Source organism: Danio aesculapii, chromosome 6 (genome assembly GCF_903798145.1).
Source record: "Danio aesculapii chromosome 6, fDanAes4.1, whole genome shotgun sequence".
In the NCBI taxonomy this organism is placed as follows: Eukaryota; Metazoa; Chordata; class Actinopteri; order Cypriniformes; family Danionidae; genus Danio; species Danio aesculapii.
Window position 1 is genome coordinate 39,182,030 of NC_079440.1, and position 144,179 is coordinate 39,326,208.

The following is a 144,179-nucleotide window of genomic DNA, read 5'->3' on the forward strand; positions in this document are numbered from 1 at the left end:
TTTTTTTATCAACTAACAAGAATATTGAGTTTATTAGCCACACACCGTTAAATTATTACTTTGATTTATGAATAAACATTCACATCCCAAAGGTGCTCTATTGGATAGAGGTCTGGTGACTGTGGAGGCCATTTGAGTACAGTGAACTCATTGTCATGTTCAAGAAATCAGTCTGACATGATTCGCTCTTTATGATATGGCGCATTATTCTGCTGGAAGTAGCTATCAGAAGATGGGGACACTGGTCATACAGGGATGGACATGGTCAGCAACTATACTCAGGTAGGCTGTGGCACTGACACGATGCTCAATTAGTACTAATGGGGCCTAAGGTGCCAAGAAAATATCCCCACACCATTACACCACCAGCAGCAGCCTGAACAGTTGATAAAAGGCAGGATGGATCCATGTTTTCATGTTGTTGACGGCAAATTCTGACCCTACCATCCGAATGTCACAGCAGAAATCAAGACTCATCAGACAGAGCAACATTTTCCGATCTTCTATAGTCCAATTTTGATGAGCCTGTGCGAATTGTAGCCTCAGTTTCCTGTTCTTAGCTGACAGGAGTGGCACCTGGTGTGGTCTTCTGCTGCTGTAGCCCATCTGTTCAATGTTGTGCTTTCAGAGATGCTCTTCTGCACATATCGGTAATAACAAGTGGTTGTTTGGGTTACTGTTGCCTTTCTATCAGCCCTAACCAGTCTGGCATTTGTACCCACAGAAATGAAAGCGATCCAATGACTTTTCAAATTTGATCTTTTTTAAACAGTAATCGGCTGATGTGGTGTCCATTCTTGCTTCTTTTGGTCTTCATAAGCACATCACATCAGAGACTTCACTGGTACATGTTTCTATTTTAGTTTTACTTTACGTAGACCTATTTTATTCACATTCAGTGCCAATTGCAATTCATTAATGTGTTTAGTTGATAACTGCTATCATTTTTGCTATTTACAAGTTAACATTAAATTCAATAAAAAGTTTTGCAATAGTATTTTTTGTAATTAAAACGAGTGAGAAACTTGTTGTTAATTATTGTTATTGTTTGCATTTAAACAAAAAAATGTTCCTATGAGATTCTGCCATGGACACGGTCAACTGTTCTCCAATTTCCAACAAAGCCATATGCACAGAGAAAATATGCACTGTGAAACCTGACCAAAAAACAGCACTTGTCAAAATAACAAGCAAATTCAAGTTGGAAATCCACACACACACACACACACACAATACTGTCGATCTAATGTCACCTTAAATACAAATCTGTTTCGCATACTTTAAAGTCACTTTTATTATTCTTTTCTTTAACACCAATTTAATAAATAAACCACATCGGATGGGATACAACATGCAAACATTACAATCTACAGCAAATAGGGGAAGCATTCTTAAATGAACCAACATCTACTCTGCTACAAGCACCACACTCATATAATTCCCCTTGTGACAACAGATTGATCATTTGAATGAACTTACTTCACGGAGACTTTACAAATATATTTACCATTTACATTTATGAGCAACCAGGAACTGAGTTGTGGTGTCCCTTACACTCAAAATTAGCAGGGTATTAAAGTGGATTTCGTATCGAATCCAGGGAGCGAGATATAAAATGTGCAAGCAAAAAAATAAAAGTGCACTATAGCTGAAGATGGCAGATGAAAAACAAGATCCATTTCAAGTAGTAAAAGAAAAAATGAAAATGATGTTTGGAACCAAAGTATTGAACAAGTTTTCATCCAGCAGATGATATAATCTGGTTTCATAATGTATCCATAACTCTGCATCCTCAAGATCAAGCCAATCACAGTTTATTAAACATAATAAACTAAGCTAATTGAGACTATTAAGCAATGAGAGTAACAAACGACTGTATGTATTAATAGAAGATTCTACATAATTACAAAAAAAATACATTTTGGTGAAAAAAAAAATGTTGATCTGTGACTTGTGATGGCATCAAGACATGAAATCGCAGCTTCTGGTGAGAAAACATTTCTGAAAGATTTCTCTATCAAGGCCAATCAGTAAAGATGCGTTTCAGCATTTAGCACTTATTCATAGATGTCACCTTAAATAAAGAAAGTCAGGGGAATGAGAGACCTGGGGCAAGTCATTTATTGGGAACGGGGGATGAGAGATGATGGATGTGTGTGGGTTTCTCTGGTGCAAATATTGGTTGGTTTTTAAGCTTTGAGTGAAGAAAGAATAAAGCATAGCGCTGTGATGTTTACCATTCTGATAGCAGAGTAAGTGCTTTTTGTCCAAGAGTGAATAAATATGCAGTAAATGTAAAGGGACTCCAGCTTAATGCACTTACTTTCACTGTTTTAAAGAGGGAAGAGTGTGTGTGTTTTGTGTGTGTGCATTTGTGAAAACATAGAACAGGAGCTGTTAAAAACAGAAGAGAAGAAGCTGGAAGGAAAGTCCTTTGCAAAGAAGAAAAATGATGGTTTTTGATCAGTGCATTTTCTTGTGTAAGAGCATGTCTGTCTTTCCAGAGACAAGATGATCCTGAAAAAAAGACAAAATATTCAGATTAACACTTCTGAAATCATGAACTTCATTTAAAAAATTACAGTAAATAACAGAGCTGCACGATTAATCGAAAAAAGATCGCCATCTCGATTCCAGCATAGGCTGTGAATAACAGGTAATAAAGTTGTAAATAACGTTCAGTTTGTTGCACAGAGCAATTGTTTGGGAGCCACGCAGGAGGTATGATTTGCATGAATTTTTTATTTTTTTCTCAGAGTGACGGCAGCCATGACATGAGCCGCACTCGCCAGTGAAAACAAAACCGACAAGCATTTGATATGTTTTTTTTTTCTTTCATAGCGAACACAGAGTGTTGTGCATGAGAATAAATGTTTTACAGTGTCACTATAACTACGCTGGCCTAAATAATGTTATTTTATAATGCAAGAGGGAATCTGATCATGACAAATGTCTTGTGGTCTAATAATATTCAATGACAGATTGCAAGCATGTGTCTAAAACATAATAATTCAACATCAGAATTATGAATAGTTGCACTCTGATGTCATCACTTTACTGTGCATTAATGACCAGGACAAATTTAAAGTCTATTCAAATTCAATTCAATTCACCATTCCAAGTCTATACAAAATTTGGCACTTTAACTAACAGTAGATCTACACATAGGCCTAATATTATTATTGTTGCTTTACCATATGTTTGGGGAAATAACAATAATAATAGCCTATATTAACTATATTAAGATTATATTAACCTTTATTTTACATCTACAAATCATGAGAAAATCGTGATCTTGATTTTAAGCAAAAAAAAAAAAATCGGGATTCTCATTTTAACCAGAATCGTGCAGCTCTACTAAATAATGTCTGCAGCAATTAAATTAGGCTGCCCTGAGGCTTTGGAAGCCATTATTTGCATTATATTTTTATTAACATTACAATGGTTACTTATTAATTATTATCTCACATTTCAAAAGTCCCCAAATGAAATCACTTTAAAGGTCTAAGCAAACACTAAACAGAAAAAAGTGACATTGGAAGTCAGAAAACTGATTTTACTAGCCAAATAGTTTTTTAATAGCCTTAATAAAAATAAATAAATAAATAAAAAATAGAAACTTTAGTTGACGTGTCTAGAAAATAAATAAAACATAAATAAATAAAAAAATAATACAAAAATAAATAGATTTCACAAAAAATGTTAAAAAGTTGATATTATAGTTTACATATAAAACAAATCAAATGACATCAAAATAATACAATTTGATATATAACACATTTTATTTCATATAAATTACATTTCTGAAAGTACCTAAGATAGACAAATAATTTTCGAGTGTTTAATGTTACAATGACGTCACAATTTAACAATTTAATGATTTTTAATTTAAAATTAGATTTTAATGTATTGATTTGAAATTAAATTACTTGATTTAAAATGTAATTAGGTTGCAGTGTTAAAAATGTTAAAACATTTACTAAAATTATAGAATAAAAGAAAAGAAACCAAATCAATTTCAATAAAAAAATTCAGATAAAATGTATTAAAATTTAAAAGTTATTTTTAAATTAAAACATGATTAATGCTAACAATAATAAATCAAAATAGAAATATATAGAAATAAAACTATAAGATCTAATTTTAATATATAAATTAAATAAACAGGCATTAACAAGGAAAGATTTTTTTACAATTAAATACAGTACAATTAAAAAGCACCTACTGGCTCTATTTCTCTTTATGAAGAGCTTCAATGAAGGCTTCAAGTTTCTCCTGAATTTCACGAACTTTTTCTGTAAAGAGAAATGCAAAATATGAGCACACCACATACTAATACTAACGGCACAGATTTATCATTGAGAGCTACAGTAGATGGATTTGGCTCGTCTTCTGAAGTTCAAACCTCTCCTGGAAAAACCCTAGCCTGACCACATCACTTTCAAGTGGACTCGAACAGAAAACGATTGCGATTATGTAGCAGATAAAGTATCAAGTCGTGTCAAGTGGCACCGTGGGCACAGTCTCCGCCAGGCAAACAGCAGATGGAGGCCAGTGACGGTGTGTGTGTTTGAGGCGCAGATGATGAAGAGGTGGTGTTCTGTTGCACCTCCTCACCTCCACAGGATACTTCAAAAGCCTGTGCCCTGAGGAGGAGTGGGAACAGGACAACTTTGAAGGGAACCTATTATGCAAAAAAAGTCACTTTTATAAGGAGGCTAAACCCAGTTGTGTGAGAAAAAGTGTATGAATATAGGCAGCCTCTAATAGTAAAATTTAATTCATTTTATTTTATAGAATTACACTTTGATTGACATTCTCTCTTTGTACATGTCATCAGATGGGAGGAAGCCCTGCTCATTAATGATGATATCTCGCTCATTAGCATAAACGGAGTGAGTGAAAAGCAGCCATCCAACATCCACAGTTTTTATTGTTTTGTTTTGAATCTGCCTCTATGCTAACACACAAGCGTTTGTATCTCTGCCCTGTTTTGAAATGAGGTCTGGAAGCACAATCTCATTTAAATTTAAACCAACGGTCACCAAAACAGCACAACTTGGGGGAAAAGGCAGTTTTAACTGTTCTAAAAAATAATTGTTGGGTATTTTGAGCTGAATCTTTACATTCACACTGTAGGGACATCTGAGATTTATTTTACATCTTGTAAAAAGGGGCATAACATGCTACAATACAAGTTTTTTGATATTTAGATTTCTTTTTTTTCTTTTTAGACCCAATCCCAATTCTATTTTTGTAACAGGGACTGCTGTACAGAAGTTATTATGGATTATAGATAGCTGAATTTAGCAGTTTTTATTTTAACGGGGTTTTTTTTTTTGTTTGTTTGTTTGTTTGTTTGTTTTTAAGCATGATGGTAAAATATGAATGCCATTACAAATGTATTAAAACACATGTTTGTTTGTTGTAAAAATTCAGAATGATTATAAAAAAATAATTTGTGATCTTCTTTCTTCCCTGTGCAGCCATGCTGCTGATAGATGGTGTATTCTGGGAAATTTTCGTACCCCTTAGTTTTGAGTGTGGTCCTGATAAATCTCCATTTTAAGGGGTATCTAGCACTTCCCCTTAGCCCTACGCCTTCAAGCTAAAGAGAATTGGGACACCCTCGTTTTGTGCGTTCATGTGAAGAAGGGTAAGAGGAAGGACTAAGGGGTAGAATTGGGATTGGGCCTTAATGTTACAATGACTTGTCATAATTTAGCAACTTAATGATTTTTAATTTAAAGATTGATTTTAATTTACTCATTTAGAATTTTAAATTGTAACATTTTGCAACCTAATAAAATCCAAAGAATGAAATCAAATGAAAGAATAAAATAAAATATAAACAAAATCCATTACATAAAAATAATTCAGATAAAATATTTTAAAATATATTCATACTTAAAAAAACACATCACAAAAAAAACTTAAATTATAATAAATATACTATAATTATATACAAAATAAATAAAAATACAATAATAAAATGTAATAATATATAACAATAAAAGAACACCTGAAAAGAAAAAGATAAAAGAAAAGCTAAAACAAATCAATAAAATATTTTTGAAATATTTTTACATCTAAAAATAAAACAAAAACATATATATTTTAAATTAGTACAATTTAATAAAGTTTAAAATCATAAAAAATAGAAAACATTTCAATAAATAAATCACATTAAAACAAAGGTGAAAAAAATACATAATGATTCAAATATAGATAAAATATATACAAAATCTAAAAGAAAAGTAAAACATTTTAAAGTTGTAAATTAAAATAAAATAACATAATAATACAGTTTAGTGAAACTAAAATATATTAAATGAATAAATAATACAATTAACAAAATGATAAAAATGAAAACAAAATAAATATTTACATTAAATTTACTATAAATTACATTAAAAATTAAAGTTGAAAAAGTTTATATAATTAATTCAAATATATAAAATACAAAATCTAAAATGTATTTATGTTGTAAATTAATATAACACGATGAAATAATAAAATAAAAGTTTGTAGTGAAACTAAAATAAACTAAATAAAACATAGTAATACAAGTGACAATAATACTACTACTACTACTAATAATAATAAAGAATAATAATAATTACAATAAAAGTAAAAAAAACAAAAAAAAAATTAACAAAATTATTAAAAATAATAATAATAATTTGTTCAAATGTATCGCCTGCAAATAACTCGATCAATAGATTTAGCAAGATTTAACAACTAGTGTCAATCAATGCATCTTTTCAGCTTTTGGACCAGAGCTATTGTGTATGTTATGTACGCATGCAAGACCATTTGTGCCTTAATAGAAGGAGGACAAACAATCTACGGTCTCACATGACAACAGGTTAACTGGGCTTTTCAAGTGGACGCTGGCCTACAAGTTTGTGGCCGTAACTAAATCCCCTCATGCGAGGCTCGTGCAGCCGTTTTAGGTGTATTTGTGGAGTGGGGATTCCCAATTCTGTAGGATGAAAGAAATAAGTCGGCCTTTGTGGACATTTGACATCTCTTAAGGTCTGAAATTCAATACTGTAAGCCACACACACCCGAACACGCGCTCGCACGTACAAACACAAACTTTCACAAATATCCCAAAGCCTGGAAACTTGAGCCTTCTGCACACACACATATATGCAATCTCACGGCTTAAACTTTGAGTATCTTTTTTTGTGCCTTGGGACATAAAGGTAATGGCGAAGGGTAGTGAATATAACAGGCATTAACTTTGGAGAAGACCTTATGACATGGCAGGTGTGGGGGATGAAACTTAAACTCTCTCAAACTTTATAGCTTTTTTTTTTTTTTGGAACAGATACAACATTGGAAGAAAGCAATAAGGAACTATTTTAGTTGTAAAATACATTGCATAATGATTTTAGGATACTTGATATAATTGAATTTGTGTGGATGAACTATTATTTGTCAATAAATTGATGTCTTATTTTAAGGTATAATATATTTGGAACTGGAGGTGTTTTTTATTATAATCAGGATTCCTGCACCTTTTCCAAAATCAAATTTAAGCACATTTTACTTATATAGTACTTTGCAGGTGCATTTTCAAACTGTTCCAGCACTTTACAAGTGTGGCAAATCCCATGTTTACATCCATATACTTACTGTATATACTTTAGCACATTACATAAGATAATATTTGGTAAAATACTATAATTTACTATAGAATAAGGCATGTTTTGTTTGGCCCAAGCCCAATATTGAATTATGATCCTTTATTTTAATTTCAGAAGCAGTAATCTCCTTGTCTTCTCATACTGTTTGAAGGTGCAGTAGTTGATTGTCTTCAGAAATATTTTCTGTTGTGCTGGTTGAAAGTCTCTTCACATTCCAATAGTAATGATAAAAGTAAATGATCTAAATGAATTTATATGTATTTTATATTCTGGGTAAGGAATAAGACTAAAAAACTGTACAACCATTTAAAAATTATCAGGCCGATAATTCCCGTAATTCTGATAAGTAGCCCAAACTGTCTGTCTGCAAAAGTAGATCTGTACAACTGGCACCTCTGTCAATATTGGAGTTACTTTTGCACACTGGAGGAAGGATGACACCATGGCTGAAGTTTTTCATTTAGACAGATAATGTAATGTTATAAAACTATTTTAGTCATGCAAAGCTGATGTAGATTTTGTTGTTATATTGAGTTATATGCACAGAAGTGTTGTTCAGCCACTGAAAGCCTCCTGCGAAAGATTGATGTGACTATTTTCAATTTCATAAGGGACTTTTGCAGTATCGATTTTGTAGATTTTTATTTCGTTTAACAATAAAACATAAGTAAATAGTGCTATTCTACCTAGTCTGCTTTACTGAGGTGAAGTCAGTTTTATATTCACATTGGTTAATTTAACAGAATCAGAATCATAAAGAGCTTTATTGCCAGGTATGTTCACACATACGAGGAATTTGTTTTCGTGACAGAGCTTCTACAGTGCAACAGAATTACAGAGACAGGACAAAAACAGATAATAAATATATTTAAAAAAATAGAATGACAATGATAACCTGTGAAGCGCTCCCTATATTGTTTACCATTCTATTCTGAATATGGTTCTCTTCCGAATGGGTTCCCTGCTGTCATATTTAAGGTGTGCGTGTTCGTGTTTCAGGAGGCGTGGCTTTGAATGGTAGGGGAGGGATTGTGTTTAAAATATTTCTTGCTAAACGGTTAGCATTTTGACAGACCACCTACTCCACCTTTAAGCAAATGCTGCAGATTAAAAATAATACTATATATATATAATTACATATTTAGTAACAAATTTTGATAGCAACAATTAGAATGACATTTTCGGGCATATTTAATTACTTTACCAAACTCTAAGCACGTTTCAAAACTTGGAAAACATTAGATTAAACAAAATTTCAAGAACCTGTACAAAACCTGTTTTATATCTATCTGTCTATCTGTCTATCTGTCTATCTATCTATCTATCTATCTATCTATCTATCTATCTATCTATCTATCTATCTATCTATCTATCTAGATAGATAGATAGATAGATAGATAGATAGATAGATAGATAGATAGATAGATAGATAGATAGATAGACAGATAGATTTCTCATCATCATCAAATTGAAAAACTAAAAATGAAGAATTATTAACATTGACAAAAATAAGTTAACTAAATTGCTTAAATATATAACTATTGATCTGCAAGTTTAAAAAAAACAACAAAACAAACAAAAAACTAAAATATTTTGCATACTATAAATAAATTTCACATGATCATGTATGGAATATTATGGAATTGTATCTTATAAGTAACATTTGCTTTTTTGGGGACAACACTGGTTATGGTTTATGAAACATTTATTTGTATGAAACATTTATTTTTTAGTTCATTTGTTTTCACACACAGCACTGTTCCACTTGTATCATTTTGATTCATGAAATTATAATACACCAAGACTACTTTGTATCACACAAACAGAGATGGGTCATGGTATAAATCAAGTTGACATGATGGAAGCTGCTGTTCTACTGCACGGATCAACTGCAAGTCCATAGAAACTGTCAGACTGAAAAGGTGTACGTTTTCAGCCAATGAAGTTTTAAAGAAGAATGGACAGCTACGGATGATGTGAACTTGTGTGTATATGGGCTTAAAGTGTCTGAAAAGACTGTGAGAAACAGATATTTATTTCTGGTTGCCATCTGTTTGTTCCACATGGAGGAATGCAGAACGACGGCTAAGAAAAGGCCAAAACAAGACCGGTCTTTTCAGCGCCACGGAAATGTGACGCAGAAGAGAGAACCGCTGCTTCCCCTGCTTCTGTAAGTCCGAGAACTGGTCCAAACTCCATTTAGACCCCTGTTTACCTAAGAGATGAGCTTTTGGACACATCCATTCATAGGTCTCCTCTCTTTATCTGGTCATGAATATTCCCATAATCCTTTGGCCCCCATCCCAGCAGCCTTCTTTTTTGGGAGGTGTGTGGTGGCTTTCTCTCTTTCAGGATTCCTCCTCAATCCCTTCTTTGAAAGAGGCTCTCGCCTGATCTCCACATGAAATGATATCTCTTTCACTCCCACTCTTGCGGGCCTCTAAGCCTCCTGGGCCGGAGCGGCAGAAGGCTGGAGAAAGCCCTTAATTGACCTGTAATTAGACTGTGAAACAGTGTGGCTGTGGAGAACAGAAGAACGGGGAAAAAAGCGAGAGTCAGGGCACGGGATACCGCCAAGGAGATGGAGCTGCAAGGAACTGAAGAGAAACTCAATCCCTTTTGATATAAATGGTGGCCTTCGGTATTTGCCATCAAGTAGCATGACCATTAATGGGGAAAATGGCAAAGGAATTAAAAAGTGGCAACAGCCTTTTCAACAGCTCACGTTTCCCACAGCGCCTTCCCGGAAACAAGGCCGCTGAAGGCAATCTACTGAAAATCAGGTGTAAACCTGTGTGATAATAGAGTACCATGGAATAAAGTTTCTCAAGGAGTGAAAAGACCATCAGAGAGGTCTTTAAATGGGTCATTTTATACAATAAAAAAAAAAACATTAAGCAACTAAAAAGTTGCTCTGAAACACACTGTGAATACAACCAAACACCAACTTGAAGTCTAGCCTCACTAGTCATTTAAAATGAGGTGAGATGTCCAAAATAAAACAACAAGCTACTGGCATGCCTCGAGGCTCAGTGCTTGGACCGTTTTTCTTCTCCATCTACACATCATTACTGAGATCTATCATTCAGAGAGATGGTTTTTTCCCCATCACTGCTATGCTGATGATACTCAGCACTACCTTTCATACCAAGCATGATAATCCAAACATCTTAGATGTTTCTTGCTGAATGATGGTATATAACCTTCAACTCAACCGTACGTAATGTGTATTTACATAGCACATTTATTGTGTATGGCCATACATCCAAAGCGCTTCACAATCATAAGGGGGGATTCTCCACACTACCACCAGTTTGCAGCATGATGGGTACTGTACAGGACACCGGGGTTACACGCCTGCTCTTTACAAGAGGTGCCATGGGATTTTTAATGACCACGAAGAGTCAGGACCTCGGTTTAACATCTCATCCGAAAGACGGCACTCACTGACAGTATAGTGTCCCCTTACTTTACTGGGGCCACACAAAGACCACAGATTGAGCATCCCCTGCTGGACTCACTAACACCACTTCCAACAGCAACCTAGTTGTCCATGTGGTCTCCCATCCAGGTACTGACCAGGCTGAGCCCTGCTTAGCTTCAGTGATATGGATAAAGCTTCATCACAACTTTTCCATCCTGCTAGTCACATCAACCATAACTGCTTCCAGGACAGACAGGACCAATGGAATCGTGGTCAATAATAGAGAGAATTGCCAAAACTGCACAATGCATTTGTTCTATCAGGTAACTGTAATGCTCTCTTGTAATACTCTCTTTCTCCTCTTCCAGACAGTATTATCAAACCTCTGCAATTAATCCAGAATTAAGTAGTCATTGGACAAGTATCTCCTGACAGAGTCCAATTAGTGCAAAAAAAACAAACAAACAAACAAACAAACAAAAAACACACCAGTTACACACCAGAAAAATTCAGCTGACCAATGCTCAACGACGGCCTGACGTTGGCCAGTTGTCTGATTGATGTGTCAGGGCCTTTAAAGATAATGTATCTGAAAATTCATGAAGAAATGCCAAACACAGAGTACTGCAAACAGGATGAAAGGGACAATAGTGATGAATAAAATAAGATATCAGCAGCACAACACCATGAAAAATGTCAGTCCCACAAATCAGCTCTCAGAGTTATCTCTAAAACACATGCAAGATATACAGAGGGGAAAAAAGGAGAAAAAATGCTGCTGGAGATCTGCTGTGGAGAACCTTGGGGTTCAGCATAAGGGTAGCTTTTCCAGCTCATCGCAGATAACTGGCTTATTGGAGAGTGTGACATCTTTCACATTCAAGTGTAAAGTAAATTTTTTATGTGAAAAATACTTTCTAAATTTGAAGAGACAATTAGTATACTGGCTCCCCTGAAATGCTTTCAATGACATTTTTGGCTGACCAATTACCATGTCGTTACATAATGACTTCAATACAAAATGAACGACTACACACCAAATAGAACATTTGTTGCATTAATCTCAACACACCAAACAGCAGGAGCCTTTAAACCATATCTGATGGTGCATCTATGGGAACTTTCTCTTCACTTTCCCCCTAGGCCGTGTGAGAGACTCTTGCTTTATGAAGGTTGTGCAGACAGCCTCATGTCAACCCAGGTGTATGCTGAACTCCTCACCTCCCCTTCACAGTCTCCCTCCAGCCTGGCCTCCAATAAGCATTTAATTACAGGGCTTTGGCACAGGTAAGACAGGGGCAAGTCAAGACGTGGAACAACCAGAAAACAGTCAACCGGACAATAGACAGCTGTCCCTCATTGGCTATTTGAGACCAAAATCTTACCCTTTCTGGAAAGAACGATCTCATAACTGCACGTCACTCAGCATAAAGGTCCAAGTTTGACCCAGCACTCAAAATGGCAGGTGGCCAAAGTTGGACTCAATCCCACCCATATTCCCTACTCCCTCGATTGGCATAAGAAAGGGAAAAAAAAGAAAGTTGGTTAAATAAATTCATTTGGTAACTCTCATGGTGTGAGTGCCATGTTTTATAGATTGGAACAAATTTAACAAAGACCCCTGCCCTGTGTGCGAATGTGCCAGAATTGATAGTATTCATTAACTTACAAGACTTGCATGATTCTCTCATGCTGCTATTAATAGAAATAGCATTGCTGATACGTGTCAAATAAAAAAAAAGTCTGATAATAATTTGATATATAATTAAATAATAAAAAATAAATACTGAATTATACGAGCGCTATTCGAATTTGCTAATTGGTTTAATAACAGCCCGCAAATTTAAAACTTTTTTTTGCTGAATACCTGGCTGTCAATGGTCCACTGCTCCAGTTCTCTGCCAGTTTTGACAGCTCATCTGACCTAGAGACCTGCACTTACCAAACCTGATGCAACCGGGACAAGATTTAATAGGTCAATGCTAATTCGGGCCTTAAGATTGTACAGATTGCAGATTCTTAAAATGATCAGTGGGACTCCTAAAAAATAAATATGTTTTTTAAAAAGTATTTATCAAGCTCAAGGAAGCAACAAGGACACATTATTAGGCTGTTTTATTCAGAAAGTGCTTTGGAATCACAACACGTAATTGCTTGTTTCTACATAGTGGAAACAATTTGCCCTTGGTTACGCACAGGTCACATCTATATTTGTTCAAATTTAACACAAATGGGAGAAAACTTCAATATTGTGGAAAAATTTGTTGCGTGCAGGTCTAGTCTGAACATGCTCTTCCTTCTCCACTGACAGTCTTCTCGTTTATGAATTTTGGCTTTTACATTTCCTTAAAAAGCATCAGTCCAAGTATCTCTATAGATTTTACATTTATTCAAATCACTGGAAAATTATTAGGTAAAGACAGTTAACAGTCTTGAGTTTGAGCAACTTACCAACCAGCCACAAATAGTGGGTTTATTTAAAAATTAGAATGGACAGAAGAAACGAGCTTAGTTACGCGAGCTGCAAGTTAAAAAGGGTTGGGAACTTTTGTCCATAGTAACCACCATAGGTCACCAGTGATCATTTGTAATATGTGTTTGTGTTATTTTGTCATGAAAAAAAAGGGTTGGGAACCAATGCTATATAGAGTCACAAGGTAAGTTTTAATCCAAAGTATTACCAACTAATCTGTGTACAAATTTGCAAATTAGGGCTGGGCGATAAAATCGGTATCTGTACTTATTGACGATAAAAAAAAAAAGTTCGATATGAAGTTTCGGTATAAAGGCTATATGAAGTTTCGGTATAAAGGCTATAGTTTTATTCAAATGTGGCTGCTGAGCGCACGCATTGGAAGAAATGCCAATAAGCTTAGTTTGTCATTTCCAATGGAAGCATGTGCATTTTCCAGGTACACCTAGTTGAAAAACATCTGAACTTTTCAGAATGCCGTGAGCGCACTGCGATTCATGCAAGTAGAACCAACCAATCAGCTTCACTTTTTGGTTTAAGTGACACTTTTTGGTTTAATATACACATTTCAGTAATAACAGCAGACTAATTACTTGAGACAAACAAAACGCACGCAAACACTGCAAAGTGCTTTTTACTTTTCTCCATAAACTTGAGCTGCAGCAATGGCTTGTCCGTTTGTCATCCTCTGAGAAAACAGTTGATGGTCGCCTAGTTATGAGAGACGCCATAAAAAATGGTGAAGGAAATCACGCGCTCGCACTTTTCACGTGTGAGTTTTAGGTTGCGTCATTGTCACTTCACAATAACAACACATGCAAAAATGAGTGCAGCAGTAAGGAAATTATAAATTAAAAAAAAAAGGATGTAAGGATGTCCCCAGAGTGGCTTTTTGGTTTCTTTTCTTGAGCATCCCAGCTACTAGCTCCCCATCTGAAAGATTTTTTTAGCAAAGTGGGTAATGTAGCAATTCAACTTCACAATTTGTAATGTTGCAATATGTAATTGAATAATGATGGTTAATTCCTTTACTTAAAAGTTCAGATTTGATGATCATAATTTGTTTTGTTTACAGAGCTTGAGGTGTACCGTATCATTATTATTGACATCTTAGAGATGTTGATCTACCTTTACCATTGCACACACTTTGTAACATTTTATTTATCAAGTTTAAGAGTCTCTTTAACACTGTTTATTTTATAATAAAGAGATCAGATATTTTGTTTCAACATTTTTGTTTTTGACTATTAAAACTATTTGCCTTAGTAATGTTGGTAAATTAAAATAAAGTAGTTAAATAAAAAAATCCTAATGATCCTAAGTGTATTGTTAAAAAATATTTTTTTATCTATTTATTTAAATCATTTATTTTATTTAATAATTTTTTTTTTTTGGTGAACACAGATGTGAAACCCAAACTGTTTGTATATTGCACAGGCTAACATATGTGCAGAAATCTGCCTTTCATCAGGTCCTGATCTAACACATAATTAGGTGGGACAACATTCACTAATAGAGACTATGCACTGAATAAGAAGTTCAACTTCAGGACTCCGGATTCAAAAGAGAAAAACACACTTTTTTTTGTCATGGTCCACAAAATGCATTAAAATGATGCCTGAACTAAAATTATAGCTTCACTAAATCCCTTCTTTTAACTATGTATTGAACAAAGATGATAAAGGAGCAGCACTATGTCATAAAGTGTCATCCCGACTGGGCCAGAAGGTGAGGCATTGCAACAAGCACTCTATTTTTACTCTGCGAGGAAGGAAATGTATGGTTTTCCTATTACCTCATAACACACTATCTGACAGATAGATGTATAGTGCGGTGTGTGCAGACGCTTTGAGTGCAGCCTTGCAGGAGACCGGCTGACAACAGGACTTGATTCTGTCGACCCCAGAGGCACTATTTGTGACGGCCCAAATGGTAAAATGAAAATGCAAAAATTGACGGTACATTTCCCACTCATTTGACTTCCATTTCCTCAGGTTTGAAGGCAGGGTGACGCTAAAAGGAAAGAAGAGGGAAAAGACTTCCTTCACTGGGACGACAAGTGTTGAGAGATTTATATGTAGAGAGCAGGACCTTTGAGAACACTTGGGTGGGGTGACGGGGATGCGTTGGTGGGAGTAGGCGACCCATTATCAGCTTGCATGAGAAGACTGGGGCTACAAGCCACTTTTTTTGAGGGGGGGAAGCTCAGTCCAGCTGTTTTAGAGATGGGAGCAGTTTCCTCTCAGCCTGAAAGAAAGGCATAATCGTCTTTCTGTCACTGAAGGGGCTGGCCAAAAATATGCTTTTCAAATCAGAGCGACGGGGTGCAGGAAATATGGTGGGAGCGTGTGAGAAAGTAAAGAGGCGAGAGTGAGAGGAGGAAAAACACAGGAGCTGGCAACAGATGAAAGACTTGTGCATGCATGTAGTTCTCCATAAAGTGATGTGTGACATCCTAAAGCGTGCCGTTTTGTGTTTGCTGGTGGAATCGGTTTCTGTGTGCTTCTTCAGTGAACTCAACATTAATTTGCATAAATCAATATAAACAAGTTCTCATGTCAATCCAGGACCTTCAGTGGCTGCCAGTTGAAAGGACCACCACATGCCTGATCTAGCTTGGAATAACAGAACAAGCAAGTGTTTGAGGTTACATTTCATTCATTCATATATGCATATATGTATGCATACCTATATAAATCTATCCATCTATCCATCCATCTATCCATCCATCCATCCATCCATCCATCCATCCATCTATCTATCTATCTATCTGTCTGTCTGTCTGTCTGTCTGTCTGTCTGTCTGTCTGTCTGTCTGTCTGTCGGTCTGTCGGTCTGTCGGTCTGTCGGTCTGTCTGTCTGTCTTGTCTTGTCTGTCGGTCTTGTCTGTCTGTCTGTCTGTCTGTCTGTCTGTCTGTCTGTCTGTCTGTCTGTCTGTCTGTCTGTCTGTCTGTCTGTCTAACTATCTATCATACAGGGGGTCCTCATCACCACTAAGCGGCAACATTCCGCTCTCCCTCGTGAAGCCAATCCGGAAGTAACCGAAACTGCAATTCATTGACTCGCCTTTGGGGGCTGGCTCCAGGAACTCAAGATGTTCACTGATTGCAATGGTAAACTTGCCAATTTTACAGCTGATAAAAGCGTTTACAACCTGGTACAAAACATGGTTTTGGTGCATATACAGTAGCTAATATTACCCTTCATGATGAATGTAAGTGGGGTGAATTTTTTTTAGAACTCATCTGTTTCATTTATATTAAGTTATATTAGGTCTCCATAAATAAGGGCATGGCAGCTAGGTATCGCTGGTCACCGTCATGTCACCTAGCCTTTTATTTAATAACACAAACTATATTTGAAGAGTTATTCGCATTTTCCTCCTGTAGAAAAACATCATAAGAACAATGCTTAGTGGCTCAATGTATTACAACAGTGTTTTCAAAAGACCAAATTCTTTATTGATATAGTATACAACCAAGCACATGTGGTCAGAACACAAATGAGTTGCAGGTAATGAAATATTAAGCGTTTCTGCCAAAGAAAATCCAGTCTGAGCAAAATCCTAGCAGGTATCTGTAGCTTCACCCTTCACCCCTTTGCCCTAATTTGGTCGGTGCGATGACGCACAAACAAAATGGTGACGGTTCGCCACGCCTACTTGTAGCTTCATTTGCGCTCTTCAGAAACCTGTGAGTGACGTCACAGATACGACATGCATATCTTTTACAGTCTATGATCACCACCAGTTATACTGTGGTACATTTCACCACAAAATAGCATGCTTTCACATAGTAAAGTTATTATGATTAAGAAATACTAAAGTTAAAACCATAAGAAAACATTTGCCTGTACTTTATATACAGTGCATGTATTTAATGTGTACATGCTTATTAAAAAAGTTCAGGAGTAAGTTTAAGTTCAGAATTAGTGTCTAGTTGTCCAGTTTATGTAATGACTGTGATAAGTACAGTGTGTGCGTGACTAAAATAAAGTGTTAGCAATATTTTTATTACTTGAAACAAACATTACATATAACTAATATAAAAAAATTATTTAGTATGTTTCTTACTTTTAGTTTAGATATTAAAGTAACTAATACTTAAAACATCTATAACAAACATACAGAATATTAAAAACATATATTTTAAATGATTACATATTTTAACAACCTATTTTAAAATATTACAAAAAATATTTATATATGATTATTACTGTTAATTTTAATGAAAAGCACTATGGTACTGCAACAAGGCAACATCACAAATAGATGACAACACTCAGGATCAATAGTTCACACCTTGAGTTGCAACGTATGTGGGTGCAGCCATTTGAATCTTTTTGGCTCGAGACTTCCGGTCTCATTCACTTCCATTTATTTTTAGACGTTAAAAACAGCACGTTATGCTGCTTGATGTTGCAAATTGATATTTTCTTATTATATTATTCTGTTTTGTCTGTATATTGATGCAAACATTTGTTTGTAGGGCAAGTAGTTTGAACGTTTTCTGCCGTTTATTATCCCTAGTCATTTCTCCTATGTGACTGAATCAGTCAAGTTCTAAAACAATTGCAAAAATGCACTTCCACATTTTAATATAAGGTCAATACCCACCTCTTGATAAACCAATAAAGGGGAAAACATACAGTCCAGGGAATGATTAGATAGACAAAAAGAGTGAGAGAGAAATACAGTGTAAAGAGGTTTTACACCAGCTTCAGTGCTGATCTAACGCCTCATGCAAACACTGTTAAACCCTGTGTATACAGACTTCAGGCCCAGCAACACAACATCACTACACATAGTGGAAATAGAGAGGGCTTTTGCATTGAGCACTTAAGCTGTCTTCTACGTGATCTTTTCACAAGAGGGAAAAAATGAAGTTAAGGTGATGAGGGGGGAGTGTGAGAGGGTTTTTTTAAAGGCCTGCAAAACACTGAGGTTGGCATAAATGTCCTTATAATCCCTTCAACTGGTGAGACTGTGGAAAACGGTAACTTCCAGTTAGGGCTAGGTTGATAACGTTGAAGAATCATTTTTAACTGATCTTAATTTTGCTGAATTGATATTAATTCTTACATGTGAACATTGAAACAAGAGTTTGTATTTGTGATTATGTATTGGAATGTATTTGTACAATAAAGGTACAATACTTTGTACAATGTATTTATAAAAGTACAAAACATTGTATAAAGAAAATAAAAAAAGTAAACTGTCAACACACAGGCCTAACTACATATATATATATATATATATATATATATATATATATATATATATATATATATATATATATATATATATATATATATATGTATGTATGTATGTATGTATGTATGTATGTATGTATGTATGTATGTATGTATGTATGTATGTATGTATGTATGTATGTATGTATGTATGTATGTATATATATATATATATATATATATATATATATATATATATATATATATATATATATATATATATATACACATACACACACACACACACACACATATATACACACATACAGTAGAAATCAGAATTATTAGCCCCCCTTTGATTTTTTTTTCTTTTTTAAATATTACCCAAATAATGTTTAACAGAGCAAGGAAAATTTCACAGTATGTCTGATAATATTTTTTCTTCTGGAGAAAGTCTTATTTGTTTTATTTCGGCTATAGAAAAAAATAAGTTTTTAATTTTTTACAACCCATTTTAAGGTCAAAATTATTTGTCTACAGAACAAACCATCATTATACAATAGCTTGCCTAATTACCCTAACCTGCCTAGTTAACCTAATTAACCAAGTTAAGCCTTTAAATGTCACTTTTAGCTGTATAGAAGTGTCTTGAAAAATATCTAGTCAAATATTATTTACTGTCATCATGGCAAAGATAAAATAAATCAGTTATTAGAAATGAGTTATTAAAACTATTATGTTTAGAAATGTGTTGAAAAAAATTGCAGTCTGTTAAAACAGAAAATGGGGGGAAAAATAAACAGGGGGGCGAATAATTCAGGGGGGCTAATAATAATGATAATAATAATAATAATAACAACAACAATAACAACACTGATAATATTAATAATAATCAGGGCTTGACATTAACACCTGCAAACCCGCCAAATTCAGGTAGATTTCAGCTGTGGCAGGTCAGAAAGCCGCTCCCACTAGCCACTTTGGCTGGTTAAAAAAAAAAATTTACATAGTAGTTTTCTTAAAAGCAGGGTTCGACAATAATGATGACCCAAAATACGTGCAAATGTGATCTTAGAATGGAGAAGCAGCACAATTGATAAAAAAAAATTGTGTTCGCGCAAACAACAGAACACAATAACGCTTTCGCTTTAACTATTGATTGAACAGATTATTAATTGACCTAACGTTAACCGTGTGCGTGTGATCATCCTTTCATGTTATGTTTTTTTATATGTTGATATGTTTTAATTATCTTTTTTTCTTTTTACAATAAAAATGCTTTAATATGAGATCTGAAGTTATGTGTAGTTAACTGGTGATCTGGGACCTTTAGCCAGGACCGATTACTGTGCAATGTGCAAGATACATGTCAATAATTCTTTTTTTTTTTTTTTTTTTAAGAAAAGTTGTTGAATTAAAAAGTACACAGCTGTATACATGTATACAGCTATATTTTGACACATTATTTAAAATTTGTGGCCAAGAAATAATTACTTATTTATGTTTTGTGTGCTTAGAGATAAATTTGGTAAATCCTTAATTTTGAGCTCTGAAAAGTCATGTGAAATAAAGACTAATTGCAATGCGACACTATGAAACCACAACTCATTTGCTCATGCTTATTGAGCAAGCTCATACTCAACAAAACAATACACAAATACACAACATGCTAATACACAACACACAAAAAAGTGAAACAAATAAGGAGGCATGTGACATAAATTATCTAAATCAAGTAATTTTAGCATGCAAAGTCAAATTTTATGCATATAAAATATATTTTCCCAACAACAAAATATTGGCTAGTGAAATGACGAGTGGCTAGTAATGTTGGAAAACTACTAGCCACAGTGGCTGGTGATCAAAAAAGTTAATGCTAAGCCCTGATAATACTAATATTAAAATTACATAAACCACCAACAAAAGCTGCAAGTTCGAGTCCAGACTATTTATGCACCGACCCCCTCTTACCCCTGCTCCACAATAACATCCCATCACCCCATAAAAACAGTATAATGCTCAAATTGTGGAAAAAAATAGCCACACTCAGTTACTATATCTCAATGACTCATTTTTGATTGCTCAAAAGCTCTTAAAAAGCCTAAAAAAGCAATAGCTAAAGAAAAATAATTACTCAGGCTGTTTACACATCAATTTTCCATATTTAAAAAACCCCCAAAGAGCCAAGTCTATGACTGTCACAAGGGCTGACGAGAAAGAGCCATGCATGCCTTGGATTGGCGTAATTGAATTGAGTCTATTAGGTAAATCAAAGACTCATAAAGCCGTCTCCTGACGTGCCTGCAGTTGCATATTAGCGATGTGGGCAGAGTTCCAGTGGAGGCACAATGCCACACAGCTGCCCTGGCACTGCATCTCTTCACCCACAGGCAGCAGCCACAGTAACAAGCCTGAATGCAGCCATCTCACACATCTAATCCTATGCTCTGAAACGCACACACACACACAATCCCCAAGTGTGAAACCAGAGCAGTTCTCTGCCTGCCTGCCTGCAAGTAAGGGCAAATCGCTCTTAACACCAGACTTTGCCCCAAGGGGTACATTTTTTTCTCTCTTTGTTAAGGGAAGTACCCCGTCCTCCCCCAGCTCCTCATCTTCAAACGGGCAGACAGGTGAGGCCGGGGTCATCGGCTCAGCTCTATGCTGCACCTGTGGGAGTAAAAGCCCCTCATGGCCTGATGTGAGCCGGACTCAACCCCTGGCCCAGCCCCAGGATCCATGAGCCCGCCAATACATCTCCCTTGTTAAGAAGGGGGCTGCCAGTTTTTCCAATCCGTTTTGATAAAAAAAAAAAGGGAAAGAAAGGGAGCGAGACAGGGAGCATGTAACAACAGCTCATAGGTGATTTAAAGAGCATGGAGCTTGAAATCCCCCTGCTTCCTAAACTCCTCCCGTCCGCTACTGAATTCTGGAATCTGTTCTTGTTGGGTCTTGCAAGGTGGGCAATGTGGAATAGATGTGTCTTGAAAACATATTCCTAAAATAGATGCTCAATTTCCACCTTCTAATATCACTATCCAGGAATACAGAAAACGAAAATGTTTTTCAAATTTTGTTCTAGACAAGAATGGGTGTTGTTCACTAATTTTAGGACAACTGTGGTGAAAAGCTTTGATCCACTTCTTATGTTGGCTGCTGTATATCAATTGGGAATTTTATAAGCTCCACACAAGTCTGGATCTACCAAAGTGTAATGAAAAGTGAACTGAAGCTCAACGGCTCAGGGAGCTTGGTAAGGAGTAATGAGGTTCACTGATTTGTGAAAACCTCAAGAAGCTCTCCAGAAGTCAAACGTTTAGGAGACGCTTGTCATAAGTGCTGGTCAGAAAGTGCGGATGGAACTTTAAGCAAGAGTCAAGTGGGAGAGTGTGATTGGGTCGTTAGAGCTCTGGAATGTTCTATTTTTATAGATTTTTTATATATGTTAATGACGATGTGATTTCTGAGAAAGGGAGAAATTAAAGTATGGGCTTATTTTATGTTGAAGATCAGCTAATATTGCAAACAGTTCCAGAAAAAGATTTCACAATAAAGCAACAGAAGAATCACTGGATTCCTCAAAATTTAAAAAAAAAAATCAGTACTGGGAAACACCCACACACTCTCACATGCACACACATACACTATGGCCAATTTAGTTTATTCAATTCACCTATACCGCATGTCTTTGGACTGTGGGGGAAACCCACACCAAAACGGGGAGAACATGCAAACTCTACACAGAAATGCCAACTGACTCAGCCAGGACTCGAAAGTGAGCTACCTTCTTGCTGTGAGGTGACAGTGCTAACCACTGAGCCACCAATATCTAATCAAATCTTTAAAAAACAAAGAACCATTATTTTTTATTTATGTGAAGGATGCTCTAATTACCTAAAGAACCCCTGTTCACAACACAGAAGATTATGTGTAATGGAATTTGTAGACAGAGGCCAACAGAGTACAACTTCTCCAGAAGCAGGTTCCAGAAGTAGTTTCATATTCATCTGTCCCATAGGTATTGTAAAAAATAAATAATGAAGTATTGTTAAGTATTATGAGCCAGTAGGAAAACAGACTCGATTACATCAATCGCTATGCTTCATGGGAGTGCATCTACAATGCTTTGATCACTGCAACTCTCTGATTGGTGGAATCTTTTGTACAGCATCCTGGTTAATGATTTTCTTGTGAACAATTTCTGTAATTAAATTAAATTAAATTAAATTATCCATGTGTAAAGATGAACAAAACATACAATCTCAGAATTCACAACTGCTTGGTCTTTAAAGATTTATCAGTTATTGTTAAAAATCTATTTATCTGTGGATAAGGTAAATGTTACTACCAGTAGTAATAGTAGTAGTAGTAGTAGTAGTAGTAGTAGTAGAAGTGTAGTGTTGCATAAAGAGCCACACACACAAAAAAAAAGATAATCTAATATAAGATTAATTTAAAATGAAATCAGAATTTGAAAAGAACATAAACTCTGACCAGGCTGAAAGCTTTTCTGTTGTTTAAATGCCTATAAGAAGTTAAGACATAAGCAAGGATGAATTTGACAGACAGAGGAAGCTAGGACAGCACATCAAAATACATCAAACGCTCCAAAAACCCTGGGAACACGATGCCACTTCACGTAAAAAAAGGCAGCAGGGCCAGACATGCCCACGAATTCCTTGCTGCTATTTGAAAATAAAAGAAATTGAAAAAGGCCAGGATTCTGTCCAAACTCATGTTGTTTGCATATCCCTTCAGTATTTGGCATAAACAGCAAAAGTGACCAAAAAAGTGTGGGTGGCAAAACCGTTACATCTCATCCAACAACAGACAATGTAGCATATTTACACTAAACACATCTGGCCTTAAAACTTACAAATATGTTTTGATTTAACCCATATACACAGAAATTGACAGTACACTGTGAAAGATATTGGTAAAAAAAACAAAAAAGATATGATGCTGCTCATGATTAAGCCATTATGATTCCTGTAAACATATGCCAAATAGAAAAGACTTTTTTCCCGCTTCAAACTGAAAACAAAACACACCACAAGGACAACAAGACAAAGAAGCTGTGTCTGAAATGACTTAGTATATACGTTTTTGTGTCAGTTTAAAAGTAAAACTGCATTTATTAATTAACAAATCAGAGCTGCATGCTTATTAAATTGTATTTTATTAAATATTAATACAAGTTTTTTAAGATCATTTAATAAAATACAACAAATGGATTAAATAAATAGTAGAAATGTAAAAGTCACCACTGAATAACTTCTTTAGTCTTCAATTTAGTTTTAAATATTAAACAGCATTAGTTTTAAAGTGATAGTTCACCCCAAAATAAAAAAATCTGTCATCATTTACTCACCCTTCACTCATTTGTAAACCTGTTTGACTTTCTTTTGTCTGACAGATATTTTGAAGGTGGCGGCACAGTGGTGCAGAGGGTAGCACTGTCGCCTCACAGCAAGAAAGTTGCTGGTTCGAATGCAGGTTGGGTCAGTTAGCATTTCTGTGTGGAGTTTGCATGTTCTCCCGTGTTCACGTGGGTTTCCCTCCGGATGCTCCAGTTTCCACCACAGTCCAAAGACATGCGGTATAGGTAAATTCAATAAACTAAATTGGCCGTAGTGTATGTGTGTGAATGAGAGTTCCCAATGATGGGTAACAACTGGAAGGGCATCCCCTATGTAAACCATATGCTGGATAAGTTGGCGGTTCATTCCGCCGTGGCGACCCTTGATTAATAAAGGTACGAAGCCGAAAAGAAAATTAATGAATGAATATTTTAAAGAAAACTGGAAATCTGTAACCACTGACTTCCAAAGTATTTGTTTTTCATACAACAAAAGTTAATAGCTACAGGTTTTCAGTTCCTTTTAAATAAATAATTTTATGTTCAACAGAATAACAGCGCCAGCGTCAACGCTTCCCATTCACTTTGAATAGGTGGCGTCAGGCGGTGCCGAACTGAATTGTGGATCCGTCGGTGTCGCTTCAGTGGTGTTGCTTGCTGCAGAAGTTGGGAAATTCTCAACTTTTCAAGCGCCAATGGAAGCGTCAGCCAATCAGATCGCTTCATGCAAAATACCCCAGCTCAGACAGTAGCCGATTGCGGACTAATTTCATTGCTGACACTGCTATGACGATCGCATCAGCCCCAACTTCAGACACGCCCTCGGTCAAGCGTTGACGCTGAAGCCCCGTGTGAATCGACGTAAAGAAACTTAAAGATTTGGAACCACTTGAGATGAGTAAATTTCCATTTTTGGGTGAACTAATCCCTTAAGTTGAAACAAAAACATTGTACACAATATAACGCAAGTCAAAAAAGTTGTGCCTTAAAACTTTTAATACATCTCCAATAGTGATCACTTTGGCAGCCATAACTGACTTTTTACCAATAACATTTGCATTGTTTTTCAAAACATAGCAACCATTACTAACAATCCAAGAGCTGTCACTACAGCCTACTCTCTATCTGTCATAAAGACTGACTGCACCTAATAGAGTGACCATGTGTTTTGTGCAGTGGCAACAGTCAGGGCACTGATGCATGCATGCATGCCCAGACTTGCTTTTATTAGCATAACAGCCACTTCTTGGGAGGTCATGCTTGTGTTTTCCCCAAGTGCTGGTTGTCCACCAGGGCAACGTCATGCTTTACAGCACAGGAATCCACTCAATGGGCTACCCAACGCCAGACATAGGGCTTAAACAGTGGAGGGTCGGACTTCTGCTAGACAAGTGGACATGCTCACAGAACCAAATAAGCACAACATCCTGCTCTTTATATTTAAGCAGGTACGAATGCAGACAAAACAAATTAAGCACTCTTACTGGTTAAAACGCCCCATGTCTGTCCTAAACAAACTGTGTCCTACTTCTCAGCAAAGATGATAACTATGCAATAACATGAAATATATTATTTAAATTTGTTCTCTTTATGTTCATTTGAATCAGGCTAAATTGACAAGATGTCATTTTTACTCCTGAAAGTATAGAGAGAAATAAATAAACAGATATTTTTGCAACAGAACTTCCAAAATAGTCCTATGCGTGAATATTAATGCTAAAAAGCTGTGCTAAATATGTTCATTTTCAGAATTCAATCAGGGTCTTAATGGCTTGTTTGATACATACCATGGAAACATTCACACCTTTTCATATGATCTGCACAATTAAAGATGTCAATAACATTTATTGCTTTTACATGTAACCTACAGACTGGATAAGTAAGAGGATGCTGATCTCAGAACTGGCATTATCACAGTTTTTGCTCCTTAGGTGAAGTAAAAAGCCTTACACCATGTCCTAACTCCACGGCACGTGAACAAACTTCCAGCATCAAGCAATTTGGTTTTTAGCACCAAATGCAATGCAACACAACAGAAACATTTAAATACCAGCCATTCATTTAAACATCAGCCTATCCCAACAAAATAGTAAGAGTTATAATCTAATTAATACATATTTAACCTATTTAACATAACTTAAAGTACGAAGGTCAAGTGCCTGATGTTATTGTGTTGCCTGTCTGACATACATTTTCAAACCGTTTGCTGGATTGTTTTTTTTTTCTGAGGTGAACTATCTGCTGCTGCTTTTAGTAGTTTGGCAATAAATGTCAGGTAAAATGATGTTTAAAAAAAGCAGGGAAACAATTGACACTGAATAAAGTATATAATATGCAGCTGACGTGATCGCTGTCATAGTAATTTAAGCTGTTATTATGCTGTGAAGCCGCAGAAATATAACCAGATTCTAAAATAGAAATTTTGCATGTCGCAGATAGTTAAGATGAAAAAAGATGATTTTATCATGAAAAAGATGCACTGCGCTACATCACATATAGAAAGGAAACGGTGTTACTCTTGTTAAAAAAGCCACCAACTACTTTTCTGCATTGTGCACTCAAACCTCAAATGCTTAATTAAACTCCTAAAAAAATCTCCAAAATAATTGAATATTAAACTATAACAAGCTTTTCTCTTTATCTAAAATGCTTAAAATTACATATGATGTCATTTACAAGTGTACAAAGTGTAACAATTTACCCTCTTAATGCAATCCCATGCTTTGTATGGGGTTGCAAGAAGTGGGTGAAGGGTTGAAGTGAATTCTAATGAAGTAATCTACAGTTATCATTCTTGGTGTGAACAAGATTGCATTCTCTTAAAACAGATATAATAAACAAAACAGCATGTCAAAAAAATGTCAGTATAAATGAGGAAGTAAAAAGGCTTAGAACATGTCTGAACTACACGTGACAAGATTCCAGTGACAAGCAGTTTGTGACAAATGCAATGCAACACAAGAGAAACATTTAAATTCCAGCCATTCGTTCTAATATCAGCTACTTCCAACAAAAGGCTGAGTGATTGATGTTATTGTTTTGCACTGAATCTGATATACATTATTAAACTGATTACTAGTTATTTCAATTTAAACATCTGCTGCTGCTTTCAGCAGTTTGGCAATAAATCTCAGGTAAAATGATGTTCTCACATTGGTAGTAATTAACACTGAATAAAGCACATAATACAGGTGATCATTAGTATCATAGTAGTTCATGCTGTTGTTTTACTGCAACGGAAATATAACCTGGTTTTAAAATAGAAATTTTTGCATGTCGCTGTCGCAGATGGTTAGGACAAAAACTTGTTTTATCTCGAAAAAGATGTGTGTGCCATGTCGGATATAGTTAAGGCACAGTGTTACTGTTGTTAATAAAGCTGCCAACTACTTTTCTGCACTCAAACTTCAAAAGCTTAAAGAAAACTCCTACAAATCTCCAAAATTAGTAAATATTAATCTATAACAAGCCTTTCTTCAGCTAAAATTACCTATAATGCTTAATATTTCACATATTGTCATTTATAAGTTTATAAAGTGTAACATTTTGCCCTCTTCATGCAATCTTATGCTTTGTATAGGATTGAATTAGGTGGGTGAAGGGTTCCAGTGAACTCTAAAGTAGTAATTTACATAGTTATTGTTCTTGGTATGAACAATACCCTCTCAAAACAGATATAATAAATAAAACATTGTATCAGAAAATGTCTGTATAAATGTGAAAATAAATGTATGAAAAGATTCAATGCTTGTAAAACGTTCTTTAGATGGTCCCCTTCAGACATTCTATTGAATTTAAATAACATAGCAACTGCATGTCAACTTATTCTACTTACCCTAACCTAAGAGTCTACTAATGCGCTAATGACTGCTAATTGTCATATAGAAGCAGAATTACCTATAGTGAACAAAATGTCAAATGGGATGATCATAATGAATCACAGCCTGTGAACTTTTCTTTAACACTTAACCCAGTCATCTTGTTCAAATGAATCAGATTAGAAAAAACTATAATAATAATAATCCACCAAAATTCTATAGTGAATCTTTTTGACTTAAGACGTCAGCACGGTTTGACCATTGTGTTTAAGCACACACTAACCTGGCCGGCAATGGCACGAGCTCACTCAGGGATGAACGTGTGCGCGAGTCGTGCGTCTGCTCCAGATCAAGTCTGAGCATGTCAGTCGTGCCTCCACAAATTGCTGCTTTAATCAACAGTGTGTTTAACAGTAACCAGGGCTGAAGACATGACAGACAGCAGGCAGTGCGCAGCCAGGAGCTCTTTCTCATACTGTCTCACACACTGCGAAGGGCAATTAAGGGTTCAAGCCTCAACAGAGGAAGAAACAGGGAGAAAATGAGAGGGAGTGTGAGAGAGAGGAGAAAGTGTGGAAACCTATCCAAACCGTATTCTCAACTAATACCAAAAGAATCCACTATGGAAAGCAGACTGGGGAAAATAAACTGAATTCTGAACCACACCTGATAATGATATGCAAGATTTAGAAAAAAGCATGGATTTATATTTTTGTTTGTTTGTTTTTGAAGAAAAATGCAGATTTAATTAACTTTTTTCCAACTCAACTCAACTCTACAACTAAAACAATAACATAACAAACTGAATCAATGTATTTAAAAATTACTAAATTAATATATATAGTAGACCACAAGAAAATCTCTGAATTTGATTTCATGTTATGAGTAAAATGTTGTTGTTTTTTTCTATTCTGTAAACTACTAATGACAATTCTTTATTGTCAAAAAAATGCAAAAAAAAATAAATAAAAATTTTCAATTGATTTTGTATTAAAAAGTGATGCCATGTTTTCAAGACATGATTATTTATGGTTTTTAATCACACAATAACAACGTTTGAACTTCAGAAGATTTAAGAAATCAATATTTTATGGAATAATCCTTATTTAAAATCAAAATAAATGAAAACATTTATTATTTTGTCATTGTCTGAACAAGAAAATAAATATAATAAATAAAAACATTTTTCTTTCATTTGAAAAAAGTTTATCTGATGTTTAGAGAATGAAAAAAAGAAGCATGGTATTAAAAGAATCGAATATTCACAAATTTTTTAAACACAGCAAGACCAGTTGTAATGTTATGCTGGAGTGAAATTTGATCAATTCCATTATCTATCGCATTATCTATACTCTTAAGTGCAAAGCAACACTGCCCTCTGCTGGCCGACCTGTCTTGAAGATTTTTCATAGGCTCCTATGAAGATTGAAATACGAGGATAAACTTACTGAGGTCTTCTGCTAACTGAACCCTCCTGCCTGTGATCAGCTGGACTTTTTTCTCATTGTCCTCTCCAAAGTCTTCTAATACTTCTTTTACGTTCTTCTCCAAACGCCGTACTGCAAACAAACAAATAAATTAATTACTCAAAAACATATATATAAATAAATAAAATCTAATTAAAATCAATAAAATTGTTTTAAATAAAATATAAAATAAATAAAAGAATTTTAAAATGAATTAATAAAACAAATAAATAAATAAAAACATAAAACAAATTAATAAAAATGGAAACCATAAATAAATAAATAAAAACAAAAATAAATAAATAAAAACAAATAAACAAAAACATAAATAAATAAATAAATAAATAAATAAATAAATAAATAAATAAATAAATAAATAAATAAATAAATAAATAAATAAATAAATGTTAATTTCTGTTGTTTCAAGGTGGAACAAATTAACATAATTTCAGTCACTTTTCTCTGTCTGTGAAGCCCGCTTAATTCGAAATGAAATATACATGTATTAAGTAACCAGAACTGAAGACCTGTAGAGGAAATTCTGTTTAGTGGTAAAAACTCACAGACGTACCCTCAGTGTTAGTGAGCTGTTGTCGAAGAGTATTGGCAGTGATGCCCAACATCCTCTGAATCCTCCAGAACAGAACCACATCATTGCACTCAAGCTGGAATACAAAGAAATAATTGAAACCATTAAACATAATCCAACATAAATACATTATGAAAAAATTGTTAAAGAAGGAAAGCCTTTGACCAAATGAGAGGGAAAAAATCTGATAACTTAAATTTATTAAGCAAACAGAACAATTATCCTTATTTTTGTTATGGATAACTTTCGGTTATTCTCTATAAAGAAACCACCTGTATTATTATTATTATTATTATTGTTAAATTATTAGTAATAAGTTGGGCCAGACGGAATCTGCGGACGTTTTTTGCTATTTCTGCTGAGAATTTTGCTAAAAATCTGTGGATTTTTGCGGAATTATTTTGGGAGTATCATAACTAAAACCTTAATACATGAAATAAAAATATTATCTTTTAAACTTTTCTTTAATGTTTAAAATGCAAATCGAAATAGATTCACTTCATTTTGGTAAACAAAGCAAGTCTCTCATAAAATATATCTACTAAAAGACAGAAAATATTACTTTATAAACTGCATTGTAAATAAATCAGATGAACATTTTCACATTAGTCAATAATATTACTGTAATTAATTTAAAAACTGAATGAATATAGATTTACACACATTTACTCAAGTAAATAAACAATTAATGATGGGCTAAAAATCGGCAGAAATCTGCGAAAAATCTGCGGAATTCTGCGCACACAGATTCCGTGTGGGCCTAGTAATAAGGATAATAAAGTACTGTATACATTTGAGAATGTTGGTTATCCACAACTGTTGTTATTAGAGTATTGAGAACTGGATTTTATTGTTATTTTTTTCTGCTTTCATTTCAATTTAAGGAATTTTGCAATTTGTTTAGTATTTTTAATATATATATACATTTTTCAATAATTACAAATTTTACTTTTAGAAATAATAATCCCAATATGAAAAATATATAAATATGAGTACTAGCTGAAACAAAACAAGGTATATATTTTCTTTTACTCCATATTTTTTAATCATAAATTACGTTTTCCCTACCTCAGAGTCTACGAAGTGCCTCTGGTAGTAGTAGAAACCTCTTCGGCAGAGGTTGCAATGTAGTAGTGCCTTCTGCAGGAAGTGACGTCGAAAGAGCTGATGCCACGTGTCCTTAATCTACAGAGAGAATCGGTTATATATTCAGCAGCTAAAACAGAAAGCACAAAAACAATATATGCATAATGTTATATAGATATATTCACTCAAGGCCTCACTAACCAATACAGGGTCCACCTCTACTCCTCGGGCCTCCAGGTTTTTGCGCACTGTAGTGACCTCATCATTGGCCAAATATGCTGTGTGATCTTCGTGCAGTTTCAGCAGACGCTCCAGTTCATTTTTGGTTTCATTCCGGGTGTGCTGCAGTTAGAAAGCACAATTAAGGCTGCATTTAAAATAACAGGTTTTCATTTTAAAATGCACAATTTTGCTACAGTTATGCCTGGCTGAAAATGTTCATCACATCCTTCTGTCCTGATTCGTCGAGCTGTGATCATATGACCATTAATGGCCCGTTTCCACTGAGTGGTACGGTACAGTTAGGTACGCTTTAATGGCCATTTCCACTGTCAAAAGGTACCTAAAAGCAAACCATACTGTACCACTCTTTAGGTACCCTTTGTAAAGGGTACCTAGCACAGATAAAGGATATCAAAAGGCTGAGCGAGACGCACAACTAAATGCTATTGGTTTACAGAGATACGTCACTCACTTGTGCAACAAGCCAGGAAAATGAAAACAAAGGAACCGCCATTTTTTAAAACACAGCCGAGACATTACACTGTAATAATATATGCATGTAATAATGAGTGACCTAAGCTTAAACAAACCTTAAAAAAAGAACAGAATCATCCCTGTGCCTCACTGTTGTTGTTTACAAGGCTGTCTAATGCGCGTACGGTTTCACTTTCTCACGTACATTCGCCGCGCATCTATATTTGAAATAACTAACTTTTGAGCTGATGATAATAACGTGGGTGACGCAGTGGTGCAGTAGGTAGTGCTGTCGCCTCACACCAAGAAGATCGTTGGTTCAAGCCTCAGCTGGGTCAATTGGCATTTCTGTGTGGAGTTTGCATGTTCTCCCAGCATTCGTGTGGGTTTCCTCCAGGTGCTCCGGTTTCCCCCACAGTCCAAAGACATGCGGTACAGGTAAATTGGGTATGCTAAATTGTCCGTAGTGTATGAGTGTAAATGAGTGTGGATGGATGTTTCCCAGAGATGGGTTGGAGCTGGAAGGGCATCCGCTGTGTAAAACATGTGCTGGATAAGTTGGCGGTTCATTCCACTGTGGCGACCCCGGATTAATAAAGGGACTAAGCCGGAAAGTAAATGAACGAATGAATGAATGAATAATAACGTGCGCGTGATTATTGAAGTGCTTCTGAAATCCGATTCTTTCAGAAATGGACAAATGTGAGAGTGACGCGCAAAAGAACAAAGGAGAAACAAAGGAGCAAATGATTGTTTTAGCAACGTAACACATGAACAAACTGCCATGTTTAACTATTATCATAACCTTTAAACTCGGAATGATGGAATTACTTTCTAACAAGAGGTTACACGTGCTGGTGAAGATTAAAGATGCAGATGAGAGGTTTGCACTGACTGGGCTATATGTTGCGTGTTGTTTTAAACCCAAATAAGGACTAAATTTATGCGGTGTGTAGTTTTTCTGTAATTGGTAACATATCAGAGACTGTAAGGGTCTGTATGTGTTCATATATGCTGCATTTATTTATTTATTCAATATAGTTGCAGACGTTACAGTAGGCTATACTAAACTATCATTGATCTGCAGTAACAATCAAATGTTCATAGAAAGGTTAGTAATGAACATTTAATAAACAAGTATTTATGTGTATAAAGCATCTGTTTTGTGAGAAGTGCTTCTCATATGATTTGTGAAAGACCTGTATATCTTTACTTTGACATTTCCTCGAGCGAGAATGACGTCTACAGAAACTTTCTGTTGTACACTATGCCCACCATTGGTACCCTTTTGGCAGGGGAAACGCACACTGCCACGCTGATAAAGGTGACCCGTACCAACCCGTACCATACTGTGGCGACTTTATTTTTGTGACACGAGGTCAAATTTGAAGAAACTTAGATGACAAAAAGCTCATTCCCTATGTTTTCTTTATTTTAAAATAGCAAAAGCATCAACATTTATTTTTATTGTAAATAACCCACAAAGTAACCCTATCACAGTCTCAACCAATGTTTCTTACTCCAAACAATATGAACCAAAATTATTATTTTTTTTTGTAATTTATTTTTTTCCACATTATAATGACAAAATCTGTGATTGTGTCTGAGCATTTTAAATGCACATAATATATCATAGCATTGATCATTTGATTTTGTAGCCTGAAGTCAAGAAAACATTTAGAAGTCAGGAAAACAATTGTCATTTGTGCCAGTTTCAAGACACTGTGCTGCCAAATGCTGCTATTTTACATGCATACTTGAACACAACTGAAGACAAGAAAAGAAAAAAAAAAAAAACCTTTTTCATAAAAAATCATCACAATTTTACATTTGGTTGCTAAACTGTTATGCAAGCAATTGTTTTCGTTCTTCAGTAAAGACATTTGTTTAGCTTTAATTTGAATTTGGCTGTTAAACTAATAGCATTACAATTTGTTTTCAGATTTTATCTGGTTCTCTTCTGAATAAAGGTCACAATTGAAGGACCCGATGTCAACTTTGTTCTCTGAGCGTAATTTAATACTTGATGTATGTTATTTACAGCAAATATTATTATAGCTTGTGCTTTATATAATAACTGCTAATTAAAGTTTATAACGCTATAATTATAGTTGTTTTCTGATTTACATCTTCTTCTGTTCAGTATACACATTACATTTAAGGGATATGATTTTTTTCTCTCAGTGCAATTTAATACTAGCTATTTATAATAAATATTATTATAATATACAGATTTTTTCATTTTTATTTCTTATCTGTACAGTTACAATGCACACACAAACCATCTATCCACCCATCTATATATCTATATGTTATTGTTTCCTTTATTTTCAACTTATTTAAATGTCTTTCTGTCTGCTTGTGTTGATATGTATGCATGTACCCTAGCTTCTGTAAACCACACACTTGATGAATAAAGCTCATTCTGATTCTGATAATATGCATTTTATTTATTAATTGTATAAAAGCTACGGTTCTGTTCTGTAAATGCAGAATATAGCAACTTTTAGTGTGCTTTCAGCCATATAGTGTGTATGGATGTCTTTTCTAAAACATAGTGGAAACACCAGGATCCTTTTCTTTCTTGCTTTCTTTCTCTTCTTTAACACTAGCGTAAACATAGCCTTAAGTTAACTGTATTATAAACAGTAAAACAAAATGAAGGCTCTGTTACCTAAAAACGGACTAAAAATTAACCTAATTAAAAGTTTTGCCAAACCAACCTGCTCTGGTGTTCGGTTTTTCCAGCTCATCCACCTCTGCTTCCAGTCTGGCCCCACCATATCAGCTATTACTGACTCAGCTGCGACACAGGAAGATGAGTCACACACTCCAGAGAGACACAGACAAGAGAGGGTTTATGAGGGTAGACGTACTGTCTTTAAGACGAGACTGCAGCGTTTCCTCCATGAACTGTATAGCGGCGTCCCACTGGGGCTTATCTGTGATAGAACGATCCTCCAGAGCGTTGTGTTGAATCACTCTCTGTAAAGCACATACAGGAGTAACATTAAGCAACAGTGCTTGAGAATCTTCTCTCTGCTGCTTAACTAAATAATGAGATGCATTTACCAAGCTGTCCATGGCTCTTTCATTCCACTTGTGTCGTTTGATGCTCTCGTCCTTGACAGCTTCTTTCAGCTTGTCAAAAATGTCATCTTGGTCTTTCCCTTTGTATTCGGCCATAAAGCGGGCAAACTCCTCCTGCAGAGTCTCCCAAGCAACCTGGACGGCAGAGCAAAGATGAGAGATTGATGGTGAAACAGATCCTATTAAAGTTTGGGGTCAGAATTTTATATTAAACAATTTTATATTAAACAAAGATGCACTTAATTAAGATATATATATATATATATATATATATATATATATATATATATATATATATATATATATATATATATATATATATATATATATATATATATTTTTTTTTTTTTTTTTTTTTTTTTTTTTTTTCATTTTCCTTTGGTTTAGTCACTTATTCATTACAGTTTGCCAAAGCGGAATGAACCGCCAACTTAACCAACATATGTTTACCCCATATATAACCAACATAGCAGATGCCCTTCCAGCTGCAACCCAGTACTGGGAAATAAACCCATACACTCTCATTTGCACACACCTACACTACAGCCAATTTTGTTTATTTAATTCACCCATATCGCATGTCTCTGGACTGTGGGAAAAATCGGAGCACCTGGAGGAAACCCTTGCCAACACAGGGAGAACATGCAAACTCCACACAGAAGTGCCAACTGACCCAGTTGCTGTGAGGCAACAGTGCTAACCACTAAGCCACCGTGTCACCCTAATTTAATTTAATTTAATTTAATTTAATTTAATTTAATTTAATTTAATTTAATTTAATTTAATTTAATTTAATTTAATTTAATTTAATTTAATTTAATTTAATTTAATTTAATTTAATTTAATTTAATTTAATTTAATTTAAGGTACTATATTTAGTAACATATCACTATATTTTTGTTATTATTAATATAACTTCAGTGAGGATAAAGGACTTTTTTTAACCTTTCAAATAAGGAAGAAAAATTGCCCCACACATGAAAGATAATATAACATAACATGACATAATATAAAGAAGAAATATATAAATAAAATATAAATTTCCATAACTAATCTATATATAAACTTTAAAAAACAAAACTTAAAAATTTTGAATAAAAAAAAGAAAACTTGCCCCAGATATGAAGGAATATAATATAATATAATATAATATAATATAATATAATATAATATAATATAATATAATATAATATAATATAATATAATATAATATAATATAATATAATATAATATAATATAATATAATATAATATAATAAATCTTAAGAAAATTCCCATAACTATTTCTATATCCAAGCTTTAAAAAAAAAACAACCACAAAATGAAACACATTTTAACCTGAAAAACTGTACAAACAAATATGAGCAAAACTGAATATTTGTCCTTACCTCTAGTGCTTTATGAGGAAGTTGTTTATCAGTCCATTGCTTGAGTTTGATATCAACAGTGGTGTTAAAAGTTCCAGAGTTCATGGTCTGAGCAGCAGGCAGGTAGATGTTCTCTATTACATGTGTCGAGACTCTTTCCCAAAGCTTCTTTTGTAAGATAGACTCCCTAAAACAACAACAACAACAAAAAAACCTTTGATTATTCTAAAAACATACACAACCAGACAGAGACCAAGGGCACAATAAACAATGCTAATTCATCTATTTTGAGGCCCTTCAACCATCAAAAATGTGCTAAACAGTCTAAAGACTTGACATTACGATGAGAATATTCTGAGGGTGCCGATCCAGCTCATTTATCATAAAAATGCAACCATATTTCATAGCTTCCTGTTTGCTTTGTTCTATCGCGGTACATCAATATACACACATCTTCAATAGCGCCCAACTAGCGCTGGCCAGAGAAGCCACCCTCCAGCTATTCATCATGCCATTGATTTGAGAGGCTGATGGAGCACACTGGGCCCCCTACAAACATCTGATCTACTTCATTTAGCCCGCTCCTTTGGGTTTTGGCTTCATAACTCCAGGTACAGCATGCAGCTTTGCATTCTGATGGTAGAGTCTGTCCTGGAGGCATGAAATGGAGATGCAAAGTTGAACATCTGCAAGCCAACAATGAGTCGGAAGAGTGAGAATAGCTCATTACTGGTTATCGGTTGGGCTGGAGAGGAGGATATAAATCACTTGCTGTCAAGTGACAAACTCTCGTGTTGAAAATTACAGCGGCTAGATTTAACAACTGATGTGATCACAAGTCATTATAGTTATAAAACATACTTTATTGGAAAAAAATATATAAAAAAATGTACACAACACCTCATTCTGTATTATCCACAGCTATTGACATTGAATGTGTCAGAACGCAGTTAGTTAGCAAGGTAGTTAGTTAGTTAGTTAGTTAGTTAGTTAGTTAGTTAGTTAGTTAGTTAGTTAGTTAGTTAGTTAGTTAGTTAGTTAGTTAGTTAGTTAGTTAGTTAGTTAGTTAGTTAGTTAGTTAGTAATGCAGTTTGTTAGTAATGTAGTCAGTAAGGTAGTTAGTTAGTAATGTAATTAGTTAGTTGGTTGGTTGGTTAGTAAGGTAGTTAGTTAGTAAGGTATTTAGTAAGGTAGTTTGTTAGTTTGTTCGTTAGTTAGTTAGTTGGTTAGTAATGTAGTTAGTTAGTTAGTAATGTAGTTAGTTAGTAATGTAGTTTGTTAGTTAGTAATGTCATTAGTAATGTAGTTAGTTAGTTAGTTAGTTAGTTAGTTAGTTAGTTAGTTAGTTAGTTAGTTAGTTAGTTAGTTAGTTAGTTAGTTAGTTAGTTAGTTAGTTAGTTAGTTAGTTGTGTCAGCTCCCTTCAGGATGCGTAAAATGATATATATTTGGTTCCTTTAACCAAAGCATCATCATTTAATAAATTTAATGAAGTCCAAATTCTTGAATATTTCAGACAAGTTTTTATACTGTAATAGTTTCAACCTCCACAAAATACCATGTTTGTCTGTATTTTTTATTTTTTTTACTCATGCTTAAGAATTAATCATTTTCTGTTAATAACTAAAGGAACTGTGAAAACAAACCACATTTATAATAACTTTATGTTTTATAATCACATTATTATATGTTTGATTTTTTACTGTAGTTAGCAATTATTGATGTAAGAAGAGAAGGAGAATTTACTCTTTAAATAAAACACTTCTGCAATGAATGGATGAATAGATAAATGGATGGATGGACGGATAGATTAATGAAAGAGAGAAAGAAAGAAAGAGAGAAAGAGAGAAAGAAAGAGAGAAAGAGAGAAAGTTTTATTTTTAAACACCTTAATATAAAATATTAATACATTATCTAAACAATTAACACAATTAATTCACAAAAAAGAAAAAAAGCAGAAAAAGAACATAAATTTGTTTTACAAAAATGGGTGAAAAAAACAAATTGTTTTCATTAACCTCACACAGAGCACTGCCATAACAAAAGATGAAAGATCATCCATAGCTTAAAAAAGAAAATCAACAATAATTCTTTATTAAACAGAATTAAACAAATAAACTGTCAACAATTGGTAACTCATATTCCATTCAATTTTATGCTTTCTAGTACTTTATAGCGCCATTTTAGCTTTTCCTATAAAAAAAAATAATATAATAATATGTTTACATTTAAAACAGAAAGAAAGAAAGAAAGAAAGAAAGAAAGAAAGAAAGAAAGAAAGAAAGAAAGAAAGAAAGAAAGAAAGAAATGCTTATGTGAGGTGTTTCTAAAGCAGTGTCTATGGGGCTGAGAGTAAATTTGACTCTGGTTGCGTCATCAGTCTTCCACATTTTTTTTCCTTTTTTTTTTTGAAAGTCTTGGTAACATCTTTGTGGAATTTTCTTTAATTATTTCATCAAATAGAATTGTAAAAAAATATATTTATTGTACTCTCGCATTCACTGTACTCTAAGTTTACCCAACTATGACAACTTCTGCTACTGAGAATCCCGATAATGTGAAAAGGGTCCATTCATCAAGCCCTGATCTTGTGCCCATTAAACTGAGCTTTGTTGCATTTTTGTGATGCAAGCTCACGTTGTAAAACAAAAGCAATTCTAGTTGAAAGAACTAACTTTCTTTAGTTCTTTAATCATTTTGTAGTCAGTTACAGTTTAGTTACTTTTTAAATCGGAAAAATGTAATGAACATCAATTCAAACAGGGTGCATTGTATAATATTAATTTGATTTAAAAAATGCTTAATCAATTAAGGGGAGTACAATTAATTCCATAAATGCAAAAGATAAGTGCTCACCAGTGTTTTGGTGTAACTTGACTCAAGCTGATCACCTCATCCAAGATCTCATTTTTGGCCTTCTCGTAGAGCTCGTTCTATGAATGAAGAACATGATATGACAGTTAAAAAACATATACTTCAGCTCTGGTTATACCACACATGATTATTATAACATTATTACATGATTTTAAGTGCTTTTTTGGGGTGAGGAACCGCACTAATGATGCACCAGTTACTTTCGATAATCTTAAATTAGAATACTAATCTGACATTCAGCAAAGTGTGCTAGACTTAAAAATGTAGTTTAGTTCAACCTGGAGCTGATTTCTTACCCTGTCCAGCTCTCGTAAGCGAGGATAGTTGTTCTTCCACTCAGTCTCCAGGTTAAATCGAGATGCTGCACAGCAAAGAAAATCTGGGTCAGTTTAGGTTATTTTCATTTATATTATATACATATATATATACATATATATATATATATATATATATATATATATATATATATATATATATATATATATATATATATATATATATATATATATATATATATATATATATATACACAGCTAGTTACTTTTTTGGAGAGCAACTCAATATTATAATACATTACTTTCAAAAGTAACTTTCTCCAACACTGATCAGCAGTGAATTTCCGAATAGCCAACAGAGGTTGTAAGTTCCGTTGTTACAAACAATTAATTAATTTGGTGTTTCCCAAATCCATCGTTCCAACAAATATTTGCAAACTGCGTTGCAAACTTGTGTGTTTGAACTACACCTATAGAGATATAGTTCCTGGTTGTGTTCTATTTGCAGTTATCCCCCTCTTGAAGTTATCCCCCCATGCAGATGAAATATAACACAGAAAACGCAATTTAAGCATGTTCCAGTTGGCTAGATATAAATTAACAGTCATCCAAACATCTTTACCAAAGCATCTCCACTTGACGGTCCACCACGTTTGTAGTTCATTTGCACTTTTCAACCGCGTTTGTAGTTCCAATCAAATTCCCGCCCATCATGCAATATACTGTGGACAATATCAGCAAATAAAGTATGGACGGTTCTACACTTCGGTGTGTAGAACTATTTGAAATAGTAAACCATCCAGGAACCTTTGGCATACTCTTTTCAACATACCATGATTTGGGGCACACTAATTATATTTTTAAATACTATTTAGGACAGATAGTATGCAAATTGGGACGCAGCATAAGTCATCTCTCTTACGTGTAATTTGCTTTCAAAGCATTTTTTACAGTTCAGTTTTAGTGTTCTTCATATTGACAATTGCGTTCTTTTCATGGTGCAATTTAAAAACCTTTATTCCATTTTGAACGCAGCCGTGGCTCATTACGAAAGCTATAGGTGACCTGATTTAAAAGTGGAATCTACAAAATAGAGCATCATCAGTATACACATTTTAGAGAGTCGTTATGGATTTTTAACGTTATGGATGTTCAACGCTATAACTGATGTGGCTTGAACAACGAATCTGCAATAGAGCAACTACAGTTTTGGGAAACACTCGTCATTACATCATCATTTTCCCAAACGTTGCATCTTACTATGGTAATTCAGCCACGATTTACATCGTTTGGGAAATGCATCCTAGGACAGATGAATGTTAAACAATGAATACTTGATTAAACCATTTAATTAAGTTCACTTAGTCTCCAAAAACAATAAAGCAAACTTTTGACAAAAACAAACTTTCCAGTGACAACAGCCCTATTCCTCAGACGCTTCTTCCCATCTCCCTCTATACACAAACCCAACCACCAGATAGACTGCGCCGTGGCCGTGATCAATGCATCTGGAGCTAAGCGTGCACTGTATCAGCAACCCCACGTCCCCCAGGGGCCTCGTGTCCCCAGCACACACTCGGGCCGGCCGTCTCGCTCACACAATGGAGATGACGCTAATTGCTCTGGTTATCGGGCCGGCCCCAGTGCAGCTGTAGAGATCGATAGCCCACACAAAGGTTTGAGGAGCGTCCCAGGTCAGGCAATAAATCTCCAGGCAGAGCGTTAGCAGCGGTGGCCTGTTAATTGGCAGCACGGAGGCCTAAAACGTGCCTGCTGCAGAACGTCTGATGCCGGGGTGAGGTGTGACGGAAATCAGCGCGCGCAGGACTGGGGAACAGGCTCTGGGTTTCAGAGTTAAGTGGCTGTCGAGCTGTTTGGTTTGGATTCTATTAGGGTTTATTCACTGGGTCTCCTGAGAGCTGATGTGGACAACGTTTCACAAAATGCCCTTGAAAATCAGCATCTTATTAAAGACTAAAAATAGCTATGGTAAAACTAAAAGCAAGTATATGTGTGTTTTTTATTTCAATGTTTTCAGATACTAGTCATTTTTAACCATTATGGCTGAACAGTACAGACAATAATTACAGAACTCAGACATATTTTTAGTTATTTGGAATTTATAGACTTTTTACCAAGTGTGGTGATGTTTCCATAGTTTTTAAATGTAAGATTTGAGTTAAATTTATTTATATTAGTATTAAGAAAATGAAGTATCACTTTATTTTGATGGTCCGTTTGTTTGAATTTAAGTTACATTGCATCTACATGCCAACTAATTCTCATTAAATTATAGTAGACTGATTGGGTTAGGGTTAGTGTAAGTTGACATGTACTTGCAAAGTTTCTTATAGTCAGTTAAATGTCTGTTGAAGGAGCAGTATCAACAGATAGCAAATAGATAGTCTACTAATACTCAAACGGACTATCAAAATAAAGTGTTACCGAAAATAATATACGCATACACGCATATATACAATGCTCAGCATATATAAGTACACCCCTCACAAATCTCTCTTTTAAATTGATATTTTAATAGGAAGCTACACAATATACTATTGCGTATACATTAGATTAGTCAGTACTGACGCCAAATCTGGAGCTTATCTAACAAAAAAAAACTTACAATAACGGTCCAAAAACTAGTACACCCAAATTTATATATTATAGAAAATATAAAATATAATTTAAAAAAAAAAAAAAAGAAGAAAAATCGAGAAGCAAAAAGAAATCTTTAATTTAGTTGAAATTTTGTAGGTTGTAATTTATTTTTTTTTCCAATATTTTTCTTGAGTTTAATTGTATTATCTTTCAATTTCCAAATATGTTTGGTGACTAAAACATCACTTTAATAAATGTATCTGTTTAATAAATCTGTTTTGTTTAAATGCACCAAAATACATTACCTATATTCACTGAGAAATGGATAAAAAAAAATCATTTTCAAAATGGGTTGTACTTTACTATTTTGAGCACAGTATCATACATTATATTTTTGTGCTACCTCATTTATTCGTAAAACAAGACACCATTTTAGTACTAACGCAGTAGTTTTCAACCATTTTGGCTGAAGATCCAAGAAAATAATTACAGAACTCGTATACATTTTAATTATTTGTGATTTATGGACTTTTTACAAACTGTGGTGATGCTTTCAGTTTTTAACATTCTGATTGTAGTTAAATGAATTTAGATTTGTATTATGAAAAAAAAATATATATACACATTGTTATGTTTCACGTATGTTTGTTTGTTTTCTGTTTTGCGGGCTCTTCTCTCTCTTTTCCGCTGTGTGTCCTGTGCTGTTTTTAGGTGTGCAACCATTGGTCAAAGGAGCTGTCAATCACCATAGGCACGCCAATCACAACCGGGTCCACTCCGTATAAAAGCTGTGCGCTTGCGCTGTTCTTGAAAAGCGCTTGGCTCACGGCCAGTCTCCTCACTTGTGTCGCCCGGCCTGCTCACTTGTGTTTATTTGCTTGCAATTGATTGCTGTGTTCTAGTTTTCTCTTTATTAAGAGATTGCTTTAATTAGATATGCTTGTGCAGCTCAGTTTATTATCTAGTGAGAATTGGATTATATGAGATTTTGTTTTGCTAATGGCTAACAGTGTGTACTTTATGAGAACTCTAGTAATGTGAGGAGCTTAGTTTATTTATTTGTTAGTTAGTTAAAGGAGGCATTGCCACATGTGTAATTATGTTTTGAGGTTATGAAGTTTGGTTAAGCTACGTGCTGAAGATTGAGGTTTTGTTTCTGCATTTTTCTTCGGTTAGTCAGTTTAGTGGGTTGGGGTTTAGTTAGATCGTTTTGTTAGATTTATTTCTTTGTTTTGGCAGCACTCCTACATGTTTATTTGATTATTTAAAATTACATTTACATTCCTTTTCCTATTCATTGTTTGACATTCACTGTTTAATAAATACTTAATTTCTGTTTCACTTAACACATACAGTTGAAGTCAGAGTTATTAGCCCCCCTTTGAATTTTTTTTCTTTTTTTAATTTTTTCTAAATGATGTTTAACAGAGTAATGAAATTTTCACAGTATGTCTGATAATATTTTTTTTTCTGGAGAAAGTCTTAGTTGTTTTATTTCGGCTAGAATAAATAATAGTTTTTAATTTTTTAAACACCATTTTAAGGACAAAATTATTAGCCCGTTTAAGCTATTTTTTCCTGACAGTCTACAGAACAAACCATCATTATACAATAACTCGCCTAATTACCCTAACCTGCCTAGTTAACCTAATTAACCTAGTTAAGCCTTTAGATGTCATTTTAAGCTGTATAGAAGTGTCTTGAAAAATATCTAGTCAAATATTATTTACTGTCATCATGGCAAAGATAAAATAAATCAGTTATTAGAAATGAGTTATTAAAACTATTGTGTTTAGAAATGTGTTGAAAAAATCTTCTCTATATATCAGGGTACATGCAAGAATCCTAAAGGTTATTTCAATCCCTTTTAAAGACTTTTTAAAGACCTTCTCAGAATATTTTAAGACCTCATCGCCAATTCAAGTTCTAATCAGTATCGAACCTATAACTTAATAAACAGTTATTAATAAACAGTTGTAGTTAAATAAATCAATGGAGCACAACCATGCAACAGAACTCAGATAAGCTCGGGAGAAACAAAGCTTGAAAGAATAAATTACGCGATTGTTTTAAGCGACAGGCTTCAGCCACTGTTTAAACTCATATTTCTCCAAGCAGGAGTACACAAACTAACATTTTCCTATTTTGCCGTCTGTTTTGCTCTATGGTTTCGCTATACGTGCTGTTGTTAATACTAGGAGGAAAATAAATATATTTATGCTTTTTTGGACTCAAACACTTTGAAAAACGCTTGAACACAATTTAAGACCTCGTAAAAACATAAGGACTTTTAAATACCTTTTAAGGGCCTTAATTGTCTCATAATTGATTGATCAACTTTTAATACTTTTTAGGACCCCGCAGACACCCTGTTTATATAATATACTATATTTTTGTACTATATCATTTCAACTCGCTGCCACAAGCAATTTAACATCACATTTTTATGATGGCAAAACAGCACATAATACAACCATACTAAAGTGTCTTGCATTAGGTAGAAATAAATCAAAACAGCGTACAGAAACACTTACTCTAAGTTCAACACCTGTGCTGTGAAGTAGGGCTGCACATTATATTGTTTCAGCATCGATATCGCAAAGTGTGCATCCACAATAGTCACATCGCAAGATGTGCAATGTTAAGTCAGAATTATAGTTTAGACAGAACATGTGATTTGTAAAATGACAGATTTGGGCACAATAACTTATGATGTTTGGAGATGCAAAAGATTAATTGTATTTAACTATTTATTCTAAGTTTTTCTTACTTAGAATTTTTGCCGTTTCAAGTACCAATATCTACATTTCAAAGCAAAAATTTGATTTTATTATGTAGCCCATTGGCAGATAATGTTGCTTGTTTTAGGGAAAAACGTGACTTCTTCTGAAGGTGAAAACAAAACATTTTTATTGATCTACAAATTTTTTTGATATTTAGACAAAGCAAAGTAAGCAAAGCTTTTTTTTGCATTGTGATTTTTCAATTTCTGTACCTGAAAAAAGCTAGACTCACAAGAAAACGGTCAAATAGACCATCTTCTGAAAGTGTATTCATAATTATCGAAGAAAAAATAAAATATCGCAAAGTCAGATTTTTCAAATATCATGCAGCCCTACTGTGAAGTGACAAACGTGAATAATGATGGTAAAAAAATAACCACAATTCTTAGGGAATAATATGAATCATGGAAACGGGAATAAAACCTTTGCTCCTGACATTTAAACATTTTATTGCAATTGAGGCCAAAATAATCACATTATTTGTGAGCATGTAAATATAGTCAATGTTACAGAGGGATATACATGTATATATAATTCCCTCAACTTTTTCCCCTCTTCTTAAAAGTCATACAAAAACCTTCATAAATTCTTCAGTGCAAAATATGTTTCCATTTACTAACATAGACGTTTAGCCAGCTATGATGTCTCTAGCTTCTGAGAACCCCGGAAAGGACAAATGGGTCAATAAATTATAAGGATATTTTCTTCATTCTCCATCTTATCTAATAGTCACTTTCTTACCTTTAAAGGCATCTGCTTGTTGCTCCACTGACTCTCTAACCATTTTCCAGAAACAGTCTGACACAGCAAGACTTAGGTTTTTTGTGGTCACCTGATGAGCTTTCAACATGCCATCCCTAAAGCAAAAGATTGTCCAATAAAAATGTGTAACAAATAACTTTAAAAAGTTAGAATTGTGTAAACTGAGTCCTACTTCAGCAGTCTTGAGTTCTGGAAAAAGTCCTCCTCATAGTCTTTAATAGAATCTATGCTCTCATTAGGGCTGCCTACAAAAGAACCGCACATTTGAATCATTTCAGCAAATTCCAAATGCAAATGATTTCCAGAAAAATCCCAAGGTTTACCTTTGCCAGTTACTACAGCAAAGTAGCCCAAAGCCTTCATTGGGAATAATTTGCCTTCTACTATTTGTTGGATCTGCAAATGGAAATAAATAACAAATTTATTTATATATTTTTCAATTATGCCATTAAAACATTCATCACCTGCACCTTACTGCCTTTAATAATTCTGTTTTCATGTCAAAAGATACAAAATAGCGCCCTCTAGTGGCTAATACAGTAAGTAATATTTATTATTTAGAGGTCATTTAGTAAAATTTCTTACTCTGCTTGGACTAGCCAGGTTCTTTTCTGCCAGATCAACCTTAGTAAGAACAAATATGGTCCTTTTGCCCTGGGGGTCCATTTGACTGACCAGATCAGTGACTATACTGCGCTCTGCATCTACTGAGCCATCTGAAAAATACAGAAATAAAGAAAAAGGCAAAGATTATAAGAGTAATCATGGTAAGATGTAATACTTGTTAATACTTTAATATTTTCATTAAGGAGTGAAAACTAACCCTGTATACAGAGGATGATGGCGTTTGGATTCTGCATGTAAGCTTTACTAATGCTAAAAATGGTTTCCTTTGTGTCTGCAGCCATTCCAGTAGTCACAGTCTGCAAAAAAAAAAAAAAAAAAAAAAAAAAAATCAATCAGTTGGCAACATCAAATTACTTTTAGTCACGTAATCACCAACATAACATACACATAGATTTATAGATTCATATATATACATGTATATATACTGACTTTTGACTTCAACTGACTATTAATTCTGACTTCAACTGTATATATACAGAATTATTATTGTGTGTGTATATGTATATATATATATGTATGTATCTAATATATATATATCTATAGATATATATATTAATTAGAGGTTGCAACAACTAATCGACTAATCGAAGCGAAGTATAGAGACAGATATATTTTGTGAATGAACCATGAAGTGCACAGAAACCGTCAAGTGCGCAGCCGCAGAGGTGTGACAAACTATATAGCATGTGTAAATATCATCCTCGGTGAACGCGGTGAAGATGTGCAGTGAGGAAACTTCTGATAACCAAGATTAGCCAGTAACTGCAAAAAAAAATGCCCGACTTGAGCAGGATTTTGAGCACCTTACTAGCCAGCACGATTAATATGTCGGTAAAATATGCATCTGAGCAAGTTTCTGACAGTGTAATAAGGCTTAGCGTTATAGCCTTTGTCTTCCGTGGGTTATGTTGTTATGAATAACGTCACATGAATCTGTGTGTGTTACTTCTGCACTAAAATATCTGTTATTGTTCCATTCTTACTAAAACGTGTAGTAATAAATGTGTTGACTCCATTTATTTAGCAGTAAAATTAGCCTGGGTACTAATGTTGCACTAACTAAATAACTGTGTTGACAGTTCAAATGTTTTGCACTAAATTTAGTCATTGGTAATGTTGCATTGTTTTTGCAATGTCCTATGGGCTGTCAAACAGCATGTATATATATATATATTATGGCTGGATGGTATGACAGAATATATAGCTTACGTGGAATGAAATGTGTACCATAAAGTAGTTTTTATTCCGTGTATACCACAAAATGTAAATTAGTAGGCGTGGCCACCTGCTGCATTAGTGAGGCTAAAAAAGACGCTCCATGGAAGACTGCCAGTGTTGCCAATTGCTCTATATTTTCCACAATAAGTGATCACTTAGCTATAATATTTACACAAGAATTTTAATTGTTTCTATTTTGTTTTGTTTTTTTAAAGGAAAAATATTTATATTTTCATCCTCAAGTTTTATATTCCAGCTACTTGGGACATATTTTATATCGGTGTCAAGATGCTACTTCAGAACTTTTAATATATTAAGGTCTGTCCACATAAAACTGATGAAATGTGACATACAGTGGAATTTGTTGTTTATCTAAAGTCATATTCTGTTAATTATATATATAAAAATAAAATACTAAATAAATAAGATCAAGTCCTTCTCTTTATTTAAATATTCTCGCTTATTTATTCTATAAAGCTCTTTTGCACATTTTCTGGAATAACTAACTTTATAAAAAAATATTTGATAAAAGATGTCGTTACCATGAAATAAACTCTCTCATACTGTGAAATTCAATTTTGGTCATACCACCTATCCCTAAAATATATACACATAAGTTTATGTTCCATGCCAGAAAGTAAAATGGCATTAAAATGCATGCAAAACTTACACTGATGACCCCTGGTAAGTCAACAAGCACCATTCGCTGGATTCCAGGGCCCTTAACACTTAAAGAGATAGTCTAATCCAAAATAGAAAGACAAATATAAATGATAAAAATGTAATTATTCTGACAGATTCAAGTGTAAATGTTTTCACCAAGCAAAGTGCAGGAATAACGGTATTACCTCAGGGCTGACTGTCTGACCTTCCTTCACACTCTTCCTCATCCTGAGCTCAATCTCATGCCTCAGTGCTGCAAGCTAGAAAAGAACGAACAAGTCGTCATCTCAATGATCCGACAGTCAAAAATAGAGAGTGTCGAACTACATAATTTGAGTTAAAATACTTACATCTTCCTCTTTGCCAAGGTCAAACTCCCGAGAGCTGTCTTTGAACATTGCTACATGGTGAGGGCCTTCACTCAACGTCACCTACAGTATAAAACAGCTCAGGTAAACACACTACAATCATGTTATTTATAATACAAAATGTTATAATAATAAAATTATAGGAGATATACAGTTGAAGTCACAATTATTAGCCCCCCATTGGATTTTTTTTTTATATTTCCCAAATTATGTTTAACAGAGCAAGAAAATTTTTTGTATGTCTGATCATATTTTTTCTACTAGAGAAAGTCTTATTTGTTTAATTTTGGCTAGAATAAAAGAAGTCTTTAATTTTTTAAGAACCATTTTTAGGTCAAAATTATTAGCCCCTTTAAGCTATATTTTACAGTCTACAGAACAAACCATTGTTATACAATAACTTGCCTAATTACCCTAACCTGCCAAGTTAACCTAATTAACCTAGTTGAGCCTTTAAATGTCAGTTTAAGCTATACAGAAGTGTGTTGAAAAATATCTAGTCAAATAATATTTACTGTCATCATGGCAAAGATCAAATAAATCAGTTATTAGAAATGAGTAATTAAAACTATTATGTTTAGAAATTTGTTGAAAAAAAATATCTCGTTTAAACAGAATTTGGGTAAAAAAAAAATAAACAGGGGGGCTAATAATTCTGACTTCAACTGTATCTGCTAATGATGTTTTGGAATCAGCAAGAGTAATCATTTATAAAAGTGTCTGATATTATAATAGAAACAGCTTGTTGTTGTTTAGGTATCAACAACCTTTTAACAACAACTGTAAATTGGCCTTACAATATATGATTTAAAGTATGTTTACACAACTTTTATATACTAAAAACGCAATGTTTCCCATTTTTAAAAGTTTAATGTGCGGATGTTGTCAAAATGATCCGCATTTACAAATATATTACCATGACAAAAAAGTGACATGACAGTTTTATGCAAGCAAGATCAACATTTTAGGTGACAATGACGAAAAAATCAGTGTTATGCATGCCAGGTTGTGGCTGTCTTTCAGTATTAAAAAAAACAGGCACATTCCACCAATGTACTATAAATACTTGTAGGTTAAACATGGAATATGTAGGTACATGACATCATTTTTCTCAATATTGCAAAAAAATAAAAAATATGTGCCTTTATTAGGATATAACAATATATCAGACAGCGAATGAAGTTGAAAAGAGAGAGAGAGAGAGTTTATGGGATGGGATCAGGAAAGGTTGGAGACTCAAACTCGGGATGCCTGAAGCACAATGTTGGCGCACTGCCCATGAGGCTATCGTTGCCAAAAATTGAATTTTTATTTATTTATTTTTTTTTTTAAACAGAGACAGTAATGGTACCATTAAAAATACCAGTTTAAAACTTGAGTTGAAATATTGCATTTGCTCTGTTAATAAATGGCCAAAACCCTTGAAAACTTTAAAATAACGCTCCCTTAGTTAATGTTAGTTAGCATGTGCTAACATTAACCAAGCATGAATAATCTTGTAAAGTCTTAAGTAATCATAGTTCAACATTAACTAATGCATTATTAAAATTCAGAGCTTGTTAACATTAATGCACAGTGAGTTTACTTGAACTAGCCTGAACTAACGTCATTTACCTTATATAACATTAACAAAGATGAATTAATACAGTAATAAACATAATATATTATTACTAATTGTTTAAAAGTAAAATACATTACTACTATATTAGTAAAATACATTAACTTATAGACCCTTTTTAAGCGTTAGTTTAAAGTTATGTCATGTAAATATGCCCTTAAGCAACATTACAGTTCAAATAATTACTGTACATAAATATGCACTGCACTTACAATCAGCCATCATACAGGAAGATAAAGATGAAACAACAACAAAGTTTGCAAGAAAAACAACAATGAGAGGACAGCATGTTCACCTTGACAGGAGACCTCGTCATCATTTCTCCAGAGCCTCTGGGGAAGATTCTAGCTTGAGCGATCATCTCCAGCACACTAGTCTTTCCCGCACTCTGGTCCCCAACTACCACCACCTAAAGAAGAGAAGACAGAATCTGCTCATGTCTGATCCATTAAAGAGATAATAGTGGTAACAAAGTTCTAATAACAATTTACACATTATTTACCCTCCCTCAGGTGGTTCCAAACCTTTTATGAGTTTCTTTATTTTATTAAACACTAAAGAAGATATTTTGAGTAAAGCTGAAAACCTGTAATTACTGAATTCCATAGTAGGAAAAAGCAAATACCATGAGAGTCAATGGTTACAGGTTTTCAGCATCTTTAAAATATTTTTGTGTGTTCAACAGAAGAAACAAAGTCAGGATGGCATCTAGTAAAGAATGGGTAAACTGACAAAATTTCAGTTTTGGGTCAAATATCCCTTTATAACCCCACAAAATTTATTTCTATAGACCTTTTTCTTGGCTGCTGCATGGAGTTCACCATAGCGACCAGCGTCTTCTGGTTGAATGTTTCGAACGTCCATTTAAAGCGTTTACAACCGGTAATTTGCAATCAGAAAATGGGTTTCAATAGCGTTTTGAGTGGATTACAGAGTTTTTTTTATGACACACAACTTTGCAAGGTGTGTGTTAAAGCCGTTATAATCTGTCAGAAGTGCTTCAAGCGCAAGAGAAAAACGTTCTCCTAGTTCAAGTGTCTGCCGTCAGAAAATTCAGTGTGAGTGTGTGTGTTCCCAACCTGTTAGCTCAGCGGCTCTTCAATGCATGCACACACACACGCAATACTTCACTGCATTATAGAGCAACCAATATTACTGGCATGAAACTTAACAGGTGTGTAAGTCCTGCAATTTACAAAAAATTACCAATAAAAGTTTGTTACTGATACTATGCTGGCTAATCTGCATGTTGATTCTAATTGGGAGCTGATTATGTTTCATTTAGTTAGTTTGTATTGTGTAGTATTTACCAAGGCATGTGTTTTTCTGTCGTTTCAAAATGCCACTTTATTTCACTTTGTGACACTTAATTAATGTGGGACAGTACAGGCTACATGTGTGTGTCAAACATTTTAGTGAAAAACATTTGTTTTGGTTGTTTATATATTTGAAAGAAAGAGAAAAAGTTGACTTTAGCGATGACGAGGCTTCATGTAAACGGCACAAGATGCTGTCTGACACCGAGGGGAAAATGCCTCACAGCAGTTGTTTTCCATCCAATCAATGTTAGATTGCATTTTTTTTTTAATGATCAGTCCAGGAGGTGGTGCTGATCGACAACAGTATTAGTTCAAATAAAAGCAAATAAAATAGATTAAAATGAACGTTTCAGAGCTTTCCAAATGTGACCGTTTATACGCATCAGCTGCCGACTGAAAGTCCTTAGCATTCTCCTTGCGCATATACGCAAAGCATAATGGGTAATTTTGCATACTAAGAAAAAGGTCTATAATATAGACAATGGTTATCAATATGTTCGCTAAGATAAAAAGAATATGTGATATTTCATATACAATAACAAGTGAAGAAAAAAATTTTTTTTTTCCAAACCCAATTTACATCAGTGAGTACATAACTATCCTGTCAAACTTCTAGAAATCTTTAAATATACAAAACCCATTAGCCAATCACACTAGTGGCCATTTATTTCCGAGTTTGCAATTCACCACACTATTTAAACTGAGGTGTTCTGATAAGGGGGGTCTAAATATGACAGAAAATAGCATTTCTGGTGTAAAAATCTAAACATTATAAGTGAATCTCAAAAGAACATTTGTCACATTAGAAGTAACACCTTCAAATGCATATGCAATAAGGTCAATCACAAAAATAAGTGTCCACTTATTTTTATAGATCAATTTTGGTTGTGTGGGTTTGGTAAATCCTGAAATTAGTTTTTAAATATTTTTAAAATTATGACATTAATTCTAAATTAATTCTAATTCTTCATGATTCTAAATGGCATTAGAAAATCTGTCTGTTTACTGTACATCAAAGCATTTGCACTCAATTCAGCAAATATTTTATAGGCATTTATTGAATATAAAAACATTTCAGCAAATATTTCAAAAGAAAAATAAATAGGAATAAGACTGACCCTTGGCAGGTGATCTTGCGTGTTGTAGTTGGAGTCATAATCTGAAAGAATGTCCAGGACCTCAGAGTACATATCAATCAAAGACTTCTGCACGAGATCAACAGGAGAAATGCATTAATATAACTCAGGGATCTGTTTTGTTTTCATCTGTAAAACGTGAAAACATTTTCAATCTGCAAGAAAAAAAAAAAAAAACAGAAATTTGACCTTGACTTTTCTTTGGTGAATACCCTTGTCATCCTTCTGCAATACCACTTTCCTCAATTCTTTATTTTCCTTTTCCAAGCGCTCAAGCATCCGTTGGTACTTCAACTGAATAATAAGACAAAATAAATATAAAATGATTACAATAATAACAAACAACTTTTAAAAAAACTACTGGTTTAGAATGCAAATAAATAAATAAATAAAATCAAGATATCGTATAAAATATTTCAGAAAAAAAATATTATTTTCTGCTCTAAAAGCAGCTAAAAAATGTTAGCATTGCGTTTGGCAGCCTCCACACTCCCTGGACCAGAAACACTGGAACCGTCTGTGGGAAGGATACAAAATACTTCTACAAAAACCATTACCTCATGGATATGTGCAATAACTAAGATAAAAGATATGCTATTGTGATTTTGTAAAAGTACACCGTATCGACCTTTGTTAAAAGTGTTTAACAATGAGGTAAATTTATTTATTTACTTTAGTTATTTATTTATTTGTATTGTAACTTTTCTCCTTTATTTATTTATTTATTTATTTCCTTTTTTGTTTAATTAATAATCATTGCCCCCTGGGTGGGGTGGGGTATTAATAGAAAATGCAGTTGGTTGCTATTCTTGTTTTTAACAATGTATGCTTGATTATTTTCAACTGTTCAATAAAAATGTTATCACAAAAAAAGATATCATTTAAAATGATTACTATAACAGCAAACAACCGAAAAACAAAAACGAATGGTTTAAAATGCAAAAAATAAAAATAAAAAAAATGACATAATGAGAAAATAAAAATAAAAATGTATAAAAATAAACTATATATGAGTTTCTTTATTCTGTTGAGCACAAAATTTAGAAAGCTGGAAACCTGTAACCATTGACTTCCACAACATTGACTTCCAATAATATGATATGTTATTTCTGCAGTGGAAGTCAATGGTTACAGATTTCCAGCTTTCTTCAAAATATCATCTTTTGTGTTTAAGAGAAGAAAGTATGTCAAACAGGTTTGGACCAAGTAATTAGTAGGTAAATGATGATGACAGAATTTTTATTTTTTTTAGTGAACCATCACCATTAACAACCATGTAACTTATTTAAATACCTGAGTTCGAAGAAGTTCCTCCTGAAGCTGGTCGACTTTCTCTTTATCGGATGACTGTAAGCACAAGAAACAATGCAGCAAACTATGACCGTGTTATTTCTTTTAAGAACGACGGATCATCTTTTCTAAAATCCCTCAATAAGAGTCACTGCACAAACAATTCACATCTCATGCATTCAATCCCAGCAGGCACCCAGCAGAGGAAAACCAAGTTAATGCAAGGAGAAAAACATTTCACATCCAGCTTTTTCAAGCATTAAATCAATCATTTATTAATTACACAAATCACCACACAACTTGTAAAGGGTGCATAGATTAAAAATCAATGCATCGAGCACACTGAATCATTTCTTGGCCCGCACCTGCAATGCAATTGTTGAAAACACACACACACACATTAGACTAGAGGACAAATCACAGAAAAGCAGGGAATGATTGGAGTAGAGAAGGACACAAAGGATAATCAAACATACACAAACATAAAAAGTAATAATAATAATAAATAAAACAAGCATATGAACTAAAATGGTCCTTTTTTCCTGCTAAATACCATGTAATGTGTGTTTATATGTAGATGTAATTGGTTGTGGTGTTAGGCAGGTTAATGTTTGCTGGCCAACAGCAAGAGCAAAGTGCATTGGACTCCATGTGGCAGGACGGCACAGCACTCCATGCAGTGGATATTAACTGTACACGTGGAGCTGTGTAAATATATGGGTTTGCATGAGTGAGGCAGAATGGATAAAGTTGGGCCTTATTTTGCTAATATTCAAGTGCCACTTTACACCGCTCATACTACATGAAAAGCAAATAACATTTCTTTTACGTTCAAAATAACATCGTCAGGGATTTGAAAGCTGCTCGAATGAAACACTTAAGCATTTATGCTGTACTCTTTAAAGGGATAGTTCACCCAAATATGAAAATTCTGTCATTATTTACTCACCCTTTACCCTTTCAAAACTTCACAGGTTTATTTCTTATGTTAAACACAAACGAAAATATTTTGAAGAATGCTGAAAACCTGTAACCAATGAGTTCAATAGTATATCTATAGAAATACTATGAAAGTCAATGGTTACATGTTATCAGCTTTCTTTAAATTATCTTCCTTTGTGTTCAACAGAAGAAAAACCGGTACCACTTTATAATACACACTATAAATCATTTATTGAGCATTAGCAAAATAGTTAATTCATTATCTGTTAAGTTTCAACTCTACATTAATAGACATTAGTAAGCAGTTCATAAATACAGCTACAAATGCTCTATTCTTGACTTAAGCACACTTATAATGTGCTTAATAATTGTATTTTGATAAGTAATGGAAAAATAATTATTAGCAAAGTATAGCATTATTTATAAATTAGTTGTTTAAGAATAGTTGGCGCTACTTTAAGATTTTAACATTAACATTCTGTATACATAAGTAAATTATTACTAAACCATTCAAATTAACATTCAGATATCTTATTATTCAGGCATATGCGAATAGTTAATTTGTATGTTAATAAATGCTTTATTAAGTCAACTTTATCCAGTTTTGTGACCTAATCTAAAGTGAGGACGATTTATGCTTTATAAATCCCTAATAAATGACAATTAAAGCTCAGTTATATTCTAAACAGGAAAAAATAAAAATAAATTACTATTAATTTTATTCATTTGAAAATACACAAATGAAACTGTCAAATGGAAAATAAATCTTTGCAAACTTAACTAATATAAAAATACTGTGCAGTTTAAACATCGCTAAATGACATTGAAATGTTGTTGGTAAATTGATTTGTTGTTCTTGTTTTATCCAGTTTTATTTAATTGTATTTATTTCTAATTGTATTTTAACATTCCTGTTATCATAATTTTATTTTTTAATAAGATTGCAAACATTTATTGTTCATTTGATAGAGCCTTTAATTGTCATATACAAGTGATTTACAAAGCATAAAGTCCTCACTTTAGATTAGGTCACATAACTGCATGAAGTTGAGTAAATAAAGAATTTATTAACATACAGAGTAACTATTACTTTATGCCTGAATAATAAAATATGTAAATGTTGATTTGAATAGTTTAATAATCATTTACTAACTTAATCTATATGATTCTAAAAGCCATCAACTAATCTTAAATACAATGGTTTGTAAATAATTCAATCTGAATTTAGAAATGAACAATTAATAGATAAAACAAAAAGTATGAAAATACAATCATTAAGCGCATTATAAATGTGGTTGTAAGTCAAGAACAGAGCATTTGTAGCTGTATTTATAAACTGCTTACTAACGTCTATTAATGTAGAGTTAATGCTTAACAGATAATGAATTCACTATATGCTAACGCTAAATAGATGATTAATAGTGTGTAGTTATTGTAAAGTGTTACCAAAAAAAAAACGTTTTACCACTTTATAATCACTTAAGGGTGAGTAAATAGTGAGTAAATATTTTTCTTTTTTATAATTTATTTTAGGGGTTTTTCATCTTTTATTGGGATAGGACAGTGGAGATTACAGCATTGGGAGCAAAAAGAGGGGAAGGATCGGCGAAGGACCTCGAGACGGGAATCAAACTCGCCACAAGCACCTCAGTGCTATATTTTTCTTTTTAAGTGAGCCATCCCTTTAAATAGACACTTATTGTTCTGCTAGAAATTTATGTCTTTGGCACACAATGCAAAGTTCAAATGTCTGAGACCACATGGTAAAAATAACATTATATTTTACAATTTATTGTAACATTAAATTAATTTACAATCAACTTTTATTTTCAATTATTTAAAGCTTGAATTTTTAATTCAATTAAAATTCATTTAAGAAACAATATAGCATAAAATAAACATGAAATATACAAAGATTCTGCCTTTTTTTTTTGTCGTTTATGAAATAAGCTCATTTTTGTCATAGATCAAGAAAACCCATTTGTAAAAATATGCATAATTCCTTCAATTGTTCCTCACAAGATGCTCTTTGGAACATTCTCAAAAAGAGATGTATGGGGTGAGCTGAACATTAGAAATTAATTTCAGATTTTTCAATTCCTTAACATTTATGGAAAAGTATTCTTGAACAATTTTAACAGTTTTTAAATATATTTTTTTAGGTAACTTTGTAACAACTCCCAAGTTGTTCCCAACTTTTGATTTTGAAATAAAAAATATTCCCAAATTAAATCTATTTTTCTTAGATTTCTTAGGTACAGAACCCTGTATATGTTATGATTAGGCCCACAAGGAATCTGTGCGCGCAGAATTCCGCAGATTTCCACAGATTTTTAGGCTATCATTAATTCTATTTATTTACTTGTGTAAATGTGAGTAAATCTATATTTATTCAGTTTTTAAATTAATAGAAGTAATATTATGAAATATATTAATATGAAAATGTTCATCTGATTTATGTACAATGCAGTTTTTACAGTAATATTTTCTGTCTTTTAGTAGATAAATTATACGAGACATGCTTTGTTTGCCAAATAAAGTGAATCTAATTGGATTTGCATTTTAAACATTAAATAAAAGTTAAAAAGATAATATTTTGTATTTCACACATTAAGGTAGTAGTTATGATAACCCCGAAATAATTCCGCAAAAATACGCAGATTTTTACTAAAATTCTCAGCAGAAATAGCAAAAAAACGTCCGCAGATTTCGTCTGGCCCTAGTTATGAGATGTAATAAGACCACAGTCAAATCAAACGAGCAGCCATTCAGACCATCTGATCAAATTAAAAGGATTAATTCATGCAAAAATTTCCCTCACTTTTTACTGACACTCAGATGGTCCTAAAATTGTATAAATGTCTTTCTTCTGTTAAACACCAAACAAGATATTCTGAAGAATGGTGGAAAAAAGTGGCCATTAACATTCATAGTAAGAACAAAAAATACTATAGAAGTCTATGCCCCCCCACAACATTCTTCAAAATATCTTCCTTTGTGTTCAACAGAAGAAGAAAAAAATATTATAACAGGGAATTAGTGGAAGATGAGTAAATGATGAGGTCATTTTTGGTTGAAAAATCCATTTAACACACAATTGAGAAGAAGATTTAACGAATTCTCCAATTAGGATTTGTTCATTCCAGAAGGCACCTACGCTAAAGCACCAAATCACAGGATCTTTGATGGGTCAAGCTAATTACTTGGTTTATAACCAGATTATATTAAAGCTGTAGTTCTCTCACATTAGTCATAAATACCTCCACCATCCTGAAACATCTTGATTATACTAAATGAATAGAAAAATGCATGCTTCCGTATGTCAAAAGCTCATTTTGTAAAGGCAAAATGTAGCTACAAAAGAATGGTAAGAGGTAGTAGAAGACTGACATGAGAGTCCCAGCATCAGAGGGGTGGGTTGGGAAGTGGACCTTCACCTTGCGTTTGGACTGCGAGGGGCTGGGGTTCGGGGCCGGGCTGGGACTGGGGTCACGGGGCGGAGGCGGAGCGTTATTGGCTGCCGCCCGCCGCATCTCCTCCTCATGCTGCTGGATCTGCTGCTGAATGACAATGAGTTCGCTGAGCAGCCCCTGCTGAGGGACGGCACAGTCACAGAGACGGAAGTCAAATCAACCTGCTTACCAAAAAACAGGAGGACACGACCGAGATTCGGGAAGAGAGTCCACCTTGCTTTTGCATATTGAATTATTTTTGTCAATACAGCTGAATCTAGCTCAGTTATCGAAAACCTATAATCTTAAAGAGCAGGGGCCGGTTGCACCAGCAGTGCACAAGTTAAAAGTAGCCTAGTTGTGACATAAAGAGACCACTTGCACACTATTAAATATATTTTTGTGTTGCACCACTGAACTTAGTTTAAACATAATGCTACATTCCAACTACAGCACTAGTAGAAAAGAGAGAAGCTTGCGATGATAATATCACAGTTTTTTGTTTTCTTTTTTTGTAAAAGAAGAGTTCAAATTTCTTTCAAGAAGTGTTAAGTGTTGTAGGCTATCAGTAGGCATCAACTGAATAGAGTATTTCTTCATGAATTAGTTTTTCTTCCTGTTCTTTTCTCTTTCATATGCATGTCATTAAAATAATTTTCAGGTTTAAAGTTTTGGTAACTTCATGTGTATTTCACGTGCATTCACAGCTTGCGATGCAGGTACAGTGCATCCGGAAAGTATTCAAAGCGCTTCACTTTTTCCTCTTTTTTTTTTATGTCTCAACCTTATTCCAAAATGGATTAAATTCATTTATTTCCTCAAAACTCTACACACAATACCCCATAATGAGAATGTAAAAAAAAATTGGGGGGAAATTGTTGCAAATTTATTAAAAATAAAAAACCTGAATAAAATAAAATCACATAATTATTCACAGCCTTTGCCGTGACGCTCATCCTAGAGGGAAAGATGAATGCAGCAATGTACAGAGACATCCTGAATGAAAACCTGCTTCAGAGTGCTCTGGACCTCAGACTGGGGTGACGGTTTATCTTCCAGCAGGACAATGACATAAAGCACACCGCCAACATGGCTTCACAACAACTCTGTGAATGTCCTTGAGTGGCCCGGCCAGAGCCCAGACCTAAATCCTATTGAACATCTCTGGAGAGATCTGAAAATGGCTGTACACTGTTGCTTCCCATCCAACCTGATAGAGCTTGAGAGGTACTGCAAAGAGCAATGGGCAAAAAGTTCCCAAAGACAGGTGTGCCAAGCTTGTGGCATCATATTCAAAAAGACTTAAGGCTGTAATTGTATTTTTAATAAATTTGCAACAGGTTCAAAAAATTTTTTTCACACTGTCATTATGGGGTATTGTGTGTAGAATTAAAAAAAATAATTTAATCCATTTTGGAATAAGGCTGTAAAATAAAAAAATGTGGAAAAAGTGAAGCGCTATGAATACTTTCATACACACTGTACTGTATGTGCGTCATCTGTTATTAGTGACTGACTGTAATGTAACGTAGGTTTACTATAAAAGTTTTATTTGTCATTTCATTTTCATAGGACAGTTATTGCATTATATAAATATAAATGCTATATATAAATGTTATAAATAGATGCATAATTACAAATCAGTTTAACGATTTAAATGCTCTTATTGGATATTACATCAATCGACAACGCATTACTTCACAGAAAGCTTACAAACTACTAACTACATTTTGCCTATACAACGTGTGGTGCAACCAAAATAAGAACAAATTAAGTTACAAACTAAAAATAGTTACTAAGTGTGAACTTTAGTTCCATTGTAAGCAAAAACATACGTACAGCTGGTGCAACCCTACCCAGAAGTGCAGGGGAAGGTTTGAATTAGAGGAAAATAACTATATGTATACATATTCAAAATCTGAACTCACAGTCAGTCAATATTGTGTAGGACTACTGTAATTTTACTTAAGCAAGCAATCGAGGTACTATGAGTGATTTAGTTGCAGAGCAGTGCAAAGCCTGAAGCTGGAGAGAGCAAATGTGTTCTCAAAAATTGCTGTCGTATCATGACATTCATTTAAAATATTTACACACAGTCAAATAAGTGTTTTTTAAAGAAGTCACTTAAAGCTGCATCAATTAACAGCAGTAATAATGTGAAATGGTTTTTGTTATCGATTAAGTATTAGCAATTTTTATAGGCCATTTTATTAGCCACTTGTCTATTATGTATGCTACAAACATTTAATTGTAGACAAGGACAAATTCATGGGTGATGAAATGAAGAAAGTGACACAAAAACAAAACATTGACAAGATACAAAATATAAGGTAGGACATATTTTGTTCGGAGAGCATAACGGACAAACATGTAGGAGTTATGAGGGTGAAAGTATTTACACAGACAATAAGCTGAAAAAGAAACTAATTATTTCATACAAGATATACGTAAATATATGAGGTTACACAACTGGTTCAGACTTTCAAAATGGGATCTGGACCAAAAAAAAAGTGTTTTTTTTTTGTTTGTTTGTTTTTTATCATGTATTAAGAATGTTAGTGTCACGAAAACATTCTCATTCTCAATTCATGTAAAATTAAGAAGTATTTATATTTAATAATGTGAAAAAGTCCAAAAGTGTTCAAATAAATTAGATATTTTATATTATTATAATATTATATTACACCGCCTTTAAAAAAAAACTGAAGATGATAATCTATAACATTTTTTGCACAAAATGGATTAATGCAAAGGAGAAACAAATGTGAAAACAGTCATTCAGTGTATGACACGGCAAAAAATTGCAGCTACAGAGCAGCTTAATAAAACAGCAGCTTAAAGGTGCAGTAGGTGATCTGCTAGAATGCTAGCATTAGCATAATAGCTTAGAAATTTTATGACCATTCCTTGCCATTAAAAGCCACGCCTCCTTAAGTCATGAATGCGTACTGATTAGATTTAACACTAGATCATGTCATTAACCAGTTACAAAACTCTATGGAGACACGTACTTTATCAAGCATAGTTGTTGACAGGCCAGTGGGTGCAGGAATTATATTTCCCCAAAACCGTCACAGGTTGTCACTGTTCAAAAATGAACGAACATGTGAATATAAATCAAATTTCACCTCAGTAAAGCTGGTAAGGCATAACATATTTACTTATGTTTTGTTATTAAACTAAATAAAAATTAGATCAGAATAAAAGGAGTGCTAAAAACAGAAATATCCCGTCATCTTTTTATATTACACTTACGTTACCAAGATAGCGAGTGACTTTTCATTTTCAATTGTGCCCGCTGATCCTCGTACATCGCTTGTGTTCAGCTCCTTTTTCACTTGAACCACTAAACGAATGCTCAGGTCTATTTAACCGACTATATTATCGATTCTGTAAAAGGGACTCCATGAATTTGAAAATAGCCAAGCTTTTGCTGGATGTTTTCAGAGGCGGAACAACACTTCCATGCATATAAACAATCTGCATAAGCGTTGTGTGGCTAAAATAGTTTTAAAGCATACCTGTCTACAAGTAATACTTCAGCTGCGGTGTCACCCTTTAGATCGTTGTTTTGAACTGCATTACGTCATTGCCCTCCAGCATGCAGAAGTAATTGCGATATTGATTCAGGGTTTAGAAAAGTTCTGATTCTGCATTTTTGGCAGAAGCTCTTTCAGAAACAATCTTTCTTTTCACGCATACATACAAGGTCATGTTGGTCTTTCAGAAAGAAGTTCAGGTAGGAGCAGAGTTTGGCTGATGTCTCTCAGTCAGCTGTAGATCCGTGCTTTGCATGAACACGCGAGTGACGCATCTGTCTGCTTAAAGAGGCTGCGCAGAAATTAAAATTAAAATTTGTTGACAGACAGTTTGAGATACCTTTCGCAATTGAGCTATTTGTCAGTGTGACAATTTTTAATTGGATGAATATTTTTTAGATTTATGCCTTATCCAGAATATAAAAATATATACACAGTTGAAGTCAGAATTATTAGCCCCCTGAATTATTAGCCCCCCTGTTTATTTTTTTCCCCAATTTCTGTTTAACGGAGAGAAGATTTTAGAACACATTTAGAACACATTTAGAAGATTTAGAACACATTTCTAAACATAATAGTTTTAATAACTCATTTCTAATAACGGATTTATTTTATCTTTGCCATGATGACAGTAAATAATATTTTACTAGATATTTTTCAAGACACTTCTATACAGCTTAACGTGACATTTAAAGGCTTAACTAGGTTAATTAGGTTAACTAGGCAGGATACGGTAATTAGGCAAGTTATTGTATAATGATGGTTTGTTCTGTAGACTTTTGAAAATAAATATAGTTTAAAGGGGCTAATAATTTTGACCTTATAATAATTTTTTTAAAAATAGCCTTTTATTCTAGCCGAAATAAATCAAATATGGCTTTCTCCAGAACAAAAAATATTATCAGACATACTGTGAAAATTTCTTTGATCTGTTAAACATCACTTGGGAAATATTTTTAAAAAGACAAAGTTCAACTGTAAATACATTTAAATCATTTACTTTAATCATTATTATTGGAATATGAAAAGACTTTCAACCAACACAACAAAAAATGTTTCTGAAGACAATCACCTACTGCACCTTTAACTTCAGCACTAATAAGTTGCCCCAAACTACTGAAAGACAATTAGCTTGACTACAAAAGTGCAGGACAGCCATGAGCCAACGATGATTCCATTCTGCATTAAACGGGGAAAACAAAATGCACAGTAACCGGCAACTTAATGAATGCTGAAAAAAAAAGCCCAAGCAACAAAGCTAGGCAGAAAAAAAGCATGGAAACTTAAGCCTCTTTATTTTAACGGCAAGAAAATTACAAATACAAAAATATCACAAGGGTCTTCATACACCACGGTCATGTTTCAGCATAAACAAAAGCCAACAGTGTCATGTACTGTACCTTCTTGAACTGCTTGTCGCCGCTGTCAGCCATGGCCGCAGATGCTGGTGGGACATCTGGTGCTCTCAGGGCTGAATCGCCAGTAGTTTCTGGAAAGATAAAAACACACACACACAAATGCTAATTATTTTACCTACTTTGTAAAACATATATTAAGCATTTAGAAAATTCACTCAAAAGAAAAGCACAAAAGCTATCAGAGGGAAATGGAAATGTAGTATTTATGAAGGTTCATTACCATTTACAAATTAATGTGCACACTTCACTATAAAAAGTAAATAAGGTATACAAGAGTGCCTTTGAAAATGTACTGCAAATGTGACAGCTTTTGTCCATTTTTATTTGAACGTATTTAGAAAAACAAAACTGCATATCAGCTGAGAACAAGTAATTTGTGCAAGCACATACAGTATTTGCTTATATTTCAAAGCAATTACCTCAAGTCACCATATCCCAACAGGACTCAAAGTTTTGAAAAGTATATAGTGTAGAAGTACTTGAAAAAAAAAAACATTTTCAGGCCATATACTGTAATGGAGAAAAATATCATTACTGTTTTAGGATTGTGGTGATTATAATAATAGAAAATATGTGCAATCTGCAATAGAATATGAATATAAACATGACATGAATTTGTAAGCAATCATTCCTTAGAATTCAGTCAGGGTACTTTTCAAAACTCATGAGCTCAGGAGAAGAGGATCAATTAGTGGTACTGATGGGCACAAAAAAAGAGACAAACACACAACATGTCCCCCAAAATGAGAGGAGAAGGTGAAGTCAAGGGACCAAGTGGCAAGACAATTCAAATCGGAAAAAAATCACACATTAACAGATACTGTTAGTGTCAGTCTGTGCATCTGTAACTGACTGGAAATGACATGTTAACTGAATCATGTATAGTAGCATCTAGTTAAGATCTGGAATTCATTTTTGTTAAAATTTGAACCAGTTTAAACTAAATTTACAACAATGTTTATAAGTTTGGGGCCAGTAAGAAATTATTTTAACAGCAAAAAAACATTAATATTATACTAACAATCATATTGACATTGTCACAAATTAATGCTGACTGCATTCAGTATACTTTTGGAATATTTGTTATATAGGCATGGCATGATAGCCGGTTTACCAGTTTTAAAACCACAAAAAAAACGTTATGTTATACTGTTCCTAAGATATATGTGAATGGTTTTTTTATGTGTTGTAAAGAAATCAAGCTAAAGTCAATGATTGTGTATATTTATATTTATATATTTATAATATATTTGAATATATTTGAATTTTTTTTTTTTCTTTTTTAAATATTTCCCAAATGATGTTTAACAGAGCAAGGAAATTTTCAGTGTGTCTGATAATATTTTTTTCTTCTGGAAGAAACCTTATTTGTTTTATTTCGGCTAGAATAAAAGCAGTTTTTGATTTTTTTCCCTTTGAGCTACATTTATTTTCAATAGTCTACAGAACAAACCATTGTTATACAATAACTTGCCTAATTACCCTATAACCTGCCTAGGTAACCTAATTAACTTAGGCCTTTAAATGTCACTTTAAGCTGTATAAAAGTGTCTTGAAAAATATCTAGTCAAACATAAAATAAATCAGGTATTAGAAATGATTTCTTAATACTATTATGTTTAGAAATGTGTTGAAAAAAAATCTTGTCTCCATTAAACAGAGATTGGGGGAAAAAAATAAACAGGGGGGCTAATAATTCTGACTTCAACTATCTATCTATCTATATATATATAGCGCTAATAATTTTCGTAAGTATTACATCACTTTGTAAACATTTATTATTACAATTTGTTGAGTCTCCCCATACAATTTGATGGAGTGATTGGACCCTGAAGCAGATTCGTGTGACGTCACACTTAACAAGCGGATTGTGAATGATCACATTGCGATATCGATACTGAAACTATATGTATTGTGCAGCCCTGGTACTGATGCAACAGTCATTTCAATTGTGAGAAAGATATGTTTTTTTAGCTAAATTATATTAGAATTATTAATTCTCAAAGCATTGTTATCAAAACCCAACTGAAGAATGACACGTCAACTATATGTTAATTTAATAATTTTTTGTTATTTTTTACAGACCCCAAACTTGAATGTATAACTTACAGCAATACAATATATCAAAACTACAACAGAAAGACTCTTGTTTTGTATTAAAATGTAGTTTCTTTCAAATACTAGCTTCATAGCATATTTCAAGTGACATTTGTTTGTTTATTTTTTTTGATAAGGCACACGTTCCATTAACTTAAGCCCATTAGACATGAGTGCAGCAGCGCAGAAGGAATCGGGTCACGCTAAAGTGAGGCATTTACACACCTAATAACAGACGCAGACCAGAAGCTCCATTGACTTCACTACCCAAACCTGTGAAGAACGTGGAGGGAGAGGAGGAGGGAGGAACAAGAGGAACAAATGAAATGAAAATAAAATAAAGACTGTAGAAAAAGCATGGAGAGCTCATTCTGTTGCATCACTGGACTGAGATTCTAGTGGATGATCAACATAACCACATACACTAAAACAATATGTTCGTGCAAACAATCATTGGCTTACGTAGATGCTGATTATGCAAAATAAAAGTGATTACAAGCAATGCATACATTTAAAACAGACTAAGGGGCCGATTACACTGAACATGCTTTTTGCGTTGGGGCACCTTTTTGAATGATTTACTAATGGCCGCAAGCGTTTTGTGCGTGGTTTATGCACCCTGCGTGCCTCGTGTTTTAAGCGCATGCTGCGCCTCGCGTTTTTGCCCTTGCGCGCCGTGCGCTCACAGTTAAATGAAAGTCAACTCTGAGCAGAAAAAGCGTGTTACGTCAGTTGCGTCTGTTTGATTCTCCAATCAAATGAAAGCAGAGGCAGGGTTTCTGTTGAGCTTACTGCAGTGTTTGTGTTGTCAAGACTACTATGAAGATTATTGAAGATGGAGGAGAGGCTTGTGGTTGCTTTTTTGAGTTATCCGGAGCTGTATGACTTCGAAAAATCTTGAAATTCACAGTGTTATTAAAGCCCAAAGAATGTTGTGGGACTGCTGTACAGGAGTTATTATTAAGGATTATAGATCGAAAAATTTTGTGGGGGGTTTTTAGCGTTTTTTTTTTTAAGCATGACGGTAAAACTTGAACGCGGTAACGAATATAAAAAACGTGTTTGTTTGTTATAAAGAATAATGCACAATACTGAGCTAATTCAGTAGTTGACTAGCAACATAAAAAGGTCACAGCGCTTCTATTTTTCTGTCAACAAAAAGACAGTGTGGTGTCCCTTGCGTTTTTGAAACGTAAAAACATACACCAAACGCAATTATTTATTTTTTTTGCATTGAGAAACGGCTTTTTTGAATGATTTACTAATGGCTGTGAGCAATGTTTGTGCTGCTTATGCGCGTCTTGTGTTTTAACTGCCTGCTGCGCCTCGCATTTTTGCCGTTGCGAAAAAATCTGACCGGAAAAAGCACCTTCCGTCAGTCACGTCTTTTTCATTCTCCAATCAAATGAAGGCAGAGGAAGGGGTTTCCGTTGAGGTGACAGCAGTGTTTGTGTTGTCAAGACGACTTTGAAGACTTTTAAAGATGGAGAAGAGATTAGTGGTTACTGTTTCGAGTTATCCGGTGCTGTGTGACTCACAAATCTTTAATATCATAATATTTTTACATTTTAAAATAACATTAATATCAACAGCAACACACGCACACAATACGCAGCTGATTCAGTCATTGTCTACCAACATAAAAAGTGCATCTCATTTCTTGTCAACAAAAAAGGCAGTGAGGTGCGTGTCACGTTTTTGGAAAGTAAAGCGTGATCGGCCCCTAAGTATATTCTGATCATTCAATTGAAATCATAAAGACAAAGCACATGGAAGCCATGGTAAATGTAATGCATTTTACAGACGTTTCCAAAATATTACTTTTTTCCTTTCTTTCTTGATCTTTCCACAAGATCAAAAGCAATGATTATGTATGTCAACTTATAAAATAAACAATAATATATCCACTTTTTTATCCATTTATAGCAGTATTGTACTCAAAAAAAGACATTTGCTGTTTGCTCAAACCATTTATTTAATATGAGCTGAGACAACACAATTCTTGAGTTTTTTTGGGGACTTAATAGTTTTATGTTCAATCCACTTACATTTGTAAAAACTAAGTTAACTTAATGAATTCCAAATCGATTGTGTTGAACTAAGCATTTTTACAGTGCATAACAGAACTACTGTTCATTTTATTAATAATTTGAATCTATGCTTTATTTCTATAAATGATGCTTGTTTCTATAGTTTGTCTGCATGCTTTTGATATTTTCAGTAGGTTTTGTCTGCGTAATTTTAGTTTTCACTTTCACTTTTGTTAAATTAACTGTAAATTAAACTAATGCTGGGTTCAGACTGCATCATTTTCATAGTCACGCCACAGATGTTTTCATACTGTATGACTATCTGGGACAGCATTCTGTCAGTGCTGTGTTTACACTGCAAGATGGATCGGCGAAAGGGAGTTTCACATTGCATGACTTTACACTAGGAGAAATCGCCAACAACTTTGTCCTAACTACGTCTCACAACCAAACACACAGGAGAAGTGACATGGAAACAAGGTGAGATAACGTAGTTTATCTTTTGTTATTAACTACATAATGAGAAGCCTTTAGAGAGGTAGAAAATGTACTTATTTTGCTCACCTGGCATTGAAGGGAATTAGCAATTTCCCCTCAACTTTTGTGGCCGGTTTTGGTATTGTTTGAATGACATCAAACAGATGACAAATTTCCACAAGTTTTTCCTCCATTTGGGTCCAAATGAAATGAAAATGAGCGCTTTAAACTTCTCCCCCAACCTCCCGCTGGCCTGCAGATACCCATACTAGTGGATGCTGCTCTCTCATTGGCTGTAGGTAATCACCAATGTTTTTTTCACACGGCATGATTTGAATCGCCGACAGCTCAAAATATTTGTCATGCCAAATATCTGACGGGTGTCAGCGACTCATCTGCGATTCTCTCAGATCGTGTCTTTGATAGTTCACACTGTGTGATTGTTAGTTATGTGAATGAGCACCGATTAGCCTGTGCTTTCAGGTATTTGTCTACGATTTATTAAAACCTGTCAGCGTCAAAATCATGGCTAAAATCATGCAGTCTGAACTTGGCATAAGGCAATGAGTCTAATACTTGGATTTTTTTAAATGTTTTTATTTACTTATTTATTTAGTCGGTTACAGTTTAGTCACTCACACTGTGCAATATTTTTTATAATCCCTAATGATTGTAGCATGTCAGGCTGCAAGAAGATGGCTCCCATATCACACTGTAAGATCTCAGCTGTCAGAATGTCAGACTGAACGACAGTAAAGATGCGCCAAACACAGAATGAAACTGAGTTTGACGTCATCCATCCTTGACACTTTAGCTATCCCGCGTTCTGGAATGATTCCTCACAGGAAATTTAAACAATCTGTAGTGGCAATTTTGCACACGGCATGTCTCAATAATAAAACCAGGAAGATAAAAACAGTTTATACATTTCCCCGCGGTCATTTGAATTGTCGCATGGATTGCGTCATCCGATTCTGTGCTCCTATTGGTTCTTAGATTGATGTTCTGATTGCAATGACCATTAAGCGGCTGCCGGTGAACTTGTCAAACCAACAATCGAAGACCACAGATTTTATTTCAGGATTTCAGAAATCTTTGAGGATTTTCCAAATTTGTCTCAGACGACCAAATTGTGACTGAAATCCCACAGTGTGAGCTGGGCTTGAGTTAGTTAGTTAGTTAGTGCATAATTTCAGCCATCATAAGATCCTTCAGAAATCATTCTAATCTGCAGATTTGGCACTCAACAACTTTTCTTATTAGTATTAATGATGAAATTAGTATTAATGTGCTTCATAATACTTTCATATATCAAGATATACTGTTCATGTTTCAGGATAAATTTTAAATATTATATAACGCTGACTATATTTGAAAGATTTTGAAACATTACAAATGTCTTTGCTGACATGTTTAACCAATTTAACGCATTCTTGCTGGATAATGTTTTTTTGTGTGTGTATGTGTTCTGATTCTAAACATTTGAAAGGTAGAATACATTTGAATAAACCCTTACATATTTAATTAACTAAATTCTTCCCCTTTATTCACAGTGTCAATAATGTATGTATGTGAGAGACAATGCTTACCGCTGGAGAGGAGGCTCTTCAGGAAGGTGAAGTTCTCTCCAATCTTCTCCATATCAGGTAGTAGTTTGGCTATCTCTTCTAGTTCAGGTAAAGCACTGGCTAGCTTGTCTTTATTCAGGAGACAAAAAAAACATTTAGATAATATTATCAGAAACCTAAGCAAATATGTCCAGTGCACTTGTACCAAAAAGACAAACTAATTCACTACAGACTACAGAATGTAAATAAAATAAAAGCAAAAGATTTGAAAGAAAATATGTCTCTCTGAATTACTTACCTAAATCTATATTTTCGCTCAGCTCCCAAATAAAGTCTGGCACAATCCATGTGTATTCACTCATATCAGGGAGCATTTCCTTCCATTCATCATAAGTCTGAGGGGGGGGGTGAACAAACAGAACAGTTGATTTTTTTTCGACTAGCTGTGCACTAATAGTAAACATTTAGTCCAAGACCCATTGATGTAACCCTTTGTTGACAACTGATATAATGGCTAAAATTACATTATATTATTATTTATTAATATATTTTATATTATTTATTACATTACAGTCAAATAACTGTATTTCATTGACATAGTTGAAGTTACAATTATTAGCCCTCCTGTGAAATTTGGAAAGTGTTGTTTAATGAAGAAAAGTTTTCAACATATTTTTAAACATAATAGTTAATAACTAATTTATTTTGTCTTTCCCACGATGACGGGATTCCAAGATACTTGTGTTTAAAGTGCAATTAAAAAGGACTAAATAGGTTAATTAATAATAAATAAACAAGTTATTGGATAACAGTAGTTTGTTCAGTATAAAACATTCTCAAGGGGACTAATTATATTGACCTTGAATATATATTTTTAAAACCGGTTTAATTCCATCCAAAGTGAAAGTAGAAAGACTTTCTTTAGAAAAAAATATATTATAGGTAACGCTCAAAATATGGCTTTTGCTTGCTTGTTCAAACTTCTTATTTAAAATGAGTTTTTTGGGCACAACTTAATTGTTTTATGTTCAATCCACTTAATCTGTAAAAATGAACAAGTTAACTTAACCGATTTGTGTTGAGATAACATGAAGGAATTGTGTGGAATCCAGCATTTTTTACAGTGTGTGAAAATTTGCTAATAATAATAATACAAATTCACAGAAGAGCTAATAATTTTGACTTCAACTTTAAGTCAAAGCCATTCATTCAAATTCAGTATGAGCGTGGATTTTGCATGTTTAAGAGAATGACCTTGAGGTCAGTAATTTCATATGCACAACAGGCATTTGACAGCTTTAAATTTTCTAGTCGTGATAATTGCTGAAGCTTTTATCATGATACAGTGCATTACCACAATATTAACATAAGTTGCAAAAGAGGTTCATAAGGCTACGTTATCATCACAATACAATTTAACTTTATTAGTTATTTGTAGGCCCACACAGAACTCCGCAGATTTTTAGCCCATCATTGATTCTATTTATTTACTTGTGTAAATGTGTGTAAATTTATACTTATTTAGATTTTAAATTCATTTCATTTCAGTAATAATATTGACTAATATGAAAGTGTTCATTTGATTTATTTACAATACAGTTTGTGAAGTAATATTTTCTTATAATGAAATATTATGTCTTTCAGTAGATATATTATATAAAAGACTTGCTTTGTTTACCAAGTAAGTGGATCTAGATGGGTTTTCATTGTAACACTAAATAAAATATAACAAGCTATTTTTTTTTCATATATTAAGTTTTTAGTTCTGATACTTCCAAAATAATTCCACATAAATCCGCAGATTTTTTACAAAATTCTCAGCAGATATAGCAAAAAATGTCTGCAGATTGTGTCTGGTCCTAGTTATTAGCACTGTTAAATAAAACAGTTCAAGCTTTTGATTACAATGTCTTATTAAAGAATATTAGGGCTGTCAATATTGAATAAAAATGTGATAACAGGTTAAATAATGCAAAATTCTAAATGCATAACATCTTAAATGTTATAACTAACATACATTTCATATAATTTCATACCTACATCTTATGAAAGTGTGAATAGCTTTTTAAAAAAAACAAATCTGAAATTTTTAATAATTCAAGAAAACAAAAAATTCTAAAACCTACAGTATATCACCACCACTCTGTTCCACTCATACTTTCATCAACATAAAAATATCTTGGGCATGTCGAAGCCCAGATTAAAAATGTGGAAATAAATCTGGGTGTTTGAAAATAGATAGCCTATTAAGTTTTCCAGCATTTGTTGTGGTAAAGAACACCACTTGTGAATACAACAACCTGAAAAAGATACTAATGCTATTCTACACATGGCAACTTTTGAGCAATAATGCTGGACAATTTTGCTTGGCTACTTTCCTATTATGGATGGCCAAAAATATTGTATCTGTAACCCATTGCCCTAATAAGTAACCCTGTGTCTCACCTGGTTGCCCATTTATGGCTTCATTTCCCAAAAAACTGCCTGGCAACATTGCTCAAAAGGTTGCCCTGTGTATCATCAGCACAATAGTTTAAACAATAAATATTATTCCCTAAATTTTTAAGCACAAATGATAACAATATCATGCACATGCATTCTCACAAAATAAATGCAAGCAAAATGGCTACACATACCTTTTTTGCAGTGTATCCACCTCCGACCGCTGAGCCCAGCAAGATGTACCTCAGTTTCAGCAGTCTGGCGGCGAGACGGGCCACCCAGAAGGTCCGGTGCTGTTGATAGCCGTGGCCTCCCGAGCGTGATTTGGGAGGACGCATGGGAAGCCTGGAGAGAGATGTGTAATGGCGGGCAGCTGAGCAGTGAGGTGGTCTCTGTGGGTTGTTGTTAGCAGAGTAGCGGTGATGGATGGCTCGGGAGAGCGGGTGCAGTTTCTGCAACGGGACTCTGAACTTCACCCCCATTCTGGAGGGAAGCAGACCCTTGCAGGCAATGCTGGGGAAAGAGAGATATACTGTGATTAGGGCTGCACAATATATAATTTCAGCATCAATATCGCAATGTGTGTTTCCGCAATGGTCACATCGCAGGATATGAAATTTTAAATTAGGATTATAGTTGATAAACTATTGAGAATACATGAGATTTGTGTAGAGTCATTGCAAAGTATAACCATATAACAGAGTGAAACTTTATCATATTCATGTGTTTTAAAGGCATTACAAGAAAGTGTAGAGCACTCGGGAACGATAATGTAAAACGTGTTACTTTCATGAAGTATAATTTTGCTGAATTATTAATACAATAAAGACTATACAGTGTTATTTTACATTACATTATTACATTTTTGTATTTGAATTTCTGCTAGTTACCTCATATCATACTACTGTACCTGCCTGTATATTATTAAAACACTGTCACTTTATAATAATTATTATGTTTACAAGCCTTTTGCACTACTGTTTTACATTATACTGTATTTTTGCACTATATACTGTTTTATATCTGCACAACTCTGGTTTGCACTCCTTGCAATATGCCCTTAAGTGTAATTGTATTGTTAACAAATTTGTGTTTTTTACTTATATTTTTAGATTACATTAAATGTACAATTGTATTTATTGTAATTTCTTCTTAAAATTCAACTTTTTGTATTAATATTATATGTATTAATATTATAGGGTCTGAGAGTGATGCAATTTCAATTCTTTGTATGTCCTGTACATGTGGTTGAATTGACAATAAACCATAAAGCCCTGTTTATGTTACTTTTTTCTTTGCTCTATTGTAATTATTCTTGCTTGCAATTTGGTTATTTTGATACATGATTCACACCCTTATAAAATCAACCCAACCAATCTAAATTAATGAGGTTTTTTTTTACCAAATACAGCTATTCAAGCCATCTGCTGAAATTGTATTCATATTGCAATATGTATTGCAGAAAAACTAAATATCGCAATGTCCGATTTTTCCAATATCATGCAGCCCTAACTGTATTTACCTTCTTAAATTGAGCTAAAGTTGGTTTATATTCACACATTCAGACTTTCATTCATTCATTCATTCATTCATTTTCTTTTCGGCTTAGTCCCTTTATTAATCTGGGGTCGCCACAGCGGAATGCACCACCAACTTATCCAGCATATGTTTTATACAACGGAAGCCCTTCCAGCCACAACCCATCACTGAGAAAACACCCATACACTCCCATTCAAACAAATACACTACAGAAAATGTTGCTTGCACTATTCACGTGTACCGCATGTCTTTAGACTTGTGCGGGAAACCGGAGCACCCGGAGGAAACCCACGCCAACACGGGGAGAACATGCAAACTACACACAGAAATGCCAGCTGACCTATCTGAGGCTCGAACCAGCAACCTTCTTGCTGTGAGGCGATCATGCTACCCACTGCGTCACCGTGATGCCCACATTCAGACTTTCTCCTTAATAATATAATTTCAGAAAAGTATTCATTGGTTACACTAAATAGTGAAATTATACTAGCAGCCAATGACTATCAAAGTACACCATTGTTCACAGTCAATTAATTAGCGCTAATGTTGTTTTGAAGTCATACTTGCATGCGATTTCAGTCAGAATATTCAAAGTACTGTGGTAAACAACATAAGGAGCTGTCACTAAACGAATCTGCGAATATATAAAACCAACTTTACCTTAATCCTTCTTAATATAACTTCAGAATAGTATTCTTTGCCAATTCTAAATAGTGAAATCATATTAGCAGCCAATGACTATCAACAATATTGTTCACAGTCAATTAAATAATGCTAATGTTGTTTTGTAGTCATAATTACATACTATTTCAAACCCAATAATTAAAGTAAGGTGAGTGAACGAATATGTGAATACAAAACCAACTTATTGAGGTAAAGTTGGTTTTATATTCGTGCATTCGTTCATGTGACAACTTGTGACATGCTCCCTATACTGTTTACCATGGTACTCTAAATATTTAGTCTGAAATCACAAGCAAGTATAACTTCAAAACAACATTAGCACTATTTAATTAATTGACTGTGAACGATGTTGTACTTTGATAGTCATTGGCAGCTAATATGATTTCCCTATTTAGAATTTGCAAAGAATACTTTCCTGAAATTATATCATTAAGGAGAAAGTCAGAATGTGTGAATATAAAACCAGCTTTACCTCAATAACCAACTTAACCCCAATGGGTATCCTGCTTTCTGTTAGACACATGGTGCAATGTTCAACAGAAAACAAATCACAAATTTGACAACTGTGCTAACACACCAAGAAAGGCATGACAACATCATCCTAAAAAGATAATAGACCATTTTCAAACAGGAAGAGAAAAAAAATATCTACAAATGTATTCTTGGTGGTTTCGTATTAGCAGCAGCAATGGCTAATATTTGAAACAATCTAATGCATTTTAACGGTTTGAATTATGATATGAATAAGATTATTATGTGCTATTAATGTAGAAATTCTGTTAATCAGATAATCAATAAGTGATTCCTGTGGCGATATATGAGTCAGTGTTTGGGTGTTGTCATTCAGTGTGAGTGTTAGCCTGTCAGTGTCATTTACACCACGATACAGGACAACAACACTTATCTGCACAGTTACCATTTTAAAATACAGATTAATGCGCATGTGTATATATAAATATCAGAAATAAAAGTATCTATTTTGTATGTATATGACCAATTACTCAATTTCCAGTCTACTGTTTCTGCGTTAAATTCAGTAGCTGCAAACGAGCTGCTGTAACGTTACTTACCAGGTAACTACACTTCCGGCTCGTAACATCCTGCTATTATCAACTAATGGCAAATATAGATGAGTTTCGGATCTCTTTCCAGTATAAAATTCAATTCATCTTTCCAAATGGGGCACATATGTTAGCTGCGTGGCTAACAAGGGCATCACAAGCAGGCGATCGCTAGTGTCAAGTGCTGCTGGGAGAGGAGAAAGTAGTTCCTGGTCCACAGCGTGGCGTCACAGTGTCAAAATAACAGTCAGTAAAATAAAAGTCTCGGATCCAGCATGCAAAGGTAACGTTTGAATATTTAATTATTTAAGAAAAATATATTTTAAAATTCATTCGCGTCCAATTGGTCCAATTCCCTCCGAGATTAATCATGTTAAATTCTACCCACATGAAAAAATGCTATAGGATATAGTGTGTCTATGAACAATACTAGCTATAGTAAAGTGACTGTAACTTTGTTAATGAGCAGTATTAACTGTAGTATTAACGAGAGTGAGCTGATAAAATGTAATAAATACTTTAATATACGTTAGTTTTTACTTCAGTGTTGTGTATTGCAGTAGAATGTCTACCCTAGTTATAGAAATCTAGATTATTGGGCTACTTGTTTATATTACTATAGTTGTTGTGTTACCAGAGCAACTATAGAAACACTTCAAGTGCTTTACTATGGTATGGTTCAAAAACGCTACAGTATTTAGCCTACTATAAAGTACTTTAGTATTTTTTCCACATGGGTGCTTGCGATTGCAGTACAAATACATTCCACTAGAAGGCAAAATCCAACAGTGAACCGGTGACAAAAGATGAAAACTCCCCAGGTAGCAAAGAATTCTGGCCCAGATTTGGCATAAAGCTGGCACAGCAGGCATTGCTCGAGCAAACATGGCTTGACAGAGGTGTCACCGTCTTTCAGGCAGCACGCAAGACATAGGCCAGATGTCAAATGTAGTATTTGGCCCAGATGTTAAAAATTGATATGTGGGCCACGTACTGTACGTTTGGCCTATCTTGACCCACATTTAAAATACATTAAAATTATTATTTGAGAAACAAATATTTGATGCACAAATTCATTTCCATCTTCCTGTTTGCATCTTCTAATGCCTTCATTTTAATCCAGGAAACAATCAAGATTTATTAATTTGTTGTTTTCTTGTATGTTGCAAAATAACTGAATTTAACCTACATTACATATATTTTATTGACCAAAATATTATTTTCACAAATTATATTATTATTAACCAGTGATATTACCAACCATTACCATGCGTCACAGTGGCGCAGTGAGTAGCACAATAGCCTGACAGCAAGAAAATCACTGGTTCAAGCCTCGGCTGGGCCAGTTGGCATTTCTGTGTGGAGTTTGCATGTTCTCCCCATATTGGTGTTCCCTCCGAGTGCTCCAGTTTCGCCCACAAGTCCAAAGATGTGCTATAGGTGAATTGGGTTAGCTAAATTGGCCATAGTTTATGTATGTGAGTGTATGGGTGTTTCCCAGTGAGGGGTTGCAGCTGGAAGGGCATTCATTGCGTAAAACATATGCTGGATAAGTTGGTGGTTCATTTCACTGTGGCGACCCCTGATTAATAAAGGGACTATGCCAAAAAAAAAATGAATGAATAAACCATTACCATTATTAACAGGCCTAAAGCACAATGCTTTATGGGTTTATCAATTTCATTGACACACTAAATATGGCTTCCATACAATGGCCAAACATGGGTCATTGCTGGCCCAGTTCAGGCCAAGTTATGGGTTATTATCTTGGCTGAGACTAGGGCCAGACATAGTCCATGTTTGGCCCTTATATGGAAGCCAGACTTGGTCCAGTCATATACCATAATTCACAGCGGCATGTGGGCCAAGCAAAAGCTGATTTTGTGGGCCAGAGCTGGGCCAAAGAAATTTTGCTATGTGGGTAATGTTTATCTCAATTTTTGTGTGCGTGTTTGTGTGTGTGTTTGAGTGTGTGTGTGTGTGTGTGTGTGTGTGTGTGTGTGTGTGTGTGTGTGTGTGTGTGTGTGTGTGTGTGTGTGTGTGCGCGTGTGTGCGTGTGTGCGTGTGTGTGTGTGTGTGTGTGTGTGTGTGTGCGTGCGTGTGCGTGTGCGTGTGCGTGTGCGTGTGCGTGTGCGTGTGTGTGTGTGTGTGCGTGTGTGTGTGTGTGTGTGTGTTCAACACAAGAAATCAACTCAAACAGGCTTAAAACAAGTGGAACATGAGTGAAAATGACAGAATGTTGCAGTTTGGGGTGAGCTATCCCTTTAAGTTAAGACTGAATGTGTTATTTTTTCTTTTTCTAAAGCCACCTGTCAGCTGAACAAAGACTGTACTGGGGTCATTATCTTCCTCTTTGAGTGTCTTCAGTTGGCAAGGTCAGTTTTTATTAAGCTCTTTGTTCTGGCTCCTGGACTGTGAAAAGTGTACAGACAAGTTGTTCAGACTGGCTGCATGTGCTTATGACGTGTAACCTCGTTGGGTGATGATATTGATAAATTACTGTCTATTGATTGTGAAGTATTTTTCTTTAGTCTATATGTCTGCATTGAATCAGTAAATCTTTCATTTATGCTATTCATTCATTTTTTCGGCTCAGTCCCTGATTTATCACAAGTTGCCACAGCTGAATGAACCAACTTTCATGCTACAATGTAGTCAAATAAAAACTATTAGAAAAAGTGTTTACTTGATTTTACTATTAGACAATTGCACATTGTATCTCATTTATTTGTTATCACTGTACAACATTTATGTGTTTGTGTATATATATATATATATATATATATATATATATATATATATATATATATATATATATATATATATATATATATATATATATATATATATATATATATATATATATATATATATATATATATATGTATGTATTTTATTTATTTATTTATTTTTTCAACTACATTGTTGTATTTAAACAATCAGGTTTATGCTACGGAAAAATTAAGAGAGTACTTGACGGTTTAGTTCAGTTTACGGTTCAGTTTAAATTTATGATTTGTAGTATTATTTGTTTATTTTGCCAACAAATGATTCCAAAACTTAAAATAAAATGGCTTTCATTTTGAGCATTTTTGCATGAAGTATAAAAAAAAGGTGAAGTGTTTTCAGACACATTTAAAATAATTTATTAGACAACACAATGCAATGTTTTAACTTTAGAAGCATAAAGAAACCAATTCATTGTGGAAAAAAACCTAATTTTTAATGACAACATTTGTTTTTCTGCCATTTTCTGGAAAATAAAACTCTTTTCTCTTTAAAATAAAAGAAATAATAACATTTTCCTCTATTACTAGTTATTACTTAACTGTTAATCCAATAAATCCAAAGAGAACAGAGAGAATTGTAATTTTTTTACATACCTTTAAATATATGCTAAATTTTGTATTTAATTTTTAACAGAATTATTTATTACTTAAACATTCAGGTTTCACAGTAAACAATTTTTATAGATTCACCGTTTAACTATATATTATATTATATTACATTACATTATATTATATTATATTATATTATATTATATTATATTATATTATATTATATTATATTATATTATATTATATTATATTATATTATATTATATATTCATTCATTTTCTTTTCGGCTTAGTAGCTTTAATTATCAGGGGTCGCCACAGCGAAATGAACCGCCAAACTTATCCAGCAGATGTTTTACAGAGCGAATGCCCTTCCAGCTGCAACCCATCACTGGGAAGCATCCATACACATTCATTCACACACATACACTACGGATAATTTAGCTTACCCAATTCACCTATAGCACACGTTTTCAGACTTGTGGGGGAAACCAGCACCAACACAGGGAGAACATGCAAACTCCACACAGAAATGCCAACTGACCCAGCCGAGGCTCGAACCAGCGACCTTCTTGCTGTGAGGCGATCGTGCTACACACTGCGCCACCGTGCTGTTATATTATATTATATTATATTATATTATATTATATTATATTATATTATATTATATTATATTATATTATATTATATTATATTATATTATATTATATTATATTATATTATATTATATTATATTATATTCTTCTCACAGATATGCTGAAAGAAACGACAAATTAAATTTCCTGTTGACAATGAGATTACAGAAACAATGTGCATGTTTAGTGGTTAAAAAAAGACTGCTCTACTGTATCTAGGCTCTCTGCTTGACACATGATGTAAAATGTGTATTGAATGCACACTGCCATAGCAGGTTTAGATCAATCATAGCTCTCAGCTAGAACACGAGACATGATCAATTTGTGTTTGTGCTAGTAAAGCAGTTATGAGACAGGACCAAGGCTGCTGTCTCTTGCATACATTCAACCTAAAAAAAAAAGTATTTTACTCATCTTTTATTAAATCTAGCTTAATGCCAGTCTGATAACCATGCTGGAATGGAAATGCATTAATATTATAACATGATCACTGTAGTTGATGAGGTTATACTCATAAGATACTCTTACTTTCTCCTTAGTAAACTGTGTCAGGAGGTTTTTTGAGGTCTGATAAACCCTCTCAGGCCATGTCAAACTCAACCTGCAGCTAAATAAGGTTGTAGAGTGTTTAATCCTGATCTATAGAGACGAGGCAGAACAAATATTGCACTGCTTTACAAACAGAACCAATGATCCTGCAAATGCAAGACTACTTTACAGAAATAAACGCAATATGCAAAGTTTTAAACACTGGAGAGCCTGCATTAAAGGTAAGGACTGTTTAGAGTTTGTGTCTAAAGTTATGAAAAATGATACTGACTCTAAAACTGGGGGCAAAACAAAAACTAATGATTTAAAAGAGAAAACCACATCTTAATGCAGCTGTTATGAAGATCTTGGTGTGTGCGTGTGTGTGTGCGTGCGTGCGTGCGTGTGTGTGTGTGTGCGTGTGTGTGTGTGTGTGTGTGTGTGTGTTGCTCTATGCAATTGCTTATACTGCACGTGCGACCAAATGCAACCAGGATAGGCTCTAATTTTAGAAGTGCTCAGTCTTTTTGCACCAGTAGTATTCATAGCTCTGTAAAAAAAATTAAGAGCAAATATTTTTTCTGGGAGAAGATATAGGGGTTAAGGTTATTTTAGAGTAAGTAAATAGCTGAAATAGTTCCATGTGAAAGCCATGACATGGTTCAGTAAAACAGTTGCTGCAGTACATAAAGAAAAGTTATTATGGAAACATTTATTTTCTTTTTATTCAGCATTTATCCATTTTCAGAATGGTTCAAAAGACCCTTCCCTACTAATAAAAGGTCCAGAATTTGTCCCATACGTGGGCTCCTTTGGGGTATTTTGACTGCTATGCAATCATAAATTGTGAAGACATCAAAGAAGGCTTCCAATAAGTGTAAACAATTATGGTGCATGTCCAGTTGTGCAAAAAAAAAAAACATAAAATCTGACATAAGTCAAGTCATATTTTACTACAAGTAACTTTTATTTAGAATCTTGCACCTTATTCTTGAAAGAAAACAAAATAAATATAAAAAGGTTTAAAGCACCAAATGCAGCCAATATTAAAGTACATTTTTATACTAATTGGACTATTTTTGTTATTCATGAACTTTCAAAATGTACTTAAAAAAAAGATTAGAAAAATCAAGAAGCTCTACGTCATTATTATTATTATGTTTTATTTTTTATTGTTCAGATGGCCAAAAAAGGATAGTTGAATGTTCTGGCCAGTTTGTTTTTTGCCCAATAAATGACAATATACTACAGTTGTTTTGTTTTGTTTTGTTTTGTTTTGTTTTGTTTTGTTTTGTTTTGTTTTGTTTTGTTTTGTTTTGTTTTGTTTTGTTTTAAATTATTTTTTTTTTCTAATTTGTCTTAAAAAAAACTGGTGGTTATGGTGACCATCTGACAAGCTAATCCAGCTAAAAATAGTGCTTAAAATGTCACTAAAATGCAATATTTAAACCTCATAATTAATAGAAAATAAAGTAAATAATTGCAAAAAGTTAAATTTTTTGAGAAAAAAGAACCACACCTTACATCAGGCTGGCTACGGGCGTGATACAGTATTTACCAAAAATATACAGTTGAAGTCAGAATTATTAGCCCCCCTTTGTTTTTTTTCTTTTCTTTTTTAAAATATTTCCTAAATGATGTTTAACAGAGCAAGGAAATTTTCACAGTGTGTCTGATAACATTTTTTTCTTCTGGAGAAAGTCTTTGTTTTATTTTGGCTAGAATAAAAGCAGTTTTTATTTTTTAAAAGCCATTTTAGGGTCAAAATTATTAGGCCCTTTAAGCTATACAGTTATATATTTTTTTTTCAATAGTCTACAGAACAAACCATCGTCATACAATAACTTGCCTAATTACCCTAACCTGCCTAGTTAACCTAATTATCCTAGTTAAACCTTTAAATGTCACTTTAAGCTGTATAGAAGTGTCCTGAAAAATATCTAGTAAAATATAATTTACTGTCATCATGACAAAGATCAAATAAATCAGTTGTTAAAAATTAGTTTTTAAACCTATTATGTCTAGAAATGTGTTGAAAAAAATCTTCTCTCTGTTAAACAGAAATTAGGGAAAAAATAAACTTGGGGGGTGAGAATTCAGGGGGGCTAATAATTCTGACTTCAACTGTATATGTTCCAAAGCAACAGCAACGATCCAATAACAACATCAGTGCTTTCCTAAAGCATATTTCACCAAAATTGTTTTGAGGCTGCAATAAACATCTGTAAGTATTTTTATCAAAATAAATGCAGCTTCCCAGCAAACAATTTAGTGTTTAATAGACGTCTAATAGACATCTACTGTAAACATAGACAGCTTGGCTAAAACAAGGCTAAACTTGGGCTGTCAGTGAAAATCTAATAGACATCTAAAAATAGCCCAAACTAGACTAGTGGTCAAATAGACAGATTAGACAGTAGGTTCTGGAAACAAAATTCCTGTAGCCGAGACGTTTATGTAATTTCTATGATAAATTAAATAAAAAAAATTGAATTCCCATGACTAAAGTGCAAAAGATGTAGCCTTATTTAGCAGATTTCTATAATCATCTCACCTGCATGATTTTCACACTAAAATTCTGAATATGATAAATTAAGACCTGGAACGTTACACTAATGTAAAGAAACAAGAAAACATTTTTCATGGAAGCAGCTATTTTTGAAGTGTGTTTTATAAATTGTCTGGTAGCATGTGAATTTGGTCTCAAGTCAACTCTCCCTTGAATGACCTGCTACATAGTTATCCACATAAACATGATCTTTTAACCCCTCACAGAGTTATAATTTGCATTTTGCAAATACCCAATGACAGATAAGAAGATTAAGATCCTTGAATAGCAGAAGAAATGGTCAATTAGACTTCTGTGATTACACATACTGTGTTGGTGTATTTAAAGGCATGAACTCTTGGGGTTTGGGTTGATTTAAAATCATTTACTTGAGTGTGAGGACAGGTCAGTCTGTCTGTCTGTCTGTCTGTCTGTCTGTCTGTCTGTCTGTCTGTCTGTCTGTCTGTCTGTCTGTCTGTCTGTCTGTCTGTCTGTCTGTCTGTCGGTCTGTCTGTCTGTCTGTCTGTCTGTCGGTCTGTCTGTCTGTAAAAAAACTTGAAGAGAGGTTTAGTAATACAGCATGTGATCTTTATGATGTTTCAATAACATTCCATTTAAATTTACACATTTGTTTTCTTTCTTTCTTTCTTTCTTTCTTTCTTTCTTTCTTTCTTTCTTTCTTTCTTTCTTTCTTTCTTTCTTTCTTTCTTTCTTTCTTTCTTTCTTTCTTTCTTTCTTTCCAGCCAAAGCACAGACTGTTACCTTATTTTAAGTTCATCTAACCGTATATTAAACTTACAATGTGTGTGGCTAAAGACTAAAAGCTTAAGCTAGCCGCACCACGTCTTTACAAATGTTTTCTATGCAGGACAGAGGACGAATGCTATTTTCCTCTATCCATCTGTTTACAGCTTGTCAGAACGCAAAATGCGAGTTATATGTATTACACATTCATTCAGCACCCCACAAAGAGGCATGAGGCATTTTACGGCTGCATGTCCACCGAAACATTTTCAGCTGTGAGTGTTTTTGCAGCAGTATTTTTTTCAGTCGGTTGCTATGATACAGACAGGGCCGGCCCAAGCCTTCAGAGGGCCCTAAGCAGGATTTTATTTGGGGCCCCCTTGGTGCAAACAATATGACAAATTATCGTCAATCCTTGATTATTCGCACACTATAAATTTAAAACACACATTATCGATTTTATTCGCTGTAGCTGTGTTGCTTACATCATAAAATATGTTTTAAGACAATTCGAAATATTATTCTGCAGAAACAACTGCCTATTGATCCCACTTTTTATATGACTACTTGCCACAAATCTAAATAATTAGACACAAAATATTAATCGGAGCTGACAGAAACAAAAACAGCTGGAAGTAGCCAATAGCATACTTATTTTTATTATTATTATTATTATTCAGTGACAAGACGCTGCCAAACAGTCAAACATAGTGACAATAAAGATATTTTTTAAAATGGATATAAATGTTAACACTGAAAAAAATTTGTATTGTATTTTGTAGTTCAAATAACTTAAAACATCTATTTAAATTAAAATCAAATCAGGAAGCATTTTCTTGACATATTTGCATATAGTAATATTACTAAATTTTATTTTTTTTTTAAATGTTCAGTTTGTATAAATATATAAATTGTAAATTATATATTGTAAATATATAAATCAGACGCTTAATTTTTATCACCAAGTTTATGAAAAAAAAAAGTTTTGCTGCTGTGCCGTGCACTGCTGCTTCAATCAAGATATCAGTGATTCTGTGATATATCAATAGATCACAAGAAAATCAACCACGATATATCACCATTTTGGTAAATGAAGGGGAAAAAATGCATCAAAAAGTTATGATGAATTTATTTTATTAACACACATTTATAGAATTGCACCAATGTAAAACAAGAGCACATCTGTCTAACAAGCTTAAAAATGCTGATGTGCAGAGAGCAGTTTATGACTGAAGAGAGCACATCTCTATCACAGCAGCAGAATCTCAGAATTCAGAATCAGCAGAATTTTACTATGTAGATATCAGAGAACAAGAACATAACTAATCAATGCATTATAGGGCACCTTCAAAAAAAACTGTAATTTTGACCTATGCAATATATGTTTGGTTATTGCCAAAAATATACCTATACAACATAATACCGATTTTCTGGTCCAGGGTCACATATATAGATGCGCATTCTGCAAATATGTTTCCTTCATGACTAATGCAGGTAATATTACTCTGTGAAACACACAGAATACAACAAATAAATGAGCGTACACTGTTGTGACCCAGAAACAACAACAACACCACCCTTCCAATTAAGGGCAAGGATCAACCAGACATGACCACAGGTGATGTTTATCATCAGAGTCTCTAGCTCTCATACTGTACGCTCTGCTGCCCCAGAGTCCAGCGGGGGCAACAACTGGAGCAGGACAGTAGACAAGGCTTGGGGGTGGTTGTTGTGTGCCCCAGATTGCTTCCTCCAGAAGCGGAGGGGGTTTATCATATTCTAAAATGGGGTCAGCTGAAAATACATGGACTACTGAACATGCAGCTGCAACGTTTAAAATGGAAAGCAAATTTGGCTGAATGTTGTGCTTTTTGCTAATGTATGATAAAGCTTATCTTTAGGTAGACACAGGTGTTATTATTCACCCATAATTGAGACTCTGTTAAATATTAAAAGTATAAATTTTCTAAAAACAAAATGTATTATTTACTAAGCCTTTATTTTTTTACTTAGTTTGAATAAAAATAATGCACATAACTGCAATAATGCACTTTATAATGCACTTTATGATATCATAATTAGTAATTAATAAGATTTTGTTATAATTATCTATTCATTGCTATTCATTGATAAAGTATAATGCATTATACTCATGACAAATAACCAATTTGAGATGCAATAATGCACCTTCGATTTATTTGAACAAAAAACATGCATTATGATGCCTACATAAACGGATTTATTCAAATGTAGTTACCATATATAAATTTTTTTAATTGCACAAACAATAACTAAAATATCCAATAACACTTTAAATGAAGCCTTTATATAACTTTTATAAAATATATTTTATCTAATTTCTTTTTAATTCTTTATTTTTTTTACTTAAAAAATAATTATTTTATAATTTTTTTAATTTTATTTCATAGTTTTTTTTTTATTATTAAATCTACTTTTCATGCTATCTAATGCACATTATATTGCACTGCATGTTACTGGATAATTTTAACCACAAGGAATCTGCAATTCATACTCATCTTTTTATTACAATAAATTACAAAAATATATGAAGAATTATGAGTTTTATGCATATTATCCAAGGTTTTAAAACTTTCCATTTAAAATATTTGCTGTTGCACAGACAAAAATATACAAATATTAAGTAACACTTTCTTCAAGCCTTCATATATGAAGCAATATAAAATATTAATGTAATATTTTAATGTATAAACCACACTGTTTATCATGAAAAATGATCACACAATAAATAATCATAACTGAAGATATATCACATTATTATCAGTGTTGCGGGTAACGCATTACAAGTTATGCGAGTTACGTAATAATATTACTTTTCTTCAGGAAGTAAAGTAATGCATTACTTTTAAAAAATAAGTAATAATATTGGAGTTCCTTTTTAGTTTAATTAATTAACTTTTTAAAAATAAATTCTTGAATTAAAATTAAAGTAGTCATAATGAATCACGCGGTCAATAAGAGAATGCGTTCATGATTTTGAACACATCGAGGAAAAGGAAAAGGGGATTGTCTCAATGGACAGTGATTTTATGTTGAATTTTACTTAAGACGAACAGTACGAAAGTAGCAAACACATTGCTTTAAACTTTCAATAATCTGTATATATGGCATGTATAGCTCTGGGGTCAGGAAGTTCTCAAAAAACATCCTAAAATATTACTTTTTGATTGTTTTATAAAGGTAAATGTAGCTGTAGGTTAGTGTGTTGGTAATTACAGAACTCCTCTATTATTAAAAGAAAAAAAAGTTCTGAAAGAGATCAAGCCTCAGCCCGGTTACTCAAAAAAACGCAAAAGTAACTGAAAAGTAACGTTTATACATTACTGACCATAAAAAGTAACTAGTTGCTTTTTGGGGAGTAACTCAATATTGTAATGCATTACTTTCAAAAGTAACTTTCCCCAACATTAATTATACTTTTATTTTCTTTTACTCATTTCAAATGTAACAAATTATTATTATTATTATTATTATTATTATTATTATTATTATTATTATTATTATTATTATTATTATTATTATTATTATTATTATCATATTATTATGCATATGCTGTTTTGTTAACATGCATAACAATGCTTAAATGAGTCCAAAACAACTAATCTCCCTGCCCCAATAGTTACACTAAAAAAGCACGTGTCACACACACACAATCAGAACAAAGTCTAGCCACTAAACTCGATGGATGCCAATCTGCATCGACAAGCCAGTCTTACTTTACTCATTATCAGACAGCACTAAAACATAAATACATGATCACACTGACTATCCGACACACACTGGTCTCTCCTGCTGCGGTCCATAATTATTGGCAGGTTTGATGTGCTCAGTGAGTGGAAACTATGGGAGAATTGGTGTGTGTGTGTGTGTTTGTGTGCGTGTGTGACAAACTCCCACCCTCCACCCTCAGGCCCATCACTTTGTAATGGAAAGATTAAAAGCAGAGCAGCAACCCAAAAAACACCATCCTCTCTCTCTCTCTCTCCCCCTCTCTCTCTCTGTCTCTCTCTCTCTCTCTATATATCTAACCCGCTTGCCCTATCCCTCTCATACACCCCTCTACCGCCCCTACACTACACTACATTTCCCTCCCTCTCTCATGTTAAGGGGATTCACTTATTTAAAAGACTTGGACAAAGGCTGTGTGTGCATATTTTTGGGTCGGCTTAAACCCACACAAACTGGGAGGAATCTAATTATAAAGCTCCCGGCGAGCCAAACCAAGCCCATCGTGGGAGTCTAGACCTTCAATGAAAGAGGTCCTGCGAAGCTCCAGGACAACAAACGTCAACATCAGGTCTGTCTGAACCAGTTGGATCATCTGCCTTTTTTTTCCAGGACACAGGAGCCTCATAGAGAGCTCCGCACAACACATCTCAAGCTGTCTCTTCGGCTGCTTCCAGCGATTATTATGGACAATGAGGACGATGATGATGGAAACTTCACCAAGTGGATGAGCAGTTATTGGGGCCACGGGGTTGGGGAGGAGCACGCCAAAGAGAGGAAGAGGAGCTTCAGGAGGCCGTCCAGCAAGAAAACTGACCGCCGTGCATCACTGCCCTGCATGGTAAGCTTGTGATGTCAGAGATTAAATATGAATGAAATGAACCAAAACACAGATTGCGAGCGCATATGTGGTATAAAATGAATAGTTTCAACTGCAAATTCTGATGAGTCAACCCACTGTGAAATGAGGCAACAGTTAACATAATAAACTGTACTGTTTGATGGAAATGTTGTCCATTTTATGATTGCTATATCTTAAAGGGACTACACAATCAAACATTTTTTGTTGAACACCAAAGAGGATATTTTGAAGAAAGCTGTTCTTACCATTGACATCCTAGTATGAAAAATAAATATGGAAGTCAGTGGTTACAGGTTTTCAGCTTTCTTCAAAATATCTTCTTTTGTGTTCAACAGAAGTAAGAAACCTAAACAGGTTTGGAACAAGTCAAAGCAGAGTAAATGATGACAATTTTCGTTTTTGGGTGAACTTATAATACTTAATTATCAATAATTTACAACACTATTCAAGATAGTTGCTACTTTAAAATGTAGAATCGATCATGTTGAAGTCATTTCTCGCAACTTACAGTACATTATTAAACTTAAAACATCAAGATGATTCTCAAACAAAAAGTGGAGCAAAAACATGTAGTATCATGAAAAAATTATGTATTTGCGACTTATTCCTGGTTTATTACAGTGAATGTGCAAGCTGTTTTGCTATATATCTGTGATGAGAAATGTACAAGCCAGTGTAATACAACATTTATAGGTAGTAACAGTAAATCTACATGTGCTACAAACCGGTGTGTTTATATACAACAATACATTAAAGTAATATGAATATATGTATATGTATATGTATTTTTTGTACTATTAGAATAATTAAAAACAAAACAAAAACAATTTTGTCTCTAAAAGTAAATGATCACAAACTTCAAATATTGTATAACCACAAATTTATGATCAAAATATACATTATTTTATGTTATTATTTGCAAATCATTTTCAAATTTAAAACTGCAGATATATTAAGGAGTGGCACAGTGGCTCAGTGTTTAGCACTGTCGCTTACAGCAAGAAGGTCGCTGGTTCGAGCCCCGGCTGGACCAGTTGGCATTTCTGTGTGGAGTTTGCATGTTCTCCCCAGGTTTGTGTGGGTTTCCTCCAAGTGCTCCGGTTTCCTCCACAGTCCAAACACATGCACTAAATTGGCTGTAATGTATGAGTGTGAATGTGAAAATGTATGGGTCATTCCCAGTACTGGGTTGCGTCTGGAAGGGCATATGCTGGATAAGTCGGCAGTTCTTTCCGCTGTGGCAACGCTGATAAATAAAGGGACTTAATGAATAAGGAAAATGAATGAATATTAAGACATGTCATCATCTTTTAAGTTTACCAAACACTTACCTGAGTTTGTTTCCATTCACTTTCCTGGTCATATTCATTTTAATACCTGTAAGATGAGCGGGTTTATGTCAGTTTATTTCACTTTCAGTTACATTCTTTGATTTTGTTGATTATTGATGCATATTAACTAAATACAATCAGTTTGAACAGATAAAAAAATAACCAAAAGAGAAAAGGAACAAAAGAAATCTAATACAAACAATAATGACGTGACAAGATAATAATCATAAAACTATTATACAGGCTTAAAGTGAGGATCCAGAACAAAATACAATCATTTTAGAGTACATTGTTTAGTCATTCCCTAAACATAACGTTAATTATTATTGTGGAACCTTGTGGTCAGGTTTTTATAAGTTTTTTTATTTATAAATTTTTATTTTATTTGACATTTTCTACCAAGATTTTCACTGTTGTAATGGTGGGGCATCTGCTCTCATGAGAAAACGTAAGTATTTTACGTTTTGTCAGTTTAGTGGCTAATTCGTACAAGTTCAGTCATACGAAATTGTACGATTTTAAAAAGGAGGCGTGGCACCTAAACCCACCCCTGAACCCAACCGTCATTGGGGGATGAGCAAATCGTACGAAAATGTACGATGCCACTAAATCAAAAAGTTACGAATTGCCGTGAGATTGTGTTGGGCATTCAGGTTTTATGTTATTATCTGCTGAAATTTGACTGCCTGTTATTTAGATACACCAAATAGTTTGCAACTTCACAGATTATATGATTGCAGAGCTGACTGTGTGTTTCCAGTTGTTGCAAACACCTTTGGTGGAATTTGATCAGTGTCAAAACTATCAAGTTTGGGAATTGTTATTAGTAAATATAAGCTAGATTGTAAATATGAGTGCTCCCTGCACTTACTTCTTTGCAACATATTGCCGCATCGAAATTACCTGCATGCCAGGTTTCATGTGAATCAAACAAATTTAGATTTTTATTTTAAGTAAAAAAATTAAAAATAAAAATAAAAAGCACATTGGAAAAAGTTAAAGTTGATGCTGTTTTCAGATACTGTCGGAACTATCCTAAGTCCCACTTCTAAAATCATACATTAAAGCACTTTGTTAAAGAGGCTAATAAAATTGACCTTAAAATGGCTTTGAAAAAAATTTAAACTGCTTTTATTCTAGCCAAAATAAAACAAATGAGACTTTCTCCAGAAGAAAAAATATTATGAGATATACTGTGAAAATGTCCTTGCTCTACTAAACATCATTTGGGAAATATTTAAAAAAGAATAAAATTCAAAGGGGGGGCTAATATTTCTGACTTCAACTGTATATTATGTTTCAAATGATGGTTCATACTGTAATATTTTACAATCTCCGTTATATCAGTTAATTTGGGTTTTGACTTTGATAAGATCTTTGCCAGATGCTCCACTCCAGGGAAAATGGTCTTTGTATCAACTCATGACCAGGCAAGAGGCTTGGTGACGCTTTTATTGTCTTGAATTTATGATGATTTGAGTATTTAGGCAAAGGGTGCAGAAGTGTCTGGGGGATTCTGTAGGCAGGATACCCCATTGCAGTTTGTGAGTCTCTGAGCTCTGCATCAGGACTTATATGCTGCAATGTATTTCTACACGGTCAGGTATTAATCTCTAACTTAAATGTATCTTCGAATAATTGATGTTGTACAATCTTGATTGGCTTATTTTGTTTAGTTATGTGAATTGGAATGGAAAATCTTTGCCTGACAAATAAATGTAAAATTCTTGTTTAACTTTAATATCTCCTGAAATCATTTAAATCTAGTAGATTGTTTAGGCTGATGTTTCCGCAGCCTACGACCAGGATTAGTCATACATTCAGGATCAATGGATGGAGCATGGGCACAGCATTAGAGACCTGATGATTTCTGACAATCACTGACTTAGTATAATATAATCTAGGGGGCTAAATCAAACTTCCTTTAAGTATGAGCAAGCATGGGGCCAATTATTAAAGGATATATATTAAAGGATATATATATAAGGAAGTAGCTTTCAGTTATATTCTTTGACTAAGCTAAATCAAACTTTTCTTTAAGTATGAGCATGGGGCGGCCTACTATTACTTAAAGGAAATTAGCTTATCGGCTAAGAATCGGAACTGGCGAGGATGTGTCCGTGAGCAGATGAAACTGGCCAGCATACTGACTCTAAGTGACTTCGGGTAAACGATGAACCATTACTTGAGAATAAGGATTTATTAGGTTAATCAATCTAAATTAGACCGAATCACAACCTATAAGGTGATCAGCATGAATTAGATAAATCTAAAATTATTATAAATTGGAGTCAGATTAAAATTCGGAGTCGGAAACAAATTAAAATAAATCTTAATGAATAAAAATATTTCTTTTCACATGTGCTAAAAGGCTTACATGCATTTAACCTTCACCCATGCTGTTAGTTCCGTCATAGGAAAAATAGATGGGCCCTTACAATACACTATATTTTTTTAAAAAATTACTACTTATGTCAAGAAAAAACCTTTGAATTCTTTATTATTTACAATGCCTTCAACTTTTTCAAGAGCCATTGCTGCCATTTTATAAAATAAATCAGCTACTGATTTCATAATGCTTAAGAGGAATGTTGACATTAGCATTCCTTTCTTATCATGATAAACTCACTACAACCCAAAGCATCATACTTTATTTCTTTAAAGCATTTGGGACCAAGTCCATTCAGGGACTATTTTTGTGTGTTTATACTGTAGCTTATAATATGATTTGCCTTGTTTGACATGCAGACTTAGTTGATCTTGTAAACAAAGCAAGCAACACAGTGCATAATGGCTTTCGGAAGAGCAACTCTTTGGAAACAGGAAAGTGTGCTCTGATTAGGGTTGGTGACCCAGCAGAGATTCATTTTCTTCCTCACACATACAGTAGCAGCATCATGCTCTTTCTCACGCCTCATAGAGCCCAGGTCAACTAACTTTAATTGTGCTATATAAATAAAATGACTTGTACTGGCTTCCATAATAAGGATTGTTCAAAAAAGCAATGAATGAATCTTACTGATGATTTTAAATAAAAACAGACAAATCTGCAATGTATTATGATTCAACCAGAACTAATTGTTTAACTTGAGTAACTTTTTGTCAATTTGCATAAAAGCTTTAAATATATATATATATATATATATATATATATATATATATATATATATATATATATATATATATATATATATATATATATATATATATATATACATTTGCATTTAGTCATTTAGCAGACGCTTTTATCCGAAGCGACTTACAAATGAGGACAAGGAAGCAATTTACACAACTATAAGAGCAGCAGTGAACAAGTGCTATATACAAGTTTCAGGTGTGTAAAGTCTAAGAAGCTATGCATTAGAAATTTTTTATTTAATTTGTTTATTTATTTATTTATTTTTTTTTTTGAGAGAGAGTACAGTTAGTGGTATAGCCAGAGAGGCAGTTAAGATTAGGAAGGAAAGTGGAGACATATATATATTTCAAATGCATAAAATCTGACTAAAATTGACCATAACGTTAATTATTTATTATTTTTTATCTTTGTGCAATGCATACATTTGCAGGGGTGACGCTGTGGGTAGCGCTGTCACCACACAGCAACAATTTCGCTGGTTAGAGCCCCAGTTGGACCAGTTGGCATTACTGTGTGGAGTTTGCATGTTCCCCCTGTGTTGGCATGGGTTTTAGCTGGGTGCTCCGGTTTTCCCCGCAGTCCAAAGAAATGCACTATAAACTAAATTGTCCGTATTGTATGTGTGTACGAATGTCCTGGTCCTCCAGGTTGGGAGTTGAGCGTTAGGCTAATGACTCATAAAAATTTCAATTCATAAAAATTTTAGGTTACGAAACATAAAAATATCAACTTCAATATAAACGGCCCTGGGATTAAGTAAACAATATAAAAGCTGAAAGTCTATTAGCCAGTGTAAGTTATCTGTACTTACACATTTTAAGTTAACTGCACTTAAACATTTAAGTTATCTGTAATTAAACATTTAAGTTAATTCAATGAAGAGACCACATTTGGTCAACTCAATTAATTGAATTGTTGATTTCTCATTACTCAATCGAACTGATGGAATCACTTTCCTCAAATCATTTGAGTAGTCTCAACTTATTAGGGTTTACAGCAGGGGCGTATCGGACATTTTAAAAGTGGGGGGGACAGCTGTATGAGATCATACGTTCATATAATTATTAATCACCTGTTTCTAAATGGTCTGTCTCTAAAAGTGAGGGGGACAGACCCCCCATTTCATAAGGGATGTCTAAGGTCCAATAAGCGCTTCTCTTTGTGGAAAAGATATCTAGCATGGAGCGATAGATGGATAGAAGGAAGGAAGGATGAAAGGATGGATGCATGGATGGATGGATGGATGGATGGATGGCAATATGTCTTAGAGTATATATGTTCAGAACATGTAATTTCCTGCAATAAAAAAGTTCAGTGAAATTACAATTACAAAGCACACTTGGTTAAATGTGTCTAGAGCCGTGGGAAAAACAATTCTTTTTATTATAAATACAAAAATTTACTCAGACTACATCACCCCTTATAAGGGGAAAACAGTGTGCTAAGGACACATGGTTGCAACACATTCTGAAAATGTAGCCCTATATAGGTATTGCTGCATTTTGTCTTTCAAACGAATGCTACGGAGGTCGGTTTGATGCCGTTCCTTCTCTCAGAAAATCCTTATTGTTTAAAAATCAGAAAAAACCTCACAAAAGGAATAAATCAAGAAAATAAACAGTCAGTGATGTGAGAGAGGAACATTAGCCAAAACCATTAAAGTAGCAGTAGCAAAAATAAACAGAAGACATGGCAGACAGAGTCACATTGCTTAGGAATGTTTCTTTCTCTTTGGTCCCCATCACCATCTCTGGAAAACATAGGAAATGAGAACCAGGGGAAAACATTCAGGAACCAAAACGTCTGAATGTGCAGTAAAACTAGGGGAACTCAAAATGCACCTCTTATGGTCGCTCACCATGCAGAATTACTGCTAGGTTCATATCTGAAGTTAGCTTTAACCCGTGCTGCCATTCTTCAGTCACCACAATAATAATATGCCCCGTGCAGAGAGAGGACAGTAGAAGGGATGATGCAAGCCAAGGGTACTGACTGTACACTGGCTCCTCTGTTCTGGCTCCTCTGTCAACGTTTTTGAAAGGACGTAATGTTTATTTGATGTGCTTAGGATGTGTTTGGCTCAGTGGTTTCTGTCTGTTTAACTGTAATTAAATGCAAAATGATAATACAAGTATCTTATACAACCAGTAATATTAAACCTTACAATAATAACTTCATATAATCACTGTTTATTTAATACATTTCTTTAGAGTTTAATGATTCAGATCATTTGAATGATAACATTACAAATATTGCTGACTCCTCATCTCTTCTTTTTATGTCATGATCTCTCTTTCTTTCTGTACTGAACAGTCTCAGCTAGAAGCCATGCAGGCGAACCATCTCCATGTTAACACCATGGCCCCTGTGCCTGTCCATCTAAAGAGCCGTGAGGACAAAGAGGTGCACTCTCACCCTCGCGCTCGCCGTGTGTCTTCAGATGAAAGCAGCCGAAACAAAGTGGGACCTGAATGTCACATCACCACCATCCCTGAGCTCTCTGAGTGCTTAGAAAGGAGGCTGCGTTTCCACAACCACAAGGTGACATCAATTATCAAACCCATGGTCTGAAAGTAAATGATCCAAGAGATTTTCTCTGAACTAAATTCACTTTTAATAACTTTATTTCCAAGATTATCTCTCATATATGTAGAGAACCATTTAGTTTATCTAATGTTAGTTTTGTCTAGAGTTTCAATATAATACAGACCAAGATATCTAATCAACTAGATATGATGTCACAAGACACAACATTAAAAATAACTCAATCCTCAAAAACTCAAAAAGATTTTGTTTCATGCCAAATTATTATTCTCGTATACTGTAGTTGCACTGTTGACCAATGCAGTTCAACACTAGGCATCAGAAAGATATGTCCTTTCAATTCCTGTTGCTGTTTTGACTTATTTAAGCTCTTAATTTACTCTTGACTGATAAAAATAAAATTTGACTAAACATTCTATAAGCTTGTGACATTCATTCATTCTCTTTTCGGCTTAGTCCCATTATTAATCCGGGGTCCCCACAGCAGAATGAACCACCAACTTATCCAGCACATGTTTCACGCAGCAGATGCCCTTCCTGCCGCAGCCCATCTCTGGGAAACATCCATACACACTCACTCACACTCATACACTACGGACAATTTAGCCTACCCAATTCACCTGTACCGCATGTCTTTGGACGGTGGGGAAACCGGAGCACCCGGAGGAAATCCACGCGAACGCAGGGAGAACATGCAAACTCCTCACAGAAATGCCAACTGACCCAGCCGAGGCTCTGGCCGAGGAAATGCCAACTGACCCAGCGACCTTCTTGCTGTGAGGTGACAGCTCTACCTACTGCGCCACTGTCGCCTACTAGTGACATTCACTTTGACAAAATAAAAATCACCACAATCATCACAAAATATACACTACCTGACAAAAGTCTTGTCACCTATCTTGCATAACTTGCATATTTAAGTTTAACTTGCCGATTTTGTAGACTATACTTAAATTGTTCAGTTCACCAAACTTAGTACTAAGTTTGGTGAACTGAACAACTTTAGTACTAAGTTTAGTAAACTGAACAATTTAAGTATAGTCTACAAAACCAGCAAGTTAAATAAACTTAAATATAAGTCTCGGGAGACTCCATAATTCAATTAAAGCAACAAGTTTACTCAATTAATTTAGTTCAATCAACTTATTAGGGTTTTCAGTGTGTGTGTATATATATATATATATATGCGTGTGTGTGTGTGTGTGTGTGTGTGTGTGTGTGTGTGTATACTAAATGCATCATTTTCTTTTTGGCCGAGAACAAAAGACGTAGGCTACCCTAAGAGAACTTACACCAAAGACAAATACTGAACAAAACTTTGTATAAATTTGTCCTCTTGCCTCACTCAAAAAAGATATTTTCCCGCTTGTTCAAACTACTTATTTAAAATAAGGTGGATCAACACAATTCTTCAGGTTTTTTGGGACAGCTTAACTGTTTTATGTTCAATCCACTTAACTTTGCCAAGACAAATAAGTTAATTTAATCGATTTGTGTTTGGACAACATGAAGGGCAACATTTTGTCAAACCCAGCACTTTTTACAGTGCTTTTCATCATTCACTAGTGTAAGCCTACAATTTCAGCTGTCGCAGTAACAGGAAGTCCTCATTTTGTTAGCTTTAAAACCTTCTCTTCCAGTCACTTGAAGAACGCCCACATAATGTTTACCGCTGGTCAATCGAGGATGTTCCCCATTTCCAATTTATAAAGTTCTCTGTTGGTTACTAAGAGGACATCCACATAATTTTTGCTACTGGTTACTCAAGGATGTCCCCATTTCTTCTGCTTTATAATGCACTCCAACGGCCACTCAAAGGACAAACCCCATCTTGTCCACTTCATAATGTTCTCCACCGGTCACCTGGAGGTTGTCTGCATCACATTTACTGCCAGTCACTCGGACTCCGGTTGAATCTCGTATAGGAAAGATGTCTCTCAAATATGAGAGTTAAGACATTTAAATGTTACAGTGTTAATTTATTTGTCTCTTACACAGATGCTGTTCTGTTCACTTTATTCATCAAAGCATGATGATAAGAATCAAGAATAAATGAACAAAAATTAATACAAGTTTCCCAAGCTCAAAATGTGGACATTGTAATGATTTCAGGAGTAAGACTGGAAAAGTGTTTGTTGAAAATTAATTTATTCAATTACAGGGATAAATAACATTTTTAAAACATAATAAAAATGTAATATTTCACAATAAAGCTTATTTTACTGTGTTTTGATCAAATAAGCTTAATTGTAAAAGAGCCTTTCCAAACATATTACAAATATTACCAACCTCAAATTTGGCAATGAATACTACAGTTTGGTTATATGCTTTGTACTCTGTTAAAATTGAAGTAAAATTTACAGTATTGATGGCAATTTTGGTTGCCAGCAATACTGTAAAATGTAGAGTGCGCTGTAAACTACAGCAAAATTGAAATTGTTAATGTACATGGCAATTTTGGTTGCCAGCAATACTGTAAATTTTACAGCAATTTTTTACAGTTTACTGTAGACAAAATGCATGAATATCCGAATACTAATGGATGATTTTGGCTTGTACATTTGTAGCCAGATCCAGATAGCATATGTCTCATTTGCCATGAAGGACTACGGAAAGAAAGGGGTGGTTTCCAGGAGCTTTACTGCAGCCATCATTTTCATAAAGAGGTAATCACTTCCTATAACAGTTTCCTCCATTGCCTGCTATCAGCAACAAATTCAGCCTATCAACACTTGTTGTGCAGTACAGCACTTGATCATTACCTTGCATGTGTTACATCCTTCTAACTGAACCCCCAATAGCGCATGGACTACACCCCATGTTAAACAGAGACTTTTGCATGACACCAAAGGCACAAGGATGTTTTCGAAATTTATAATTTCCCCCTTCTGGAATACATGGAGTTTATCTGGTTACTTGCTTCTCTTGTGATACTAAATCTGCTGTCTTTGATTATGGACTGGGAAGACAAAATGGCCGGAGCATGGCACGCGGCCACGTAGTGGGAGTTCTGCACCGGCGTGTGAACGAGGAAAGGAGATACCATTCTGTCCAGGACAAGAGGAATATCGTTTGCCGCGCCGCCAACTCTCTTTACGTCGACAACGTTGATTATTTTCAGTGTAACATTTATGTATTAATAATCGTTCAGATTTTGTGTTTACCTACACACCATATTCGTTTAAAAGTTATCCTCAGGATCTCTAACTTGCAGGGATTCTTAGTTTTATTCTGTTTTACTCATTAATTAATCATTTAATTGTTCAGTAATTTATAATTCATTTTCAAATTCATTTTCAAATCCATATTCTTTATATAATTCATATATATTACAATAAAATAAGTCTTATGTTTTAGTACTGTCTGCCATTCTTCTGTGTTAAAGTATCCTGAATTTGCAGGTCATATGTCAGGAGTTGCAATTGAGAAGCTATAGCTTTTTAAATGCACATGCTGGAAATTAGCTTGTGGCTAATCACGCTACTGTAATGGAAATCAATACCGGGGCACAATTCTGCCACTCATAAGGTCAACAAATCTGTTTTTATGCATGGAGTTGTCATGCAAGCGTAATCATGTTGTACACTGCATACTGACATATTGAGCATTGACAGTGACATCAACATTGTTCCCTTTAGCATTCATGTTTTCGAAAATAAACTCATATGGTTTATGCATTAACCATTTTTCTAGCATTTAAAATGCAGAATAAAAGTGTTTCATATATATATATATATATATATATATATATATATATATATATATATATATATATATATATATATATATATATATATATATATATATATATATATATATATATATATATATATATATATATATATATATAGATTCCAAACTTAAATTCAGACTGGAAGTGTATATTTTGTTTAGCGTGTCATTCTTTATCAGCAATGTTTCAACATTTTGTAGCATGTGCAAATGTATGTTACAATTGTTTTCAATTTTCTGTAATACAGACACTTAATGACCTTTCATCATTTGGCTTCCCTCTCTTCCAGTGCATTGAAAAGTGGCTTTGGCAGAGACAGTCATGTCCCAGCTGTTGAGTTCATGTGACCATGCCTGCGCCCCTCTGGTCCTCTGCTAGCATCTATTTTCCCTGACAATGTCTATTTTTTCACCGCATGATCGGTTTCATGTCTGCTTGCTGCATGTGACTCTGTGTGCTGATTTAGTGCATTAAATGTAAATAAAAACTAAATAAGACCATAATCTCTGGGTGAAGACAAGGGCTTAAAACTTAAATTAGCTGTATAGCTTTCTTGCATGATCATACAGTCTGTTGCTTGCATATGCTGCATGAGATTAGACCATTTTGGATAAGTATGTTTATATTAATCTCAAGAGCATTTGTGTTTTATCTTTTATCTTCCTTTTACGATTTACCCCCCTTTTTTTCTCTATGGCATTGTGAGTTCGACTAGGCTGAAAAAGGCACATCTAACGCCACCCTTACCCCTCACAGTGACATCACAAGCTCCATTGAGTGCATTGTGTCTGAGATTATATGTCTGAGATTGCGAGTCTCAGTTTACAGCAAGTCCGCAGTCAAATACTATTGGAAAAATCATGCATGCTAAGTGTCTAACCTCATGAGTCTTTTTGTTTCGTCATCTCTCTCCCCTCTGTATTCCACATTTTGCACATCTGCATTACCTGTTAATGTACAAATGCCAAATTCCAAAAAAAGTCTGAGTTTCGGAATCTGTCCAGTGTGTTATAATAATCAGAAGTGTAAATGACTGTTTCAGAGTTATATATGTTGTTTGTTCCAAATTCATACATGTAATTAAATATTCAGAGGTTAAGAAATACCTACATTGTTGTATTTCTTTTTAATATTGAGCTGTTCTTTTCATACGCTGTAAAAATGTCTTTTAATTAAGTTTCTGTATTTTTTGATTCACAAGTGTTTTCCATTTATTTACGCTTGTAAATTGCATTATGAGACACTGATCTCTGCTCTGCTGACTTTTGATGTTGAAAACTCTACAGTTTAACAAAGTGACTTTTATTGACATGTTAGTAGTTTGAAATAATATAATGTATGAGAAATCTTATATAGAGAAATAAGTCTGTAAAATAACAAAAAATGTACTGCTAGTTTATTACAAGGTATTTGTACCTAATATACAACATCAACCCAGACAATATATCACCTTTAACTATCAAAATGTTAATAAAAGTCACTTAGGTTAAAAGTTGTTGGAAGAAAGATCAAGGTCCCATAATGCAATTCAAAAGCATAAATAAATGAGGAAAAAATAATAATACCATAAATCACAAAATAATGGAAATCTGCTAATTTCCGAATATTTTTTATAGAGTACATGTCGCTACTTTGTTCAAAAATGTTTTATTTATTTTATTTATTTCTTTGAGTGCATTTGTATTTAAGTGATATGAGTGCCATTTTATGTAAACTTTAAGTATGAAATAAATAATATTGGCAGCTTTATTGATTATGTTAAAATTGCATTCTGATTACAAATTTATATGAAAACATTTAGTAATGCAATCTATTAAATTAATATTAAATAGCCTTATACACTGTAAAAAATGCAGGGTTCCACACAATTCAATAATGTTGTCCCAACACAAATCAATTAAGTTTACTTAACAATTTTAACAAATTAATGTGGATTGAACATTAAAAAAAGTTGCCCCAATGAAATACCCAGAATTGTGTTGTTTCAGCTCATTTTAATGTAGTAGTTTGAACAAGTAAAAAAATATGTATTTTCTGAGTGTATAATCTGACTACTTGATTGCTTATGTGTTAACTCATACTACATTAATTTGAGTAAAATTAATATTTACTGTACTATATTGATCTAAAAATATGAATAGGAAGAAAATACAATTCATTATTTTCCATTAGTAACACAAAGTGTAATAAATGTCACAGTATGCAAGTTTGTTTTAGGTTAAAGTTTATTTGACAAGTCGGCGCCAATAGCCTAGTGGTTAGTGCATCTACACATAGCACAGAGGTGCTCACGGCGACCAGCATTCAATTCCTGGCTCAAGGTCCTTTGCCGACCCTTCCCCTATCAATGCTCCCCATACTTTCCTGTCTGTAAATCCCCACTGTCCTATCACAATAAAAGTGAAACCCCCTAAAAAATTATTATAAAAAAAAAGTTAAGTTGACAAAAAATTATAAGATTTATCATTTTGCTAACAAGTTACTAGCATGTTTTACATCAGTGTTTCTCAACCACGTTCCTGGAGGACCACCAGCTTTGCACAATATCCGTGTACCCTTAACCAAACACACCTGATTCGGATCATCAGCTCATTAGCATAGATTGAAAGAATTATAATGGCATGACCGACAAAGGAGACACCCAAAGTGCGCAGTGTTGGTGGTCATCCAGGAACGTGGTTGAGAAACACTGTTTTACATATATTGTAAAATATGTTGATAACATTGGCATTGTTGTATTTAGTGACGCATACCGGCGTGATTGACAGATTGCTGATATTTGTTAGCAAGCTGTTAAGATTTTAACAAAATGCTAACAATTTTAGCACCTTGGTGTCTCAAAAAATCCCAGACTCTGCCAAAATCCTCTTGGTTTAAAGTATTCTCCAGATTTCTAGAATCAGTAATTGTTGAACTGGATATGAAAATGTTGCATACAAAATAGCCTAATACAAACGTAGTGTAATTATGTGTGTTTTAAAAAGCAATGTTTGAACTCTGATAACTTAAGAATTTTCTGTCTAGAATAGCCTACTACAAGATGTTTTTTTACAAGCCCTCTCCTGACCGTGCTTTAATGCACGTATCATGTCCCGCCCTACAATTATAAAAGACACAAGAACTTTAGAGAAAAACCACCAAAACACTGCGAATGCTACTGTGATCAAAACAAAAGACACAACAACTTTAGAGAAAAAACACCTAACACCAAAAATGCTACTGTGCTTCTGTGAATAACAAGACAAGTAACGTTACCAAAGAAGAACACTGAACTACATTACAGTCTATCCAACCATAATGACTTACAAAGGTTTTTATAATATACTAAAACAAAAAATCTTGCGCTAATATGCTTTCAACATGACTTCAAACCTCTAGTCTAGACTGAAATTTCCGTTTGTTGTATCTTCAACTGTCTAAGAGGTAAAAAATGCACACGTGGAAAAGAGACCAGTTGTTGATTGACAGCCAGACCAACCAATCATTTTCGAAAGAAGTGACGTTGGGTCCCTCCATGAACGAATCGCCTCATGGAATGGGAGGAGATAAAATCCAGTGATAAAACCCTCAGAAAACTAACCCCCCAAATCTGGTGGCAAAACAGCTGGAAAAGTGAAGAAGCTGTTGGCGTGAGAGTTTCTGGTGAAGTAAAAAGTCAGAATGGACAAGAGGGACGAAAAGCAATCGTGTGGTTTTGTTTGAAGACATTGTTTGAACCGTTATAGCATCAAATGCAGACCAAAGAAAAGCATCGACCTAAGATTTCTTCAGAAGAATATCTCAGATATTTGGTCAGTCTGTAAGGTAAGATATTCACTATAGGCAATGTTTTCACTTACTGTAACGTTACCCTAAGGGAATAATTATTTTTTATTTACTAAGCGTTTTTTTCAATTACATAGAATAGATTTGTATATGTACAAAACAGCCCATTTATTAAAAAGAAAAATCGTTAAACTGTATTCTTCATCGTTATACGTTAGCACATGACATATATGTTTTCAGTCAGTTCAGACATCAGGGGTCGTTTTGTTCTCATGTAGTTAGAAAGCCCAATTAAACAGCAGACCTTTACCTCCATTAATGATTACAGGACCTTTATGGCTTTCTAACATACACTCATGAGCACGAATCATATTTTCAGGTAAGCTTTTTAAAGACTGTTTAGCGATCTTTCCATCATATTTTAGACTAGGATATTTAAAATAATTGTATTATTGTTTGTAAAAGTTCAATGTAGTTTCTGCTTACCTGGTGGTTCATTGTTTATTTAAAAATGACTATGTTTTAGTCTACAAATAATGTTCCAAATAATGTCGTCCTCATGTTGTCATAAACAGATGAAAGGATTGGGCCTCTTCACTAGAGAGGCCCTCAAAGCGTTCGTTTGTCTCTATGGCAACAGCAGAGCATCCTGAAGAACAGATTGTTTAGAGATCAAAGATGCAGAGATGCCACCTATTAAATATTCATTACTTAATACAAAAGTACTGTCATCATGTACATTCTGTACACTCTTTAAAAAAATAAAGTTTATAAAATATTGAATCTTTGTTTCACTGTTTAGTGAAAAGTTATTAAAAAAAGATCTGTTATTTCTTTAAGTGAAGAACATTGTTTTTCTATTATAAACAAAGAACATTTTGTGGAGTTCATTAGATGTTTAAAAGGACATTTCGCAATAAAGAAAAAAAATATGTGGATTTGCTCACCCTCAGACCATCCAAAAATGTAGTTGACATTTTTCTTCAAGAAGAATGTTAAGGATGGTTTGTAGTTGAAACAATGATAATTGGTGATCCATAAAATACAAGTCAATGGCTTTGTAAGCACCCTAAGCGAGAAAAAAAATAAAATAATAAATAAAAAAATAAAATAATATATATATATATATATATATTCATTTGATTAATAACTCATTTTTGTAACTATAAAATTAGTTCACCAAAATAGTTTCCTCACCTTGAAGTTGTTCCAAACCTTTATGTTATAGATATTTTGAAAAATGTTGAAAACTTTAGCCACTTCTCAAAGTGATGCAAGTCTGCATACCACTGTTTTCTTATTTATCAGAAGAAATAAATTGATTTGTAACTATTTTGTAACAGGTTTATAACAACAGGTGGGTAAATTATGGCCAAATTATAAATACCAAATTATCCTTTTAAAATGAGAATTGGTTTCAATTGTCATGGGCTATGTAAAATGATCACAGAAATTAATTTTAAGGATTTATCATTCCATATTAAGGATATAATATAGACAGAATGAGAACAATATTCATATATGCTTTATGGCAGCACCCTATGCTGTTTTTTTACACACAATTGAAATGTTAGTGTTGTAAAAGCAATTGTAAACAGAAGAAGATGTTTGTTGTAGACTAGGTCATGGGCTCAAGGACACACACTGATTAGATACTCACACATCTGATTGTGGCAGTAATGACAGCTTTTCTTTTGAATGTCACAGACAGGCCATTAATGACAGTGCTGATCAGACTGTTGATGAAATCCGAAGAAAGGAGGAAGAGAAAACATTTTTCCTAGATTTTCTTTTGTGTTGCTTGATAAGTTAATATTTTACTGATTAGAAGCAAAGTCGATTTTATTGATCATTAAAGTTAAATGTTAAATGCAGCATTAAAGTTTTGTCAAGTACAAGTTAACTTGTCGTTTATCTTTCATTGTGGTTGATGAAGACAGGAACCTGCTTTAAAGGGATAGTTCACCCAAAAATTACAGTTGTTATTTATTCACCCTCCACTTGTTCCAAACTTTTTTGATTTTTGTTTTTGAGCACAGGAGAAAATATTTGGAAGAATGTTGGAAACTGGTATTAACTTCTATAATATCCTTTTTTCACCTTTTATTCCCATTTTTCAACATTCTTCAATTTTTTTTTTCTTTTGTGTTCCTTAGAAGAAAGAATCTCATACTGTCTGCTTTGTAACCACAAAATTTTCATTATTTAATTTTTGGGTGAACTATCCCTATAATGAATGTATTTATATCTCCCAGATTAATAGTTTATACATTCTAATGGATATGAATTTGGGCTTTATTTCTTTTCTTTTTTTAAACTATCATCACATTGTTGTAGAAAAATAGAACCGCGAAGTGCATGCTTGAACCCCTCATTAGGGAACCTAAGGCTCACAGCACCTTGCTGTGCATTTTTAATTAGTTTTTCTGACATTTCTGTAACCTCTATAGTCTATGGCATAGTACAAGGAATTATTTGTTCTGGAGGGCAATAAAATGCTGTGTTTGGCTCCACCCTGTGTCAATGTTTTCACACTTGTAAGAATGAGAGATCTTATATTTCTATTTTACCCCAGAATCGGAAAAAGTGAAGTGTATGAATACAAAGTTTATCATTTTATTTTATTAAAAAAAAAAACTTACAAAAAAACAGACATAGCCAAAATTATTAGTCCTTCTGTATATTTTTCCCAATTTCTGTTTAACAAAACGTTTTTTTCAACACATTTCTGAACATAATAGTTTAAATAACTGACTTTTTTTATCTTCGCCATGATAACAGCACATAATATTTTACTAAATATTTTTCAAGATACTAGTATTCAGTTTAAAGTGCAATTTAAAGGCTTAACTAGGTTCATTAGGTTACTAGGCAAGTTAGGGTAATTAGGCAAAACATATTATAACAATGATTTGTTCTGTAGGCAATCTGGAAGAAAACAAAATATTTGTTTAGGGTCTAATGATATTGACCATAAAATGGCTTAAAAACAATAAAAAAAAACTGCTTTTATTGTACCAGAAATAAAACAAACAAGACTTTCTCCAGAGGAAAAAATATTATCTCAAATACTGTGGAAAAATTCCTTACTCTGTTAACCATCATTTGGTAAATATGTAAAAATGTGCTGATAATTCACCATTTAGTAAACATTGTATTCTGTAATTGTCACTTTTAGGACATTGTGAAGAACTATTAATCAGTTTTTATAAGTAAAGTATTGTATCTGTTTATCAAGATGTTTAGGAAATCCTCATGAGACATTTTGAAGTTGAATAGTTCATACTGAGTAAAATTATTACTCTTGTTTCTAGGACATTTAGGAAATCATGGGAAGTTTTAAAGGCCATGCATTGCCTGGAAGTTTCTTCCTGATCACTGGTCTCTGGTGGGCTGCCAAGCAGACATTTTTGTATGCCACCCGCAGAAACAAAAGCGCCGGTGCGGGCAGACTGGCGTCTCGAGCACTCCAACGCCGCATAGAAATCATAGAAGGAGCTGTCATTTTATCGTTTTCTATTATTGGTAAGTTGCTGACTTGCTTTCCTTAATATAATAAGACGTTTCTCCTCACAAGTGAACAAAACAAAGGTTTCCCAGGTGTCTTTGGTTTCAGTGTTGCAGTGTGATTTTAATGCTCCCATTGTTAGCACTTGACCTTGTATTCTAACACTCTCTATTCGGTATATAAAAAATCATCAGGTTTTCTCACAGCAGCACTTTCTGTTCTATTTTCTAAAACTAATTGCGGCCTGTATTTTTCACTATTATAGTTGGGCTGCCTAATACATCCAGATCTTTTTAGTTAGCAGGAAGCCATGGTTTTTGAAAAAAAAAAAACCCCATGGTTTTTATTAAACATTAATAAATAACAATAAAATAGGATGTTTAGGATAAATTAATAACTATTAATAACACCATGGGTGTCACGGTGGCACAGTGGGAAGCACGATCACCTCAAAGCAAGAAGGTCGCTGGTTCGAGCCTCGGCTGGGTCAGTTGGCATTTCTGTGTGGAGTTTGCATGTTCTTCCCGTGTTCGTGTAGGTTTTCTCCAGGTGCTCTGGTTTCCCCCACAAGTCCAAAGACATGCGGTATAGGTGAATTGGGTAAGCTAAATTGACTGTAATGTATGTGTGTGAATGAGTGTGTATGGACGTTTCCTAGTGATGTACTGCAGCTGGAAGGGCATCCGCTGCGTAAAACATATGCTGGATATGTTGGTGGTTCACTCCACCGTGGTGACCCCAGATTAATAAAGGGAGTAAGCCGAAAAGAAAATGAATGAATGAATGAATAATAACACAATATTTTGATACACATTCTATTGACTATATACTGTAGTAACATGTATTGGAAATTTCAGAACCCAGGCCATGAGACTTTACAAGCAGAATTCTTTATTGAGACGTGTTGGTTGTTCTGCAGTCAAACAGCATCTTCAAGAAGTCCACATGAGTCGGCAAGAGCCAAGAGTCTCTTACGGTCCACAAGAGTCTAATTTCGTCTCATTTTGTCCTGTGTATGTGGATGTTATGGGGAGGGGCAGTGGTAAGGTGGAGAGGAAATGCATATAAATGAGGTAGATAGGTGAAACAACCCGTCCAGCTACTGACTAGACAAGTTTCACCTGCCCAAATCTAATCAACAAAAAGAGTTTCTTTGGCCTGAATGGATTCCAACAATAAAGGCACAGTAGTTGAGACACTGGCCATAGTCAGGAAATGCATGAAGAATTCATGATTTAAAAAAGATTACTTTTTAGTTGTATATATTAGGGCCCTCTCATACATCTGGCGTAATAAGGTGCAAGATGTGTTTGACGTGATTTTCAGACCAACACAACCTTAATTTTTTAACGTTTTGCGCCACATTCATTAAATAGCAAACCTATTTGAATCACTTTGTGGAGTCATGGGTGTTCCGGTCTAGAAAGGAGGTGTGTTAAGGCGCATTGTTGGTGGGTTGCTATTCTGAGAAACTGAAATAGACTGCGCAATTGACCAGCTGAAAGCTAGTCTAAAGTCCAGTGCAGAGCACATTAGTTGTACGCCTTAAACGCATACACATTGCTTAATACACACAGGATGAACAGCAATACGCAAATATCTTTACATATGAAAAATAATTAAAGGATTAAAATATTACAAAGATTATTATTTTCTACATAAATATAAAAACCACTCCCTTCATGCCTTCTTAATATCCGGGGGGCTTTTTTTAGTTTATTCATGACAATTTGCTTTTGTATATTGTTATTATCGTTATTAGTATTATTTATTATATGCATATTTATATTTGTTTTATTAAAAGCAAGCTTAGATTTGTTTACCTGTCGGGTTTTGGACCATATGGGGCATAGGACGTGTGTTTGGATATGTTTGACCACACTTTGTTATTATTGTTCATTTATTCATTTGCTTGAAGATAAAACTGAATTTAGAAATAGTTTAGAAACAAATCTTTGTGCTTAAATATGTAGGCTGATGGATGTCTTCAGTGGAGTGCGTACAACACTGTTTCCTTATCCACAAAAGTAAAGGAGTAAAGAGTAAAAGTAAAGTAAAGAGAAAGTAAAGAGGCCAAATAGAGAAGGCTTGTAAAATGGAGCCCTTAATTTGGAACTAGATTGTATACATTTTTATTTCCACACGTCAGCCTGCACTCATTTTCTGCTTAATATCTGTACAGTCTTGATGTTCTCTTAACAAAACATTGCACTGACCATTAGCAAATTTGCAAGTCCACTTATTCAGTGAACTCCAAACCAATAACCACAGATCCAGTTATTATTCTACCAACATTATAATGACTCACCATTGTGGTTGCAAAGACATTTATAGTTAACAGAATCACTAAAGGCATCAAATTAAGTCATTTTGAGGCTGCCTGCAGTGAACTATATTATTAAGTATTAAAAGCAAATTTGTATTACACAATGGCTTAAATGATTGTTTTTCTGTTGTTTGCACAGGGATGCTAGCAGAGCAGCTTTTAGCTGGTGGACCCAAGTTTCAGCTGTATGATTCCTCCACTCAGCACTGGGAGCAGCTGATGAATTGGCAGCACACCACTATGTACCTGTTCTTTGCCATCTCAGGGGCCATTTCTCTCACAGTCCACAGCACAGACATCGCCCCAATCGCATTAGACCGCATGCTGCTGGCACTTGCTTTCTTTAATGAGGGTAGGATCCTGTTTTATTTTGTTTTTTCAAACTGATTTTTGAAATGGAGCTAATACTGTGTAAAAGTGTATATTGTTAATATGTTGTTGTTGTTGGAAAGTAGAATAATTGTTGGCCAAACTGAGCACTTTTTTTAGCTGTGTTTCCATTCGTTAGTATGCATCTTTTAGGAAATTGTATAAAAATAAACTGTATGGGATTCTACAAGATTCTAAAAATGTGCATAAAAATATATACGTTCAAGTGAGTTGGATATTTTTTATCCAATAAAAATATATGAGCATAAACTCTGATGAAAACACATTTACCGAACTAATTCCTTGAGACGCATCAAAAAGTCACAGCAATTACTTCTGTTAAACTTTAAACAAAAAGTAGTTGCCAATATTTTTGTTGTTGTTGTTGTTGCAAAAAACACAATAATCATTTGTTGATAAAAACAGAAGAGCAGACCACAACTGCTCAGGGTACTTTAAAAAAGAGATTAAAAAGAGATTATTTATTTGTAGAGTATTTAAGGCTAAAATCATTTTCCATAATTTTTGTACATCTGACCTTTGACCTTTGTTTTATTTTGCCGTCATTTATAACTCACTTTGTCCAATTAGGGTAAATAATTGTTGGGACCTACATTTTCCCTGTTTAGAAAGAAGTCAATCACTGTCTTAGTGTTTCAGAAACTTAATTTTTATTAAATTGCTTTATATACCACTAAATTTGTTTTGAAACGTATTTTTGCTTATAGATACAAATTGAGGCACAAGATCCAACAGATAACTGACAGATAAGCCTTATTTAAAGTGCAACTATGCTATTTGAATTAGGCCCTGTTTACACTAATACATTTTAGTTTTAAAATTGCATAAGTTTTGCTATGGTGACGCCATATGTCCACACTACGCCAGAGTCTTCGAGCCCTGAAAACGAAGCTTTTTGAAAATGCTGAAGAGGTCATTTTCTTTTGAAAACTTTTCTGCTCCGTGTTAGTGTGGATGGGGAAAACGGAGACAACTGAAAAAATCTGATTGGGGCTTTTTTTTCAGTATTAGGTAGCCTAAACAAAGTTCAGTCTTGAATCCTTTGCTTGTAAATTCAGAATTTACAACGGACACAATGGGTAAATCTTCAAAGGGAAAAGTGTAGGCTACTTTATAACCTCATTCACATCACCCTAACTACGTTGTTTCACTTTCTTAATGATAAAATGAAAACATGATATAAGGAACTGCCTATTTTCATTTTGATATTAACAATTTAACAGACACTAAAAATTTTGAGGCATTGTGTAGCTGCATATTTATATGACCGTCATCTTCACTGTATGCATGTTATAACAAAACGGAGCCTATAACATAACTCCCTCCTTTCATTTTTATTGAAAATACAAAACAAACCCTCTCTTTTGCTAAATATCAGTTTTAATAATCAATAATGGCCATAATAAAAGTATAACGTGCAATAAGTTTATACAATATAGGAAATAAAGGCAAGCAGTCAGTCAATTGTGCAGACTCCATGTACGTGATTATATAAATTAATATATTAACTTATCTCTGCACTCAGCTAAGACCAAAGTCAGGGAATATGTTGTTACATAGAGACAAGATGAATTAAATATCAGGTTTAACAAATATAATGAGATTAGATCCAGCGGTAGATCTTTGATGAGCAGTCCAACGTGCACAGCTCTCATCGCTACAGTGCATGCCCGAGTGTGTGTGTGTGTGTGGTCACATGATGTGCGGTTTCAGTGGTATAATGTGGACGGAGAGTTTTTTCAGAAACGCTGGGTGAAACACCAGTGTGGACACAGACGGATTTCATTCTAAAACACTGTTTTAAAACTAAAACGTATTAGTGTGAACGGTGCCTTAGATTAGAACACTGGTGTCAATCCCAGTTCCTGGAGGGCCGCAGCTCTGCACAGTTTAAGCCGCGGTCACTAGAGTTTGAGCCTGCAAAATTCTGTCATTCGGCACTGCGAAAAGCTGCGGGATTATACTAGATGATTATAATACAAGATGATCCATATTTTACATTTCTGTCTAGAGAGGTCATGTTTTGATCTTCGACTGGTCTTACACAATTACGTGATGCGCTTTTGCAGGTCAGAGTTTGCCAGGCATTAACTTTTTAATGCAGCGAACTGCGAAACTTGTGTTTCCGGTCTGTCGTATTCGCACGCGTATGAATGGGAGTCTATGGGCAGAAAAATCCAGTGTGACCGTGGCTTTAGTTCAAACCCTAATTAAACACATCTGATCAAACTAATTGAGTCCTTCAGGCTTGTTTGAAACCTACAGGTAAATCCGTGGTCCCACTGCACTTTTCAGCCCATAGACTTCCATATATACAGATGTAAATGCAGACCAGAAACGCAAGCTTGTGCTACAAGTTTCGCAGTTTGCTGCGTCGGAAAGTTCAAGCTTGGTAAACTCGACCTGCGAAATCGCATCACGTGACCAATGGAAGATCCAAACATGACCTCTCTGTACAGAAATGTAAAATATAGACCAATCGCTCGCTTGTGTTTAATCATCTTGTTTAATCCCGACCCTTTTCACAGTGCCATACGACAGAAATATGCATGACTTCTAGCCTCTAGTGTGACCTAGTGTGTTAAAGCAGGGTTGCATCTAAACTATGCAGGGCTGTGAAGTTTGACACCCCTGGATTAGAAGTTCATTAAAACTGGAAGTGTCACTTGCAAAATATGATTTTCATAATTCAAAGGTAATTCAAAAATTGCATTTAAAGTACACTGCCTGTTTCAGGATTCCTGTTCCTTTACCATCTGCATGGTAGAGGCATGCTTGATGTCCACGTGCACACCCTTCTCCTCTATGCCATCTTTGGACAAGCCTTCATTTGCCTTCTGGAGGTTTTCCACAGGGGGAATATTCTGCTTGAGCTGCTCAGAGCAACTCTCACTGTACTGCAGGGCAGCTGGTTCTGGCAGGTCAGTGGTAGTGCCTGCAAATACATGCAGTCCTTTCAGTTTCCACTGCTTAACTCTTATTTCCTATTCTTCTATTTTTTTAGATTGGCTTTGTTCTGTACCCTCCAAGTCAAGTGAAATGGGATCTGGCAGACCATGACAATGCAGTGTTCGTCACATTATGCTACTGTTGGCACCTTGCGTTTGCTTTGCTCACTGTGGCTGTAGTGTACTGGTCTGTTCTCTGGTGAGCATGACAGCTGCTTGAAAATGTCCCACCAAAAATTACAATTTAGACCTAAATGAGTGTATACTCAGGGTTCCACATAACTTTTTTGGCCCAATTCTCAATATAGTACCTGGAGATGCTGCTTGGTCCTCACATGACGTCATTTTCACAAATAAACGCACATTTTCACATTTTGTATATGACATACAGTTGAAGTCAGAATTTTTAGCCTATTTGTATATTTTTTCCCAATTTCTTTTTAATGGAAATAAGATTTTTTTCCTATTCTAAATTATTATTATTATTATTATTTTTTTTCTAAACTTAATAGTTTTAATAACTGATTTACTTTATCTTTGCCATGGTGACAGTGCATAATATTTTGTTAGATATATGTCAAGAATAGTATTCAGTATTCAGTTGAGTATTCATCCTAAAGTGACATTCAAAGGCTTAACTAGGTTAATTAGACAGGTTAGGGTAATTTGTCAAATCATTGTATAACAGTGGTTTGTTCTCTAGACAATCAAAAACAAATAAAAGGATCTAGTAATATTGACCTTAAAATTACTTAAAAAAAATTAAAACTGCTTTATTCTAGCCCAAATAAGACATTATTAACAAAAAATTATTGGAAATACTGTGAAAAAAAATTCTTGCTCTGTTAAATATCATTTGGGAAACATTTTAAAAAAGACCATCCCACTCAAGTTTTAACTTTGGACTTGAATGTAGCTTTGTTTTCAGCGCTGCTAACACTGAGCGACACACATCTATTTATCATGAATGTAATGTAAAAGTTTAAATAAACAGACGTTGAACAGAAATTAGACCTTTTCTCACATAAACACACTGTTTGACAAACTCACACCTAATTAACAGCAGCTCTCTTCCATGATGTGGTGCGATATGAACTATCCCAGAGTTCCTGTAAACTGTGCACCAGACCGCCGCTTTTAAATGAGCTGCATCCCAAATGGTACACTATATACTATGCACTTATGCACTATGTACTTATGCACTTACACACTCAACAGCATAGTAGATGTACAGTATGTAGTGACACCCAAATGGAAAGCTACTTAATGTTTTTTTTACCCAGCGGTAATTCAAACCGTTTCCTGATAACGTTTGACTGTTGCCAAATTAGTGAAATAAATGAATAAAACCAAATAATACCTGCCATGCGTATAACTGCTTTCACCATCGGGAGGCGGTATAATCACTCTCGTAGAGGAATTTCGCTTTCACAATCCAAAATAAATAAACAATCCAACATAAGTGCCTGATAGCGCCACCCCTTTTGCTACATGAGCAAAGCTGCGGCTGTTGAGTGCGTAAAGTGTCCAACATTACACACTTCTTTTTACTGTTGAATAAATGCATCATCCGGATATTTAAAGTGCATTTTTGTAGTTTGAATGCACTATTTACACTATTTATACAACAAAATGGCAAAGAATAGTGCATAAGTGTGCAATTTGGGACGCACCTATGGTCTCGAGTACGGTTTGCACACAGAGACTAACTTCATTTAAAATTCTTCCTCCTTAACACACTCATGTCAAAGTTGCACAAACATATGTACTATGTCCCATGCAATTTAAATAAAATCCAAATTAATTAAATAAGGGAGACAAAAGCACATTTCTAGCACCCTGTCTGGTCTGCATTTTGAATTGCGTACCAGTTATGTGCACACCTGCACACACTTTATTCAAAGCTTTAAAGGACTTTAAAAAAGACTTTTATACCATGAGCAAATATTATATGGCAAATACTGTATCATCATTAGTATTTCCATGAAATATTAGGTGGAACAACTGTTTTCAACATTTAAGATTGCAAAATGAACAATCAGTCTACAAATTTATTATATTGAAGACTGCAGTAATAGCTACTTAAATACTACTTTGCTACTGAATTAATAAATTAGATTTTTTTTAAAAAGCTGTTTTAACTGTGCAATATTACGTGAGTATGAGATGACGCTAAATTATCATTCATTCATTTTCTTTTGGCTTAGTCCCTTATTGATCAGGGTTTGCCACAGCGGAATGAACCAGCAACTATTAAGCCTCATTCATGCAAATGCCTTTATGCAAATGAAGAGTGACTTTCTTGAGCGTCAGCCAATATGAGCACCAGTAGAGTTCACGTGATCCTCTCTCAGCTCGCACAGTGACCGGTTGTATTCAACGTTGCCAGATTGGGCGGTATTGAATTTGATTTTGCGGGTAAAAAATTGCATTGGTGGGTTGACAAAATTTGGGCAGTTTTAAAACATAAATTTTATATACAACTTATTTAACAAAACAATATGGTGTGCTGCTACTACATTTGGTTAGTAGTGACCAGTGCATGGCTCAAACAGTGTGGGCCCACCCACGAGAGGAGGGGAAGGAAAGTTATCTCAAAGCAGTTTATCATGACACATTTATCGATAATTTTTTCCCGCAATTGACAGCAAGAACAAAAATAGAAGCATTGTCTGATTGTCAAGCAGCACCTAATAATGTCCAAAAGATTTTTAAACACCAAATGGGACAAATTTATACCCCATTTTGAAAGTAAAACATACTCTAAAAGGTAATGTAATCTACACAACATTAAGTGCAGTGTGTGGGTGAGATGGGCCAGTGTTTCGATGTGATCCGGTTATGTTGTGTTTCTGTAACAGCTGGTGTTGGTTGCTGTATGGTTAAAAATTAAGACAGTTAATGTAACTAAGTTAATTACGATTGAAATCAATTAAAATTAAATAAAATATTAATCGTAATATATATATATATATATATATATATATATATATATATATATATATATATATATATATATATATATATATATATATATATATATATATATATATATATATATATATATATATATATATATATTTTTTTTTTTTTTTTTTTTTTTTTCTGTGCATTTGAGCGGGTTTTGGACAGCTTTCGGGCTGGAAAAAGTCTGTTATATTTGGCAACATGTGGTTGTATTCTCGGTGCTGTAGTCCTACACAGACCTGCCTTTGCAGCAGGTTGCCATCCAGAGCGACAGGCAGCTACAAAGTCGCTGCTAGTGTGAATGAGACATATGTTTTACGCAGCGGATGCTTTTCTAGCCCCAACCCATTACTGGGAACCACCCATTTACTAGGTACTCATGCACTAAGGCCATTTTAGTTCATTGATTTCACTTATAGTGCAGGTGTTTGGACTGGGGGAAACCAAAGCACCCAGAGGAAACTCATGCAAACACAGGGAGAACATGCAAACCCTATGAATCTAAACAGTATATATTTTGTTCCAGAACAAAACTAGATATGTACTTTTTGCTCTGGAAAAAAAGTTATACTTTAATGAGAGCAAAGATTGCTTGTTAGATACAGTATACCTTATAGATATAAATTATATTTCATGGCTAACTCCTGTAGAGACATTAGATCCAGTGGCAAATTCCAGAAGTAAGGCTTTCTAATCAAATTAAATCAGCATATAAACATCACCAACATTAAGAAATGTTATTAGCTTCACATTTTTAAATGGAAGTGTGCAATTCATATGAAATAATACTTTTACAGACGTTTCTAACAGTTAGTTTTTCATTTTTAATAATACAACATTTTGTTCTCCCTCCAGTGCGGTGCGTTCCAGACTGAGGAGGGTGCCACCCATGGAAATGGGTCTTTTGAAACCGAGGGAAAAAGAAGTGGAGTCTGAAGATGAGATTTTATGAATATTCATCATCCCTGCATCCATATGCTTTTAGCCTTCAACCCAAAGAAAAAAAGAGACAGAGAGCGAAAGGCAGACAGAAACAAAAAGGTATTGTCACTAAATATTAGCTCTGTCTTCATTTCCTGAAGAGCAGATGGGAGATAATAAACAGTGACAGTCTTGCCTTCCAAGATCTGTTTCATTAAACCATGATAAGTGAGTCGCAGGAGTAAATCATGAAAGCCATAGTGTAATATCTCCATCTCATGTTCCCAGTGCGATCACTTGAGCGATAGTTACAGCTCTCTGTCCATGCTGTCTGCCATCTTTTGTGGTCATTATTTTTTATTATATTGCTCCCTGTTTCTCTCATGCACCTCAGGACCAACTGATGAGAAATAAATTAAAACTTGAGTCTTTTCTATACATACAGTATATGAATTATGTCAATTATAAAAGATGTTTTTGATTATTATTAGGCCTTTATCTTTGATGCAATGCTGTGTCAATTGAAGAATGTTAATGTGCCTTGTCAGTATCTAAAGATACAGCATTTTTATTGCATAGTTTTTAGTGATACCATATGATCTCTATTCTAAGACTTTGCAGTTTGCAAGACACTTTTATAGATGAAATGAACGATGGATGTTGTATTTTCTTGTGATTTTTGACAGCCATAATCATTCTTTGGAAAGCTTGTCAGTCTTTTGCCATTGTATCTAAATTTCTTAAATATCACAGTGTGCTATCACTGCATTTATTGGTTTACTTAATTTAAGTTGCATTGATGCTAAATACAATTTTAAATAACTTCCAAAAACATTATCAATAAAATGTTTAATAAAGTAATAAGCAGTGACTTTTTTATTTGCTATTTATCAGAGGCGTCTTCTCATATACACTGCATTAGGTACACCTAACTAGTACCGGGTTGGACCCCGTTTTGCTTTCAGAACCACCTTAATCCTTCGTGGCATAGATTCAACAAGGTACTGGAAAATTCCTCAAGAGATTTTGGTCCATATTGACATGATAGCATCACACAGTTTTTGCAGATTTGTCGGCTGCAAATCCATGATGCGAATCTCCCGTTCCACCACATCCAAAAGGTGCTCTATTGGATTGAGATCTGGTGATTGTGAAGGCCATTTAAGTAGTGTGAACTCATTGTCATGTTCAAGAAACCAGTCTGAGATGATTCGAGCTTTATGACATGGTACGTTATCCTGCTGGAAGTAGCCATCAGAAGATGGGTACACTGTGGTCATACAGGGGTGGACATGGTCAGCAACAATACTCAGGTAGGCTGTGGCATTCACATGATGCTCAATTGGTTCTAATGGGCTCAAATTGTGCCAAAAAATATCCGCCACTCTGTTACACCACCACCAGCAGCCTGAACCATTGATACAAGTAAGGATATATCCATGCTTTCATGTTGTTGATGCCAAATTCTGACCCTACCATCCGAATGTCGCAGCAGAAAATGAGACTCATCAGATCAGGCAGCATTTTTTCAATCTTCTATTGTACAATTTTGGTGAGTCTGTGTGAATTTTAACCTGTTTCCTGTTCTTAGCTGACAGGAGTGGCACCCGGTGTGGTCTTCTGCTGCTGGAGCCCATCCGCCACAAGGTTCAATGTGTTTTGCATTCAGAAATGCTCTTCTGCATACCTCAGTTGTAGCGAGTGGTTATTTGTGTTACTGTTGCCTTTCTTTCAGCTCAAACAAGTCTGGCCATTCTCCTCTGACCTCTGGCATCAACAAGGCATTTGCGCCCACGGAACTGCCACTTGCTGGATATTTTCTCTTTTTCTGTCCATTCTCTGTAAATGGGCTGTGCATGAAAATCCCAGTAGGATCAGCAGTTTCTGAAATACTCAGATCAGCCCGTCTGGCACCAACAACCATGCCACATTCAAAGTCACTTAAATCACCTTTTTTCCTCATTCTGATGCTCAGTTATATAATTATAATTTAGCTATATATTACCTATGTAATAATACTACAGTTTTATTATTATTTCAATATAAGTATTTAATAATGATTTATATAAAAATTGTACAATATTCAGAATCACCTAATAAAATATGTAGAAAAATAAGTGATCATATCAATTTTAATCCTATAAAATGTTTTTGCTGAAAGCAGGATGAAGCCTAGCTGTTTGAGGAACAACTGCAAAATATGAGATTCAATTACTGTTCATCAGTATTTGGGGGCTGCACTGTTATCAAATGATAATTGTTCAGAATATGCTGACAGGATTATTTGATTACATAAACTTGTTTTATTATGTAATTGTATTTTATAAATGATTGTTAACAGAGTAAGGGGGTGTTTATTTAAGGCTTGTGTTGTTTTGATTCCCTAAAATCCCATCTTCGTTCTTAAGAGTACTGACACACTTATACAGAGGCAGCAATAGGTGGCGTACTTGAGCAACAGGTAAATTGTTGAATGAAGGGGGATGAAGTTAAAGGTGAGCACGAGTGATGTCTTGCGAGTGCCTGTTGGACGATGATACAACACATTCTCAGAGATTTGGAGTGAATTAATTTAGTGGATATAAAGAATTAAGTGTACAATAATGGACAAACTCAGAGCGGTTCTGGGTGGTCGGGATGAAAACAATGACAACAGGAACATACTGCAGGTAAGTTACTAATAACATTTGATCTAGATCTAATTAAGAATGTCTGAAATTGTAATTGTAAATAATAACAAAATGACGTTGGCTTACGCTGCCGTTCCAACTTAATTTGAGATTTATTTACTTATCATTTTTACTTGGAGGTGCGAACTGCGAAGGCACGTTAATCACAGTTGTGTGTTGTGTTCACTGCAGGCGGCGAATGAAGCGTCCACACTGGGATGGGGAACGCGCGTGAAAGGATTTGTTGGTTGTATGGTCGTTGGAGTGGTGTTTTCTATCTTGGTCAGTCATTTAAACTTTATATCATTTTATTTTTGTAGCTTCCTGACTATTGAGAAGGGCTAAGCGATGAGTTGGTGGAAAATGTTTAGAAGCTGTGTCACCGGTTTGGCCTGTTGTCAAGAATGGCATTTCAAGTATCTTGAGTGAGAAGAATAGGAAAAGAACTTGTTTCTCTTGTATTATGCTGTTTAACTTTCTGTAAAGTTTTCTGTTCACTTAAAAATGAAAACTGCCAATTAATTTTCTCACTCAAATACCATCCATTTTGTCTTTAGTGATTCATAAAATGCAAGTCAAGGCAACCTGCACTTTTAGAATCATAAAACAACATATAGGCAAGACAAAGTTACCTGTCGTTCATGAAGACAAATTGATGTCTTACTAAAGGAACCAATCAATCAGAAATTGAACATTATTTATGATGTTATTATGAATGCATTTATGACAGTCTGTAGCTGCTAATATATATGTCAACGTAAAAAAATGTGTTAGGGTTTCATGACCCTTTAAAAATCTGATATTCACATTTAATTGAAACAATTAAACAAATGAAAGGTTATGTTAAATTAGAAATGACAATTTCTGTTGGAGGGATTCACCCCAAACTTCCCCATCATTTGTCCAACTCTTCTCTGATTGGTTGGCGGGCCAAAGCAAAGGTTGCAACTTTGGCCCATGGGCCCTGGTTTGGGCATCTCTGTTGGAAACACTGTTTTGTTTTTTTGCATGTGCAAAAAACGTTTTATAACACCTCACTGCATTGTCATGAGCCTCGGGTATTGTTTTATTTATCCTGCATATTATTTTGACTATAATGGTGCCAGTAGAACATTTTTAATCTGCAAGGACTGTGGTTTCAGTTCAAAATATTCTAATGAAAAAAAGACAAATGCATCTTGTAGAAATATCCCTTTAAGTGTCATTATATTAATAACCTGCATTTTTTATCCCCCTCAGGGAGTATGTTGCCTGTTTATTCCCAAAATTGGGATACTTCTTTTTGTTGTGTTTTATACATTTGGAAACGTATGCTCCTTAGCAAGGTGAGTCATCAGGTTTATAGCAACTAAAATTCAGTGACTATTTTTATTGTATTTTAATAACTTTATTCATTTGAACTCATCAACAGCACCATGTTTTTGATGGGACCAGTGAAACAGCTAAAACGGATGTGTGACAAGACCAGAGCCTTTGCCACTGTTGTGATGATAGTGAGTTAATCCTTTCCACACCATACTCTACTTGACTATACTGTAAAGACAACAATGAGGATGTGACTAGGTGTAAAAATAATGCAGACATGTTAGTTGAGTCTTTCAGTTTATGACTTTTCAAGTTTTAAAGCAGAAGATGCTTAAAAGAAGTTTACTAATTACAAATTACTGGGGCCAGGCAGAATCTGTGGGCATTTTTTGCTATTTCTGCAGAGAATTTTGTAAAAAAAAAAAAAAAAAAAAAAGAAAAGCGGATTTTTTGCAGAATTATTTTGGGAGGATTATAACTGAAATTTTTATATATATATATATATATATATATATATATATATATATATATATATATATATATATATATATATATATATATATATATATATATATATATATATATATATATATACATATATATATATATATATATATATATATATATATACATATATATATATATATATATATATATATATATATATATATATATATATATATATATATATATATATATATATATATATATATATACACCTTTTCAATTTTAATTTAATGTTTACAATGCAAATCCAATTAGATCCACTTATTTGGTAAACAAAGAAAGTCTCTCATATAATATATCTACTAAAAGACAGAAAACTATTGTAAATGAATCATATTCATATTTTCATATTAGCCAATAATATTATTGTAATTAGTAAAAAAAAAACAGAATAAATATTCATTTAAACAAACATACACATTTAAAAAAATAGACTCAATGATGGGCAAAATATCTGCAGATTTCTGTGCACGCAGATTCCATGTGGGCCGATTTATTACTTAGATTATTGATTACAATTTCTAAAAACAAAGAAATACAGCATAAAATGTTTACCAGTCAAGAAATAAAAACAGGCCTCTTAAACTTTTTAATTTCTGGTGTTCTTGAGAACAAAATCAACTTTAGTTTTAGGCTGAAAACTCCTATGATCAAAATAATTTTCACTATTCAATAAAAATCTTATAAAATTATCCTCATTTTGAAAATAAAAAACATATTGCATTTAAATAACTTTAAAAAAACTCTTAAGAATTAATGCATTATATTTCAAAAACAAATGGGATGCACCAGAAAGTGTTGGATCTATAATTTGAATTTATGTGCTCTCTTTGGAAACGTTTGACCAGATGTTTAATGAGTACTGAAAGTTTCACTGTTTTTCTGTCAATAGACATGTCTGGTTCTCACACTCTGTGCAGTATTTTGGGTGAGCTTTCTGCCTTTCTCCTTACTGTATAGTTTTATATTTTATCTCTGAATATAATAAAGCTAATACTATTAGCTTTGTTTAACACTAAAAACTATCTGTACAACAGTGGAAGATCTTTGCACTCACTCTGCTGTTTGTCATTCTTCAAGTCCTTGCATTTGCATGGTAAGTTTACACTGACACATTATTTGTATGCACACCAGTAGCTCATAAACCAATGCTTATCACCAGTGTTGGGGAAAGTTACTTTAGAAAGTAATGCATTACAATATTAAGTTACTCCCTCAAGAAGTAACTAGTTGCATTACTTAGTTACTTTTTATTTTAAGTAATGTGTTATGTTACTTTTGAGTTACTTTTGCCTTAACTTTTAATACCTGGCCAAGGCTTGATCTCTTTCAGAACTTTTTTATTCTCACTGTATAACCTACACCTTCATTTGCTTTTAAAAAAAACACATAAACTTTTTTTTGGATAAAGTTATCTGATAAAAATTTTAGGATAATGCCCTGACCCCAGAGATATTTTTTATATTTTTGCTACTTTTGTACTGTTTGTCTTAAGCAAAATCACTGTCACATTGAGAAAGAGGACTGTCCAATCCTCTTTTACTTTTCTTCGATGTGTTTTACATAATGAACACATTCTCCATTGTCTGCATGATGCATAGTGACTAATTTTAATTCAACAATTTATATTTTAAAAGCAAATGAACTAAAGCTTAAAAGTAACTTGTATTACATTTTCAAAACAGTAACTCAAACATTATTACTTATTTTTTAAAAGTAATGTGTTACCCCCAACACATCTTATTACTGTACTGAAATACATTTGATCAAATTATTATTTTTTTCTCTATAGGTATGGCCTCTCATACATCCCTTTCGCAAGGTTAGTCATTATTTGTGATTTTAAAATATGGAATTGGATAAAAATATTAAAGATTTGATGAATGTGTGAATGTTTGTTAGTCGGTTCATTCCATTGTGGCAACTTCTGAAATAGAGACTAAGCTGAAGGAAATGAATGAATGAATAAATGAATGAATGAATGTTTGTTTGTTAAAAAAAATAAATATGATGCAAAAGAAATCAAGTACAGTGTTTTTAATTCGTTATGCTCTCTTTGTCTGAACCAGAGATGCTGTACTGAAGTTTTTCTCCATGCTGTGCAACATGTGTATGAAATGAAGAGCTGATGTTTGGCCTTTCATCACTCTGTGGGAACTTTCTGCTCAAGTATTCTGCGATTCTGGGGTCCACAAATAATCACTGAGACAATGGGATGGTGCTAGTGGTAATGGCTAGCTGGACGGCATGCTAAATCTGACTGTACATTTTACTGAATGTGTTTAAAATGTGTTGTGAAACAGATTTGTAAAGGTTATGCAATATCTTAAAATGGGTATTTATTAAAGTAGATATTGCAGTTATTATATTCAATAAAGCTGCCCTTTTAATTTTTTTTCTGTAACTTTGTCTGATACTATTTGTAAATAAAGTCTAGCTCAAATTTATTTTTTCTCTGTCAGAGTATTGCATGTAATTCCAAAGATAATCTGTCGAGATTTGAGAATTTAAGGTATTTACACGTATTTACACGGGTATTCTTTATAAAATATATATCTTTTAAATGTATGTATTTTTTTAAGAATGGCGCCTTTAAAGAGCGTGCTTGCGTTGCCAACTTGTCATTGGACAGCGTCAGTTTTGCTACACGCCCATTCACTATTGCAGGAAGTAGTCGAACAAGTTCACGTCAAACTGGCGCGCACAAGCTTTTAAAGAGATAAATAAAATTCAGATGATTTAACATAAACATAAACGTAAACAACAAGGATGTCCGAATTTCTGCGAGCAGTCAGAAACAACATACCAGAAAAGGACAAATCCGAACTAACGGAGAATGACCTTAAAAAATGGGGACTTGGAGGTGTGTGGAGCTAACTTGTTTAATGTTCAACCCTTAATCCTTATCGTGTTCAGTCCGTTTTGGATCCGGTGAATCGTTATTTTACAAAAACATTTTGGACATACTTCAATAACTGGTGTACATCGATAACTTGAATCGCCTAAAAAGTTTTACGTCGGTGTTACATTTCACTGCATTGCCCATTTGTATTAATAAAAATACGAAGAATCATTTGCGATTTAAATGAACAGATTTACGTGTATAAATGTATCTATAGATATAGATCAGTTGTTTTATTTTCATAAAGTTCATTTATAAGTACATATAATATAAATAACGTTGCCTGTATTAATCCCTTTATATTTAACGAGACGTATAGCTCATGATTAGCTCAAGAACAGTCCAGATGGATAAAAACTAACCTATTTATTGCTTAAAAAAGCAACATAAATATTATTCTTAAAGTTTTTACAGTCAGTAAAATTGTGTAATATATGGGACAAGATTAATTATTTTACAAAAGTTCAAAAACAACTGAATTTGCCTGAATATGCATTTTATTCATGATGTTATTTACATACATAAATGTGCAGGTGAGAGCCATTAAAAAAAAAAAAAAAAAAAAAAAAAAAAATATATATATATATATATATTAATGTTGCACCAATTCATGTACAGTTTACATATGTACATACGTTTAGTTGTGTACATTTGTTGATTTCTCCCCACTTGTAATGGTTTGTTCCACCTTTATTGAAATGTTTTAGTTTGTATTACAAAATTTGGTAAGTGAAAGAAAGACTGAGCAACAGTTTTTTTGACTGGAGTTTATTGTTATGCTGGTTGAAAATTCAGTAAACATCTTTAATTGGAAAGAAACCAGAATAAATGTATTACCTGACTGATTTTCTGAAATTCTGATAGTACAGTGTAATATAAATAAATAATCAGGGACTGCAGTCATTATTATATGGCATATCTCAACCTTAACCTGATGTCATATTTACTTAAGCATAAAGTTGCACTATGCATTAAATTTGTATGTTTAAAAAGGATGATTTTTATTAAAAATAAATTATTTTATTATACATTTTTACAAGTGACTGCCATGTCATCAATAGGGTATATGCACACAGACTTTAATTTTCAGTCAGCCAGTCCCATGGCTTCAGGTGAATTGTCGTCCCATACAAATTCGCCACAATTAAGATCTGATTGCTTTAAAAAAACAGCGATCTTCACTGCCTGACCAAGATGCGATATAAAGTGGGTATCAGAGCGAACAAGAAGCACTGCATTAAATTCTATTTTTCCGTGCCATGTCTTTAAAAAATGGAAATTAATTTGACCCCAGTATTTTCAATGGAGTTTTGTGCTCACCTGCTGATAATGGCGACGCCTGCGTTTCGTCTTTCGTCTCTTTTAACGCTTTAACAACCAAATGGTTGCTTAAGTCTATTTAACTGATTATATTTGAATTACATTACAACATCCAAGCTGTAAAAGGAACTTTATAAAACTGAAAATAGTCGCATAAAGCTTTCACCGGAAGTTCATCATTGGCTGAAAAACATTAGCTGTGCATATAGCCCATTCTGTATTTTTGAGCCTGGTTGACTTTTCACATGCCACATTAATTAAAGCAGTGAAATAAGGCTTCAGACACCTGTTACATGATTTAAAATCTGAACGTTTTTTTCTTACAAACAGCGCAGTTATCCTTTATCTCTTTCCTAATAGCTATTCATCTGAGGCCTTATCAGCTGGATGGAGTGAAGTGGCTGTCACTGTGTATGAAGAACCAGCAGGGCTGCATCCTCGGTGATGAGATGGGTCTGGGCAAGACCTGTCAGGTTAGTAATGGGATGGCTTTATCTTGCTTATATTGCTTGCTTTTAAGCCGAAAGATTTATTCCGAGATGTCAGATATGAGATAAGTGAGATGTCATGCTCTGCTGTAGACCATCTCTTTGCTGGCGTACGCTCGAGGAAGCCTTAAGATGAACGGGCCATTCCTTGTGCTTTGTCCCTTAGCTGTTTTGGAGAACTGGAGGCAAGAGTTGGAATGGTAAGAGACATTAGTTTATGATCAGACCTCTCTGGTCAATTTAGATTTTAAAAAACGCATGATAAAAGTCTTGGTTGATTCGTTGCTAAAAAATCTTTAAGTAACCGGTACCGATTTACTTTCATGATATTCCTTTCTCGTCTCATGAATTTCAATGGCTGCTGGGCGGTTTCCAAGATTGACATATCAAATATCAAAATATCTTCTTTTGTGTTCAGCAGGGAAAAAAGAAAATCATAAATATTTGGACCCAACTGAGGAAAGTAAATGATTCAGTTTTAGGTGAACTGACCCTTTAAATAGCTTAATGGATAATTATTAAAGGAGATATTATGATGAGCAGTTGAATTATTTTTTTTAATAGCTTCGTCTTAATATTGCGTAATGATAACATGTTGTAAATAAAAGACTAGCTTTGGTTTACAGACAATCTTTAAAAAAAACAATTGTGTTAAGAATGGCACATTTTTAGCCTTAAAGTGTGTTATATTTGTAGAAAAGTTTAAACATGGCTAAATATTTAACACTTTTTTTTTTGACAGGCATGAATTCACAAATAATTTTACAGAACATATTTTCACGAATGTATTCCATACATACCCAGATTAGGCCTGCACAATAGGGCTGTGCAATTAATCGAAAATTCGATTTCGATTTTAGGCTTCTAACGATTATGAAAAAACATTAATCGAGATAAATCGGTTATTCCATCATATACCGCCCATTTCCAATTGTACACATTTGTTGCTCTGCAAGGCTCAGTTCCACGTGAAAATGACTAAAAGCATGTACTGTAATGTAACATTTGCAGCATGGGATGCGCATCATTCATTGATGTACATTCGAATCATTCATGTTTTTAAAAGCGCGAGAGAGATTGCATGCTGTTGTGTGTGTGCGCGTCCAGCCTCAGAGACGAGCAGAGCACACACATCTAAAGTCATCATAATGTGAGCACTTTAATGGTCAAATAGGTGTCAAAACGCGGTGTTTGTGATTATTCATATTAACCCTCATTTGTGTAATAAACAAATGAGTTGAGAATCAAAAGACACGTGAAAGAGTTTTTCTTTCAGTGAAGATGCTTAAAGCACGGTTTGTTTCGTATTTTTATTCTATCATATTTTTTTCCCTTTCCTTATTTACAGGGAGGAAAATAACTGAATATATACAGTTGAAGTCAGTATTATTAGCCCTCCTAAATTATTAGCAACCCTTTTCCCCCATTTTCTGTTTTTCATGCCATTTCTAAACATGATAGTTTTAATAACTCGTTTCTAATAACTGATTTCTTTTATATTTGCTATGATGACCGCACATAATATTTTACTAGATATTTTTCTAAATACAAGCTTTCAGATTAAAGTGCAATTCAAAGGCTTAATTAGGGTAGTTAGGCAAGTCTTTGTCTGCAGAATAAACTACTGTTATACAATCAAAAATATATATTGCTTAAGGGGGCTAATAATATTGACATTAAAATAGATTTCAAAATATTTAAACCTGCTTTTATTCTAGCCAAAATAAAACAAATAAGCCTTTCTCCAGAAGAAAAAAATATTATAGCAAATACTGTAAAAAAATTCATTGCTCTGTTAAACATCATATGGGAAATATAAAAAAAAATAATAATTCACAGGAGGGCGAATAATTTTGACTTTAACCGATAATCGTTTTGAATTATTTTGGTCAATTATGATTTTCCCATAATCGAGCAACCCTACTGCGCAATATATAATTTCAGCATCAATATCTCAATGTGATCATTCGCAATAGTCACATCGCGAGTATATGCAATGTTGAGTCTGGATATATATTGCAAATCATTTTGCAAGTGTTTTTTTGAGGCCTGTGAGTGTGTGAGGATTTTAAAAGCCTTCCGGCATAAGAAAATGTACCGTTTGTAACTTTGAAAAATTAAAAAATTTATTTTGTGGAATTGTTTATAAAATGAAGACTATGCAGTGTTATTTTACATCTGATTATTCAGTCACTGTATACCTGAATACATTTTGACCTGATTTCGACTCTTTGGAAAACAATAAAAGGCTGTTTATTTAATTAGCTTATTTTTGTTTATTCAATTCTTCTCTGCTTGTGAATTGTTTATTATATTTCATGCAATCCCCTACAGAATCTTCCCAATCCATCTAAAATTAGAGATTATTTAAAAACATTTATTCAACTCATCTACTGAGTTTGTATTCCTATCGCAATATATATCGCAGAATAAAAAAATAGCGCAATGTGTAATTTTTCCAATATCGTGCAGCTCTAACCCAGATACTCCGAAATAACTAAAAATAATTTTTTTAACCAACTTGAGGGTTAGTAAATGATTTTTTAGTTTTATGTGAAATATTCCTTTTAAATTATTTAAATGGGAATTTATCAAATCAGATATTGTGAGCTTTTGAAAGTTGCTCTTAATTTACCTTTGTCTTAACATTGTGTAATAATAACATCTTCTAGATTAAAGACTAGCTTGTGTTTACAGGTGGTAATCTCAAAAAAAAATTGTGTGTGTTAAGAATGGAAAGTCTTAAAAATTGAAATTTTCAGTCCCAAAGTGTAATATATTTAAAGAATGGTCTAAATGAGGCAAAATATTTAACAGTTTTTTGACAAACATGAATTTACTAATTATTTTAAAGATATTTTTGACTCATGTATTCCATACATACCCATAAGCTCCAAAATAACCAGATTATAAAACATTAATGTTTGATCCTGCTTGGGGCTAGTAAATGATGAGTAAGTTTTAGGTTTTATGTAAAACATGCCTTTAAATATCTTAAAATGGGTGTTTATTAAACCAGATCTTATGAGCTTTTGAAAGTTGCACTTTAGTTTTTTTTTTAACCTTTGTCTTAACATTGTGTAGTGATAACATCTTATAAATTAAACACTAGCTTGTATTCACAGGTAATCTTTAAAAAATGGTTTGTGTGTTATGAATTGTAAAATTTCAGTCCCGAAGTGTGGTATATAAGAAAAGGCTAAATATATTTAACTCATTTTTTGACTGACATGAGTTCACACTATTTTTGGCGCATATATACCATGCATAACTATATGGTCCGAAATAACCAGATCATAAAACATTAATGTTTGATCCCACTCGGGGGCTAGTAAATGATGAGTACGTTTTAAGTGAAATATCTCTTTAAATATGTAAAAATGGGTATTTATTAAATCAGATATTGTGATCTATTGAAAGTTGCACTTTCTGTTTTTCTACCTTTGTCTTAACATTGTGTAATGATAACATCTTCTAGGTTAAAGACTAGCTTGGTTTTACATGTTATCTCTAAAAACAATTGTGTGTGTTAAGAATGGAAAGTCTTAAAAATTGAAATTTTCAGTCCCAAAGTGTAATATATTTGAAGAAAGGTCCAAATCAGGCAAAATATTTGACAGTTTTTTGACAAACATGAATTTACTAATTATTTTAAAGAATTTTTTTGACGCATGTATTCCATATATACCCAGAAGCTCCAAAATAACCAGATTATAAAACATTAATGTTTGATCCTGCTTGAGGACTGTTATATGAGTGAATTGTTTAGTTTTGAAATGTCCCTTTAAATATCTTCAAATGGATGTTAATTAAATCAGATGTTGTGAGCTATTGAAAGTTGAACTTTCTATTTTTCTACTTTTGTCTTAATATTGGGTAATGATGATAACATCTTTTAAATTAAAGTCTTGCTTTGATTTAAAGGCAATCTTGCGTGTTAAGAATTGCACATTTTCAGTCCCAAAGTGTGTGATATTTGAAGAAAAGGCTAAATATATTTGCCACATTTATTGACAGACATGAATTCTCAGCTTTTTTGATGCATGTATTCCGTACATGCCTAGATGCTTCAAAACAACCAGAACATACAACATTTAGCAATAAAAAAACATTGTGTAAAAGGAGGATTTTTATATAGTTCAGTTGACAGCAGATTTACTCTCTCAGCTAAACTTATTGAGCAGCATTTATGGCCATAATGAGGTGGTTTTACATGCAAGAAGTCCATGTGTTGTCACTGTCACTAGATGGAGACAATAGCATATACATTCTGAATATTTTGAGTCCTCCTTGAATGGAAAATCCAGTTCAGATGAAAGATTGCTTCTGGTTTTCTTGCTTTCCTTCAGTTTCTGTCCCAGTCTGTCTGTGATCTGTTACACTGGGGATAAAGAGAGAAGGGCAGAGCTCCAGCAAAACCTCAAGAGTGACCCACGGTTTCATGTTCTTCTCACCACCTATGAGGTAAGAACACCTTTTATCAGAATAACCTTCTGAGAGTTGCTGTCCAAACCTGTGAGCTGTTCTTTTTTTAATGGAAACTCTTTCTCATATTTAATAGATGTGCCTTAAGGATGCCCGCTACCTAAAAAGGTAATTTTTCTTTCCTGTTTTTGGCATGAAATTATATGAATGGATACAATATTACACTTAATACTGCTACTCAGGAATTTTGAATGTAATTACACAACCATATTTACACAAAAGTGTTTTTTTTCCCCAAGTTCTGCTGGTTGACGCATGTGCTGAATTTCCCTTGCCAAATCTGAAGCCAATTGTAATGGTTTATTTTGGTTTAATTTAGAATTTCCACAACCCTCGCAGAGCTCGGGGGATCAGAGTAAGCACTCCTACTTGGCCCCACCCTGATCCAGAATAGTGTTTTTAATGAGATTTTTTTTGTCACTTATTATTTATTAGTGGTATTTGAGATGTATATTTGTAAAATTTGGATATTTAATCTTAAATTTCCTCTCAAACTGTGCTTTGTGGTCATCTAACACTTGTTTAAAGTTAAAAGTTTTGTGAAATTAAAATAAAGGTTTTTTTAGATGTAACAATCAGTGTGTTAGTGTTAAGGATGTGTAATGGATAAATGATTGTTTTTTCAAGTCACCTCATCAGGAAACTGGAGTAAAACCGGACTCGAACTAGTGACCTTTGTGTGAGGTGACAGTGCTAACCGTTGAGTCACACTGTTGCACAATAATGTATCATAAGATAAAAATAATAGTCAATTTTAGGGCTGGACAATAATTTGATATCAATATATATCGCGATAGATTTTTTAATAACGGTGATATGATTTTTAAACCCATTTCTGGTATTTCGATATAAATTAGCAAATATGAATTTTATTACATATTTATAAGATCTTATACATTGTATCATTTGACTTTCAGTGCTCAGCCGTCAGAAAGAGCGTGATGTCACTTGCGTGATGACGCACATTAAAGACACGCTGCCAGCGCTCAGTAGTTGGTTAAGCTGCGGGGGTTGGGGACGGGGGTGCTGCTGATGACAGTGAAGAGGGTTGGGGAATCGCGGAAGAAAGCGAAAGTGAACAGCGAATGGAGAGGTGGTTGAAGAGGGGGATCGGTAAAATGAGGTGCCGGATCAGATTTCAGAGGTGCCGGATCCGAATCCGGCATGTTCCGGCAAAAATTAAACCCTGGATATAAACTTGATGCATGCATACATCCAAATAAACTCGATCCTGGCATATACTCCCACATTAACAAACGCACATACGTATAAACTCAATCCTTGCATATACTTGATCCTCGCATGAACACCCAAATTAACACTCACAAACTCGCTTCATGCTGGTATAGCACTCGAACAAACTTAAAAAAAAAAATTCACAAACATATTTATCAGGAATCTGGTTATTGCAAAGCTGATGAACTAGTAAGAATGCGATTAGTAGAGGTATTAAAACTGGTTAATAATGAAAATGTGTTATATAAAATATTAGTCTATATAAATAAACTATGCAAAATATATGAGAACTATTATATGTGAAACCTTTAAATTCAATTACGTAATTGCATACACAAATATAAATAGACAGATAGAACCCCTAAAGGACGTTCAAGATGAAAAGCAACCAGAACTATGAATATACTCATCTGTTTGTAAGGGCTAAATACAAATAAAAAGTGAACATAATTTTTTTAAACTTTTTTTTTATTTAAAAAAAAAAAGTTGTAAGAGCCTGGAGGTATTAAAGACTTTGGAAATTCAGTTTGCAGACATTTGTAGGTACAGACATCTATTGTGTGCGTTCTTGGCAGTTTTTTTTCCTGTCTTTTTAATATTGTCCATATCGATATCAGAATTATATCGTATCAACCGAAATAAAGAAATATATTATGATATAAATGTTTGCCATATCGTCCAGCCCTAATCAATTTTATAGTTATCAGTGACTTTTCTCTTCCCACAGCTGGAAATGGAAGATTTTAGTTGTGGATGAGGCTCACCGCCTCAAGAACCAGGAGTCGTTGCTTCACCAAACTCTCAAAGAGGTTACACAATTTCTCTTTAACACAATAGGCATGCTAATGCTTTAAAATTTGCCATTGTTGAATATAAATTCACTGTCAGTCTATGAAACCCCCGATATTAAACTTCCCCTTCCTGTCATTTTTTCAGCTTTTTCCTTCTATTAACTGACATCCTTTTCCCCCCTCAGTTTACAGTGGGATTTCGAGTGCTGTTGACAGGCACCCCCATTCAGAATAACTTACAAGAAGTCTATTCCCTCCTCACCTTCATCCAGCCCAGTGTGTTTCTCCCTGAAGCTGTTGAGGACTTTGTCAATGCCTACGCAGACATACAGACTGAACCTGCTCTTGGTATGACAGCACGAGGCTTTGCAGTTTGAGTGTAAAAATCAAACCTTTAGCGCTGAAAGACCACCATTATTAGCACTTAAAGCTGTTGGCTTAATCAAACGTTGAACTGCACCTATTTTACCCCTTTTACAAGATGTAAGATATACCTTTGGTGCCTCCAGAATGTGTTTGTAAAGTTTCTGCTCAAAATTCCTGTCATATAATTTATTATAGCCTCCAGAATCTGCCCATTTTGGTATCTGAGTACATTGTAGCTGTTTGTAGCCTGTGGCTTTAGTTGAATATGAGCTGCTTCTCCCCACCCAGCGTTCCCATGTGTGTATCTGCTTATCATCATGCATTACGTCAAATAAACAGCAGTCAGTGATAGAGACTCAGATGAAATACAGCTTATTAGTCAAAAATACCAAGCAAGTTTTTTTTTTATGTGTTTTTGGTGGAGTTTATTCAAGCCTTTCTGAAATGATGAGTCTCACGCAAATGCCATTTGCAGTACACACACACACGCACGCATATATATATTAGCATTTACTGACACCATATGGCTGTGGTCATTATAGTGGTTAATAATTACATAGTGATTTTACTGTCTTTATGACAAACATGATTTGTTTTTAAAAACGTTTTAAACTTATAAATCTTATAAAAATCACAGAGTTTCAACAAATACTTTAATCCCAGATTATTTGCAAAAACATTTTCTGTGGACATGTGAATACATGTTATTATAGAAACATGGTGCCTGCCAATAAATTCGGTGGGTGGGGAAAATTGCACTCCTAAGTCACATTGGGCTGAGCCTCGAAATCATGCGCTGGGCCTCGAGATTTGAGTCCTATTTGAACTTCAGGAAATTTAAAAAAAGAGACTTTATATCACTCCAATATGACTGTGGACACACTTTACATACAGACAGTTATGTCCAAACAGCTTACGAAAGTAAATTTCATCATAGGTGCCCTTTAAGTAGTCATAGTTAACCTTGAGGCCTTTAGTTTGATAGGCATGTTATAAAAAGGTCTTTTACTGGTAGAGCTTTAATTGTCAATTTTGGTGAAAATTACTGGACAATGACTTCCTGGCAGACAACATGAACTTAAAGTGATAGTTTAAAATGAAAATGTATTTACTATTTACCCATCTTCAAGTGCTTCCAAACATTTATGAGATTCTTGTGTTGAACACAAAAGAATATATTGTGAAAAACAAAGCTGAAAACCTGCAACCATTGACTTCCATAGGAGGAAAAACAAACACTTTTTAGGTCATTGGGTACAGGTTCCTACAGTAGCTTTCTTCAAAATATCATCTTTTGTGTTCGACAAAAGAAAGTCGGACAGGTTTGGAACAAGTAAAAGATGTGTAAATGATGACAAAATGAGCAGTTTATGGTGAACCATTCCTTTCAATCATTTTGTTTGTATTATTACAAGAGCACTGATCTGAGTGATATGAAGAAATTGGTCTGATCTGGTGCCAAACTGAGTACCTCAGATAACCCACAGACATGACAGAGCACACACACTTAAAAAAAAGATGTCAGAATAGATGCAATCTCCTTGACTCCTGTCAGGTTTGCCAGAGGCTGTCAGAGGATAGAAGCTCATAAATTTGTCACATTTGGACTCGGGTGACCTTGTGCTGGAGTTTGTAATATTGTTGTTCTTGTCTGCAGTCGATGAGCTTCATCAAGTGCTCCAGCCGTTTTTGCTGCGCAGGGTTAAGGCAGAAGTGGCGGCCGAACTGCCCAAGAAGACAGAGCTCGTGGTTTTTCATGGGCTGTCTGCTCTTCAGAAGAGATACTATAAAGCCATTCTGATGAGAGACCTTGGTAAGTCTGGCCAAAGATAAATCATCTGTCACTACAGGCAAAATGTAACACTTGAACCAGGGCTAGACATTAAAACTTTCCGGTTTGAAAAGAGTTGTCTGAATTGGAAAAGTAGTGTAATTAAAATTCAAAATAGAAGCACTGAAACTTTGCTAATAAGGACTATGATTTTATTGCATTCATTGTAAACATGAATTGACAATGGATGTACAGTATGGATATTGTATTGGCAATAACAAGGCTGCACCAGTTGAGACTTGAGACTCCGTGTGTTTTAGAACAACTCTTGAGGGGAATATTCATTCATTCATTTTCTTTTCGGCTCAGTCCCTTTATTAATCTGGGGTCGCCACAGCGGAATGAACCGCCAACTTATCCAGCACGTTTTTACGCAGCGGATGCCCTTCCAGCCGCAAACCATCTCTGGGAAACATCCACACACACACACTCATTCACACTCATACACTACGGACAATTTAGCCTACCCAGTTCAACTGTACTGCATGTCTTTGGACTGTGGGGGAAACCGGAGCACCCAGAGAAAACCCACGCGAATGCTGGGAAAACATGCCAAAAAAACGCCAATTGACCCAGCAGAGGCTCGAACCAGCAACCTTCTTGCTATGAGGCGACAGCACTACCTACTGCGCCACTGCGTCACCCCTTGTGGGGAATATAATCAAAACAAATGAACATGCACATTAACAGTCACAACGTAAACATACTGTAGTTACAATTTAAAAATAAGTTTTTGTGTAACATTCTTCAATTGAAGCACCACATGACCAAGAGTGATGTCAAATTTCATCATGATTATAAACAGGGACTGACATGTGCTTTTTTTTGCTCACCAGCCACTTTTCCAAAGTTACTAGCCACGCTGCGTTTTCACTAGCAACAATTTGTTGTTGGGTATATATATTTTTATGCCTAAATTTGACTTACAACTTACTTTATTTAAAACCCCTCCATGTACATACTATACTAGCTGGTAGTCAACATTTGAAGTGGATCAAAACCTTTCATCAAAGTTGACCTAAACCCAAACCAATAGCCTACCTGCTCTTGTGTAACTTTGATTGCTTTTTGATCCACTTCAAATGTTGATCAAGATATACCCGGTATATATACAGGTAACTATGAATACAATAAAAGTGGGAGGAGTGTGTAGGATTAACTGAAAATAAACTTTAAATATTTTTAACTATTAACTATTTAATAAAAAAAATAAATGAATAAAATAAATAAAAACTTTGTAAGAAAAATATGAATGGATAAATCAAAAGTACAACAGAATTTTTGCGCATCTCAGAGTACTCAACAGTGTTGTTTCGACAGCATTTTTGAACAGAACAGTTCAGTGATTGAATGATCTATAATGATGATAACATTGTTGAATAAATCTATTTTTTGAGCAAATGAGTTGAATAAACGACAAAAATCAGTTGACTCCACCTATGGACTATACGCACACGGACTATTAATTTTCAGCCAGGCAGCCCAAGGACTTCAGTCTTTCCATTACAAAATTGTCACGTTTAAGATCTGATTTCCTACAAAAATCTGCAGTCTTCACTGCCTGTTAGATAAACGATATGAAGTTGGTCTCAGATCGGACCAGAAGCACTGCATCTAATTCCATTTCCCCCGTGCCATGTCTTTAAAATATGACTGTTTATTTTACCCCAGGATTGTCAATGGAATTTCTGCGCTAGCCTGTTGCTACTGACAGTGCTAGTGGTTACACGGTCTTTCATCTCGTTTTACGCTTGAACAACTAAATGAATGCTTAAATCTATTTAACTGAATGTATTGTAATTACATTACAACATTGATGCTGTAAAAACAACCTTGTGAAATTAAAAATACTCACATTAAGCAGTTTATCGTTGGCTTTGAAACTCTAGCTGTGCATAGTGCCCATTGAGACCTACTTCATTTTATATTTACAAGCATTGTTATCTGTTGGCGGCAGTGGTGTAGTGGTTAGTGTGTCAACACATGCACTCCACTGCTAATGGCGACCCGAGTTCGATTGCCACCTTGCGGCCCTATGCTGATCCTTCCCCTCTCTCTGCTCCCCATGCTTTCCTGTCAATACTCTCTACTGTCCTATCCAATAAAGGTACCCCCCCCCCCCCCCCGCCAACCCAACCCCAACATTTTTAGATTTGTAAAATGATTTAAAGTTGTAATCTCATGATGTTTTTTTTATACAATAGTCTTGTGATGTAGATGCAGTTATGTGCTACTTCTTAAAGTCTGTTTTAATGCCTCTTTAGATGTAGCTTGTGCGTTTGCAGTACAATGGAAAGATGGATTTTGTCAATAGTCTTTTAATTGAATAACAGTCTTATGGTTTATTATAATTACATTTATTAGTCATTTTTAATAGATTTGCAATAAAGATGGCACAATCATTTAATGAGGTTATGGGGGAAAGCATTTTATACAGAAAATGAATGCACTAAATATCAATCAATCATAAATATGTTTCTACAAGTAAGAGCTAAGATTACTTCATAATAAATGGCACATCTTTTTTCTGTACTTATTTCTGACTTTATTATTCTTGAATAACCGACTGACTTCTTGTGCAGAGGATAAGCTTGTTTGAATATTTTCAGATGCCTTTAGGTCCGATCAAAGCACTAAGACCCGACTTCTGAATGTTTTAATGCAGCTCAGGAAATGTGTGGACCATCCCTACTTGTTTGATGGTAATTACTCTTTCACTTTCTGTGATCTTTCCATTGTCAAACATATTGATTATCGGAATAATTGTTATTGATTTTGCACCTGTTTTACGTTAGGAGTGGAGCCAGAGCCATTTGAGATGGGGGAGCATTTAGTGGAGGCCAGTGGAAAGCTTTCTCTGTTGGACAGCATGCTGGCGTATCTTCAGGAGGGGTGGGTTTGCTCACGTAAAAATTAGCTTTAAGTCAATAGAAATATGATCTGGTGCATTTTAGATGTTTAGATAGATTTTGATAGTGAATCGGGAATATCAGATTCTGAATTATGTGTACATTTATTTATCAGATTTACCTGTAGCAATGTAAAATATCCTCCATGATGTTTTAGCATCTGTTACAAACTGTCCGGCTCTAGACAGTCTGCAACATAATCAAGAGTCCACGACACCAATCGAATAATTGAAAAAAGGAAAAGATTTATTAAAGTAATTTAAACAAGCATCAAATGCAAAATAAATAATTTAAACAAACAAAAAATCCGATGCTGGAAGAGACCGATCAGGCAGCCCAAGTCAAACCAACAACGCAAGCTTCTCTTGATCGAACAAATGAGGAATCCTTTTATCATGCGCTCATCACCGGCAACGCAGCACACCTGTAATGCACTTCAACCTGCGCACAAATGGGAACAAGTGACCTCAAAACTATAGCGCCATCTAGTGGACCAGCAAAAGAAAAGAATAAACAAACCTGTAACAGCATCATATAATAAAAATCATCCATTTGGATTTTTAAAAATAAATTATTTGAAAAATAAAATAAAAATCTTTCATGTCCACTTGATTAAATTTAGCTAAACCTCAAAAGTTTGGAATAATTAAGATTCTAACAGTTCTAAAGTTTGTTTTCTTTTCAAGATCTGAGGTGAACTGTCTGCTGCTGCTTTCAGTATATGGCAATAAATGTCATATAAAATGGCATTTGAACTCACATTATTTGCATTTATCACTGAATAAAGCACATGAGGTTTATCTGAGGTGATTATTGTCAGTTTTCTGTTGTTCAGCTGCAAGAAACAAAAGCAGTTTCTAATATATCAATTTGAGGTGTTGGTTAGAACAACAATCCCTTTTAATATGGAAAATATTCCTTCTATCGCGTGCCATTGCTATTATTTAGAACTTGGTTTAATTCGGCCTTTAGACTCAATAGTCAGACTCACTAGTTCAACCACTGGGTGTCAAACTTACATACTGCACCTTTAAAAGATATATTTATACATCTCGTATATATGTGCTCATTAAGGCTGCATTATTTTTGCATTATTTGCAAAACTAAACACAGTAAAACAGCAATGTTGTAAAATGTTATTACACATTAAAATATATATATATATAATCTTAATCTATTGTAAAACGTTCTTGATTCATATTATGCATAATCAGCATAATTTTAGCTGCCTACTTTAGTCTTTGAAATCACGGAAATCATTTAAATTGGTGCTGGGCAAAGATTAATTGCGATTAATCGCATTCAAATAAAAGTTTGTTTTAACATAAGTTTTATATATATTTATGATCTATATTTAATAGAAAAGCATATGTCAAAACAAAACCCATGCAAAACAATTTTTGCATGGATATTTACATTTATTATTTTATTTAATGGAAATATAAATAAACATTTTCCTTAATATATGTATGCACATGTTTATTTATATAAACATAATAAAAACACAGCACCCACACATATATTATGCCAAAACAAACTTTCATTTTGGATATGATTAATTACTATTAATCTTTAGTAGAAATCATCTGTAATTTGCTAATCAAATTCTTTTAATATCACTTTTGATTAAATTTATGAACTTTTACGTAAACCTAAAATATTAGGCAAAAACAAAAGTTGTTTTAACATTAACAATAATAAGAAGAAATGTTTCTTGAGCTCCAAATCAACGATATATTAGAAGCCTTTTCAGCAATTCCATGCAAATGTCAACCTCGCCAGAAGTTTTCCCCAAAATAGCGAAACTGTTTCTACATTTTTTTGTGCAAGCAAGTATTTTACTGTACTTTAAAAATACTCAAAAATGTTTCTGTCAGTGTTTTCAAATAATTATATTTGTTTTACCAAAGTCACACAAGTGCCAATTTCACATCTGTCACATCCATAATGGAGAGACTTCACTTCCATAATGAAGCTTTTCCCTCCATCCATCACTTTTGTTCAATAGTGAGCCAACTCTCATCCTTTTGATTAGCATTATTTCTTTTGGGTTGTGCAGTTTAATTCACAGTATTTCTACTAAATATGTTGTACACTGTAAACTTGTCCTCCTTTAAAATAAAAAAAAATGTTTACAGATTGATATTTTTCTGATCCCATAACTCTGGGGTTAGTTGTTTTGGAAAATATAAACAGATGTTTCAATATAATGTTAATCCATAACTGCTCTTCTTTGTTTGTCCATCTTCCGGATAAGTTGTCCTTAATCTGTGTTTTTCAGCAAGTTGGAAGTGTTTCATTTCTTTACTGCTAAGGGGTCAAACCTTACATAGATCAGCTTTAAATGTGATTCATCCATTTGTCAATGTAAAATGGCTGTTTTTGGTCTGTTTTCAGAGGCCACCATGTTCTTCTGTTCTCTCAGATGACCAGGATGTTGGATATTCTGCAAGATTACTTGGAGTACAGAGGTAAACACACTCTCGCTGTGTCACATCTTTGCTTTTTCTTATTAACCTATGATCTCAGGATGTACGTGATGGATCGACAAAGTGCTTACTTAATGGATTCAAGACACAATCAAAAATCATAAATAGGACTGAACCACTTAATTTTACCGCTTTGAAGAAAATGTTTGCTCAATGCTTTAAAATTGCATTCACTTCAGAAATCTTTGCACAATGTTTATGTAAAATTTGGGGCATTTACATAACCTTACCATACATGTTCTAGTAATCTAGTTCTCCGATCTGGAGCAGTTGATGTGGGTTTAGTATCACATCCTGTGTTTGTTGCTCTGTTTGCATTAATGTGCAATGCTGATCAGGTCTCTCGCTTCTCTGCAGGTTACAGTTATGAGCGTCTGGATGGTTCAGTCCGTGGAGAGGAGCGTAACCTTGCTATCAAAAACTTCAGCACCAAAGATGTTTTTATTTTCCTCCTCAGCACCAAAGCTGGTGAGTTCACAGTTTTGGAAAGGCAGAATAAGATTCACACATCATCATCATCATAACCTCACACTGTTATCAACAGTAGTGCAAATACATTACTTTATTTTAAAAGTATTATTTATAGGAGACTGTCATACCACACTGGAAAAATGGCCATGTTTATTTGATGCCAATCTTATCTGCATCTTTTTGACTTGCATGAGTAATTGAAAGTCATGACAAGAGATGCGTAAATAAATATCCAGGACATTCATTACAACTGCGTCTCTGTATGAAATTGTGTCATGTAGTTGTTCATGAGTCATGAATTACTACAGTCTCACTTTCACTTATTTTTACACACACACAGTTGGGAATTTTTAAAAAATATTCATCTACGTATCCAAAAAAAAAAAAGTTCATGGTTTCAACAACAACAAAAAAAATTGGTTACACTTTCTATAAAGTTCATGCTTGTAATGAATTTTGAATTTTATATATAGATATATCTATATATATATATATATATATATATATATATATCTATATAGATATATCTATATAGATATATATATATATATATATATATATATATATATATATACAGTCATAATACAGTCAAAGTCCTTTCTAAATGCATCATTTACATATATGTATATGTATATATGTGTATGTATATATATGTATGTGTATATATATATATATATATATATATATATATATATATATATATATATATATATATATATATATATATATATATACAAGATTGCAACCCTAATGTGCACAATAATGACTTCTTTTTTTTTAAAGTATAATTTATATTCAAATATATCATTAAATTGTATTGATTGATTGATTGACCAACAGACAAAAATATCCACAGTTAATAAGGCACTCATAATCATTTTGCATTTATAGAGGTAGAAAATGCTTTAGAGTGCGCACAAAATGCCCTATTAATCTCTACAATGCAATGCTTGTTGTTGTTAGGAGGGGTCGGCATGAACCTCACTGCAGCAGACACTGTGATATTTGTGGACGGTGATTTCAACCCACAGAATGACCTCCAAGCAGCAGCCAGAGCCCACCGGATTGGTCAAACAAGGTACTTCACTACCTTAAGGGATATATGTTGTTCCATCTAGTTTTGAAGTGTTTTGAAAGAAAAAAGCGCTACAAAAATGGTCCATGAGACATCTATTTCAGTTGTTAGCCGTTTGATAGTGTTTTTGTTGTTGTTGTGTAGAACAGATCACTATTTAGTCTTCTTATTTTGGAGTGTGCTTTTATTGTGTGGAACAGAGCAGCATGAACATGCTTTAAAAGCACATCTGTGACCACGTTTTCCTGGACATCAGTAGTCTAATTGTTTGCCTTAATCTAAATAAGACAATAATATGATTCCCATGAAATAAATATAAAGTTTTTTAGATGTTAGTTTTAAGTCTGTTCGTTTTAAGGACATCTATATGTTGGTGTGCTCCAAATCAGCGATACATTTCACGTTTAGAAAATATAAAACCGATATAAACATTTATAGCCTGCAGTTTGTCACTTCCATCTAAATGGATCAATGTTATTTTTTTCGCACCTATACTTAGGGTGACAGAATCGGTGGACATTTTTTGCTATTTCTGCAGAGAATTCTGTAAATGTCTGCGGAATTATTTTGGGGGTATCATAACTAAAAACTTAATATATATATAAAAAAAAAAAAAACCTTTTAAACTGTTATTTAATGTTTACAATGCAAATCCATCGAGATCATCTTATTTGATAAGCAAAGCAAGTCTCTCATAGAATAGATCTACTGAAAGACAGCAAATATTACTTTACAGACTGTTTTGGAAATAAATCAAATGAACACTTTCATATCAGTCAATAATATTTCTGAAATTAATTGAAAAACTGAATAAATATAAATTTACACACATTTAAACAAGTAAATAAATAGACTCAAGAATGGGCTAAAAATCAGCGGATTTCTACATGTGCAGATTCCGTGTGAGCCTACCTATACTTCAGTTTCTCATCAAAGCTTGACCAATCAAATGCTCTCTAGTGTCTGATATGCCCCGCCCCTTCAAGATGCTTTTCATTTGGTGCCTTTGAGCTGAACCACTCTTACTGGCAGAGTTGTGATTATAATAAAACACTATTGGCTACTTTTTAAAAAGGAGTACCCACCCTCTCTTCATTTTTACCTACGATTACATCAAACATTAAATAAAAATGCACATTTCAAAGCACTTCATGGGACCTTTAAGGCGTTTGCATGAGTTGCTTTTTAAATGTTCCCATTTTACGTGTAATAGTACATAGTTCAATTAATGTCATTGTGTCAGCATTCAACGCTGGTTTCTTCTGGTGTTTCACAGAACAACAGTTGTGTTCATCGTGGTACTACATGTGATCTTGGGAGTTTTGATTTTAATTTTGCAACAAGTTCAAATGTAGTTCATTTCTCTTACTATGCGTGCAAACAGATGACGGTGCATGCAAATTCTCAAGCAACAGGTCACCTCTGGTATTTAATTCACTAGCTTTTCATTCATGCCCCCACGACAAAGTCTTCATAATCTCCATTTCTTCCAGAATTCTCAGCATAGTCATTTTTTCCAGCCTGCACCTAAAGTGTGCTCTCTTTTGAAGCCATTCTCATTTGTTTGTTGTGAAATGTCTGACAACCGCTGTGTGTGTGTCCTGTTGCAAATTGTACAAAACCGTAATCTACAAACAGTAATAGTTTGATTAAGGTGTGTACATCTCTTTACTGCACTTCAATAAGGTGATTAAAATAGGAATCCTTCACATGTCTTAATTTGATTTTTGTTTAGTCCAATTATGACTTTATTCGGATTCAGGTAATCATTGCTGTTTACGTGGTAGACTCTTAATCAAAGTTTTAATCAGAGTATTGGTGTCCATGTAAACAAACTCATCTCTGGTTTTTGCATGCAGGCCTGTTAAAGTGATCCGACTCCTTGGTAGAGATACCATAGAAGAGATCATCTATTCCCGCGCTGTGTCTAAACTGCGTCTCACAGACACCGTGATCGAGGAAGGACGGTTTTCTCTTCTGGACCAGGCTCAATCTGCAGCTTCTGGCCTTCAGGTGAAGAGACACATGAGCTTATCTCTCAAGCTCATCTCATCTCTGTGTCTGTGCACCGTTTCCTGGTTCATATCTTTGTACTTGTGGTTTCCCTTCTTGTAAAACTGTGCATGCAAACACTTTCTCAGTATGATATCATTTTACATCCCCAGTGGGATGCTAATGATTAATCAACGATTGATTTATTGGGAAAAATAATTTAAATCGATGCACTTTATTAATAGTTGATCATGCATTCTATGCGCATTTACGAAGAAAAAAAAAACACACAGTAACAAAATATATTGTGTAGATTTGAGATGGTGCTATTGACATTGTTTATTAGTTATTATATTTTAATAGTTCATTAGTTTTATAAAGGGGTAGTTCACCCAAAAAATGTAAGTTCTATCATAGTTTTCCTACCTTTCACTTGATTCAAACCTGGTTGAGTTTCTTCTCGTAAAAATATATATTTTGAGCATTCTTGGAAATCTTGGATTATTTTTTCCTACTATGAAAGTTTCCAACATTCTTCAAAATATCTTCTGCTGTGCTCAACAGTTAAAAAAATAAAAATAAAAAAATCTCCATAAAGGTTTGGAACTACATCAGGGTCAGTACATTTTTACTTTTTGTGTGAACTATTTCTTTAAATATTCTGTCACTTCACATTTCTGCTACAGTTTTATTAAAAAAAAACATATTTAAACATAAAAAATAGTTAGAATGTTTGGATTTTGAGTGCCATTTGCACTTGTCATGTTACATAGAGCATTATTGAAGTCCACAGGAACCGGAAGTTGCAACCATTTTATTGTATTCTTTTTCGTATTGTGATGCAGTTCCTAGAGAAACAGAATATTAAATGAGCAAACAGTGGGCATGGCTTGTTTTTCCTACTTGAGATGTAGTAGGTTCTAGCAAAGTAGGCATTTCTTTTAGAAAGATCGGGAAGAGGGTTTTGGGAAAGTTATTACAACCTTATCGACACCTCCTCTAGGCATGGGATGATAACCGGTTTCAAGGTTTGGGAAAGTCAAGGTTTTATAGCCGCTAAAATGTTCTGTTATACTGTGTCTAATGTATATGCAAGTTTTTGTATGTATGTTTTTATGTGTTGTAAAGAAGCTAATGAAGAGATTCAATGATTTTTTTTTCTATTTAGCTTGACATGTTTACTGTTACAAAATAATATAAACGTTTTTTTTATTCATTTTAAATTTTTTTACCCAGACATTTAAAAATAACTTATTTTAGTGCAGTAATCGCAACACCGTGATACAGTGAAAATGTGGTATTTTTATCCAAAGTTATCACACCGTCAGAAACTTATACCGGCCAGTTCTGTTTGTTGTCATAGCGTTGTGTAAACTGAACTAAACTAAACAGCTGGAGGGGCATGGTTAACATACTTACTGATACCTCAGACAGATGTAATCTGAGAATTTAACTGATAACCAACAGGATGTACATTTTCAGATTTCCATTTTAGATTACAAGGGCAAACTATTTTTTTTTCATGATGCGTGAATTATTCACCACTAAACTAGCAATATGAGCTAACAAAATCAAAATGATTAGTTTTTATGTCATCTGTACTTTAAGGTTAACGATTAGTCAAATAATGAACTTAATTTAAACTATGATCGATCTTGAGAGTTTGTGGAAATGAATATACTTAATTTCCATCAATTTAGTTATCCGAGATCCTAAAGTTCGGTGTTGATAAGCTGCTGTCATCAGAGGAGAGCTCCATTCAAGATGTGGACCTCCAGCTGATCTTGGGTCAGTCTCGAGATGGGCAGTGGCTGACAGATGAAGAGCACGCCAAGCTTAATGAGAGCAATGAAGAGGAAGATGAGGACATGGAGGGTCAAAGTACAACACTTGTAAAACAACACTTGTTTTTAGGAATCTCGTTATGCTACTTGGAAATTGATGATTTTGCTAATGATTTTCTGACTTCCAGACCACATGTATTACTTTGAGGGGAAAGACTACTCTAAAGATCCCAGCGCAGATGATGAGAAGGCCTTTGAACTGTTACTTGAGAAGCAGATTGCTGAGATGGAGGATGCTGAGAAGGAAGGCCGGGCACTTCGCAACAAAGCTGGGGTAAATTATTAAGATAAAAATAAAAAAATGTTGCTTTGATCAAAACTAACACTTAAAACTTCTACTTATTGACAAAAAATATACATTTAAAAAAGCAATAAATATAGTCTAAGACATCAAAACAATATAGGTTTAAATATTTTTATTAGATTTCAGAGCGAAATTAGTGGAAATGAAACATTTGTACTGTGACACTGAAAAGTATTAATCAGTAATAATATTTAATAAACTAAAAATCTTGT

The 144,179-nt window shown here is 34.0% G+C and overlaps 5 protein-coding genes across 9 annotated transcripts in view; 4 read left to right on the forward strand and 1 right to left on the reverse strand.

Annotated features, from left to right (window-relative positions):
* Nucleotides 1–1,269: 1,269 nt before the first annotated feature.
* Nucleotides 1,270–75,202, reverse strand: opa1 (OPA1 mitochondrial dynamin like GTPase). 5 transcript variants are annotated; one of them, XM_056460136.1, is made up of 31 exons: nucleotides 75,002–75,202; nucleotides 71,903–72,221; nucleotides 69,565–69,661; nucleotides 69,288–69,395; nucleotides 65,417–65,464; nucleotides 63,077–63,165; nucleotides 58,123–58,275; nucleotides 53,747–53,800; nucleotides 52,643–52,747; nucleotides 52,436–52,522; nucleotides 50,294–50,407; nucleotides 48,363–48,443; nucleotides 48,198–48,272; nucleotides 48,020–48,091; nucleotides 46,328–46,427; nucleotides 46,090–46,220; nucleotides 45,828–45,900; nucleotides 45,677–45,749; nucleotides 45,484–45,599; nucleotides 39,380–39,444; nucleotides 39,066–39,142; nucleotides 36,233–36,398; nucleotides 34,828–34,980; nucleotides 34,632–34,740; nucleotides 34,479–34,558; nucleotides 31,261–31,401; nucleotides 31,042–31,158; nucleotides 29,956–30,049; nucleotides 29,367–29,477; nucleotides 4,226–4,295; nucleotides 1,270–2,517 (listed from the first exon to the last, which is right to left on the reverse strand). In XM_056460136.1, the coding sequence occupies exons 1-30, from the start codon at nucleotides 75,028–75,030 to the stop codon at nucleotides 4,231–4,233; spliced, it is 3,102 nt and encodes a 1,033-aa protein (XP_056316111.1). In that variant the 5' UTR covers nucleotides 75,031–75,202; the 3' UTR covers nucleotides 1,270–2,517; nucleotides 4,226–4,230. The 5 variants fall into 5 exon arrangements, with proteins under 5 accessions (XP_056316111.1, XP_056316110.1, XP_056316113.1 ...); XM_056460135.1 differs by having other exon boundaries at nucleotides 58,123–58,278; XM_056460138.1 differs by lacking the exon at nucleotides 65,417–65,464 and having other exon boundaries at nucleotides 58,123–58,278.
* Nucleotides 75,203–86,890: 11,688 nt separating this feature from the next.
* Nucleotides 86,891–97,597, forward strand: lnp1 (leukemia NUP98 fusion partner 1). Its single transcript, XM_056459098.1, has 4 exons — nucleotides 86,891–87,390; nucleotides 94,195–94,422; nucleotides 96,993–97,091; nucleotides 97,393–97,597. Exons 1-4 carry the CDS (start codon nucleotides 87,235–87,237, stop codon nucleotides 97,534–97,536), a joined length of 627 nt encoding a protein of 208 aa, XP_056315073.1. The 5' UTR covers nucleotides 86,891–87,234; the 3' UTR covers nucleotides 97,537–97,597.
* A 4,130-nt stretch (nucleotides 97,598–101,727) lies between these two features.
* On the forward strand, nucleotides 101,728–115,777 carry tmem45a (transmembrane protein 45a). The gene is made up of 6 exons (XM_056459099.1): nucleotides 101,728–101,962; nucleotides 105,238–105,448; nucleotides 107,897–108,109; nucleotides 110,884–111,068; nucleotides 111,152–111,294; nucleotides 114,918–115,777. The coding sequence occupies exons 2-6, from the start codon at nucleotides 105,253–105,255 to the stop codon at nucleotides 115,012–115,014; spliced, it is 834 nt and encodes a 277-aa protein (XP_056315074.1). The 5' UTR covers nucleotides 101,728–101,962; nucleotides 105,238–105,252; the 3' UTR covers nucleotides 115,015–115,777.
* A 1,675-nt stretch (nucleotides 115,778–117,452) lies between these two features.
* sft2d2a (SFT2 domain containing 2a) lies at nucleotides 117,453–121,911 on the forward strand. Its single transcript, XM_056459100.1, has 8 exons — nucleotides 117,453–117,652; nucleotides 117,845–117,934; nucleotides 118,892–118,977; nucleotides 119,064–119,145; nucleotides 120,357–120,392; nucleotides 120,502–120,560; nucleotides 121,257–121,286; nucleotides 121,534–121,911. The coding sequence occupies exons 1-8, from the start codon at nucleotides 117,587–117,589 to the stop codon at nucleotides 121,583–121,585; spliced, it is 501 nt and encodes a 166-aa protein (XP_056315075.1). The 5' UTR covers nucleotides 117,453–117,586; the 3' UTR covers nucleotides 121,586–121,911.
* A 235-nt stretch (nucleotides 121,912–122,146) lies between these two features.
* Nucleotides 122,147–144,179, forward strand: part of chd1l (chromodomain helicase DNA binding protein 1-like) — a 38,077-nt gene continuing 16,044 nt past the window's right edge. Inside the window, exons 1-16 of the mRNA XM_056460141.1 lie at nucleotides 122,147–122,327; nucleotides 124,047–124,159; nucleotides 124,268–124,374; nucleotides 128,524–128,638; nucleotides 128,736–128,767; nucleotides 130,623–130,704; nucleotides 130,872–131,034; nucleotides 132,710–132,865; nucleotides 135,493–135,585; nucleotides 135,679–135,775; nucleotides 138,190–138,263; nucleotides 138,639–138,749; nucleotides 139,716–139,830; nucleotides 141,687–141,840; nucleotides 143,520–143,700; nucleotides 143,792–143,937. Of these exons, the coding sequence (XP_056316116.1) occupies nucleotides 122,234–122,327; nucleotides 124,047–124,159; nucleotides 124,268–124,374; nucleotides 128,524–128,638; nucleotides 128,736–128,767; nucleotides 130,623–130,704; nucleotides 130,872–131,034; nucleotides 132,710–132,865; nucleotides 135,493–135,585; nucleotides 135,679–135,775; nucleotides 138,190–138,263; nucleotides 138,639–138,749; nucleotides 139,716–139,830; nucleotides 141,687–141,840; nucleotides 143,520–143,700; nucleotides 143,792–143,937 (1,833 nt within the window). The 5' untranslated portion in view covers nucleotides 122,147–122,233. The remainder of the gene's footprint in view (nucleotides 122,328–124,046; nucleotides 124,160–124,267; nucleotides 124,375–128,523; nucleotides 128,639–128,735; nucleotides 128,768–130,622; nucleotides 130,705–130,871; nucleotides 131,035–132,709; nucleotides 132,866–135,492; nucleotides 135,586–135,678; nucleotides 135,776–138,189; nucleotides 138,264–138,638; nucleotides 138,750–139,715; nucleotides 139,831–141,686; nucleotides 141,841–143,519; nucleotides 143,701–143,791; nucleotides 143,938–144,179) is intronic.

What these genes read in the sequence shown, in the direction of transcription:
- lnp1 (XM_056459098.1), top strand. Translation starts at nt 87,235, where the DNA reads ATGGACAATGAGGACGATGATGATGGAAACTTCACCAAGTGGATGAGC. An exon ending in GTGCATCACTGCCCTGCATG is followed by an intron (nt 87,391 to 94,194) that starts GTAAGCTTGTGA and finishes TGTACTGAACAG; the next exon opens with TCTCAGCTAGAAGCCATGCA. An exon ending in TGCGTTTCCACAACCACAAG is followed by an intron (nt 94,423 to 96,992) that starts GTGACATCAATT and finishes GTACATTTGTAG; the next exon opens with CCAGATCCAGATAGCATATG.
- tmem45a (XM_056459099.1), top strand. Translation starts at nt 105,253, where the DNA reads ATGGGAAGTTTTAAAGGCCATGCATTGCCTGGAAGTTTCTTCCTGATC. An exon ending in TTTATCGTTTTCTATTATTG is followed by an intron (nt 105,449 to 107,896) that starts GTAAGTTGCTGA and finishes TTGTTTGCACAG; the next exon opens with GGATGCTAGCAGAGCAGCTT. An exon ending in AGGGCAGCTGGTTCTGGCAG is followed by an intron (nt 111,069 to 111,151) that starts GTCAGTGGTAGT and finishes CTATTTTTTTAG; the next exon opens with ATTGGCTTTGTTCTGTACCC.
- sft2d2a (XM_056459100.1), top strand. Translation starts at nt 117,587, where the DNA reads ATGGACAAACTCAGAGCGGTTCTGGGTGGTCGGGATGAAAACAATGAC. An exon ending in CACTCTGTGCAGTATTTTGG is followed by an intron (nt 120,393 to 120,501) that starts GTGAGCTTTCTG and finishes TCTGTACAACAG; the next exon opens with TGGAAGATCTTTGCACTCAC. An exon ending in CAAGTCCTTGCATTTGCATG is followed by an intron (nt 120,561 to 121,256) that starts GTAAGTTTACAC and finishes TTTTCTCTATAG; the next exon opens with GTATGGCCTCTCATACATCC.
- opa1 (XM_056460135.1), bottom strand. Translation starts at nt 75,030, where the DNA reads ATGTTACGAGCCGGAAGTGTAGTTACCTG. An exon ending in ACTTACCAGGGGTCATCAGT is followed by an intron (nt 46,428 to 48,019) that starts GTAAGTTTTGCA and finishes TTTTTTTTGCAG; the next exon opens with ACTGTGACTACTGGAATGGC. An exon ending in ACCTGGCTAGTCCAAGCAGA is followed by an intron (nt 45,901 to 46,089) that starts GTAAGAAATTTT and finishes TTCCATTTGCAG; the next exon opens with ATCCAACAAATAGTAGAAGG.